We start from the raw sequence: 116,105 nt of genomic DNA on the forward strand, positions 1-116,105 counted from the left end.
CGTTTGCGTGACATGGAAACCAACTTTTGTTCATACGCCGGAGCTATTGAGTACATTAAGGATAGTTGGTTGATACCTTATAAGGAGAGGTTTGTGGCTGCATGGACAGATGCTTGTATGCACCTTGGTAACACCACTTCGAACAGGTAGTCTATTTTTGTTATCATTGACTTGTTATATGCTTAGACACACATACTAACTTCTTGTTACGAACAGGGCTGAAAGTGCACATTCAAGGTTAAAGAAGGAACTTGGCACTAGTCAGCTTAGTTTTGAGTTATCATGGCAGCATATTCATACATTGCTAGAGTTGCAGCATACACACATTAAGGCATCATTTGAGAAAAGCCGTTGTTTTATCCAGCATAGTGTCAGGAAACATGAGGAGATGAAGGAATTGTTAGGCTATGTATCAGATACAGCATTGAATATAATTGGTTGTGAGATAAGGAGGTACCTTCACTAACTAACCTTCATTCTACGCATTAAACACTTATTTAGTTTGTACCAATAATTTATTCACTTCTTTTATATTGTACAGGGCTGAATGGATTGGAGGTGCCTTACCATGTGATTGCACCATTCGTCGGACACACGAGTTGCCATGTGCACATGAGATTTTGTCGTATAGACGACGTAACCGGCCTATTCCACTTGACTCCCTTCATCCTTATTGGAGAAAGTTGGATTACAATAGGGAACCGGAGGTCACAAAACTCTCAGATCCTCCAGTTAATGCCACAGTGGATAGACTAATAAAATGGATGGAAGAGCAAGATGCAGACACCCAGAAGCACATAAGTTTGAAGTTAGAAGAGCTTATGAATCCAAGTTCCACTACTCTGAGGGAACCACAAGTGAAGACCAAGACTAGGGGCCGCCCAAGTAAAGCTGAAACCTCTACTAGGCGTTTGCCATCCGCATTTGAGTACGTACTTTCCGGTTGTGACAGTCATTCACCCTCACCGTCCATTGGCAATGTTGGCTGTACCTCGCCAAAAAAGAAACTAAAAAAACGGGCCAACAAAGTGAAGACGAGTTCGCCCATTCCATTTGCTCAGCCACATCGGTATATAGACCAGTTTCAACCCATCATGAGACCGTACATTTCTGGTGTAACCGACGTCTTACCAGATGGTAATTGTGGATATAGAGTTGTAGCTGCAGCTATGGGATTTGGAGTGGATGCTTGGCGGAAGGTACGCACAGACTTATCTAGGACACTGCTACATACACCGGCTTTGTTTGAGTCAGTTTTCCATGTGCGCGAGCGAGTTATGGAGTTTCAGAGGGTACTTGACTATTTTGATGACACCCCTGCACCCAGAGATCATTGGATGACTATGCCCGAGATGGGATATATTATCGCCACATGTTATGGTGTAACCGTGATCCATTTATGTAGATCGTTATGCCTTACGTGTCTCCCACTATATGCACACTCAGAAGCACATCAGGACGTTGAGCTCCGTGAGATTTGCATTGGTTTTGTCAACGGTGATCATTTTGTACAGGTACGGCTATAAATTGTGTAATTGTAAATTTATAGTAGAAAAATTGTCATTGCTAAGTTATTCACTTAATTAATATGTGTAGGTACACTTGTCCCCGGGCCATCCTATGCCACCTATTTCAGATGATTGGCATAAACATGCCGACGCGTATGCCGCACGTGGTTGGTACATTGGATATCAAAATCGCCTTGAGGAGTTCAAGCGAATTAATGGTGACGTGCCTACGCCGGAAATTGTGTCTCTTGATAATGATTGAATTTTAACTTAATTAAATCTAGTGAATTTTTTTTAACCTTTATGGCGTACGTACCATGTATGTGGGATGATATTAACCTTTATTAGATCTTGACTCATGCATAATATTATCATAATATGTGGTGCTCCAATATTTGTTCGGATTGTTTTTATGCAATTTCAAAGTCACTAAATTAAGATGCTCCAATTTTAGCCAAAATAAAAAACAGAAGGTCCTAATTACAAATAACCCGAGTGCGGCGCCAAATTGCCTTAAGAACATGAAATTTAATCAAAAAAAGCGGGTGATCACTGCCGAGTGCGGCGCTGGTAGGTCATGGTGCTGCTCAAGTGTGTGCCCTCCAAGATATGTTGTAGACTGTCAATCGCCCTGTAAAGGTGAGAGGGACGCCTTGTGGCCTCATCCTCGCCCAATGCCACAATAGGGCGAGTGATATGCAACATACGGTCAACACAGTCCTGTAAGTAACAAAATCATATATAAGCAACAATTTATATACCATGTCAAAATATAAGCCAATTTGAGCCTAAATAAACAATTTTCACCACCAATTTCAAAATTTAAGCCTTTGGATCCATACCCTGCCAAATCCTGGTGCCACGGTCCTGTGGGGGTCAAATGCAGTCCTCAGTGCTGGATTTTGGATGTACGGATGAGATACATAATGGAACCACTGGAGGTAGCCGTCAACGGTGTCAGATGGAGCCTTCACTGGTACACTGCGACTATCTTCAGACAATAAGTGGTCCGGCCACCTCTCCCACGTACTATCAAAGTACTCGTAAAAGGGATTGTACGATTGTGCATAAGCACCTCGTCCACCACGCTGAGGAGCACGTGGTGCAGGGGGGATAGTTTGTACCCGTCCAAATTGCCTTAAGACTCTCTCCGGATAATATGGCTCCACAATGTCGAAACACTTGATCAATCCTGTGTAAAATGCAACATCTAGTAATGGATGTTGTTGTCTACTGGATTTGTAGGGTTCCCATATAACCTGAAGAAAGAAAAAAAACCAAAATAAGTTACTATCAAATAATTCATCCAAGAGCAACAAATGCAAAATTAAGTCTAATTTTTCATTATCACTATAAATATATACCTCATCCGCCTTCAAATCGTCAAGTCGTTGTCTCAGTTTCTGCACATCTTCACAAGTTGTCCCGGTATCCCTCCTCGGAGTCCATCGGAGCGCACGGGGGCTACTCTCTAAGTAGTTAATGTCATAGCCCGGACTAACAATATGGTGCATATGCTCATACACCCATGCCTCCAACAAGGTCATATATCCACACATTTGCTTAACCTTAGACCTAGAAGCAACACCTAACTGCCGATATAGGAAAGATAAGGCCCCTGCACCCCATGCATAATGGCTAGTGGTGTCGAGATTAGTAAGTAATCGTAGATACTGGACTTGTACCCTTGTGCCAGTCTTATCGGCAAAAAGGGTACATCCCAATAAGAACAATAAATAGGCTCTAGCAGCACACCTCACTAGCTCATCATCATCTGTATCACACACATGGCCAAACCTCGACCGTAACCACTCGAGACGCACATACCCACCAGAATAGTCATCCAACTCCGATGTGGCATCTGCCTCACTCACCCCTAAGTATGTTCTCAATAACAAATTTGATGCAATATGATCATGAGGGGGTGTAGAAAGTGATAAACCCACAACCGGAATTCCCAAAATGTTTGACACATCATCTAGTGTGATGGTCATCTCACCGAATGGCATATGGAAAGTATTAGTCTCAGGCTGCCACCTCTCAACAAAGGCTGAGACCACTACCTTATCAACAGTACGGTACGAGCATGACACCAGTGGTCCGAGCCCGGATCTCATCACATACCCCTTCACATTGTTATTATCATTTCTACTCCACAAGTCTCATGTGCGCAGCTTTGTTGTTTTGGATATGCATCTTAGGGGCTTACGTTCCTATTTTCAAAAACAAGCCACAAGTCAATTACAATATTGCAAACTATATAGTTATAAAATTTTAAATTATATAAGTCATTATGTATAATCTCTAATACCTCATTTTTCCAAATGGAGGCAGCAATGTGACTGTTGAAGCTCCTAAGCAATGACATATCAGTGGGACCTCCAGGGAAAGGCCCATCTGAATCATTGTTGTCATCTTCCATTACATTCTCTTCCGGCTGGACATCATCCCCCCTCTCTTCGTAAATAGTGTTGCCCGTCCTCCTACGCCTCTCTGAAGCTGTAGGACGTGTTCGATCTTCATTTGCATCACCGCCTCTAGAAGATCTACCTCTAGAAGTTTCGCCTCGAGCATATTTACCTCTAGATGCTCCTCTCCTATCCATACCTATATTCAAAAATTGAAATCATGTTTAGAATACAGAGAATATAAGTTATCATGAAATATAGAATAAGAGAAAAGTGTATGTAAAAATATTTTATATTCATGTCATTCGGCAGATGTCTACCGAAAATTTCAGATCTATTCGGTAAATGTCCACCGAAATATTAAGATCCATTCGGCAGACACCCACCGAACATATATCAATGTTTCGACAGATGCCCGTCGAATGGAACCAGCACAGTTAAATCAATATATTCATTCGACAGAGACCCACCGAATGACATTTGATATTTCGGAGGATATCTACCGAATAAATATAAATCATTCGGAACTGAACTACCGAATGAATTTGTAACACATTTCCAGCAAATTCTGTTCGGAAGTATACTGTCGAGTATTTTGAAATAATTCGACAGTATACTGCCGAACAAGTGAAGAAATTTCGGTACACCAGTACCGAATGAAATTCGAAATCAGACTGAATTTTGCAGACACCCACTTTCAAAATCTCATTCTAATTTCTCTAAAATATCACATATCTGTGTAATTGGAAGGTCAAATATATATATCAATGCATTATACAACCCTAATGTAGGAATGTAGGAGGGAGAGAGTGACAGAGAGTGAGTAAGGGAGAGATAGCAACACCTGAAATTGCAGAGGAGGCCTCGGCGGTGGAGGGGAGGACCGGCGACGGCGGGGAGGAACGGCGACGGCGGGGAGGACCGGCGACAGTGGGGAGGACCGGCGACAGCGGGGAGGACCGGCGACTGGTGGCGTGTAGGCGGGGGTGGGGTCTGCGGGTAGGCCAGGGGGTGGGGTCTGCGGGTGGTTAACTGGTGGGGTGTTTGGCATGGGTGGGGTAGGTGGGTTTAGATAGTAAAAAGGGGTATTTTGTGTCATTTTGTGAAATAAGGGGTATTTCTGTCATTTTAGGGTGGTTAACTCAGTAGAAATTAAAAAAATTATACAAGGGGGTGGTGAACTCAGCAAGGGTGGTCAACTCAGCACAAAATGGTGGTGTGCATAGCCCCCCCTATTAATACTATACCCTACAAATATAAACATGTCATCCAACAATACTTTTACATGTTACATTAGTTACACCCACCACATGACGGTATATATATCGGTTATATCCAATAATTTTTTCGTCTCCCATGCACAAGTAGGGGATAAGCCGACCCACTTTTTAATGAGTTGAGCGATTGGGAAGGGGGCCAAGCCCTCGATTTTTTTTTTCTTTTGGAAAAACATGATTGAAACTATTGAATTAGCCCTAGAAACTATTTGACAGTTTTATATTTCAATCCTAAAATCACACGAAAATGATATTCCTATATATATATGTGTGTGTGTGTGTGTGTGTGTGAAAATGAATATAAACCAACACAAAACACAAAAAACAAAAATACAGTAATTTGGAGCACATTAACTCTAGTTTTCTTAGTTACTGTTTGACTATTATAAGCATTGAAACTATTCAATAGGACATCTAAATAATAATAATAATAAGACACGCCAAGCGCTCGCTCCTTGTAAAACAGGGTTACTAATTTTACCAAACACATTTTAAATAAATTAATAGACATCTAAAACACTAATGACATGTTTACTAATCCGTAATCAGGTTAGGAGGAATTGAATTGATGATGAATTGGATTGAGGAGGAATTGGATTCCCATTGAAGTTGTTTACTAAACTATATAGAATCAGAATATGAATGATATAATATGGGCATTTGATTACTAAAATGCCCTTGTTTAAAAGAGAGCTGCTATTTGCACACTCTTTTTTTTCTTTTTGCACTTACTTTTCTCCTACATACCTCCTATCATTTTTTAAAATGTAAAATTTATCTTTAACACACCCCTCTCATTATCAAAATACCTTCAATCTCATTAATCTTACCAAATTTCTCTTACACACCCCCACCCAATCTATTCAAACAATACACACCCACTCAACCCTTTCAGACAATACACACCCCCACCCCCAACCTCACGCCTACTCAATCCTAGCCAAGAACACACCCATGCATACCAACATCATCATCGGAGCCGTCACCATCGCCGTCAACTCACTACTGTCAATCCGCCATTGGTGGTCTCACCACCTTACTACAACACCATAGCCATTGTTGTCAACTCATAGTTATGCCTTAAGCTAAATTATTTTAATTCATATGCAAATCTAGATTTTTTTTATCAAATTTAAATTGGTTAATCTATCTGAAAACCTATTTTTTTCTGTTTGAGATAATTTGGAGTGCGGGTTTTCTGGGTTTCAAGATTGAAATTTCGAGTTTGAGTTATAGGGTTTCGCAGGTCGTTCGGCACTGGTCTACCGAATATTTCGGTTTCGTTCGGTAGTAAACTACCGAACATTTCGATTTCGTTCGGTACTAAGCTGTCGAACTTTTCAGTTTCATTCGGCAGCTTACTACCGAACAAAACTGAAAGGTTCAGCAGCTTACTACCGAATGAAACCGAAATGTTCAGCAAACCAGTGCCGAACGATCTGCGAATCCGAAAATGAATAACTAGAAAATTCACTCTTGCACTCTAAAAAACCTCACTCCAAATCATCGCAAACAGACGAAAAAGGTATTATGATTGATTAACCAATTGAAATTTGATAAGAAAGCATTAGATTTACATTCAAATCCAAAAATTTTAGGTTAAGGCATGCCTCCAACTTCCAATGACTATGGTGGAGAGCGGATGCATGGGCGACGATGAAGGCGGGAGGTGGGTGTCAACAATTTTGGGATGGAGGTGGGGTCACAGGTGGGGTGTGTTTTGGTTGTGGTTGGAGGTAAAGGTTGAGGGTGGGGTGTGTAGTTGTGGTTTAGGAGTGTTGGGTTTGGAGTATGTGAGGAGAGTTTTTTTTTTTTTTTTTCAAATGATGTGGGTTGTCCTTTAATGTAATTTCTCATTGTGTCAATTAAGTAATTTCACAAAATAAGTTGGTGCGGGTGTGCAAAAAGAAAAAAAAAAAAGTGCAAATAGCAGCACTCGTTTAAAATAAATTATTTTATATGCTAGTTAATAATGTGAGAGTATAATGGAAAAATAAATAAGGAATTGAACTCCTCCAAAATAAGAAATCAGATACCACCCTCCACCCGATAATCCAATTCCTCCAAAATAAGGAATTGAATTCCTGATATCATGTGATCCCCACTTGTGTTTTTATCCCATATGGTTAGTAACACATGAGTAGTCCATAATCAGAATCCAACTCCTTATTTTAGAGGAATTGGATTTCAATTAAGAATTAGTAAACATGTCATAAACACATTGACCCTGCCAACCAAGTAAAAATAAAAAAGAGAGAAGAGAACGAAAGGAGATGAGAACTTCATATTTTGGTAATTCTCTAGGAGTCATGTTTAAAAAGTGGATTATTTTATCAAGACAAACTTCAAAGTGGATATTTTCATCATTTAATGTATGAAATGCATATTTTAAAACGTGCTGACAAATGTGCTATTCGTTGCTGTTGTTTTCCCCGGTATTCTTTGAGTAGAAAGTTTTCATCTACATTTTCGTAAATACAAATCAATTGCATTTTCATTGATATCAACATTTTCAACCTTGAGGTGACTTAACACGGTTGGTTGTCTTAAATTTCATTTGTAGTGCTGAAGAGTTGGAACCGTTGTTAAGGTGGTATTATCTTAGTCTATCGAGGCTAACAATTGAGCTTTCGGTGTGGAAGAGAATGGGAACACATCCTTGAGTACATTTAGCAGTGATGCATATTAAAATTAAATTAAGGAAGATGATCATATTATCAAGATTATCGAATTTGGAATACACCATTTTAGAATGTACAATTCGCCATGGAAGGCAAAATCAAATAATGAGACACAAGGCTGCCTGCGTTGGAAATCAAGAGTTGCACTTGGATACTATTCTCCCTTATAATTGAGAGAAGACTTTAACTTTTGAAGAGGAAGAGAATGAAATGAGATGTTATCACTTATAAACAGCAAGAATAATTATTCTATCCAAATCAAAGAAGAATGAAAGATTAAAATATAAAATTATACTGGGGTAATTTTTATTCGATTTTTGGCTAAATAACATACTTATGCTATTACATTCTTCACCTTAAATCCGGATATATGTTGAAGAGGAAGAACACAATACAAGAATAGACCTTTAAAGGATGGCAATGAAAATAAGATTTTTAGCCCCATTAAAGCCACATGCCTGGATCTTAAATACCAGCTTTGGCAGAAAGAAAAAGAAAATGCTCCAAAAAAAACAAACCTATTTCTAAACCAATTTCGAGAAGCAATGGTCCTCTCCGTCTCAGACAAGTATAACAAAGAAAATTCACCATGAACTCCATCAAAGGCTTACTGTATATTTCAAGAAATTACTAAAAATGATACTACAGTAAGAGAAACGACCACATTTGCATTCACAAAAGACAACTGTAATATATATATATATATATATATTATATAACCAACAATCAGTAACAAAAGCAGGTCGCAGAGCCCCCAATTTGTAAACAAGTCGATATGTAATTATATACAGTGAATAATAGCCCAATGTTTCTACCAGCACATAAGAATACACAACAGGCTAACTTTTTTTTCTTTTCTCCCCAAAAGGTTCCTGTATGCTCCCCCCCCCCCGTTAACACCTTATCATTCACCTTATCGTGTTCACACCAAGAATCCCCCTTCATTGTACTCTTTTGTTCTCACAACTTGCCTGGAGAGGGTTTGTTTTGTCCAACATGGTCCAAGCAGCGTAGGAAGCTAGAATATTCACCGACGCTGGTGGCACATCTGGCATGTGGTGGCAGTCTTGGCGTTGGCATACGTACAGTGATCACAGGACCAATAACCCGCGCTATCTACATTTCTGCTGGACCCACCAGCTCGACTAGTTCCCTTTCCCTTTCCACCTTTTGCTTTGCTGCTTCCTCCATTTTTTGAGCTTGTTGTCCCACTAGAAGCTGCTTGAGAGTCCACATCTGATAGGCCATTCTCTAATGCCCTTACCAGGTTCTCGAAGTAATTTTTAGTCACCCTACCACAGTTGGGTAAATAGATGAGAAGATTGAATCAGGCAAGGCATTAAAATCACTAGTATTGCATATCCTTAAGAAAAGGCCAGATGAAGGTGTGCCTGATAAAATTTCTAATTATAACTTGATCACCCATTGCTAGAATGCCAACCATGTAACTCAATTACAGACTCGTTCTAATTAGAAAAGATCCAACCAAAATTTCACATATAAATTACTTGGTAAAAAATTTCATTAATGAAGAGAAAAAAGAGGTTTGACTGTTTGTGCTTCCAGGCTTACAGCCAAAAAGAATGTGCATACTTATTTAGACTTTAAGGGCAAATTAGTAAAATTACTTCTTGCGCACATTCTTCCTTCATCTTCTTATCTTCTCATCCAAAAAATTTGCCCACTAGTTTATATCATTAAAACCCACTGATCTATTTTATTTCCCTAATCATTTGCATCCAAACATAGCCTAACTGGAAAAGTTCAAAGGACAAGTATACACAATAAGAATGCAATGGCAAAACCTAACTTGGAAGGGATCAAGGAAACTTCAAATATATTATATATAAATACACTCCATTTGATTTGACAAGAAAACTTCCATAGGAAACATCCCTCCTTAAAAATTAAATTTCAATTGTTATGTGCTTCTATCTCAGCACAGCATTTACCTGGTTAGTCCAGCTAGCTTTGTATGGAAGTCATTGAATTCTTTTGATGGACCATCAGCACTGAGGAACTGCAGTAGCTCCTTCTCTGCACATTGATGAAGCCTTTCCAAACCAGACTCTGCCTCACCTGAAGAGAAAGTAGGAATCATATATTCCAGGAGACAAAAAAGGCAATTCTTAACTAATTCCTGCTAACATATACAAAAATGTTATACCTTGCAAGTACTCAAAAAACTGCCTCTTAGCATGCTCATGCTCAGGTAGGTAGTACCCATAAGCATAAGTCCATTTCAGCACTCTCCTACATTCAACAATCTGCAAACATGGACGAGGCAGCATAAAATTTATGTCAGCATTTCATGCCAAAACAAATTTAATTTTATGCTATAACTACACTGTAGACTAATATAATTCCCACTGATATCTTTCAAAAAATTCCTTCCATACAAAAAAAAGAAGAAGAAGAAGAAGAAGAAGAAGAAAGTATTATTCTTGATATGTCTAACAAAAATTAAAGGAAATCACCTGCTGCCAGGCCTCGGTTATGAACTTGAGCTGAGACTCAGGTCTGGACTGTATGTCACTAAGCTTTTCCATCTGGCAAAAACCAAGAAATCTATCAAGTAAATATAGAACCCAGAGTCATCTTATAGAATGCCAAGACAGCTAGGGAAAAATAATCACATGTTTAATGAAAACAGACAATCCTGCCCAACACATTCTTCAACCACTCATAAATTATATGAACAAAGTAGATCCATTTCCTTAGCCTAATTGTCAAACAACCTATCATTTCTTTCCAAATTAACAATCCACATTGGAGCCAATACCGCTCACCGGGAAAGAATAATCTTTTTTTATTGGCTCCAAAATCCAAGTAATTTTCCACCAACAGAAAATAGCAATTCTGCAGACAAAGACCCACAACCCAAAACCCATACCCACGTTATGAAATGGCAATACAATAGAAAAATATGATGAGATGCAAGGAAACAGTTATAAGAGCTCTCTGTCATTCAGGTTCCTTCAAAAAATATAAATCCCATGAAGTGACTCAAGAGGGTGAAAAAGAAACTATTTTACGGTTCACACAATTCAATCTGGGCAGAAACAAAAATTGAAAAAACAACTCACCATGCCATTTTTTTCTTTTTAAAAGAAACTTACCAAGACAAATCTTTTCCCAAATTCTAACTTTATTCCCATTTCTAACAACAAATTTCAATGACAGAAGGATGACCTTGAACTATGTATTTCCAAGGACATCAAAGGAATGTCTCTCTATGATCTGATAATTCAACCTATTAGATCAGACTCCGTAGTTGCTCCTAATGGTTGAATATCACAAAGAGTCTTACTCCAGTGACACTAATTTTCCAAGAAATGTCTTTCTTTTTAATCGTTAAACCCTCATTTCTCTTTTATTTTCTGCACTAATCCTCCTTTGTTTTCTGAGATCTTACCTACTCTCTCCCTCTCCCTCTCCCTTCCTCTCTCTCTATCAGAACAAGGATTGAAGGAAGAACATAAGCAAAAGACACCAGAAAGAGTAAAGAAAAAGGCAGCATGAAGATCAAAAGCAAACATCCATCAACCAATGTAAGAGATCCAAGATCTATTACCACAAAACATAATCAAGAAGAATCAGATTGGTGAACTGGATCTGACTAATCATAGTAACCAAGGTTTTAGAGGAAAAAAAAAAAAAAAAAAGAAGATAAGTTTAAGTGTGTTGAGAAGAATCAGACGGGTAGTGCTACCTTTGGAACCCATTCGAAGAGAAATAGCTAAAGAGAGAAAGGAAGAGGAGGGAGAGAGAGAAAGTTGGATGGTAGGAATGGGAAGAAAAAAAATGGATTTAGGAGATGGGTCTGATGGGCTTTTAAGTTAATAAGAATACATGCCATTGGATTAGTCCAATGGATAGGTACTGGGACGCCTATAGTTCCTCATTTTCGGTCCCTCAGGTGAGCTGGAGTGCTTCATTAAGATTAATCATAATATTTCAAATGTGCAAAAATTTTAAGTATAACTATACTTCTACAATACGATAGAAAGATGAGTACTAGGATCATATTGTTGCACACATTTGTTAGCAGCTACCCGTGAAGATTGCAAAAAGTAACAATCAAGCACATGTATGAACCCATGTATCTGTGTATGTAATAATACGTACGAGTGCACGTATGATTGTAAGGACATATACATACGTTCACAGTTCGCATTTGATGTAAATCTGCAAGAGCTTTCTGCCTTGACTGCAAAATAAGAAAAAAAATATTTCAGAGAACATTCAAATGAGAAAGGCACTTATAAAGCTCCATCAAAAGTGGCATTATACACGTGTTCATATCATGGCTTAGACAACATAATCCATTAAAAAAGTCAAAAAAAAAAAAAAATGCACAGGCAAATCTTGATCATAATTCAGGAAGCTTCCAGCCTTTCTACCTATGCAAACTGAAGTCATGAGGAGTTTACCTACCTAGCAGCACCAGTTGCCACAACATATTCTGTGAAAATTGTAATCCTACAAGGACTCAGGACTCACATAAAACTCCACAGTCGACAAAAATGTCAAGAACTAAGCTTTCGGAAAAGTAGGATCTTTGTGAACATACCCAAATATAACGACATGAGAAAAAGGGTGCACTGAAAAATTATTTAGCTGGGGGTACTAACATCATGGAATTGATTAAAAAGGCGACATGAAGATGAAAAGAACTATATGGATTCATGGCATAACAGAACAAGCAGCAAGGAAAATCTTAAAAAAGAAAATATTGCATACCAACTGATTGCTTGCCCAACGTTCATAATAATGAGTGTATCTCTCCAAAGAATTCTTTGCCATTTCTCTCCTTCTCTCAGCCTCATCATACTAAGTTTAAAAAAACATAAGAAAAAACTCTTAAATTCCAAAAGTAAGAAAATAAATTCCTGAAGGACCAAAAAGAAACTATAAGATCCTTACAATTCCTTCTTGCTTAGCTGCCTCATAGCGGTTACAAGCATAAAAACCACCTGTTCTCTCCCCATGATCTGACCATGCACCAAGGCATAGCCTGGATTTACATAAAATTCATTTAGCAACAGATACATGAAACTTACATTACAAAAACAGAAGTGGCTGAACAATCCCCTCAAGAATATATTAAACAATATTGCTATCCTATATTTCGATGATATTTTCTATTCTTCATTAAAACGATATATTTTCTAACAACCACAAATTTCCATAATAGAAAAATAATATGGGAGAGGCAAAAGCAGAAAAAGCATACCAGCAAAATTCAAATTTACAAGGGGGTGTGCATGTCATGTGCATACACCCTTGGTTTTTTTCAATTGGTCGCTTGCACTTTGGACATGGCTTGGAGTTGGCTAGTATCCTGAGTGTCATCATGGAAGTTAGGACAAAACAACAGAAGGTGATATATTAGATACCAAGAATTCCACTCAATTGTCATCAATCTATTAAGAGAAGGTTATGTCCAAAAGTATATCAGAAATTAATGATCACTGAACATGTTTGCACCACTCAATTCCACATCATTAATGAGCATATTTGTGTTCCTTTGTATATATCCGCATGTAACTCAAAAATAAAATCCAAGAAGATAATAATACTAATACTACTACTATTAATTTTTTTTATAAAAAAAAAAAAATTTATTAGAAAAAGAAGGAACTACAAACAACACGGATGAGACGTTCGTCAAACAATTCAAACAGCATCAAGAAAAAAAAAAAAATCAAAGCCCACTATGCAGTCAGAACAAAACTCCACCCAAGCAATCTAATCCTATCCCAAATTAGTTCCACTCCCTTTTATGTCTTCAAAGATCCTCTTGTTCCATTCCAGCCACACAAACCACAAAAGGGCTAAAACAACACACCTCTAACTGCTCCCTCTCAATGGAGGACACATTGTGGGTATCAGTTATGGGAACCAACCTTGGAATCATCCGTCATGGGTGAGAATCCTAGATTACTAGAGCCAGACATTCCTTAGTTATATTCACTACAGAGTCAAGGTTATCCGAATTTCCATGAGTAGACAACGGAACTTTCCCTACCCACCCCTCACTTAAATTTTCAGAATACTCACCCCTGGACCTGCCTTAATTGAACCACTTTCAGCTGAAACTTCAGGTCAAGACCCATGGGGAACAAGCATCGGAGAGTGGGTAGAAGGAAGATCTACTTGTTTCATGCCCAAAACAGAAGAACCTTTCTGCTCAGAAAAGAGCTCATCCATATTCATGACTGATTATGCTGCCGTTGAACCATTAGTAACGGACTCCAATGAATCACACTCAATTTTGGTCCCTGAATTTACTTTGAATTCTACCCATTCACCTTCTTTTAAAATTGCATCAGACAACTCATCCTCCATCACCCAATCTACTCAACCCAATGGAGACATCAACTTCTTACCTCTTTTTTTGTGTCGATACACCCAACCAGAGTATATGTTGCCTAAAGGCTTTGAAATTTGTTGATGCCTGCAATAATGAAGACCCATGTGGCCAAAGAACACAGACCAGGTCTCTTTTCATAAATGTCAGCACCTCTGTCTTTAAGAAATACCAATGCATCTGATTTATTCCTAAGGGTATGCCAAATTTGAACCAGGCCCACTGTTTAGGTTTAAACAGCCCAATTCTTGAATCAGAACAGGCCTTATGTACTGACGGGTTAGGCTTGGAGCTGTAAGTTATTTCTAAGTCACTTAATGCTCCCAAGTGACAGTCAGCCCAAATTCGCTTTGAAACAGCCCCTCCCACTAAGTTGGGTTTATTACTAAAAACCCCATTAACTCCTTTAGCCCAAAGACTCTCCCTGCTATTATTATCCTTTATAACCTTGTTGGGCCTTAGATTTTTACCCACTAAAAAATATGAGGGTCATCCACAATTACATTTTTATCGCATTCCCAAAAGTTAGTGAGGGCATGGTAACATCCTTAAATTTACCCCATGAATAATGAAAGAGTTCACTTAAGATATATAGACTATTCACATCTAATTCGACCGCAGACCAAAAGCAGTGGCAGTGATCAACAAAGCATACCAAAATGAGAGAAAAAAAAAAAAGGCAGTCAATGGAATTGAAGGTTAGAGAGACTTCATGGAGAAATAGAACAATATACTTAATTAAAACATGCACACAATGAAGCAGTGAACATTTAGAGCTCAGTGTATACAAGTCAATGGCCAACTAAAATTTGCTTAATATAATACAGCACAAAGCCTCCATGAATCATGAAAAGAATCAGAAAGGCAATAGATAATACATATATCAAAAGAATCCAATCAAGTATAACCACAAGATACAATTGCGGATGATAAAAGAAACATACATACCAATTCATGTTTTCAGACTCAGCACTGTTCTTCAAAATCCATTTTTCCACAGTGCCACAGTCCACAGGACGATGAGCTTCCTCTGTACACTGCACAACCCAAAATAAAAGGTGATTCATCTGATTTACAGATTTTTTGCTAAGGTATCAAATACTAAATTTATAGAAAGAAACTTACATTCCAACAAAAGCCATATGAGCAGAGGCAAGAAACATCATAATTTTCTTTATCACCAACAAAATTAACAGCATATTCACAACCCGGAGCAGGACACCACTTGGTCTAGCAGTAAGGAAGCAGAATTAATGAGAAGGTGAGAATAATGGTAAACACAAAGCAAAACAAAAAATGATATTCGTAGTCTTTCAGCCTACCACAAAAGAGTAATAGACTGAACATATCATCATACCATCAAAGTGAGAAAAAAAAATTAAAAAAAAAAACACAAACCAAATCATTATTTAAGTATGCTTCAATTTGGAGAAACAAGAAATGAATGACAGCGTGTGTGAGCACATGCACACGCATACATGCATGCACGTAGAGTAATTCAAAGGAACAAAAAGCATTGATTTCTTTTTTCAATTTAGTAGAGTAACTGAAAACATCAACCTTGATACACATTGAGGACTCCACACATATACAGTTCATTTTTTAACACAACTTCTTTATCATAATAACAAAGTTTTTGCAAGCCAAAATAAATGACATAAAAATCCAAGTAATGAATAAAGTGACTCTGGACAATTGGGAAGGTTAGTCTCTTAAGATGTTTTCTTTGATATTATTATTACAAAGCTAAACTTGCAAGGGTGTTCATAAATGTTTTATGAATATTGTTAATCATCAAAATTATTTCTCAAAACTATTGCAAAGCAATAAAAGTTTCAACTTTATTATACAAATTTTGGTTTTCCTTTATGTTCTCCATATTTACTAAACAAAATCACTTTACAACCATTAATTAACCTGGAACTTTCATCAACAGAACAAAAGTGAAACAACACAGGCAAGATAAACAGCAAGTCATACCAGCTCGGCAGCTCCACAGCATACATCATATTTCAAAAGTAAATTAATATCAAAGGCACTAAGGTGTAGGCATCAAAATTAAACTGCATCGTCGCATTGGCTTAAAATCTTTTGTGTTGATAACAGCTCAGATTCTCAAAATAATTGCACCAATGAAAAAGAAATATCTCAGAATAGATAATGAGCACACTTAACTGGAGAAACACAAAAGTAAAACAATCATGACCTAAGGTATGATGTTTAGTATGTAAACAAGTTACCATCCAAAAATCAGAAATGCTAGGCTTATGGAATTTCAAAGAAAATAAAAATGTACTCCAACGTTTGATCTTCCATTATAGTAATGTGAAGCTCAAAAATAATTAATTAATGTTCCATATGTATATAATCAAATTCCACATATACCTTCTTGTTGTCTTCTATATAAGACCTAAGAAGGTACCGAGAGTACTTCCGTTTATCTTCATCAGAAGCCAACATATTGATCATGTCTTGACCAACAACAGCACCACAAGATGGATCAGGACATCTCAGTGTCAAACATCCAGGACCATCATTAATGGATGTTCTAATGTAGCCTACAACAATATATAGTATATGGCAGAACAACATAAGCATATTCCTAAGATAAAAAATCATTGCAATGGAGAGAGAGAGAGAGAGAGTAAGAAAGTCGAGCAACTGACCATAGCAAGACATACGCAATTGTACAAAAAGCACAGATTTGCACTGATTAAAACACTATGCATGGGAAGAAACCAACACTGGAAAGAATGACGAAAAGCTAATCGTAAAAATAGTTATAGAGCTTAAAAGGTTAGTGGAAAGAGCAAAGAAAGCGCAATTGCTGGATGGCTTAGTTGTTGGTAGAAAAGAGGTGGAGATCTCACACTTACAGTTTGCAGATGACAATTTTCTTCTTGTCAGGCAACGATAATAATTTGAGAAATTTGTTAATGTTACTGGATATTTTTGGGGCTGCTTTGGGTTTGAAGATTAATAGATCCAAGTGTTCGATTGCTGGAATAAACACATGTAAAGGTAGGGTGGAGAAATTGCCCTTGATCTTGGGATGCTCAGTTGGCCTCTGAAGTATTTACATCTACCTCTAGGGGGTTAACCGAGAGCAGCTAGCTTTTGGGATCCAGTGGTGGAAAGGGTGGAATAGAGGCTAGATGGGTGGAAGAAAGCTAATTTGTCAAGAGGGGGCCGATTGACTCTAATTCCATCAGTTTTGTGCAGTTTACCAATATATTATTTTGCGCTCTTCAAAATTCCCATCAAGGTGGCCACCAAGTTATAGAGATTGATGAGGAATTTTCTTTGGGAAGGGGTGGCAGAGGGAAGGCAAAATCATTTGGTTAAATGGGACCTAGTGGCCCAGGCAAAGGAAAAAGGAGGTTTCCGAATGGCTAATGGTAAGGAAAAAGGTGGCTTTACTTGGAAAATGGTTGTGTAGGTTTCCATTAAAGAGGAAATCCCTTTGCATACAAATGGGATACTCCAACTTGGTAACTAGAGGCTCAAGTCGCTATCCGTGGAAAGATATTTCACAAGGTATCACTTATTTCTCTTTTTTTGTCAGTGGGCAACGGGGGGGAAAAAGGTGAGGTTTTCAGAAGAGTTTCAGGTTGGGGAATTAGCTTTTTGCTCTCTTTTAGGCTGTCTCAATTCCACAATTTTTCAATTGCTAAGTCTTCTATCCTTATGGTGGAATTTTGGGTTTTGAAGAAATTTGAATGATCAGGAGTTGGGGGAGTTAGTTCAGTTTTTGTCTTGCCTTGAGAAAGTCCTGTTGGTCAATGCTAGGGGGGATAATTTGGAGATTGGAGGCTTCGGGGGCTTTTTCTTGCAAATCTTTCTTAAGGCAACTAGCAGAAAATCCTGCTCTTTCTCCCTTTAGTCCCCCTCTTGTAATCTGGAACGCCAAAGAGCCGCCTAAGGTAGGGTGTTAGCCAGGTTAGTTGCTCATGGGAGACAATATTGGTGTTTTATGTGCAGAAGTGAGGCTGAAAGTGTTGACCACTTGTTTTGTCATTGTCCAGTTGCATCATTCTTGTGGTGACAATTGTTAAGGAGGCCAATCTAAATTTAGAAATTCCAATCTCTTGGGCAGCTTTGTTGTCTGAAAGGTATAATTTTTTTGTAGGGAAAAAGAGGTGTGCTGTGATGGCTATACTTTGGGTAGTTTGGTTGGAGATAAACAGAAGGATTCTTGAGGATGCTAAGGGGGCAGAGATGGAATTTTTATGGGAGAGTCTGATTCTGGGCTCCTGTTTCATCAGAGTTTAAAAACTATTCCTTAGCGGTCATTATGATGGATTGGAAGGTTGTAGTGTTTTAGTTTGTTCATGGTTTTTGTTCTGTTATTGATCTGTTTAGTTGTCTTTTCTGTAGGTTTTTTTGTTTAAAGATTAGTGGATATCTTATCCACTATGTTGTACTCTCTATTTTTATTAATAAAAGATACTTAATTTATACAAAATAATTAATGTTACTTTTAGACAGGGAAAAGCTAAAGCGAAATATATAGAACGAAAATTCTACAACTGAACAACTAAAGACAGCTGTAAATATTCAAAAGCCTAGCAATTCCTAGGTTACATTCTTCATATTCATTGCAAGAGCAGAAGATGCAAGTTTATAGTATCTCAATCAGAAACTAGACCCAAAAAAAAAAAAAAAATAGCATATGAAACATACCTTCCCAGCATGTACAACAAAAGGGATGACCACAAGCAGCTGATTTGATCCTACCATGGGGAAAGGCTTCAAAACAGACCCCACAGGTAAGCTGCCCAACAGAATCAGTTATTATTATAATGTACCACACATGAACAGCAAGAAGAAACCTCTTACTACCCAAACATTAGATTTTCTAATGACTATATAGCTTACTTCTCTGAAAGCAGGAAACTGAACAGCTGGCTCCTGTAACAAGCCAACAGTTTTTCGGACTTTATCTTCATCAGCAAACCATGCCTCATGCACTTGACCGACACTCCTGTGATACCAACCTTTTTATAATCACTAACTTAGAAAAGAAAAGAAAAGAAAGGAAAAACAACTGAAATCAATAGCCCTTTAATATTCAAAACTTTCTTTTTTCTTTTAAACCAAAGAGCACTGAAGCGCTACCGAATGGGAGGTAGCTTTACCTCCCAAATTCTACCCCTCCCCCTTTAAAGAGAAGGTACCAATTGGCAGCAAGGGCTAGTGGTAATAGTTCACATGTTACCGTATTCACTCAGATTTCCCAGAACATAAAGCTAGTACACCACAGTTCCACATATCATGAGAAACTGGACAAACTATAAAAATATATGGATATGAAAAGAGATAATGTAATCAATCCAACTATAGAAAAACTCAAAAATAAATTAATACCAATTATAGCAACGAAGTAAAATGCTTGAAGCAACTCTTGATATGGAAAGCACAGTAGACACACTTGTAATATCATCTTCCTGACGTTGCTTTATATCTGACTCCTTCAAGATGATATAATTATTCTGGAGAAAAAACAAAATGGACAATTTTTTCTTTAGATGGAATCAATAAGAGCACTATAACCAAGAAACAGAACACAAAGCTACACATCTTGATTTCAAGTTTACATGGCATTATATGCAGATCAAAGCTCCTCAAATTGAATAGAAAAATATATTCCCACTACAATACTTGTCTGAAAAGCATAGCTCCTCAGAGACAATAAAGTAACTAATTATTTTACATCAAGGATGCTTTTGGGGTAGAGGCAATTAGGCAAAAGGCTTCAGTATGAGGTGTGGATTCAAGAATGCTTCAAATATGTATATTTCTCAGTAATGAGAGGTCTCAGGGGAAATTTGGTGTACCAGAGCTCTTATACAAGGAAAACAACCTTTATCACCCTTTTTATTCACTTTAGTGGTGTTTAAGTAACCAGGTTGGTACGGAAGGCTAAAGCGTATCAATTGGTGGAAGGTCTGTTGGTGGGCAGAGAAGGAAGGTTTCTCACTGGCAGTTAACGTATGTTACAATATTTTTTCTTGCTCGGAATGATAAGATGCTTAATTTACTATAAGTGGTGGAAATGTTATGTATTTTGTCAGCGTTGAAGGTTTATTGGCTAAGAGTTCAATTGTGGGAATTTGTCCTCAAGAGAGTAAATTGGAATGGCTGGAAATAAAATTGGGTGTGGACTTTGGCCTTTATTATTTGGGCCTACCTTTGGGTGGAATCACTGAGCAGTGTATTTCTGGGACCTTGAAATCCAAAAAGTGGAGAAGAGATTGAACGGGTAGAAGAGGGATTTTTTATCAAGAGGTGGCAAGTTTACATTAGTGCAGTCAATTTTGGAAGGTTTACAAATTATTATTTGTCTCTTGTTAAAATTCCATGTTAAGGTCAAGCTGGCTAAAACAATTGAGAAGCTAATTAGGGAGTTTTTCGTGAGAAGGTCAAGGAAAAGGGAAAAAGGAGCATTTTGTGAAGTGGGAATCAGTTTGAAGACCTACAGTGCGATTGGATGAAGAAGTTTAGAAGTACCAAGGAATTTTAAAATGACAGATTTTAAAAAGGTGGGGTTCAAAGTCTTGGAAGCAGTGATGATGGTGGTGGTGGTGGTGGTGGGGTAGTGGTGGTGGTGGTGGTTGAGCATTGGCGACAGTGCTGATGGCAGCGAGATGGTGGTGTTGGCAGTGAAGGTGGGGTGGGGTGGCAGTGACAGCAGTGCCAGATAGATACCAGACATATTTCAACACTAAAATCATGTGCAGTCTCTCAAGCTACAGTACACAAATCAGTAAAAGTGACAGAACATCCATATGCAATCCTGGATTTTTTATTTTTTTTTTCACCTTTATACGACAAGCAGAAGTTATCAAATATTAAGTCCAAAAGTTACAAACACAAAGTCAGGGCTGGGACATGAGGTCCACCAACTAGACAAAACTACAACAATTTCATCTCTAATACAAGCAATGGAGGACCACACCGCCAACTCTACAAAAAGAAAGACTCAAAATTCATCTAACTGCAGCTCCCCAATCAGAATGAAAGACCAGAAATGTTTCTGAATTCATCAGCTACTAAAGACCAAACAATGAAAATAAACATTCAGAGGAATACTATCCTAAATCCACAAAAAGCAATTGGAACCTCACTAAATTTCAATAAATTCACAAACTTTGCAAAACAGAAAGACAGAAACTGAGAGTCGGACATCACCTCAGGCCGACAAGCCTTGATCCTCTCGATTTCGACATCGTCATCGATGACGTAATCGGCATCGGCATCGGCATCGTCGTCGCTGCCGTAGTAGTCCATGCCCATCTCGTCGCTGTAGAAGCCCTCGTCGTCGTCGACGGACTCGATGTCGTTCGCGTCGTGCATATCGTCCTCGGAATCCATGGTCCAACCACACCACACCAAACCAAACCAAACCCTAGGGGGGGCCAAAGGGGGTGTTTGGACGGTGAGAAAATGAAGAAGGTTAATGCACAACCGAGAAAGAAAATGGAGAATCGCAGAGAAAGTTGTCGGGTTTTAGGTGTAAATTAAATAATTATATAAATAAATAAGATATTATCTCTCTCCTCTCTCTCTCTCTCTCTCTCTCTCTCTCTCTCTCTCTATCTCTATCTGGTGTTGAGGACTTTATATAAGAAAGTAGATATTGGCAGTGCAGCAGGGAGAGGGTTGAGTGCGTGACGTGATAGAATAGAGTTTTTGAGAAAGAAGCAAATTGCAAAAGGGAAACAGAGAAAGATCAAAGGAAAGCGAGTTTTTTTTTTGGTAAATAGAGCGAGTTCTTTTCGTTACCAGGTAAGACCGTAAAAATGGGTCGGCATTAATTTTTAGGGTTATTGGCCGGCCCAGCCTCATGTATGGGGGCTAGTCCAGGCCTAGCACTTTTTCGGCTTTATGCCAACAGGTAGAGAAATTATTTTATATAATTGATACACTATCACGTAGTATAATCAGTTTATGTGTTATAATATGGGTGAATGTTATTAATATTGTACTCTACTAATATAAACACATCGTCTAATAATACTCTTACACGTTGAATTAGTTATACCACGTGACGGTATATCAGTTATACGCTATAATTTTTCCAACTCGTGACACATTCCTAATTAATTATATAATTTGACTTGCACCGTTGCAAGCTAGTTTACCATATTTTGACCCGAGAAAGGCCACCCAGGCCCCACCTTGGGGCTGTCATACCTGTAGAAGTGGCTTCATCGATTGAGCCATGTGGCAGCCCTTGTTCATTTGGGTTTGAGGTTAGGGCAAGAGTTTTCTAAAACTTGGGGTTTGTGCTTTTCTTCTTTTTATTCTGGATGCATAATGTACTTGTTTTAGAAATATTTGAAATTTTAATACATTCGATACAGGCGTTGAAGTCTTAGGTATTTTCAAGATAAGTTTTTTTTATGCATACTTTATTTTGGGGTGCAACAAGTAAAGAGTACCAGATAAGAGCTTGTTCAAGTTAGTTACTAATACATTCAATAACCGCACTAATGTAAGGGTTCTAATTGAAGTGCAAAACACCCAATAACAAATTAAGTTTGTTTGGTTCTTAGTTAATGTGAATAAGACTACTATTCATGTAAATTTCTAAAATTCTTATTGAGATATATGTTATTTGCATCTCAAAGCATAATCATCAATATTTGATTCATTGATTACACTAACGATTTTTGAATGTTTGGACCACTAACATGAGACTAAGGGTCACGTTTTGTTGACCTTGAATTCGATTCCCTAAACCATTGTGGGTTACCTAGAGAATACACTTTTTCTAGTATGTTGGGGTTTTGATTACATGTTGTTGGCCTCTGAAAATCAAATCAATAGGACGTCTCGCTACCCATTTTCTATCATATCCATATCAATTTTATGCTTCAAAACAATTTAGAACAACTCAAAATTGATGAATAACACCCAACACCAAATACAGGCAAAAAGCAAGAACTCAAACCCGCAAGCCCCCTTGATGGCCGAACACCCCACATGCACCCATATATGCAATTTCAAGCTATTTCATGCTAGAAAACAATAAAGTATACATTTTTAAAATTCATACACAACCTTTGGCTCTTAATACTACTTGAAGGGAATGGTGGGTAAGCCTAGAAACAATTTCTAAGTGTGGGAGCAAGGGGGATTTTCAATTCCCTTAGCCTTAGGATCCTTAGGTGTGATAAGACATGAAAGAACTATAAATAACTAAGAGAATAAGAAATTACCCTTGAAGATCATCTTGGGTAGAATCCAAGATTTGCACACATCCATGAGGATGCCTTCTTTTCATGTCCATCTTCAAGTTTGGCTCCACCAAGAGAATGAACTCACTTACCTATCATGAAACTCTCATCTAAGTTAGAGGCTTAAGATCCCAAGTGCGATCTCTCTAAAGCTAGTCCACACCAAGTGTGGGAGAAGAAAAGATAAAGAGAAAAGATTGATCTTAGCTACTAGATCATCATCTTTTCAAGGTATGACATCAAATAAGTAGTGATGAAGATAGGTTCAACAAGACCCATCACTTTTTCTCAAGGTTTCATGAAGGAAGAGAAAGGATGGAGAAGAAGAAGAAGAGATGAAACCCTAGGTTTCATCCTTGTGTCTAGGGTGTGGCACATAGAGGCTTGGACCTCTTTTTATTTTATCTCATCTAGTCACTCAATGAATGATCCTCATTCACCCATTTAATTGCATCAATCGCCATCTTCTTATTATTTGCACTATTTCTCTAAGCTCTTTAATATTATGTAACTTACCCAATGTGATATATTAAAGTCAAATGTCCTTTGACTAATAGGTCACCCAAACACTTAATCATGTGATTAACACTTTAATCAATGAGTTATGACTAATGATTAACTAATTAATCATTTATCTTAATTAATAAGATAACATTAATTATTCTCCTAATAATTAATGATTTAGCCTAATTGGGCCAATAAGTTCAAGTTTTGACTTTCCAATCTTACTCTTTAAATGAAATAATTAGCTAATTAATCCTACTTAAGACAAGATTATGTCAAGTGATCACCTCAAATTAATCACTTAACTTATAAGCTTATTAATTGACCTAATTAATTAGTAATTAAGTCATTAGATATTCATGGTCCCTATTAGTATCTCACAGTTAAGTAAGCTCATACTAGAGCAATACTAGGATGAGTGACCCACTAGGAAGTGTTAACTCCAAGTTTTAGGCAATATCAATTATCATGATAGTTGCAATCAATAATCGAACATATTGATCCTCAGTATCATCATTTCTTTTTGGTCTTCCACATACTTGTATGTGTGTAACCTTTTAGGTTCTTATTCGATTTAGCAGTAGGATCACAATTAATCTAAAACTCTTTCTAATTAATTGCCCTTTAGACTTTGCATACCACATTGACACATAGCCACAATTTATGTCCCTTCAAACCAAATAGAATTTAACCTCGAACCTATTCAGTTATGACTACAATACAGTACAGTCCACTTTCTCAACTATGCTCTGATTATAACTTGGGTATGGAACTTGTGTCAAAACTAGGGTTGCCCATCGATTGGAACGAATCGGTAAATGGTCTTACCGATTCGATTTCTGAAATTTTTGTTAAGTCAATTTGGATGCCGATTACCGAATCGACTTTTTCGGAATTTGGCATGCTTCAGATACTTCGGAATTCGGCATTTTTCGGAATTTTCAGAATATGGGTAACAATTGTCCATCAAAGGCTTTTGAACCCAAAACATATTTGATACAACTTTGAGAAATGGAGCAATATCTAATACACAAATTAAGAGAGAAACCCCATTAATCAAAACCCAAACACCTCAAAACAGAAAAACCCAATTAATCACAACCCTCACTCAATTGAAACAATTACACAAAAAATCCATAATTTCAGAGATGAGAGCATGAGAGTGAGAGATGAGAGAGTGAAATCAAGAGATGAAAGAGTACGTGATAGATGACAGACGAGAGATGAGAGAGAGAAGGGAAAGGATGCTTTCACTGCATAATCAAGTAATCCACCATAAATTAATTACAGAGAGTCAGAGATTGATTATAATCTACCATTCGGATGCTAGCAAATCACTGACCTTGCCTTCGATCTACTCTAGGCTCTAGTTGCTCCATATTTTGAGTTTGAAGAAGAGATATGAAGCAAAATCGTTTTTAAGCCCTAATTTTGAGATTGAAATCCAAAACAAAATCAATCCAAATTCTAAAACAACAAGCATATAAGTCGAGAAGCATCACTAAAACAAAACTCATTCATTAATTCAACCCAAAATAAGCGAGAAGAGAGAGGGAGAGATGAGAAAGAGAGGCGGCAGAAATATGAGGTGATCATGAAGAGAAGGGCAGCTTAAACAACTTAAATCTAATGTATTTATTATCTAATATATATATATATAAATACATTTACCGGTAAAATAAGTTCAAATAGACTTGGCAATCTAGTGGTTAAGGCGTTGCTTGAGTGCCTTTTGAGCTGAGTTCGTAGACCAGAATAGCATATTTCCTTTTGTTTTTTTTTTTTTGGGTATTACAAATTTAATTAAACAAACTTTTTTTTTTTGGTCAATAATTAAACAAACTAAAACATAAATAAATTAGTTTAATTAGGGTTATTAAATATTAAGTTTTTAGTTATATAAACCTATATTGATTATTAATTAGTTTAAGGAAATGTTTCATATATAAAGTATAAACCTATATTGGTTTAAAAAGGAAATATTGATTTAATAAGGAAATGTTTCATATATATAAACCTATATAGCTATATATAAGTGTTTCCTATATAAACCTATATGTTTTACAATTTATATAATAGATTTCATATAAAAATTCATTACAATCGCGTCACCACCACCTAGAACGTCACTGTTTTAGGGTTTGGAGTTTGGAGTTTTTATTACATACATTTTATAAGCATATGATGCGATCGTGTTTCCAACGATCCGAACCATTCAATTTTTAGTTCCCCACTCAAATATCATTCCTGTAAAAAATTACCTCAATTAGAGATGTAAAGTTAGGTAACGGTGGTCGAAATTATGCACGATCGTTGATTTTTAAATGATAATCGAACGAGTAGATGAATTCTGATTTGACCGATTTTTTGCAGGGATAATCTTTGAGTAGGAACATAGAAAATGAATGGCTCAGATTGTTGTAATCACATTGTGGTCTTTCCACTTATTGAAACGACAATGTTTCAATGAAAAAACTAATATAATTATAGTCTTCAAGTGTATTTATATGTAAAAGGTTACATCTTGATCGTGTTTTCAACGATCTGAACCGTTCATTTTTTAGCTCCTCACTCAAAGATCATCCGTGCATAAATTTAGCTCAATAAGAGATGTAGAAGTTAGGTAACAGTGGTCGAACTTATAAACGATCGTAGTTTTTCTAATGATAATCGAACGGGTAGATAAATTATAATTTAGACGATTTTTTGCAGGGATAATCTTTGAGTATGAACATAGAAAATGAACAACTCTTTGAAATTAGGTAACAGTGATCAAATAAGTTGAAATAATAAACGGCTAAGTGTTGGTGTAATAAAAATATTATTAGCTTCAATTAAAATAAGGTATAATAATTTATAAAAATATATCATTCAAATAAATATATGGTTCAAGTGAAATAATTATGAAATAGCTAGTCTATATACCATATCAGAATCTCAATTGATATAATATATGCTACAATTGATATGTAAAATATATTTAATTATCTAAAATATAGCTAGGTTAGTATTAATTTATTATCTAAAATGTGTATGAATATATACATCTGAAAAATAAGTTCACAAGGGTTTGTTAGTCTGGTGGGTAAGGCATAGCAAGCTTTTTCATGAGGTCTTGAGTTCAAACCATAAGGGTGTCTAAAAATAAAAATAAATTATATATTAAATAGGGTATTAAGTTATTTAATGGAGTTTAGAGTATATAGTTTATGGTTTATACCATATACTATACCCTATAATTATAATACGTACTTTTAGTATATACAATATAATTTTATATAAAGTTTAGTGTATAGACTATAGAGTATATAGAGTATACTAATTTCATTATATATGGTATAATTAAAATTATATACTAAAACATTATTATATAGGATATAGGCCCATAAGATTATATACTCTATAACTATAATAATTTTAGTATACATAGACCATAAGCTAGTAAGTATATTAATGTAATTGTATGATATATATATATAACTAAATTTGGATAATTATTCGGAATTTTCGGTAACAATTGATTCGGGGTGTTTCGGTAATAAATTTCGATAATCGATCGGTATACCAACTTTTTTCAATTTTTACCAAAACTAAACCAACTTTTTCGATTTCGGATTTTTGATTTTAGGCGAAGAAAAATTAATTTAATTACCAAACCAAAAATTTTTTATTGGTAATCGATCGGTTCAGTATTTACCGAACCAATGGGCAGTCCTAGTCAAAACTCATTACAAGTTATAATGATATATGTGACTCTGATGCTCTGGCCAAAGACTTTCCAAGTCTTTTTTATCCTAGGACATCTTCTTCTTTACGGAAGGTGAGAGATTCCATGTTACACACTCACATGTCTTCATATGTGTGTCAATGCACCCAACGTACAGATATAACCCATGCTTAATTGCATTGGTCCATTTTGTGCGGTCAAAGTACAATAAACATACACACAAGACATTAGTAGTGTCTCAGATTTGAAGACTAATCAATATCTATTATAACCATGTACATAGTTCCTATTTGACATACCGTAAAGCTCTACTTAGAATTCTCTGTTCGGTCAGTTCAGTGAACGTGTCTCCAAGCACGCACCCACATACCTGCTCCAGTGTCTGTCTAGACCCAATTTCATTATCTGGATTCTTTTTGCAATTTGGGCCTTTTACGAAGTAACCCAAGAAAGAATAAGAGAAAGCCCAATTTGGCCTAAAAGGAAAAGAGATATCCTCATATGGTAGCCAACCAAAGAGAAACATACTTAAAATAACTTCAAATAATAGACCACCGAATTAGGGTTTCAAAGAAGTGTTAGTTGTTTTGTAAGTAGGTTGAAGGATGACATTAAGGTAGATGTCATGGCAGGGAGGCCAAATTCCTTGACATCATCAATTGGTCTTGCTCGCTTATATGAGACACGCAATTTGTCCCATTCTCAAGAGAAGAATTTAGAAGTTGAAAACTCAGCCTCTATTAGGCCACCTATTCCAATGAAGCAACTAACTTATTTAGAAAATGCAAGAGCGCCAAAATAAGGGACTTTGCATTAATTGTGAAGAGCAATTTAAGTCGGGACATCGTTGTAAGAAACTTTTCATGATCTCACCATGTTTGGAGGAAGATGATGAAGAGGTTTATATGGAACCAGATGAGGCGGGATAAAGCTCCAAGCAACAGCCTTGAGGACAAGGTGTCATTTTGAAGGGGGAAGGAACTGTTATGTGCTTATAATAATTTCATTGACTTAGTCATGAGTCTGTTATTCATTAGGCTATTAGGTAATAAACTTATCTCATCAATTAGTGTAGTGGCTAACATAGTGGGTTAGCTAGTGGGTTATCTATGGTATTTGGTTATTGCTATTTTGTTAGGTGGTTCCTATTTTTCCTGCTGTAACACTTTGTAGGCTCACATCTATTTAAGATGGAGTCATGGAGTCAATAAGAAAACCAGAAGAAAAAAATATTTGTTTGTTCTCTTTAACAGAGTTCTAACTAGAGGTCAAAGGCTCCTCAATTAGCCTTCCCATCCCACAAACACCATTTTTTCCTAAGTCAAAATAGGGAAAAAAAACCTCGTACGTATCATTTTTTGAGGTCTTTTGTTTGTTTGGTTGATGAGAAAGTCTGGAAAAGCAAATAAAGAAACTCTACTAGGTGGTAAGTAGTTTGTCTATTATTGAGCATTAGGTAGTCTAGAAATACACACAAATTAAATTGCAAGTGCAGCTTTCTATTGTCCTGTTTGTAGGTATGACATTTCAGGCGTTTAATACTCGAGATTCTCGATGTTGATTTGCACGATGAACTTGATTTCACTGAACATATTGTGGCGGGTAACTCCAAAAATTATCAGTTATGGTGAGCTACAAGTCTTTATATATATATATATTTATTTTCATGGAAACTTCTTCATATTGATTATGCTTACATATTTGGCTCATGAATATTGGTAGATGATTGTTTAACTCCAATTTGTCTATCTCTGTGTGTGCATGGTGTTTAGGTTCTGTTGAATTAGTATGTCTGCTTATGTTTCAATTATACATGCATATAGAAATATTGATCTTTAATAAAGTCTGTTGGGAATATCCATGAAAATTCTAGCATAAGAGGCTCTTTACATTGATGTAGGACTGTTTAAGGTATAACTTGTAAGGAAATTGAACTTCCTACCATTTTTTTAAATGGGCTTATTAGCTAGTAATTATATTGAATCTTCAAGGAATATGGACAATGATTATTGTCATACCTGAGTAGTTACTGATATCAATATCATTTTTTTGTTCTTTGGTTTTCTTGAGTAGTAATTATTTAGTTTTGTAGTGTTTGTTATGTTATTTGAAATCATAAAGTTCATCTATCATCAAATATTTTTCCAAAACACCTTTTGAGTTTTACTAGCTTTTCACTCTTACCATCATACCACTCCATTAATTTCGGGTTTCTGAGAAATTAGGAACCAATGTTACAAGCGAGGAGCTTGAGTTCACAAAGAAGATACTCTCCCTTGATGCTAAAAATTATCATGCTTGGTCACATAGGCAGGTTTGTTTTCTTGCTTTTACTCCATGCATGCTAAATGCATGACATGAACTTTGTTTTAAACAATTCTTTTGGTTAATTGGACGAGCATTTTGAGCACCATTGCTCTTAGATGTTAATAAGGATGACAATTGGTGTTCACGTACGAATCATGTTCGTATTAGGTTGAGACACACATATTAAACTAATTGGGTTGATGCGAACATGAATTGATTATGAATTGTCCCGAATTTTCTCAACACGAACACCACAAGATTATTGCACATGTAGAGCAAGATGACATGCATAAATTGTTTATTAATCAGGTAAAACTGAGTTATGTTTGGGTTGCCACAATTAACTGTTTACCATCATGTTGATAATCTAGCACAATTGAAATTTACCTAGTTTTTTTCATTTAAATTGAACTTAAAAGATCTTATATAGCATTAAAAATTAAAGTTTTAATATTTAAATTAAATTTATAAATAGGTTATAGCCCTATTAAATAGATAATAGGTTATAATCATGACACAAATTTTTAAGTGTGCTAATTGGTTTCATTATTAAGTTAGGCAGTTGACTAAAATACGAAATTTTTATTAGCCGTGTAAACGGGTTGATACAATTGCCATGCAAACACGATTACACTCAAGCAAAACTTGTTTATTTCTGTTGTTTGGAGTCATGCTATCATCTCTTATAAAAAATTCCCCCCTCCCCCCCTAACATCCAGCCAACTGCTATATACTTGGTGTTTAGGGTTTACAAACAGAATTTTATTCATAGAATTTTGTTTTTAATGCAGTGGATGCAATCACTTGGAGGGTGGGAAGATGAACTTGACTCTTGTCAGGAGCTACTTGAAGAAGACATTTTTAATAATTCTGCTTAGAATCAGCTGGTATAGATAGATTATAGATATTCTTTACTTGCCATTTCGTCCTAAGCACTTAATCGAAAATATAAAGTGTAGTCATGACATAATGTGGAGGGTAGGGGAATTGTACATATTTACATTACACATGTTAGGAAATATTGAGATTTGTGATGATTGATCTATTGCATTGTTATATTAGTTCATTAGAAGATACTGCAGACATTGAAGTATGTATTCTATAACCTTCTAAAAAAGAAGAAAAAAAGTTAATAATCATGTCAATAGTCAATAATCTAATGAGAAACAGTATTGCTTCGTATATCCTTTTAGAATTTGCTGCCTATGGTTTGCTTCATTATGACATTATTCAAAAGAGTTAAATGCACCCTTAGTCCACTTACTTTAACGTTTTTCTCAAGTTGGTCTACAATCTTTTTTTTGTACCAAGTTGGTCTACTTTCTTTTCGACGTTTTCCTACTTGGCCTATTCTGTCAATTCTGTTAAAAAGAAGGACAAAATAGTCTTTTCATATTAAATAAATTTTTAATTCTATTTCTAATTTAAAAAATATATTAAAACTAAAAAAGAAAAAATAAATTTAAAATTAACAAAAATTACCCTTTCCCCCAACTCAGCCCCATGTCCCACCTCCTCCACCCACCCACCCACCCACCCACCCACCCAACCCAGCCTCTCTCCGACCAACCTTCCCCTAACCCAGCCCAGCCTCTTTCTGACCACCCCCTCCCAAAAAACAACATATACATGTTCAACATCTTGATTAGAAATTGTGTTCCTCTCCATCATCGTCTGTCTTCACTCAGCAGGTAATATATATACATATAGAGTCATAAGTGCTTAAGGTGATCATTATTTTAAAACTTATTAAACACCCAATATTGATTTTTGAAGGAATATTAAGAGAAATTTGGAAAAAAGACCACTTTTTGAATCCATTAAAGACTTCTAACCCTCTTTCTTTTTTTCCATAGAAAACTAACCCAAATGTGTTGAGAAAATACCCAAATACCCTTAACATTAATAATCTGCTAAAACCCTTTACCCACTACGTCTCTTCCTCTCTTCTCAGTTATGTGATTCTGTCTTTCTCCCCTCCCTCTCTTCTCAGTCCTGTCTATCTCTTCCCTCCCTCACCTCAATCTCTTTTCCACACTCATGACCCAGACCCGCCACACTACCAATTTGCCGACCTAGGCCACTCGCCCTACCATCCGCGACCGAGGCCACTCGCCCTACCATCCGCGACCGAGGCCACCCACTCCACCATCCGCAACCCACGCATCATCGTCTGCACTCATGTAAGTTTTTCAAACAATTCTGATTTTTACATTTTGTTTTATGGAATTCAAATAATTTTGTTATAATTTTAGTTTGGGTATTTGAATTATGGAATATATGGCTTCTTGCCTCTTCTTGCTTCCACACTCAACGTTGCGAAGTTGAGTTGGTCACTTGCTTCTTCTTCTTCCTTTCTTAATTGTTGTTAGTCTAATACTAGAAAGAATAAAGTAATTAATTAGGAATAGGATTATGATGCTTTTAGAATTGGATTTATTAGTATTTTGGATGAGTATATAATCCTGGTTGAAGATAAGGGTGCTGATTACAGAGCATGTCCCTTTATAGTGGGAATAGTGTTGTTCATTGTTGATCCAAATCATTATTATGACATTGCACCAATTAGATTTACTAGTAATTATTTTTAGATCATAATTCTGCAAACTTGTTTCACTTTCTACTTTGTGTATGACTTTTAAGCCATATAAAAGTGATATGTTGAGACAACACTTTCTCTAATAAATGATTGTAAGTCTCGCCAAAAAGTTGAGAAAAATCATGATTATTTATATATGTTAGTAATCAGAATGGATGTATAGATATCCATATGTATGCTTGGGATCTCAAATAAGCTTACAAAGACTGATGATTGAATATGTAGCTCATTATTAATTTTGTTGTGTGCTATTCTTAATTCGGTTTCTCTAGCTAGACGGGCATTTAATGTACATGAAATTGTATTGCTCTTTCTTTTTCTTTTTCTTTCTACTTTCTAAGCATTATTAAAAAAAAAAAAAAAAGAGCAAACCTATGAGATTTTCTTGGAAATTATCTGATGCATGTGTGATGGAGAAACTACAAATGCCCCATGGATTGCTAGGTGCTTTAGGAGGCCTACATACTTCATGCATGAAATCAAACGGGGAGGAAGTGTGTTGTATACTGACTATTAATTTTTAAACGAGTGTTAAGAAAGGAAGAACTTTTTAATAAATAAAGGAATAGTTTTAATGGGCACATAGTTTACTCTTCTTTTGCCTAGTAGGGGATATGGCTCTTATTTTTTGTTCTTGTTTTGTTTTTTATTTTTAATGGGCATTAGAAAACCAAGTTTCCTATTAGCTTTTTTGACAGCGCGCTTCTTCTAGTAGCGCCCACCAAGGGTTTGAGTTGTCAGTTGGTGTAAGTCTGGGCCTCCCAGAGCTATCAAACACAGAAACCTTCTACTTGAACTGCCCACGCTATGAAGATAATTAGAGATAATTAGAGAAACAGACATAGATTTAAACTATTCATATTTCATTATAATGCCTGTATGCCTGAAAATGGGCACATCGTTTACCTCTTATTAATGACATGCCATCTATTGGCAAAGTAAAAATATTTGCAGTCTTTTTTATTGTTTCTATATTTATCTATACTTATATTCTCTTTTTTTTGGCTTTAGGGACATGGAATCACTAACATATACTCTGAAGATAAGTAAAAACAATTACTTTAAAGTTAAGGTATCGTGCGTATCGCAATTGTCAAAAGTCATTACCGTATTAAATGAGAAGTTGAGTGATAGTCAAAAGGAGAAGTTCAAGGGAACGTGTTTCAGACACTTCCTTAGCTTGTGTGAAATTCAGTTTTCTGGACAAATTTGCCAGCATCTTCTTTTGTGTGAGGTTGAGTACAATCATGCGAAAAAGAATGAGAGGTGGTTTTTGGTTGGGATAAACCACTAAGATTTTCTAAGGCTAAATTTGCTCTAGTCACATGCTTACAGTTCACCAAGCACCCTTCAAACATCAATTGTGGATTACATAAAGTGGGAAGTTTGAGGTTTAGAGAAAAATACTTAAAAAACAATCCACATGCAACAAAGGATGAGTTAGAGCGTTCTTTTCTTAAAAATGTATCAACAATATCTGACGACGACGCAGTGAAGATGACTCTTCTATCCTTTTTGGAGGTTGTGTTGCTAAGTAAAGAAGGAATGACTAGAATCCATGAAAGCTATGTGAAGTGGGTTGATGATTTAGAGTTCTTTAACAAGTATCCATGAGGAAATGAGTGCTTTGAGATGACACTTGTTGCCTCTCTTCAAAATGTGAATATAAAAGACAAAGCAAATGCTGCGAAAAAAAAACAGCAAGAGCGTGATGAACTAGTGACATGGGCGCATGCAAGTTGATCGAGATCAAACTCTCTACAGGTGCATGTCTTTTCATTCAAGTCCACAATGCAATCTTGGTCTCCATCATGAATTTGTAATGCATTGAGATTAATGGAAGACACCTGAATAGATGAAGTTATATATATATAAATCATATAATAATAAAACATAGATATATGTATCACATAAACATGCATACATGCATATGCAAGCCTTTCCTATTATTTGAGCGCACTTTTTTTTCTGCCCATTTTGTGAAGTTAGAATTCAAGGAACTTGCTGCATTTCGGAGTTCATCAAACCACTCTTCGAGCACCCCTCTTAGGTGTTCCGCTAAAGCAATGATAGAAAATTGTCGAGCATCCTTAAGTTTCGCATTCATAGATTCGGCAACATTGGATGATCATGTTATATCGGTTTCCATTGAAATGTGCTCTAGACCATCTATGGTACTCAATCTCTTCAAGATATCTACCCATCTCTCCATCTTTATATGCCCATATGTTAGCCATCATGCTATTAAACTCTGAGACAAGGTACTTCTTCGCCGCTGTGTAATATAACTTCATGATCTTATTATCCTAAAATTTTAACTTTAAGTTGTTACCTATATGAAATATACAAGCTCCATGGTAAGCTTTTGGAAACACGTTTTGCACAGCTTTACCGATACTTCCGTGTCGATCATATACAAATACTAAGTTTGCTACCTCTCCCATTGCCCCTTGCAATTTTGTCAAAAACCATGACCAAGATGCATCATTTTCCGAATCTCCTACACCAAATGCCAAAGGATAAATTTGATTTTCTCCATCATAGCATGCAGCCACAAATAAGGTGCCAAGATATTTACCCTTTAAAAATGTTTCATCCACACCTATCACTGGTCTGATAGAGGATCCTAATGCCATGAAAAAGTATAAAAAGTGGTTATCTTCATCAGTCTTTATATGTGTTACTGTACCTGGATTTTTTCTCTCTAACATGGAACAATATGTTGGAAGCATGGCGAAAGATTCCTCTGGTGACCCCTTGACCATATCTAGTGCACATTCTCTTACCCTTCAAGCTTTCTCGTAACTCATATTAACTCTAAGGTGTGTGCGCATACCCTCTATGATATCTCTTGGTCTATATACTCGTGCAACCCCCTCATACTTTGATTTTATAAATTGACCAATGAGGGAACTACTAGCTTGTCGATGATCGCGATGGATAATATCCAATGAACATGAATGATCATTACAATATTTCCTTACTTCAAAATATTCTGATGATGGCACCTGTATTGCTCAAAGTCTACACTTGCAATTATCATCCACACATCTAACCTCTAGACGGTTTTTAGTGGATTTTTTCACTTTGAACTCAAAATTCTTCCTCATTGCAATGATACCTAATTTTCCTTGCAACTCCTTTTTGCTTGGGTACATCTGACCAACCACAAAATCTTTATTTGTGTTCAATGAACCAATACTATCATAGTCTTTTAAGCTCTTACCCTTACTACGACTGGAAGATGGTGGGTTATAATTGGTGTGATCGGGCTGAACATTAACATATTGTCCATTGTCGTGAGGCACTTGAGAGGGTTGTACATTATCTGCATCTAGATGAGGGACGTCAAATCTTGTACATATACCATCATCATCAATTATGTTATTGTCTTGGCACATAACAGTAGGATTATCAAAATCATTGTCAATCCTATGGTCAAACCATGCCGGAGTATGAGACGAAGTTGAAAGTTTAATTTAGGTGATCTATTCACTCAATTAACTTGATTAATTTCAATTTCAGTGATCGGACCCCAATTTTTGGTTTATGTGATCACTCACGAACTAGTCAACCAAACACAACTCAGACGGTCCAGTAACAAAAATATGAAACTTCATATTGACTTCTAAAAACCAAAAATCACTTCAGTAAACAACACAAATCAAACACACCAAGGATCAAGTGACATCCTATACACTCAGAGGATCCATCACAGTAGGCATCCCAGTGTTATCCACAACTACAGTGGTGTGTGATTAGCTAGACAATTAAATAAGGTATATATCAATTTCCAGCATAAAGCTACAGTACCGATTTGTGTTTAAATGTTGAGTGAATCAGTAATCATAACAACACAAACAAGGAAGACAAATGCACACAAGATGTTCACCCAGAAAAACCACAAAGGGTAAAAACTGGGGGTCTATCCAGCTGACCAGGCAATCCACTAAATCAGAAGTTCAATACAAAAGGGAGCACTCAGCACACAAGCTCAATCACTAAGTCCTAGACTAAGTGGCAGCTTTCTTACCCCTTTGTGCAACTTCCATAAGCAAGGCAATTGGTCATTCATGAAGAAGGCAGCTCCACTCCAAGCTCATCAACCCATGGCACCAATCCGCACCAAGCTCAGTGGTTTCATCAATGCATGAACATGATATGCAAATGTAGGATTCACAAACAAAGATCAACCTTCTCAAGCTATAGGCATGAAAAGATTGATATTGAATCCTTCAACTTAAATCTAAAATGAATGTGTTTGAATAATGTATGAAAACATTTAAGCACTCAAACCCATATAGAATTTTAGATTAAACAAATACAATTTCAGAAAATCTCTTTATGATTTTTCAAGAATTAAAAGACCATTTTCTGAAAAAGTTGAAGATGAGCACTTCACATAGAAAATACCCAGCCGTGAAACCCCAAGAATACACGCTCAAAAATTGCTCATCCACCGCTAAAAAGATCTGAACCAAAAATGCCCATATACCCGTACACACCCACGCAACACTCATGTTCGCCCAAGCCACGTGGAAGCCAATCAATGGCTGTCCACAAGAGACGCATAAGGGGCATATTCTCTTTGTCCTAGAGGGGTATCCTAGTATGACTAAGGATAGGAATGAGGAGCTGTAAAAAAGAATTTTGCTTTATTTTGCAAAAATCAGAAATGGGGAAGATGATGAATAGTGCTGATGTGTGAAGGTGTGTGGCGTGAATGGCAAAGATGCAATCAGATCTGATTGCTACAGTAGGGGAACCAAGCCATGTGCAATGCACATGCATGTCTAGTACTAAACAGAACATGGGCTTTCAAGAAATGGGCTTAAAAAGCAAAGACCCGAAATGGACCCACTGTAGCGATTGTAACTTAAATATCAACCACTGTACGTGAAAAACATTGTTCTTTATGATCAGTGAATGACTAGTCAAATAGACAAAAATCTGTTAATTTCATGAAATGAATGAAGTGCAGTATACCTTGTGTCTTTGTTCATTCTTGACTTCTTCAATGCAGCAGAACTTGTCCTAAATCTAGCCTAGAGCTTGTGAGTGATTAAATACAAATTAATACAATTGTTTTGACAAGAAACATAGCCAATATAACAAATCCTAGAAACTAACAGAAGTGAATGCAGATGAGTGATGATTTTCAAGATTAATGATGGGAACTTTTGACACAAAGTCATCGATCAAATTGAGATGGCAATGTAAGTCCAGTTCTTGTGACCTCATTATTTCCACTTGCATAACTTGACACCTTATGTTCAATAGTGATATACAATCGAATCTTGTTGGGTTGTATAGAAAAACTATCAAAAACCCAAGTAGCAACATCATTGTCATCAGATATTTCCATCATATTGTACAATCATAAATTGCTCTTATATTGATAGTGTATTTTGATTCCATAGTCACTTAAATCCAGACCAAGACGGTGGAGTACCTCATGCATCAACTCTTGATAAGTAACTTCATCCGACAATAACATACCTTTCATTTGACCACTCGTGTATTGATTATCAACCCACCTACCACCATAGTTGAGTATGATCGCAAACCTAACCATTTCTTGAAGAAAAATAACCAAAGTAAACCTAACATGAGTAAAAAAAAAAAAAATTAAATTATTTTACTCACTCATCAATAAAAAGCAAAATAGTGATTTTACTCGATGTATAGTCGAGTATATCTCAAGTACCCTTCGAGGAAACTAACTATAATAAGAAAATAAAAAGTTTGTGAAATACTCTCTGGGTACTCGAGTGGGCAACCTGCATTTCATCTCAAAGACCCATGAAAGTCGTTTTTTCAAACAAAATTTTTTTTTCTCCTTCTTCCAACAACAATAGGAACTATAAATTAGCTATATTACAAAAAAAAAAAAAAAATCTAACAATTAAAAGTATAAATAAAGTTAAAAGACAAATCTTGTACCTTATATGATTTCTCATAATCCAACTTTTGATGATGGAAATTGAAGGAGATTGAAGTTATCTTGGATTATCATATATGAGAATGTTTGATGGACGTTGCGGAATGGGTCTATAACAGAGGAAGAAACTGAGACGAGGGTGGGTGAACTGCAGTGGAAGAAGAGTGAAATCATGAGGGAAAGGAGAGACGTGAGGGGAGAGACGTCAGGAAGGCAGAAAGAAGACATTGAGAGAAGTTGCAGAGACTGTAGGTTTCTTGGTTTAGTAGAAACTTACTTGAGGGGAAAGGAAGAGATATACATGTGTAGGTTTCTTGGTTTTGGGAAGTTTTTTAATGTTAAGGGTATTTGGGTTTTTTCTCAACCCATTTGGGTTAGTTTTCTATGAAGAAAAAAAAAAGGGTTAAAAGTCTTTAGTGGGTCTAAAAAGTGGTCATTTTTCCAAATTTCTCGAATATTAAAGTGCCCGCCAACTCAATGAGTGATATGGACTTAACACCCAAGTCAGACCAGAAGGTGGAGCATATTCCATTTGGTCTCCTTTAGAATTTCCAATACTTGCTCAGGCCAAGGTTGGCGTCGGCAAGCTTGTCCTGCAGCCTCGTGGCTTTGCTCTTCCTCACTTTACGAATTCATACAAACTCGGATATGTTCTCCAAGGTTAGTCCTTAATTGCAACCCACCTCAGGCGTCGACTGTGGCAGCAACAAAGCTGTGGGAAGAGACCCAACATTGAGATGGTGGCATGGACAAGCTCCTGGCAGCGACGACGCCTTCTTACTTCCAGTTGAGTCCTCCACCAGCACCTCCATCGATTTCCCAGATCAAACCCAGAGAGAGAGAGAGAGAGAGAGAGAGAGAGAGAGAGAGAGAGGAATAAAGGAGAGATGGGCGAGCTGGGGCAGCGCCGACGAGTAGGATGCTGCTGGAGGTAGGTTGGGGATGGGTGGGGAGGGAAGAGAGAGAAGAAAAGGAAGAGAGAAAGAGAAGAGAGAGAGGAGGGGCTGGTACGAGGGCTGGGTTGGGGGAGGGTGTAATTTGTTAATTTTTTAAGTTTAAATTTATTTTTTCTTTTTTAGTTTTAATATTTTTAAATTAGAAATAGAATTAAAAATTTATTTAAAATAAAAAGACCATTTTGTCCTTTTTTTAACAGAATTTATAACAGAATTGACGGAATCGACCGAGTAAGTAAACGTCGAAAAGAAAGTGTACCAACTTGGTACAAAAAAAAGATCATGGACCAACTTGGGAAAAAAGTGAAAGTAAGTGAACTAACAGTGTATTTAACTCTTATTCAAAATATTATGTTGGGCATGTATAAAAACCTAGTCACTTATTGTTTGATCATATGCATTAATTTTAGGTTTTTTTATCACCAATAGTCTCTCTACTTTCACTCAAACATAAAATTGGTCCCTTAAGTATATTTTCAATCAATTTCATCATTCATCTTTGTCATCGAACATCAATTTGGTCCCTAGACATACTTTGAAAATCCTCCAAAAATAGCTCGGGATACGAAAAAATCTCCGAAAATTCCTAAGGACTCGTCTCGACTACTATTATTTTTATCTGAGGTCAATTTATCAAATTGATTTTCTAGAAAATTTGAAATTTCCAAACTAATCTCCTGAATTTTCTAGAAAATACTAAATGTCAATTTGATAATTTAACCCTAAATAAAAATAATAGTAGTTAAGACAAGTCTATAAGAATTTTCGGAGAATTTTTTCATATCCTGAACTATTTTTGGCGAATTTTTAAAGTGTGTCTAAGGATCAAATTGATATTGGGGGACAAAGATGAGAGATGACATTGAGTAAAAATGCATTTTAAAGACCAAATTTATATTTTGGTGAAAGTAAAAGGACTATTTGTGATAAAAAAAAAAAAACCTTAATTTTAATTCTTGTAGCCACATAAATGCCTTCCAAGTCCATATAATAACTACATTATGGTCTTTTTACCAAAATAATAATAATAATAATAAAATAACTACATTATGGTCTTCTACATGTATTAATCTTTGGTTCCAGTGATATTTGTGATAATGTCACTATCCATGGTCCACTGCTCTGAGGTTTGGACTTTGAACAGTAATTGTTCACATGGTTTGCCTTTTCTGTGTATCTGTTTGTGTTTCTTCTATGACCTGCAAAAGTTTGTCTGTAACAGAGACATTCTCTGAAGTGTGTTATACTATTAATGCCATTGTAGCCCGCCCTGAGAATGAAAGTTCATGGAGATACCTTCGAGGGCTTTACAAACAGTGGCGGATCTAGGAATCATTGTTTATGGGGTCAAGATTCAAGTCGAGTGCGTGAGAGTCAACGGCGGCGACACCTTTTGTGACGGCGAGCTTCACCATATACGTGAGAGTTGAATTGAGTTTGGGTGAGACTAGAGTCAAATTGGGTTTGGGTTTAGGGCCCTATTCTTTCTCAATGTGAAAGACAAAAAAGGATTGTCGACATATGTGTTGTTTGAATGTTAAGTCTTTCAATTTTTGTTTTTTAAATAAAATTGTCAAAACGATGTCGTTTTGACAAGTCTCTGAGTTTAAAAAAAAAATAAAATCACACCTCCTAGACACGTGATCCACTTTCTTCTTCTTCTTCTTGCCTCTTTCAAACATTTTCATAAAAACCTTCCACCATTTCTTGCCCCTGCAACTTCAAGGAGATGCCATGAACCATGGGGTCAAAAATTTTCATCTAGAGGGAGATTTATGGGTTCATGGGGTCAATTGACCCCATTGACCCCACCTTGGATCCGCCGGTGTTTACAAAGATGACAATCAGTCTTGGGTGAACGATCCTCAGATATCTTCAGTATGCTTGAAGATTTTAAGTGCCAAAAACAATTATATATTTGCTTTGAGCGCACTTTTGGATCATATCTGCCATGGTTTCCAAGAAGGCCAAGAGTTCAGAGATGCTGTGGATGCTCTAAGGACTTCTTCAGGCTCGGAACAACCTGATTCTGACTTGGCAAAAACCATTTGTTCTGTCTTGGAAGATGTCGACCCAATAAGAGCTAACTATTGGAAGTGGCGTAAGAGTAAGCTTTCCCAAAATGCTTAACATTAGGATGGTGACTGAATAGTGACGCAGCGTAACATGCAATTAAAAGAAATCAGAGAAAACTAGCGTTAATCCTAAGAAAGAATTTGGAATTCATCAGAGAAATGAGAGAAATTCAAGGTTTTCTGATTGAAAATAATAAAAAAATGAATGTTACAAACAGCCAAAAAGGTTATTTAAATACGTTCAGAAACCTAGACGTTCGAAATTCAAAACAGAAATAAAAATGGAAATAAAGTGCAATTTAGGAAACTTATTCAAAAATACTAAATTGCTTATTTAAAGCCCTAAACGAAGGAATTTGACCAATTTCTGACACTGGGCCTGGTTGAAACTTGTTTCTTTTCTTGGCCTTCTAGGTCGAGTTGTTGCATGAACCGCCATTTGTTCTACATCAGATAGTCTGATTTTTGTGGCCCATCAATTGATCCAGTCTTCTAGTTGAAGTTGAGTACAATGTCATGCTTATTTTTCATTAAGATTAACGTTGTAAGAGCCTTGTGTTTCAATCTGATTTGACAGTTTTACACAAAACCAAAGAAATCCAATTTGAACTTCAGGAATTGTTGTGATAATTACAAATCCTGCGTTTCTGAGATTGATTTTTGGTGCAATTTATACTTCCCACAGAAAAGGAAAATGTCTCTCAAGTCTTTAGGCTCACAAAGCTTTTACATTGGTAGAAATGCTTTGTATGCTCCAGACTGCACTCCACCTATTTGAGGTTTCAATGGGTATTCCAACTTGCTAAGCTTCTTTATATTTTTGCTGTTAGCTTTACCCTTGGCTCTTTGGCCGCCAAATCTGGCAATGGCTGGTTCATTCTTTTTATTATTATCATTTTATCAAATGGTGGCGGGTTCTTAAAAATAAAACTTGAAGTTCAATTAAATATAATGGAAAATTAACGAGGGACAAAATTTCATTGAAAATTCAAAGGATAACAGTCTAAGCATATAAAAGAGTCTAAATAGAACCACCAATGTAGTGTAAGTCTTAGGACTTCTCTTCTGAAAAACGATCGCTGGCCATGCCCGAAGTCGTTACCTTAACCGCAAGGGGGGGATGCCAAAGGTAACAAGGTAGCCGTACTGGAAGGTGATTCACGTGTGCAGATTCAATCAACCCTGCATTTTTTTCGCACCAGTTCTGGCATTCAGCGAGCTCCTAAGTAACAGCAGCTATCCTCCCCTTGAATTCGTTGTTTTTTTTTTTTTTTTTTGCAAAGTGGTAAATAGAACACCAATTTTACTAAACAAAAGGCTTTACTAGTTTCTTGGAGTTCAGAAATTCTGAAAAACCAGGACTCCATTTGGGCCTTCCATTGGAAGTTTGCAAAGAAGACTTCATGGTTGACTGCTGTGATTGTCACATTTCAATAACCCTTACTTGTAAGGCTATTATTCCCACTACATATTTCATCTCAATGAACAATAACGTGTAACCATCAACTAAATGAACTTGTAAAATAAATTTTGCATAAGCCTCCATACATATAGCATTGCCTGGAAAGAAAACGCAGTAGTCTGAACAATGCTTGTTAAAGCTTTAAAGTTTTGCCACAATCATATTTCAGCATCGGCCCTAAATGGAAAACAGTCATCTTACTTCTACTGCCATCATTTTTTTTTTTTTTTTTTTTTTTGAAAAGGAAACAAACATTCTACTAAAATTCATCAAAATAAAAACAACAGCAGTGGACAAGGAGTCCACTTCTCAACACAAACGAATTCAATCTTCTGCTGCCATAAATCACTCATCAAATTTGAACTTCTCACAATAGATAAAATGCTAATGATATTGATTTCCATCATTGAATTTGTTATACAATGTTGGTTCTAAACCAATTGTCACCCTCCCCAATTTACATTCCTCTTTCACTAAAGTACAGAGGAATTAATCTTTCTCTCACATCAGCTAAAAGAAAAATCTTTCTCCCACATTGCATGAACAACTTACCTATCATATGAGGTGGGAAAAGGCAAAATTTTACCATCAAAGAATCCATGAGATTCTTTAGGATTGGGATATGTACAAAAGGCAGATAGAAGCAAATATAAAGCTGATTCCCCCTCCGAGAATCAATTTGTCAAAGCTTCTTGCTCGAACCAGACTTCTTTGACTTGGATGATGGACTTGAGGTCTCTTTGAATGCAGATGGGCAAAACTCACTCACACTGCACACTCCACAATGAGGTCTGAGGGGAGTGCAAATTGTCTGTCCAAATCCCACCTGTTTATATCAAAATAAGGAAGAAAATGGATTATAAAATAAGACGACTACCTGTCTGTGGTAAAGATTTGTGGCAATACTGCACTAGCATAAAAGAAAAAGGAAGCACAAGCATACAAGGAAAAAAATTTAAACTCAACATTCAGCTCATTTGTTGCAGAGATCAAATTTCCATAACATTTTCTTAGACCAGAATTTCAATCGGAAAAGTGAAATTGTTACACTGAAATTTTATTTATTCAATGGTGAAAAATATCATACCATATCAATTTTGTTCAGCATTTCAGTACTAGTAAAAAATGGTGAAGCAATAATGTCATACCAAAGACTCAGGATTGATCCCTTCTTAACCCATTTCTAGCAGAAGATATGCTGGTGGGTATGGAGGGATACCCCTGTTATGTAACTAAATCCTTGGATGAAGTCATGAAGAATATTAAAGAAGACAGCTGAATTTTCCACCAGTTCACCAAATGCAAACACTTGTTGGCACATGCACACACACGCAGAATACATTTATGCATTATGAGTACCAAGCATCTGTCTGTGTGTGGCTAAACATGTCTAATGTGAAAGTAATTTTAAATATTTAGTTAAAACATATCATTGGTATTAGAGTAGTGAGTTATGCATACCAAAAGAGGGTTTATGGGAACCCATTCTTCCTTCGGAAGCCACAATTGCAATGCCTCTCTCGTTTCCTCAGGAGTTGATGTTTTCTAGCAAAGAGAATAAAGATTGGCCATTGATGGGATGCTATCAGTGTTGATGTTTCAGTTGCTCAAAACTATATGCAAGATTGTGGAAGATCTTATTTATGAGCAATATTCGATTGATATCAGAGGAAAATATGTAGATTTTCATGATGAGGAAGTGTCATTAAGAGAATGCATAAGGTTGAGAACCAACTTTAGTACATCATACGTGGTGCTATCACAAAAGATGGGAAGTACCTGTTTTTTGCCTGCCCGTGACACCCATCTAAGCCGATTGCAAATGCGGTGCACATGAGTATCTACACAAATCCCTTGAACATTGTTCCAACCAACATTCATAACCTAAGCACCACACACCAGAAAACTTAGTGAACCTAAGATGGCATGCTAAATTAAATAATTATGAAACTAGCCCTACCAAATGAGCCATCTTAGGACCTATTCCTGGAAGTGAGAGTAGTTCCTCCAAGGAGCTAGGTATATCTCCATCATACTTCATGAGACAAATTTTTGCAATTTTCTTCATGTTACTAGCCTTTCTAGTATAAAATCCTACCTACACATGAGAAATTTTCTTTAAAGAAAAAGACATGGAAATTTCATAAAATGGTCAAGGAAATTGAAATAACTGCAAAATAGAAATTCTTTGGGTTTACCCCTGGTTTTGGACAAATTAAGGTCAAATAAAAAAGGTTATACACCACCATTTAAGTGGGAACTGAAAAAACCATACCGGGTAGATCAAGCTTTTAATGGTTTCTTCATCACCTTTGTCAATGGCATCAGCAGAGAGCAGACCATTTTGAAGGAGACGCTGAATTGCTCCTGCACTCCAAAAAGACCATGAGTGGCAGGAATAAAACCCTAAGACACATAGAAACAATTGAGAAAACCTTACAGAGCGATAAATGAGTAACATGCACACATTGGGGACCAATAGCTTATAAATTCCAAGGTTATGTTTAGTGGATTCACTAGCCATAAGCCAACTTATCATGTGAGAAAGATAAATGAAAAACATTTCCAGATGGTTTAAGAAGACAAGTATCAGTATGAAAACAAACCATTTATATAATATCATATAACTTACATTTGCTTTTTCGATTCCCAACTATTCATGTACATAACATACACATCCGTACTCAATTTGTTTTTTCATTTTAAATTTTAAATTTTTATTTTTAAGAATGCAGCACCTTTTCACTGCTTTACCAAAATTTCCATCCAATATTTCACCATGTCATTTTGAAGTTTTTCATGACTAGTTCTTTTTGAGGCTTCTGAAGAGATCTCTGTTTCATTTCCAGGCTCTCTAGAAAGCTTATCCTTCAGTGTGGGTGGGTGGTTAGTGGGTGTTTGTGTGTACACATACAGCCTGCTGGGCATGGTGTATGTGTACTAATTGAAAGAACTTTCAGGCTTGACAACTTGAATTTCTGGTTAGCACCAAATAAACTGGTTCATTGAATTTTTTTTGTCAATGGTCAAACTTTTTTTTTTTTAGAAAAAAAGAAACAAACTTTCATTAATTAAAGATGAAAGTTACAAGCAAAGGACAAGGCGTCCACTGATCACAAGTCTAAACCTGGGAGAAGAAAATAGACAAACTACACAAGAACTGAAACTAAGCAACACCAATAAGAAATTAACTAATAGCTGCTTTCCAATCTAGCAAGATGGACGAAAGAGATAGGTCATTGAACTCTGATGAGACTGAGGCCCAAAGAGAGGACAAAAACCTCACCCTTTCCCAGAGTTCCTCCACTCCTACCCCTATTTGATTATCAAAAATTCTTCTATTCCTTTCTGTCAAAACTACCCAAAGAACAGCCAATCTGCAGCATCCCCACAAAACTTTGGCTCTCTTTGCTCTACCAAAACCAGTATGTTTTACACTAAGAAAAGCAAAACAACCATCCGAAATCACCCAACTCCCTCCAGCTTCTTGAAACAGAGTGTGCCACAATTTTATAGTTACTGGGCAATGAATAAAACTTGCATATCAAAAAAATAAAAATAAAAATTACACCAACTTACCATGAGTAACATGATCCTTTGTTTGGCTTGATAACAGAGAAGACACCAAGACAGCAAATCTTCTTTCCTGATTTTTTTTTTTTTTTAAATGACCAATTAATCATCATGCTATGCTTTCATGCATGAAATACATATTTCATAGAACATCAAAGATTGGTAATATGGAATCTATCAGAAAGCATATTATCACGTAGTGAAGTTTTGAAATAATCACGATTAGGAGTTGACAAAGGTTAAGCTACGGTTCTGTGCTTTTACTAGATGTAAGGTTCATGGCTAATAACAGATTATTATATCAATATCTTCTTTATTAAATTATTTGAAGCCAATATATAATCATGATTCACAAAGAGATTTTTTTTTTTAAAAGAAAGAGACAATCCAATCCAGTACAATTCCAACTTAAAATCTTCCCCAACCCTACCCAACCATTTTTCATTCCACTTTTCCCAGTGAGGAGAATTATACCTTAGGAGGAAGAGCACTTCCAGCTTTTTCACAACCCATACTATCTACCGGTGCATCTTCAGAAGACCTCATTTTGCGGATCCCTTCAAGGACTTTCTCCCAGTTAGCAGGTGGCTTACCCGTGTCAACTGAAATACACAATTGAAGCTTCTTTACACTGATGATCCAACATGCGTACAGACATGTAAAAGATACTTAAATCAGAAAAGCAGTTTACAGTTCCCCTTCCTCCTACTACAGGTAGACCATTTCACTTGCCTACTACAGTCAGGGTTAGATTTATGTGCATTTGTTGAAATTCAGAAATCCTCTTTGTTAACATGCTTGGCCAACATTCATGATATTTTATATGTCAAACGAAAGGAGGCTATAAGAAAAATTAAATAATAATTGTCCCATACAACTGATTAAAGCCATCAATTATAACTCTAACTATTAGCCGCTATTTTTTTGGTGCCTGAGATAAGTTTGATTACATGCTTCATCAAGACCAGTTAGCATTCGGTCTAAAAGTCTTGGCCCCAAACAAAAGATGTTACACATCTGTATACTACATGCCAAACTGCCGACAAAAGGGCAACAGATTCTTACTACTACACAAGGGAATTAATTAAAAAAAAACAATTATGTTTTTTTAAGGGTGGAGGAAGAAAATGCATTTTTATAAAAAGGCCCAAATTTTTACCTTTATAGTTTCTTTCAGTTATCAAAAGAAAAAGGTCTTCGTTTACCTTGGCTATTATTTGCAAAATAGGGAGCATAATAGTCCCCTTTCAACCAATCCCACAGCATGTTTCACGGTTAGTTCTTTTCTTTCTTTCAAAACAAAACAAACTAAAAGTAAAAAGATAACAAACTATGTAGAAGAAGCTCTATGGAGAAATTGACAGATATATTTGATTCTTAAAATCAAAACAGAAGTCCTCATAATTAATCAGGTTTGTCCAGAATCCCAGTAGAACAAGTCTAAGAAGACCTACCCATAAGGGCTTGTGCAGACATTAATGGCCCATAATTGAGAAAAGTTCACTGGTATCCATTCATAAAATCATGCATGTATTCCCAAGAGGTGCCACAGATTCTTAAATTAATGGTCTCAAACCCCTTTGAGAAAAGTTCAAAAATTTGTGGGGGCCAATAACTTTAATGGTAGAGAGCATTTAGCCCACACCCAAGGCCAGAGTTCAAACCTCTCACTCCCCGTTTCACCTCCTTTGTGCCAAAAGCTTCAAAGATTCCCACTAATAAGAAGTTTTGACAGAAAGGGAAAGACTCTCCTTAACAAGAAAAAAGCGTACTTAGTACTTCAATAAAGAAGACAAGAAGAGATGAAATGTTGAAGAAAGAGGAAATGAATTGTTGAAGAAAGAAGAAAGAACCTTGCAATAGGCAACACATTCAATATACCACTTTGAAACAACGAATACATGAAGAACAGGAGTGCTAAAAAAGAGAGAGTAGTTTTTAGCTAGGGAAAAATTCAATTCACAAACAATTTCTATATAAATCCAATCCACTGGTATGAACAGAATGTACTTCATAACTTTCTTCATTTTAAATTTACAAGCAAGAGTTCCTTTCAAAGCCTAAAACATCTAATCATGTGTTTTCAAAAGAGGTACTTACTTGAGTAAGCAATAGATGCATTCCCTTTTTGGTATGCAAATTCTTCAATGTCAGGTGGGGCATCCAGCTGCACGGAAGAAACTGATCAGGAAATTTACAATTGCTCTTTGTAACAAATTATGCAAGATTTTACTTATAAGAAGGGTTGAGCTTCATGTTTGGGGTATACATGACTGACCCAATAAATGCTATTCAACCGAAGCAGTTGGTTGTGGCTTTAGTTGAGTTGCAATCAGTCTTAAATTGCCTAAAAGTAAGTTTATGCAGTCCAACTAGATACAAGATTTAACCATTAGCCAGTAACATGTGCATTTACTTCACATACTATTTTATACAATAATTTAGTTAATTGCAAATGTTATTGCTGAATGTGAAAAAAATGTAATAATTACACAGTACCCTAGCATTTATAGTTTAATCTTTACTGTTGTAAAGGCAGGGCCTTTTTGGGGCCACAAGTTTCACCAAAGTCTATGTTGCAATGAATTATAATTTAATTAACTCATATGATTTAATAAAAAATTATCATCATTGTAAATAAATTGATAGTAAACCCGTCAAAAGAAGAGAGGCGAGAAAATGTTGAAAAGAAGTTGCAGAGTGAGAGAAATGATAATGTATGCATTGCACATAGGTGTGCATGAACTGCTAGTTCTATGCAATATCAGATTGCAGCTTGAGGGATTTGGTTTTAGGGTCACAACCTCAAGTAACGAAAATGATACAAAATTAATACTTTCTAAAATTGAACTTGTAATTCATAGTACATAAAACTAGGTAGCTGTGATATAACAATATAGTGAAACAAATAAATTCAAGCATTTATAATGAAAAGAAGTTCCAAAAGGAATAACTATTGAAAGGGGACTTAGAAGTTAGAATTCAAATAGAAATTGCCCAGCACAAGAAATGCACTAAAAAATAGCTAATTCAAAATTTGCCTACTTTTCTGGTTTTGAACATATGCATCAACATTAACAAGCTGAAACAAAACAACTCCAAATAACATTATATTAAATTTACTGATTATAGGACTATTAAAGAAAACCCATTATTTGAATTTTAAAAAAATAAAAAAACTCTCACTTTCTGTTCCTGAGGTTTTGCTTCAAGTTGTATTTTTTCAACTTCTTCAGTCTTTTTCACTCTCTTTCTCCTCGCAAAAACACGCAGCTCTGGTACTGAAACGTCGCTGGTGCCTTCAGAGCCTGAAATTTCACATATTAGAAATTAAAAATTAGGACAAAAACCCAAAAGAAAAAAAAATGAAACCAGAAATAAATAATTATAGTAATTGAGGGCAGAGAGGTGTGACCTGGGTTTGAATCTGAAGTGGGAATCTCTCTTTTGGATTGAATGAGTTTGACAGAGAATGTTGTTTTGGACATTCTGTTGAAGTGGATTCGACCAATAGCAAAGGCAGGCGTGGAGGGACTTCTCATACGAATTTGGATCATTTTAAACTTGGAGCCTTGGAGCCTTGGAGCCTTGAAGCCTTGAACTGAGTTTAATAATGTTTTTAGATTTTTTCTTTCTATCAGAATATTTTAGTTTTTAGTTAAAATATTTACTCCTAATATCGTATATTTATTAAAGTAAAAGTCCATTTTAGAGGATTTGTAAAAGAAAAAAAAAACTTAAATAAAAAGTTAAAATGATAAATAAGTTTACTTTGTATAAATAAAGTCTACCTTATATTTTTTTTCTTAGATATTTTTTTTAAATTAAGTAAATTTTTGACAGTAACAATGATTAGCAGCAGCAATTAATAGAATATTTTTACAATTTAAATAGTTATTATTCTACAATAATAATAATTATCACTGCCAAACAAAAATTAATATATAATTAAACTTTTCAACTACATTAAGTCTATCTCTATAGTGGCGGCTTCAAACTCAACTTTAAAGCTAAAACTAGTTCGCAACAACATTTTGCTTAACTTAAATATCTACCAAGATAGTTGGGTCTCTCTATCTCTCGTACACACTTGCACATTCTTGAACTGGGTACAAGTATGTATTAGCAGAGTACCATTGCATAATTACCCACTTTTTGCTGAAATCAGAGATTGAATTTGAGCAAACTATACCCAACACCACTGGTGGGTTTCGTGGGGCAGTGGACGATAACGCAAAGGAATCCCTTTTCCCCATATCCGACTACGCAAATCTGGACCTCAGCTTCACCAGCTGCACCTCCATCTCCACCACCATCAACGACCGCACCTTCGCCTCCTCCTTCAGCGCCTGCTCCAGCTTGCCTAATTTTTGTGATTGAAATTTCATTCATTGAAGCAAACTGGACCGGCTTGGTACCGATTTTTTGCAACTGGGCTAGGTTGTGCAATGGGTTTTAGATCTGAAACCCTATTTATTATTTTTCACTACCCTATATCAAATTGCATAAAGCTTTTTATTACAAATAGTCCCTCAACTTTCACTTAAACATCAATTTGGTCTTTAAAGTGCATTTCACTCAATGTCATCCCTCATCTTTGCCACCAAACATCAATTGATCCTTTCGTCCAATTTTATTTAATTTTTCATTTAAAATACTAGGGTTGAGATTTTATGCCGAAAAATCGAAAATTACCGACAACCGACCGAGAATTGTTCCGAACATTACCGCAAATTTCGGTTACCGATACTGGTGTGTCGGTCTTCATTCCGAACCGGTGATTTCGGTAACGGTACCGGCTTACGAAATCTATTACCGATGGTATACCGATACCGAACCTCAATTTGAAAAAAATTTAAATAATTCATTTTTATACATTTATTTGATTATTTCTATACTATACCCTTCTATACTATACCCTAAATAAAAAAATACCTTTCTATATAATTTATAAAATACATTTCTATACTATACCCTAAACAAATAGAGTAAAAAATACTAAAATACCCTGAATCCTAATATTATACTAAATTATAAACCCTATATAGTATATAGTATATACTAATATACTATAATCTATAATTCTATATAGTATATAATGTATATTAGTATATCACTATATCCTATTAAATTTATACTATTAATCATTTAATACTATATCACTTTATCCTATTAATAATTTCCCCCCTTATAATGTATATTAGTATATCACTATATCCTTCTAATAATTTAATACTATAAATTTATAATTCATAGTTGCTACTTGGTACTTAGTAACTTGGTAGACTTGGTAGTAACTTGATAACTTGGTATATAATATTATAGTAATAATGTAATATACTAATATAGTATATACTAAATAGTAAATAGTAAATAATATATAGTTATATAACTTATATTATATACTATATACTAAATAGTATATAGTATTTACTAAGAGGAAATTACAGATTTGGTCCACTTATTTTATACCTAGTTCAATTTTGGTCCACGATCTTTTTTAAGTTCTGTTTTGGTCCACTAATTGTTTCATTTGTTCAATAAAGGTCCAGATTTGTGACTTTAAATCTTTTGGGTTGTGTTTTCTTCAATTATAATTGAAGTATAAGTTATATTTCATCATTTTTTAGTCATAAAAACAAATTTGGAGTATTATAATCTAAGAGAATTGAGATTTGGTGAAATTTGAAAAATTGGCAGTTTTGGGTACCCTACTTTAGGGTCAATTATCTTGAGTTTTAGAACTCCAATTTGAATGATCTTTATATGGTTGTAAAGAAGAAATGCATAGCTTTAAAACAAGTATATATTTGCTAAATTTGGGTGAGATTTGATAGGGTAAAAAGCAGGCCAAATTTGAGAAAACAAATCTGGACCTTTATTGAACAAGTGAAACAATTAGTGGACCAAAACAGAACTTAAAAAAGATTGTGGACCAAAATTGAACTAGGTATAAAATAACTGGACTAAATTTGTAATTTCCTCTATTTACTAATATACTATAAAAGTATAAAGTAGTAAAGTAATATAGACTATATAGTATTAACTATTAAGTATATACTATATACATTAATACATTATAGAAGTATAGAGTATAAGCTATACGCTAAGGTTTAGGATATAATTAATGATATAAATTAAAAAACATATAAACTATTAAGTATTAACTATATACTATAAAAATTTAAAAAACATATAAATTATAGGGTTTAGTATTTATAAGTTATAAGTTATAAATTTATAGTATATACTATATAGTAAGTTAGTAACTAGTTAACTACGAACTATAAGTATAAACTATAAAGTATAAAGTATAAACTATATACTATAAATTTAAAAACATGTAATAAAAATAAAAAACTTCAAACCCCAACCAAACCCCAATTGAAATTTGACCCCAAAAAACCCTAAACCCCAAAGTCCAAACCCCAAATGAAGCCCCAAAATACCCTAATCCTATTATTCATAAATTCCTAATTTCATAATGTCTAAAATCTAAATAATCAATGAATTTAAAAAAAAAAAACCACTTAAACAAAAGTCAAAAGTCAAAACAGATTTTTTTTTTTGTTTCACTCTCAAAGTCTCTCACTCTTGAAGTCTCTCACTCTTGAAGTCTCTCTCTCTCTCTCTCTCTCTCTCTCTCTCTCTCTCTCTCTCTCGAAGTCTCTTTGTGCGATCCCAAATTCCCAACCACTGCACAATCTCCACTCCAGTGACCACCACTACAGCATCTCCGACCACCACCACCACCATCTTAGACCCCAAACACGACCCACCACCACCTTAAACCACCAGTTCAGCCACCGTCGCCTCCCTCTCTCCCTTTCTCTCTTTGTCTCACGACTCTCACCAATCACCACCTATCTCTGTGTCTAACCAGTAACCATTGTCGCCTCTCTTTTTGTCTAACCACCGTCATTACTCGTCGCCTCTCTCTCTCTGTCTCACCGCCCAATCACCCACGCCAAGGCAATTAGAAGGTAATTTCTCAATTAGGGTTTCAAATTGGGGTTTTTTGGGTTTCAATTTATTGGGGTTTAGATTTAGGGTTTCAAAGTTTCAATTTATATTTTGTTTGTTAGGAATTCATTAGGGTTTCAATTTAGGGTTTCGAATTAGGATAATTTCTCAATTAGGGTTTTAAAATTATGGATTAATTAAGGGTTTTGGGTTAGGGTTTGTAATATGCATATATAAATGGCTTGAAATATAATTGATCTTCATGGTTTCCTTTCAAGGTTGAAGCTTCGTGTTGCTTAGTGCTTAGTTGCTTACTGCTAAGAGATTGAGAGTGAAGCTGGCTGGTGGCAACGATCATGTATATGGATTTCAATATTTCATGGCTTAGTAACTTAGTTTATATGCTTAGTTTGTCTTAGTTGACATAAATTGGGTTTGATTTTGAATAAATTGAAGTGATGGGATTGTGTAATGTGAATATGTGATTTTGATTTTGGGGGTTAAGGGTTTGTGCTGCTTGCTTGTGCTTCTGTAGTTTTGTGTAAGGGGTTAGGGTTTCAGGTTATTATGTGTAAGGTTTCTGATTCTGTTAAAATGACGTTTGTTAACAATGTGTCAATGTATGCTTGCTGAAATGTGATTGTTAATAATGTGCAAATGTGGATTGTTAACAATGCTCGCTGAAATGTGATTGTTAACACTTAACAATGTGCAAATGTGGATTGTTATATGCTTAGTTTGTCTCTGTTTTAGGATATGATGGATTCCTCTAGCCAATCAAATACACTAGGTGCCTCATTAGGGTTTGTACCACAATCCCAATCCCAAACACAAACACAACCTTCATCCCAAACACAATCTCAACCCCAAACAGTCGCTGAAGTGGGAGGAAAGAGGAAAAAGGGTGGTTCTATTGTGTGGGAACACTACAAGAAAATCCAAAAAACATATGATAAGGGGGTAAAGCATACCATGGGGGTTTGCAACTATTGCCAAAAGGAGGTACCTGCTGATTCTAGAAAGAATGGGACCACTGGGTTGAGAAGTCACCTAGATAGATGCAAGCTTAGTTCTTTATATGAAAAGGGAGATCTTACTCAACCTTTATTGACAAATGAGACAATGGGTGTTCCTTTGGTTCCTTGGTCCTTTAACCAACAAAGACATGAACAAATGCTTGTGCAATACATCATTATTGATGAGCAGCCCTTTAGGATAGTTGAGGGAAAAGGGCGGAGAGCCTTCATCAAAGATCTTCAACCTAGGTTCAAGATGCCCGATAGGAAGAAGATGGCTGCCCTAGTGTGGGATTTGTTCTTAGTGGAAAGGGCTAAGATATTGAGTGTGATAGGTGACCAAAGGGTAAGTATCACAACCGATACTTAGACCTCGATCCAAAACATCAATTATATGGTAGTCACTGCCCATTTCTTGGACAGTGACTGGAATTTGCATAAAAGGATCATTAATTTCACCAAGATCACAAGTCACAAGGGGGAATATATAGGGAGGTGTCTAGAAGGGTGTTTGAGTAGTTGGGGAATAAATAAGGTGTTTAGCATTACAGTGGATAATGCTAAGACAAATGATGGGGCTGTTGAGTACATGGCCAAACGGTTCAAGGCATTAAAAACTTTAATGCTTGATGGCAAGTACTTGCATATGAGGTGTGCTTGTCACATCTTGAATTTAATTGTGAAGGATGGGTTGAAGGAGCTTTATAGCTCAATTGAGGGAATAAGGAATTGTGTGAAGTATATTCACTCATCCCCAGCTAGGTTAGACAAGTTTAGGGTATTTGCCATCTTAGAGTGCATGGACAAGATGGCAAATGTGCCTATGGATGTTTCTACAAGGTGGAATGCCACTTATAAGATGCTTGAGAGTGCATTCAAATATAGGATGGTGTTCAAAAGGATGGGGGAGGAATCGGCTCCTTTTGTGAGTTATTTTAATGAGTATGAAAAGGATGCATCAAGAAACCTAGTTAAGAGAGTGGGGCCCCCGAGAGATGAGGATTGGGACAAGGCAAAAGCCTATGTGCATTTTCTTAAAAGATTTTATCAAATAACATTGAAACTTAGTGCCACCAAGACTTGTACTTCACCCATAATTTGGGAACAAATGGTTGGGTTACAAAGTGAGATAATGAAAAAAGAGAGTGATGTAAGAGATCCTACATTGCAAAGGGTGGCTTCTTCGATGAAGGCCAAATTTGACAAGTATTGGGGGAGTTTTGAGATAATAAACAAGCTTGTATTTGTAGCCGAAGCACTAGACCCTAGACTTAAATTTGAAATGATTAAAATATCATTCTCCAATATTGGAGCCGATCCATCTAGGGTTGAAGAAGTTGTGGGTGAGGTTAAACAATGCTTGTTTTCTTTGTATGATGAGTATAAAGTGAGTGGAACCAATGAGAGTCAAGCTGCCCGAGATGTAGTGGGTCGGGTAAGGGTTGAGATGGCTGATGATGATGTAGAAGAAGATCTAGGAGCCGACATGTGGAGAGTCCTTATACAACAAAGGGTTGAGCAACGTACGACTTGTGGAAGTATCCAATGAAGTGGATAAATACTTGTTGGATCCTTTTGAAAGTGCGACATCGGCTGATTTCAACATCTTGAATTGGTAGAAAGTGAATGCAACAAGATATCCAATCCTTGCAAAGATTGCCAAGGATATCTTTGCAATTCCAAGTTCTACCGTTGCTAGTGAGAATGCTTTTAGCCTAGGAGGAAGGATTGTTGATCCTTTTAGAGCGTCATTGACTCCAAAAATGGTAGAGGCATTAGTGTGTACTAATGATTGGCTTAGAGCCGAAGAATTTAGCTTCTACAAGGAACCAATGGACGAAGAGGTTGAATTTTATAAGGATCTTGAAGAAATAGAAGCAAGTAAGATTTTGGTGTTTCAAATTTTAATACAAATTTCAATACAATTTAAATTATATTGATTGTTCTGTTCTGTGTTCTAAGTTTGTAATTTATTTTACATGCAGCCTCCACTTTGATTCAAGGAAGTGCAAGTGCAAGTCCCAGTGGACCCAGTGCAAGTGCCATGCCTATGCCTCCTCCTTCTACTACTACATGATTAAATCTGAGGTACTTGCTGGCTGCCTGGTTTGGTTATTATTTGTTTTAAAATTTCCATGTTCAATTTTACTGGCTGCCTGGTTTGGTTTTTATTTGTTTTAACATTTCTATGTTCAATTTGCTGGCTGCCTGGTTTGGTATTTTGATGATTTATGTTTGCAGGTTGTTACTAAGTTACTTGGTTTGGTTTTGAACTTCAATGTGCAGGCCAAGATGGGCTTGATTTCTGCTGCCTTCCATCTACCATTTCTCAGCTGCAGAGCTTGATTTCTGCCTGCTTACTTGATTTCTGTTTCATTTGTATAATTTAAGTTTTAAACTTAAGTTTGTAATTTGTAATTTGCAAGGTTGTAACTTAAGTTTCCTTTTCCCTTTCCCTTTCCCTTTCCCTTTCTTGGTCCAATAATTTAGTAATTTGTAAAACTTAAATTACTTAGTTCTTAGTTCCTCCTTCTAATTTGCTAATTGTTCATAGGTTAAGTGTATCAGTGTATGTGTGTGAGAAACTTGGATTTGTTAAGGTATTGTATATTTGTATGAAATTATGGATGACATATTGATATGTGAAGTAAAAATATAGAGTTGCCCAGAAAATCAAATTTTGAATCCATATTTTTACTTTTTGTTGAAAAGCATTTTAGGCTTCAAAATTTAGCCCAATTAAAATGTGTTCGGTATTACCAATATCGTCTGAAACCGTATGATACCGTACCGTACCAATAAGTACGTGCGGTTACCGCATTCTAGCGGTACGATATCGAAGCCGAAAAAAAGGATTCCGACCTCCTTCGATCGGCATGCGGTATTAAAGGTTTGGTACGGTTACCGTACCGAACCCACCCTTATAAAATACCATGTTTGCAAGGGCAAATATATCTTTATATCCCTAGACACTTGAAAATTCACCAAAAAATAGTTTGGGACTCGGAAAAATTCTTCGAAACTTCCTACAAACTTGTCTTAATTAGTACTATTTTTATATTAGGTCAAATTAAAACAAAAAGTTATTTTAATTTTATAGAAATTAGTTTAGGAATTTCAAATTTTTTAGAAAATACTAAACGTCAATTTGATAATTTGACTCCATATAAAAATAGTAGTAGTTAAAACGAGTCCATAAAAATTAATGAAACAGAATAGTCCATAAAAATCATTGATTTGATAATTCATTGATTTTATCAAAATTGGACAGAGGGACTATTTGCCATAAAAATTAAACAAAATTAGACGAAGGGACTATTTATGATAACAAGTCATTCCATAAAAATCAATGAAACATTTTTATTTTATACAATAGTCATTGCGAACATTTTTTTTATGGTCAGTGTTGTTTAGCAATTTTATTCCATAATGGTTAATGATGCTCGAAATTTCCAAGACTGTATAAGTAAGCAATTCCGCTTGAAATAGTGTCTACAAAATGACTAAATGAGTCCGGCCTATAGCCCATTGGGAGTTTCCTCCTCAAAGGGTCTCTGATGCTTAAGTTAGCCATTTGAGATTTATGATCGAGAAGTATGATGTATTATTATTAGGTTTCTTTCACATACCTCTATTATTTCTTCAGCCAAGTATTTATAATCTCCTCTTTAAGCGACTCACTAAATTATAATAACCATCCAACTCATTAACTGCTTAATCATTTATTTTGGATAATTGCAAACTAAATTGTAATTATCTGAACCGTCTTCTTCTAGTTTTAATCCATCATGAGCTCTAGCTCCATATATAATACAAGTACAATGTAAGGCCCAATCAATTCTGGGCCAAGCCTGTCTTAGTCAAATGGTCCAATTGGCTCATCAGTCACCCCATTCTTTCTATAATGTTCTAGTCTCAAAGAAGGAAGCTAAAACTCTACTTTTTTACTTACCAAGATTCACCTTTTCTAGAGAAAACAAAATCCTCAAAGCATAACCAAATAAATCCTCATCCCCAACATAGATTACTTTGAAGCAATCCTGACCGCAGTTCCCTTAAATTCTCCCTCACAACAAAACATCGAGGTGTTGGCCGTTTTTGAATGGGTTCTTCCTCACAGGTACCCATCGTGCATCGCCGATCACATTGCCAGTTATGCCAATGAAAAGGATGTCCAAGAGCTCGAACGCTATCACTGAAATTACGATATTACCTTCATTGCCCCTAGTCTTAAACATAAGTGTCTCCATTACTTTGAAGACGCCATATGTTTCCACTTACAACCTTTTGAGTTTGGTCTTAGGTTATCTTTGCATCGAACCATTAGGGAATTATTCAATTACTTTGATATCCATCCACCTCAACTAGTCCCAAATAGTTGGAGAACCTTCCTCCAAGTTATTCTTGTTAGAACCAACATAGGATTAGGGATAAGGCTGATAACAATGAACCAAACATTTCAGTAAGAGACGTCATGTATTGTTATACATTGGTGGAAACAGATGCAACTAGTGGAAGCTTTGCATAAGTAGTGAACTAATAAGTTTGTAAATGAATTCATGAGATGAAAAACTGACCCTTGCTTTGAAATACACAAAGTGAAGCCATTCAAATACAAGGGAATTCATTAAAACTTCTTAAGTTAAAACCGAGTTATAAGATTATACAATGAAACACATAATGAGTCATTCTATTCCTTCGTAGTTTATTCAAAGGATAAAAGAAATGAAAGGTAAAATAAGAAATGGATTATAAAACACTCATCCATAATGGGATCTTTTTCTTCACTTGAATAATGAGATATCGGAGGTGTTGGGATTTGTATACTTGGTAACCTATTTCTCCAGCTGTTTTTCCTCCCTTCTTTAGAATTCGAAAGTTCCACCATGCTAACCATGTTGGTTTCCTAGGGTTTCCTGCACTTATGAAATTATGTAGGGGTGAACATCACCAAAACAACTGATCCTATGCTTAACTAGTTCAAAACATTTGCATGCATTTCAAAGTAGTTTTCTCATAACTAGTCCAAAACATTGCATGCATTTCATGGTGGTCTCGTCGCCGTTGATTGCCAGACGACGGAAAGGTGACTGAAGATTCCTCAAAGTAGAGGAGAGAGAACAAAGAGAAACGAGAGAGAGGAGAGGGTGTAGATGTTGTGTTAGGGTTTGAGAGAAATGAATGAAATGTCTGAAGTTATGGCTTTATACCTAATAAAACCTAGGTTGCGAAATTACGATGTTACCACTCAAATTAAAAAACACAGTAACTAGCTTGTTAACCGTAACTCTGATTCGGGTACCGTTCGTGGCTACGCGCTTGTAGTCTCGTGCTCTACCCAAATAAATAAAAATTTCTTTAAAAACTAAAACTTTTATTTTGGTCAAAATAAGTCAACTTTAAAGTAATTTATTTAAAACATAAATGTTTCAAATAATAAATATTTTTGCAAACCTCCACTTCAATTTTATAAAGGAAACAAATAAGAATAATTTTTTTTTTCTCAAATAAAATTTAAATAGTTATTTTTGAAAATTTCGGGGTCGCACAACTTATATTGCCATTATATGTTTGTAAAATAGGTCATGCCACTTGAGGTTGCATTAACTGAATTGTATCAAGTGCCACTGTTTGAACCTAATTTTGAGGAATGGTACATGAGGTTAAAGAGAGTCCTTAACCTCAAGGAAATTGCTTACATCCTAGACTGATGCATCCTTATCCGCATGAATGGTACTTATCCTCAAGGAATGGTACATGAGGTTAAAGAGAGTCCTTAACCTCAAGAAGAAGATAGAGTTTATTATCATGGACAATACCTTGATAATAGAAAAGTCAAGGAAATCATGCTATCCTCCCTGGTCTTTGAGATCTCGGAAGGAGTAAGGCAGATCCTTGAATGCAGAGAAATTATCATTTGCCTGCATAAGCCTTGGGGTCCTCTCGAACCTGAGAGGCGAAGTGAGCTCTCTAAACTCCTCTACACATACGTACAATACAGATGCATGAAGGAGATTAAGTATATGAGCATGCACTGTCCTTCAGAGACACTACCATTGCACTCTCAATTGATCGAATTTGTGCGATTCAACGTTGAAAAGAATGAAGTGCTGCTCACTGAGCTATTTCTTTCTTTCTTGCCTTCTTATGAATCCTTCATTAAGGAGTCACTAGTGTTGATGAAAGCCTGTTGCTGGAATACATGGTCATTTATGTCATGAATAACATTTGTGTGGCATTGGGTGATGATTTTGACTTCAGATCTAAAAGAGTGGAGCCTGATGCAGGCTTGAGCATGATCCATTAAGGTGTGCCAGGAGGGTCAAGATGAAATCTTTAGGTACTTATCATTCACTAAAACTGTGAGACCCGGAAATTTTCAAATTTATTTTGTGATTTTTCCGTATTTTCAAAAAAGGTTTTATAGAATTTATTTGTTAGAAAATCTAATTTTTTTTCACCTTGAGCTTTAAATTGTTTGACCAATTTTGACTAGGGTTTTGACCCAAGTTAGAACTTTAAAAGGTAGTACTTTTACTCACGAACCCAACGGTGCAAGTCTCGTATTATTCTGAGTCCGAGAGATTATTTTATGAATTTCCTAAATTTTCTTAGTTTGTGGAGCTTGAAATTTTCGAAATTTTTATAAAGGGCAAATTGGTAATTTGACCTCATAGTTAATTAGTACTAGTCGATACGAGTCCGTAGTATTTTTCGGGGTATTTTTCTGAGTCCCGAGCTATTTTTAAATAATTTTTGAAGTTGGGGAATATAGGAAAAAGAAAATAAAATAGGAAATCACCAGATCGCGCCACGTGGCACGATCTGGGGCGTCCATCGCTGCATGGCAGCAAGATCTGATGGCTGCATGTGCAGCCAAGTGTCAAAGCCTTCGCCACGTGTCAATTTCTCATTGGTCAAAGTTATGACGGTTGACTTGAGTCAACCCAGTCAACTCGGATGAGTCAACCGAGTTGACTCACTCACTCTCCCTATAAATAGCAACGCACCCCCAGCTGATTTCCTCACAATTCAGCCGCACGCTTCCCAAGAGAGAGCTTCTCTCTCCTCTCTCCTCCTTTCTCTCTCTCTTCTTCAATCTTGTTTTGAGTTTATCTTGAGTTCTGAAGCTCCGATCGACGATCCGATTTCGCCTACGCGATCGTGGCGACGAGCTCTTCAATTCTAGTAGTGTGAAGGCTATGTTTTGGTGAAGTTTTAAAAAAAATCATTTCTGAGCTCCGTAGGTAATTTCTTGATCCCTGTCGAACTTCTGCTAAAATTTTGTTAAATTAATCTCTTGTTAATTAGGTTCTTTTAATCTTGTTACTTAGCAAGTCTAGTAGTACCGAGACTCTGCCCGTGGGAAGTCTTCAACAGGTATACCCTCAACCCAGCTTATTTAACCTGCTGTTATTTAAGTTGTGGTTATAGACGAAACGCTGTTTAACTGTTGTTATCAAATGAACTTAATAAATATTGAGGCCATATCAGTGGTAACCAAATAACGTGATGACTAAGGTCAGTCCATGAGCATACAGGCGTTGGGTACTGAGCCAGAGCTCCCTCAGTTTCCCCATGCACTGACCTGGTCACGTTGTAGGTTCATATCTGATCAACCTCCTCGACAATAAATTAAAATAGATATAGAAACCACACGGTCTGACATGACTGTTTGCCTCGGGGTGCAAGGTCATGTCGGATTAAGAATTCAGAGAAGCCTAGCAGTTACGCTAGTGCCAAACCTCTGAATTATACCTGGTCTTAACAGACAAGGTCATCGATTTACGTGAAGACCGTTTTTAACACCAGTTGTTGTCAAACTAGGAACTCCAGTTACCTAAAAGAGATCGTTGCGACGTGGCAAATTGTGATTTGTACTCGAAAACAGGCAAAAGCTTTGGACGCTAGGTAGGGGGACAACACACTCTGACTAGTGGATTTCCTGCATGTACTATATAATAAATACTGTGTGATAAAGATGCATGTTTTTGATTGGCATATCTGCTTGGTTTTATGATGATGAGAATGATGACTGTTATGCATATTCTCGTGAGATTGTTATTGTGTTTGACTTGAGAGTGAAAGGTCCCTTACGGTAGACCCTGGGTTTCGATCCCCAAAACCTCATGAGGGGTTGTACGGACGGACTGGTCGATTGTCCTTCTTGGGAGGCCAGTCTAGGCGGTACAACCATGAAATGGCCACTTTCGCTACCCTGTCCCGGTCAAATGACTGCAGGACTTTGTTATGTTTTTGTGAGAGGGTAGTTAGCCCTAACGGCTGGTCAACAGGTATGATTCTGAACTTGGGCCCGGAAAACTGTATTTTGAAAATTGTGTGAGCATGCTACTCGTCTTACAAAGCTTGACAACTGGTTTGTGTTGTGCATTCGATTTTAAATTATCTCAAACTATTTTTCAAACCTAGCAGGGAGTTCCCTGAGGGGGAGCAATGAACGTATGTGATGCTCACCCCTACATTGTTGTTTTTCTCCCTCTCAGGTGCTGCGCGTGTGGACTTTGACGGCCTCGATTAAGGGGGTGGTGGTGCGGTCTCGAGCTTGTCAAACTCCTGTGTTCCTGTTTAGTCAGTATATTTCCTTGGGCAGGTCCTTGGTGTCCTTTTACTATCTTTATATACCCTTGGTCATATCTTGTATATACACTGAGTCCTTGGGTTGTCTACTTTTGAATTATCGAGTCTATATAAACAGTTTCTTTGAAGTTACTCTAAACAATAGTAGCTCCGAGGGTTGGTTTAATTATAAATTAATTATTTCTGAATAAACTTTCCGCTGCAAACTCAAGCACTCTGATCCAACCCATTTTTACTAAACCAAAAGGCTTAACCTATTTTGTGGATATTTGGGATTATAACACCGGGGGATTGGTTGTTGTAGTCTCAGGTATTCTCAAGATAGGTGCCTCTGTTACGTACCTGGGTTTCGGGGCGTGACAAAAACCAAATCATTTGGATTTAGAAACAATTTGAATTCTTGTTTCAAAATTGTGTTGACCTATTGATTGTAAAATTATTTACAGGTCATGGGGAGGCGAGGATGATGGAGTAGTGAAGATAATGAAGACGAAAACACCTACGACGAACTGAGTATGTAGCCCAAGTTTTATGTTTGACGCTATGGAGTCCGGCATCAGTGAGCTAGTTTAGGGCCAACATTTTATACATTTCTCATATATGTATAATTAGAACTACTTAAGTGTTGGAAATATGCCCTTAAACCAATGATAATTGGTTAACCAAAAGAGTTTGGTTGAAGTGACTAGAGGGGTATTTTAATTAATGTGAATTTTACATTAATAGGGCATAAACATTATTCACTACACTGGAACTCTAAGATTATTGTGTAAGTGAATAAAGCCCTATGGAAATCTAAGAGTCAAACATGATGAGCTTGGAGACCATTGAGACTTATGCTATCGGATACTTAGATTACTAAACGTTCTTAGTTGATGAAAGGAATATTAACTGGACATTAACATTCCAATAAGTCAAGATTAACACATACGCTTGCTTACTCTAGGTTAGAGAGTATTATGCCACAGTGTAGTGACACTGGAGTCGGTATGTTGGTGCATACTTGGAGACACGTCCATTGAATTGACTGAACAAAGAATCCTACATAGAGCTTTACGCTATGTCGAATAGGAATTCTGTTGTTATGATAAATACTGATTAGTCCTTAGACCTGAGATACCACCAATGTCTTGTGTGTGTGTTCAGTGTACTTTGATTTCACAAAATGAACCAAGACAATCAAGCATGAGTTACATGTGTACGTTGGGTGCATTGACACACATATGGAGGCATGTGAGTGTGCAACATGGAATCTCTCACCTTCCATAAACAAGGAGATGTCCCAGGATTGGAAGACTTGCAAAGTTTTTGGTCAGAGCATCTGATTCACATTTCTTATTATATCCTGTAATGAGTTTTGACATGTGATAGCACAAAAATTTAAAATAATCCTAAAAATTCACCAAACCTTGGAGAAAGCACAAAAATTTATTCCACCCAAACCTAACTTTGTGGAATTCACAGGGACATGCACTATATCATATGGCCCTAGCTAAATATATCCAATTGAGAAACTCTATCACTCAATATAAGAAAATGTATCTTTTTGTGCAAGTATATATATTTTAGATATTGCAATTAAAGTGACTTATTATGTTCAAGGAGTTAAATTTCAAAATTTTCGGCGAAATTTCGCTGAAAATTTTGATTTTTTGGGGTACCAAAATTTTATCACACTTCCATAAATATTTCGTGAGAATTTCGCTGAAATGTTCGAAATTTCGAACACTCTTCAAGGCCATTTTTTTAAAAATTTGAGAGAAATTTCGTCAAAATTTAGCAAAATTTTCCTACAATCCACAACTTATTACTTACTCAGTACCCAGAAAGGTAGAAATTCGATTTGTACGCAGAACTCATCGATTCTCTTTCTTTCTCCTTTGTCTTCTTCTTGCTGGACTTCTTTCTTCTTTCTCTCTCTCTTCTCTCTTCTCAGTTATCACCGATTCTCTATTCTCTCTCTTTTCTCACCGATGATCTCATTGGTGATTCTCTCTTTCTTCTCAGTTCTCACCAATTCCGGCACATCTCGGTGGCCCAGCCCACCGGCGTAACCCCCAGTCGCCTGCTGTCCTACCCCAGCCACCTCAAAGCTTGCCTACTCCCCTGCGCATAGATCAGCTTTGGAACACTGGTACAGTTGCTAACTTAGTAACTTCACTAACCTGCTAATTGTAAATTTGTAATTGCTATAGCCTATAAGGCTATAAGTCTATAACTATAAATCTATAATCTAAATATCTAATCCTCTTTTCCCGTGAGCTCAACTTTAATTCAATAACTATTGGGAGGTTGGCTGACTTGGCTCTCTGTATATGAGACTTATGACTTTATGAGTATATCAAATTTATGGGTCTTCTAGAGTTCTAGCTATAAATAATTAATTATTGACATTGTATAATTATATAATTTATTATTTATATGATTTTGATTTTAGTTGTATGATTTTTTTTTTCGGTGCTCTTAGGTTGATTTTGATTTTGTATAATTTGTATTTTGATTTTGGTTGATTTTGATTTTGGTTGATTTTGAATTTTGAATTTTGATTTTGGTTGATATTGGGAATTGGAATTGGTATAATTTGTTAATAATTAATATGGAATTTTAGAATTTGTATGATTTGTTAATAATATATTAATATGTATGAAATTAGTAATTTAGAATTGATGAAATTAATATGAAATTTGTATGATTTGTTAATAATTTGTATGAATTGGTGATATACATATACTTATATGATATGAAATTAGTAATATGAAATTGCCAATTGGTAATATTAATATCAATATGATATGAAATTAGTAATATACTAATATGATATTAATTCTTTGGTGATATACTGATATGATATTAATATGAAATTTGTTAATTGTTATTGTGTATCTATCAGTGTATGTCTTTTTGTTATTAGGAATTTATGATTCAATGGCCAGCGGAGGGAGATCACGTGATCCAGCTTGGGATCATGCCGATCCACTACCAGGTAGTAAACAATGTTCAATATGCAAATATTGTGGCCTTGTTATGAAGGGTGCTGGAGTGACACGACTGAAATACGACCTTAGTGGTTTGGTCCTGGAAACAATGTGCAACGATGTAATAGTGTCCCACCAGAAGTGAAACAATTTATCATTGCAGGGATGCAACACAAACAATACCAAAAGAGAAAAAAAATTACAACGAATCGAAGAGCTCAAGGAAGAGCTTCGAGAACAATGTCAGATTGAGCTGAGTGACGATGATGATGATGAGAATGAGGATGAGGATGAGAATGATGAAGATCATAATGATGATATGAGGCCTTAAGAGCGAAGAGAATTTCGAGCTGCACTTCGAGCCTCTAGAGCAGCAGAATGGGAGAAGGAACACTTACATAAAGTCCCAAATAGGGGACAAGGTTCTGGGTCTAGTAGTGGTGCACAGATGCGAAGATGATCAAGTATGAGCGAACCACAACCAACACCTCAAGTACCACCAAGCTTGTACAAGGCAGCTCAAGCACACCAAAAGAGTTTAAAAAATCTCTTTTCTGGAGGGTCAATCAAAGATGAGATGCAATGCTTGATCAACAAGTTCTTCATATTTGAAAATGTTCCTCTTTCAACAACAACATCTCATTATTTCAAAAATTTGGTAATAGGAGTAGAAGTGAAACCTCCAACATCCTATCAAATACGCACCAGATTTTTTGACCATGAGTTTAAAGAAATGCAAGAGCATGTTAACAAATTGAAGACCGATTGGGCAACTTATGGTTGCACAATCATGTGCGATGGTTGGACAAGTCCAACTAAATTCTCTATCATAAACTTCATAGCCTACTCAAAAGGGAAGTCGGTATTCCTTAAGTCCGTTGACTCTTCAGATCGTGTAAAGGATCATAAATATATATGGGCTACTGAAAGATGTAATCACGGAGGTTGGAGAGGAGAATGTTGTTCAAGTTGTGACTGACAATGGTTTCGCATTTGTCAAAGTAGGTAAGAAGTTAATGAACAAATACAATGTGTACTAGACGTCGTCTGCAGCACATTGCATTGATCTAATGTTTGAAGAGATGGAGAAGAAAGAGTAGATTGCTAATGTGATTAAAAAGGCCAGAATGATCAAGAATTATATTTACAACCATAACTGGTTGTTGGCAAAGATGTGAGAGATCACGAAGGAAGATATTGTACGTCCTGGTGCTACCTGATTTGCTACAAACTATATTGCATTGGATAGTTTGTATGGTAAGATGATGGGACTGAAGCAATTGTTCACTAGTGATGATTGGGGTCGTAGCAATATCCGGCGTTCAGATGCAAGCATGATGGTTGAAATTATAGTTCTTGATCACTCTTTTTTGGCAACTGATGTATAAGGTTTACGGTCTGTTTGAACCTCTCTATGTAGTTTTACGTATTGTCGACACATAAGTGTATCCTACAATGGAATCAATTTATGAGTTGATGCGTGTCGTGAAGGAAGAGCTAGAAAAAAAATAGAGTGCACGGTGGGTGATAAAAATCATCAATGAACGATGGTTTAAAACGTTACAACACGATTTGCATGCAATAGATAACCCAATAATTTATTTGTTATTTTGGTTCCGCATTTTTTTAATTGATTTAGCCTTTAATTAATGTACTAAATTACTAATTATGTATTTCTATATTTACTTGATGCATGATTGCAGCCTATTATTTAAATCCTCGCTATTAATATAGATCTGGCGTTGGAGATAATGGTGAATTTATTCGAGCTGTGCACAACGTATTCTCCAAATTGGATCCCTATTCACCAGAAGTTGGCCAATTTGGAAATGAGGTGAAAATAATTTGTCATAAGGCCCATAAGAATCCTTACGAGAAATATTAATACTTTATAGAATTTAATCGTCTTAAATTATATATTTGATTGATATTGTCTAATTTGTATTGTATTTAGTTTACATATTTTAAAGATGCGCATAAAATGTTCGGAGAGCGAGCTGCAAAAGCCACTAGATCACGAATGTCTCCTAGTGAGTATACATCGTACTTGTATAAGTTGGATTAACTTAATTATTTATTTCTATAGTTACACTTACACAAACAAATTTTTCATTTCAAGTGAATGGTGGGTCATGTATGGAGTGATGAGCCTACTGTGAGAAAGTTAGCTATCAAAATTTTATCACAAACAACATCATCATCAGCTTGTGAAAGAAACTAGAGCACTTTCGCACTTATACACACCAAGCAACGAAACAGGCTCTCATATAGTATGTTAGAAAAGATGGTATATTGCTACTATAACATGAGACTTGTACTTCGAGACAAGAAAGCAGAGGAGGATCGAGTCGATGAATATGATCCGCTGTATATATATGATGTTGCTATAGGGGATGATGATGTGGAGGGAAACCAACTTTATCAGTGGATCAGGCCCGTCCATTTAGATGATGATGTAGGAAATCCAGATGCTGATATTGCAGCTCAAGCACGTCAGGAAGGTATCAATGTGGACAAAGTTCTAAATGAGGAGGTGAGCTTTACTGAGAGTTTTGATGAACAAATGCAACCAATGTCAACACATCGTAACGAGTCAGTTCCCATTAATCCTTCTCGATTTGGCAACTTCGACACAAGATCGGGCACACCTCCCAACAATGGAGGTAGAGGTAGTGGTAGTGGTAGATGTAGTGGTGGTGGTGGAAATGAAGATTGCACTAGTCATTTTTAAGAGGATATGAGCTCATTTTCTATCGAAGCAAACTACACACATGCAACACAAGATGAGGATCATGGGAGTAGGCGTGCCGGACCAGGAATTGGTGTCATAAGAAAAGGCTATAGTTGCAAACAAAGAGGTCATGAGAGTCTAGCACGAGAAAAAGAGGATTCATTATCCACCACTTTTGGCTCTATAGGAGTAGGAAGTGACAATTACAATTATGGGCAAAACCCTCCAATATTCTACCCATCACATTTGCCTTACTCGGTTGGGTCTAATAGTAACTCATGCTCACAACAAGAGACAAACCCTTCAAATGAGTATGCTTATGGGCAAATTCAACCGCAATAGGTTCCTGATCCATATGGTTGTCATGTTGGCAATTACATGCAAAATTATGCTCGAGAAGTATATTGGGGTGATTATTCTTCGCATTACACCTACTCTGGACATGATGATACTGAAGACAGTAAAAATTTTCAACCTCCTAAAAACTCTATGTGGTATTAATTGCTTATGTAATTCATGTGGCAATATTGTACTATAAATAAAATTGAGGTGTTATTGATGTAATTATTAATTAGTGAACCATTTTTTTAACAGTATTTGTCTCCAGCCCGTATTATATTCATCACATATCACATGAAACCTATTATATAATTTGGTTTCTTCAATGTTTTTTTATCAATGTAGTAGATAAGATGTTAAATAAATATATGGTAAAATTTCATTCAAAAATTCTGTATTTTGATAGCAAATTCCGTCGTTTCTGTCTAATTTTTGTCAAAATTTAAAAATCTTCGAAATCCAAAATTTTATTCCTTGATTATGCTTCATCATTTAAGTTTGAAAGATAGAGATGTAGTTAATTAAATTGTTCTTCAAAATTACTACATGGTTTACTTTTTCGTTCTTAATTTCTACTATAAAAAAGTAATATTTACATATGTAATTTGGAAAAAAAAAAAAAAAGAACAAAAAAATTCACATGACAATTATATCATCTTTCATTTGAAATCAAACTGATGAAGATATGTGATTATGATTTTTTTTTCTAAAATTTCATTTTAGCCTAACTTATTATTTTTGTTTGAATTTTAGATCAAACTAATTTTTTTTCCAAATAGAAAGTGAAAATTTTTAATGAGTCGTTAGTTATGTATATGCAAATTAGAAATAGTCTTATACACACACGAAATGTGTGACAAAATATTATTGTTTGTGATAGCACGTAAAATGATGTTCGATTCAAATTTTGATATAGCTAATTTATACACCAAAGTGCCATAAAAGAGCATGTGCAATGCAAGGTTAATAGGAGAGGTCAGTTTAATATATTGACATTGTGGAAGAAAAAATGCTTGCGATGGAAGATCAATAATTGACTATTGAACTGACTTATCAATAACCAAGTCAAAAAATTGACATAGTTATTGCCAATTGACATCCTTGGAACCGAGACAAGCTGGGACCTGGAGCAGAGCGCTTTGAAATTTAATTGGTCAATAGTCTGAATTTTGATCGTTGGTGCTAACCTTTTTTTTTTTTCACTTTAACATATTTACAAATCCTATATATATCTCTCATGTTATTTTCACAATATTACATCCCTTACATTTGTGTATTGCCCCTCTTGAGCTTATTGTAGTGTTCATTTCTCTCTCTACAAATTTTGTACAGTAGTGCTAGATATACCACATTTTTATACCATAATTTCATACCACCTTATGTGGCAACTTACATGGCATTCATACATTGGATACTAAAAAATAAAAAGAAAAACCCAAAAAGAAAAAGAAAAACTTTGTCCAATAAAGTAATGACACGTGAGATGGTATAAGAATGTGGTATAAGAAATGTGGTAAGAATAACATTATTCAATTTTGTATTTTTATTTTGCATCAAAGATGAGTAAAAAAAGGCCACATTTTCCATTGATAAAGAAGTAGCCATATGCCGTGCTTTTGTTCATATCTCCGAAGATCCGATCATTGGTGTGGATCAAACTCGAAAAGTATTTTAGGTCTGAGTATGTCACGCCCCAATCCTGAATAAAATCTAATATCTAGGAGTGAAGCGTGACTTACGTTCTAATCGCAGATTAATAAAATTTTTTCTACAATTAAGACGTGAGAAGAAAATATAATAATATAAAATAATTGAAGAGACTAAGTAAAGTGAAAATGAAAAATAGACTTTATTTAGCAAACTACTATTCCAAGAGTACCATACTAGATGTTTATCTTCTTATATATATTACAATGTATTGATAAACAAACAAAACATAGTACTCCAGCAAATTCTCTAAATTTCCCTTGGGTATTCCACATCATTGGTCATATTTCTGTCACCTGCATGATTTATTAGGGTGTGAGCTTTTAAGGCTCAGTAGGGTATAGTGATCCCTCATGGCCAGTTATCACATTTAATCAATGTCTCAGTAAAAGAAAATAAATACAGATAATGATTTCAATTATATGCAATGAGAATGTGTGTACTCACTCCTTAACCATTCCCGTTGACACATACCGAAGACAAACAGGCCTACACGTCCCATACCGTGCATCCTTCCACTATGGCCCCGAATGTCCCAAGTATGAGCCAACACCCGTCCGTCCTTTAAGCCCAAATATTTTGAATATAATTAATTCCACTTTTTCTTCAATAATTCTTCCACAAATCATGAGATCACCAGGTACATCTCCCTTTCTCCATGGTATCTCTAATAAATCACGAGACCACCAAGTTCATCTCCCTTTCTTCTTGGTGTCTCAATTAATCATTTTCATAACCTTGTTCACAATCACACTTTCCTTATGCACTTATGATTATGCATGTAAAGATAAACATTAATGCATGTATAGAGAAATTAAATAGTACATGCATAATAATTTAACCTTACGCAATTTGAGTGTATCACAGACTTAGGAATTTCACAGTGCACACCCAAGATTAATAATAAAAGCTTATTCACAAATATAATGCACTTAATACATTTAATGAAGAAATAACATCACAAGTAATAAAGATAAATTATCACAAGAAAATAAATCACACAACATGACACAAGGATTAATTGTAATATAGTCCAATCATTGGGGAAATAGAGACCCTACCTTAATTTCTTGAGCACGAGTTCCTTCTTGGTCCGTTCCTATGTGTTCGGGTCTAAAAAGTTTAAAAAATATAGTTTAGATATAACTTAATTAAATTTAAATTTATTTCACTCTCTTTTTAAGGAGAGTGTAACTCACACTCTAACTTAGAGGTGTCGGATTGACGCAAAACTTGTACCACTAGACTCGTATCGAAAAATAGAGTTAGTAGGGTGAAAAATTGGGCGAAAACGGTCGCCAGAAACAGCCGCACCCGCGACCACGCGCCGGCGGTGCGAGTGGGGTGGCTGGCCGGCCACTGTTCATCGTCTCTTTAAACAACCCCTGTTCTTTCCAGATTTTCCAGTTTTTTTATCTCATTTTTTACTCGACTTTTGACCTATCAAACCTTCACCAAATTGAGCAAACTTATACTTGTTTTAAAGCTCTGCATCATCTCTTTACAACCATATAAAGAACATGAAAAACGGACGGTTAAAACTCAAGTTATAAGGCTCGAAAGGAGGCCATACGAACATGCGAATTTTTTGGAAAAATTTTCAGATTTTTCATATTTCTTTGTTTTCAATTTTCCTTCAATTCCAAACCACAAAACATGTTTCTAAGGCTATAATAAGGCTATCTACAACCAAATTTTTAGTTTTACAACATAAAAGAAAGGTGTGTAAATAAAATTATAAAACAACAAGTTTTAGGAAAAATTTGTTAAGGACACCCATGTTTCCATGGGTTCCTTAAACTCACCTTTCTTTATACCCCCCTTGAGTTCTATAGAGGCTAAAAGCTGTGACTTCCTACAGTAAAGAAAAACCATAGATGACAAAAAGGGGTTAGTTTATGGAAAGTTTAAAGAAAAACTTCTAAGATAAAATTTCAATTTCTAACCTTACTAGAGTTTCCAACCTCTCCTTCTCTAACTCTTTCTAGTTCACTCACTCTCTCTCTCTCTCTCTCTCTCTCTCTCTCTTTCTCTCTCTCTCTCTCTTTCTCCCTCCCTCTGTTCTTTTCTCTGTTCAGTTTTTCTTCGTTGCTTCCTTAAGTGTGAGCTCTTCACACCAAAGCCCTTTATTTATAATCCAACTTGTTGGCTCAAATTTGGTTAAGTTCATTGGCTCTCATCATTGCCTAGAGGTGACTCATCCCTCTAAGAAGAATCAAAACCATTGATCAAGGCTTATGTGTAAAAACTTATGTATATGTAATTAAGGGAATGGACGTTGGTATTATCTTCAAATCCATTTAGAAATTTTTTTTTTTGTTGGGCTTTTCATCTCTTGTAAAACAATTGGGCTAAAGCCCAAACTTAGAAATTTAACCCAATTTTAAAGCCCATAAATATTATTATTATTATTATTATTATTTTTTAGGACATTACAGAGTACATGAAAAGTATGTTGAGTTTACTGGTGAAGCGTTAGGCGAGCGTACAATTGAGAGTGTCAAGTGCAAATGGCATCAAATCAAGAAGATAGTCATTTTTTATCATTCTTGTCTTAAACAAGTAGACAACCGTAGGCAAAATGGGCTCTTCGAGGTTGACCGGGTAAGCTTATTAATGTTTTATTATTAATAATTACAAAATATGTGTTTTATCATTTTAATGTTAATGTTTTAATCTTATCAATTATATTTGAAGGTCTGAGAAGCAAGAATTTTGTTCAAAGAAAAAGAGCTAGCAGTATTTACAAAGGACCATTGTTATGAGGTTTTACATTAAACATTTCCTCTTTGTTGGTGTCACCAATTCGCAACCTATCAGACTCACCGATCTTGAGCTACAATTACAACCAATGGAGAACGTTGTGTAAGTTCTGCAATACATCTATTAGCATACACATCATAAAGATACAAGTATAACTTAATTCCACTGTGACAATATTGATGTTCATATATCAGAACTATAGGAAACACTAACCTGATTAAGACATCATGCAGAACAATAGAAGATGCTTAAGTCCTATGGCATAAGTCTTCCAATCAGCACAGCAACTTCAGTAGCCTCTCACGCAGATAGGGTTGAGTTCTTGGCTTGTTCTTGGCTTCGGATAGCTGTGTGATCAGGGACTTATGCTTATATAGAGAATCACTAGAATCTTAGTTCCTCCTATCAAGGTGAACTGGATTCTCAATCCTACTGTGACTCTATATAAGACTTTGTTGGATCATTGCCTTGTTTATAGAATAAGGCCTTTAGGTAACTAAGTCTGCCTAGTCCAACTCAGATAAGTAATCTATTTAAGATGGACTTCCTGATTTATGTCTTATTAGTAAACCTATTACTTGTATCTTAAGTATTAGTGTAATATTGACTCCGAGTAGAACAAGGCATTAGTCCATTTAATTCTTACATTCTCCCACTTGGACAAACATTGTTCTTATTTGTCACATTTACACAATACTGCAAGTAATCTGAATTTGCGCTGGTTTTATTAGTTAACAAGACTTAGCTCAACTTTGTCAAGATATTATATTGAACACCAGATTATGAGAAGCAATTAAGTCATTAAACTGCTTAATCCACTCATAGTCATTGATGCCAATACCATATCCCACATAAGTCATTTACAAGGCATGAAAATGAAAATTGGTTTACAAAGTAGCTGTGTCTTACATAGTATTAAACTTGTAAACTCGGTCATTCTTAATGATTTTGCCTTCTTCAAATGCAAGATCACTAAATCTTATTAGCAAGATCTTTATACACATGCACAGACATTATGCCTTAATTACTGTCAACATCATCTTAATGACAATGTCACAATCTATATAGGTACACATGTGAATACCACAATGTATGTATATATATACTTTAAAATTGAAACTGAAAACCATATATATTAGAATTGAGCTGAAAAACTGAAATCATAAGTCTAGTTCAATTTTAATAAAACTGTAAAAATTCAAATAACCGAAATTGAATTTATGGCACTTATTGTCTGCCTTAACAACTGAAATGCAAAAAAAATCAATAATACTGATAGAATTGAAACTCCCACTATATCTAAAGCTCCCATTGAATTGAAGCATTTAAAAGTGAAGCATCCATATATAAGTGAGCATTAACCCTTAAGTTTACAAATATTTTAGCTCCCACTAATCAAAAAGGTCTCATAAAAGCCACTTATAAAGTAGAAATTTAATGAACACAATTTCTATGTTCAAAGAGACTACATGCATGATTTTGTTTCATTTTTGGGCAAAAAACATAATATGCTACTGAATGTCCATTATTGCATACTCAAAATAGTAAATAAAGTATTTTGAATTCACCTAAAATATGCAAAACTAAGAAACTGATTATGAATGTTTCTCCATGCAGCAAGAATTACTTAAGTGAGTTACCGGGAAATATCTTTAAATTTCTTATGTGAAACAAAATTTTAGAACACCATAACATAATCAAAAATTGTCCATTAACCGAAAATCATACATTAAACATTCTTAAAGTGATACTATCCATGGAAAACTTTTTAGGCTAAAAGGGTGTAAAATTGACTTTAATTAACATATACAGGTAGACTGATACACTGAAAAAAAATACAGTGAAACTATATACTGAAATTGTCATAGCTGCACTCAAAACTATTAGATCTTCCCGTTAGTGACTTAGAAATCACATACCATAATAGTCATGCAAAAGGAGATATGGAGTGCCAAAAAAAATAATAAAAAATTCTACAACATGATCATTTGATTTCTAAGACACTAATTTGGACATTGTGGAAAAATTCATGACATAAAAAGATTCACCACAATTGACCATATATATAACTAGCAATTTATAATAGGGATTAATACCATTTTGCTCCCCCGACTATTACACTTGTATCAGTTTGCTCCCCAGACTTCTAATTTGGAAAATTAAGGACTCTGACTTTTTCAATTTTGCCAATTGAGGTTCTTTTGTCAATTTACACATTTTTTATCCAAATCTTTGAGGGCAAAATGGTCCCTTCCAATTAGATCTTATCATTTTTTCCTCATGCATCATTTTTCCTCTTTTATTTCTTGCTAAATTTTGCTTGATCATCTCGACATTTTAGATGAAAAATGTATAAATTGACGGAATAACCTTAATTGGCAAAATTGAAAAAGTCAGGGTCCTTAATTTTCCAAATTAGAAGTCTAGGGAGCAAACTGATACATGTGTAATAGTCTGGGGAGCAAAATGACATTAATCCCTTTATAATAACATTAAGCATGCTTAAAGGAGACACAAATTAAGAACTAAACCAATAACCATGAAAATCATATAGGGTAAGAGCTGGCAGTATTCACATATGCATAACTACTGGACACAAAGAGTGATATGTGACAGCTGAAAAATAAATATATAACAAATCTCATACATATTATACACTACAATGATTTATTAAATTATATATATAGACAAACTAATCTGCTAGATGACATCGGATAAATAAAAAATTATATAAATAAATCTATCGAAACCAAAATAGCTATAAACTCTTGTTTGCCAATTCACTAATATAGATTTTATTTGCACTAAAGAATTTGATCCATTAAATTAATCTAATTCAATATGTGGTCAGAATACTTAGAACCAAAACAATAACATAGGCAGGTCATAAATGAAACTTAAACCAAAACTTAACTGGAAACAAAATCGAAAATTCATTACCTGTATCAAATCTGTTAAAACTTCATGTGTTATTCATATGAATCATGTAATCTACTTATAAACAGATTTATATAAATTTAACAACTAATGATGTAAACAAAAACTCATTAGTCATATAAGTTTAATTAACATAAATAGACAAGAACAAATTTGATTGAATATTGTTTTTGAAACTGTAACTTCATGCGTTGTTATATCACACCTTTGGGCAAGAAATATAATAAGCTCAAACAAACTTTGCACAAAAGTGCACATGAATTATATTTCAAGCTAAAAGAATACAGATAAGTGAGAATAGGTTCAATGAACAAAGCTGTCTGAATTTTAATTGCAGATATCAATGCAACACTGAAAATTAAAAAGTATGAGTAAACTTGTTTCCATACGGCTACCAGTATAATAAAAAATTGAAAACAAGATCCATCTCCTTAGCCAAATCGCCCAATCATCTCAATTAGGCCTAACACAATTTCAACGTCTTGCTTTTACTTCTTGAAATTGTGATCATTAAGAGGTTCAATACTAGAGAAACTTATGGATACTGCATTTAAAAGTGATATGTATTAAATCAAAATTGTACTAAAACTTGTAATAGGTATATATATATATATATATGTAATATACCCGAAAACTATAGTTGCTTTTCACTACATGGATCGAATTTGTGATGTTCATGTAGTGAAAACTATAGCATATATATCATGTTCCATCCTATTATAAGATCCCTTGATCTAGATGTGCTTAATTTCTGCAATTTGTTGAGCAGAAATTACAACTATAAAGACTGATCTTATTAGAAGGCTATAACATGTGAGTGAATTATGTATCTTAAGTGTTCAGATAACTTTATCTCTTTAAAGAGAGCCAACAAATACCTAAAATTTCAGACTTTCAATCTATATTATGTCAAGTACTGTTAGCTAGCTTGACCACAACACTCATTATGCAGAAGGATTTGTTATTTCTGACATAATGAGAACTATGAACGAAAACCAAGTAACTGATCACATATTTAACATCAATATTTTGTAGCGGATTATATAGCCTTATTAATCCTTGCATGTTTTGAATTACCAGTTTGTACCATATAGGATTAATATATAAGTAAACAACCTAATAAGATTATGTATCATATATATATTATATGCAGCGGAGTGAAAAATTTATTAACACATAACCTCATGAAAAATTTGCAGGTATGCATATATACATAATTTAAGTAGCATGGAAGAGAACGAATGGTCTGATTTGGGAGAAAAACCCTTATTCAGTAAAAACCAAAAACTGAAGATTCTCTTTTGCTACATGAATCGAATTTGTTGTGTTCATGTAGAAGAAATGTATGCAATGAATCATGTCCCCAATCTACTATAAGTGCCCTTGTTCTGAATATGCTTTCTGCGATTTGTTCAGTAGAAATTATATCCAAAAGAAGAAACTGGCCTCATAGTTAGGTTGTGACATGTTAATTCTGCACTTTAAATGCTCAGATGACTTTTCCTCTCTTAAGAGAACCAACAACCACCTAAAGAATGCAGAATTACCATCTTATGATATGAGAACATGCTTTATTGATCATAACTCCCAAGATGCAGAAGGATTTGTGTTATCAGACAGCTTGAAAACTATGATCATATCTACCAGATCATGTTCTCAATTTGAATTGTTAAACTTATTACAATTCTGCAGCGGATAGAATACATAACCTAGTTAATCCTTGCATATACTGAATTATCAGTGCTTACTTAACTGATGAATATAAAATACCTTGACTGTATATATGCATAGAATTCAGCAATAAGATAATAAACAATATGGTTATGTATAAGGTCATATAAAAATCTTATGTACAGATTTATTAACTAGTAAAGAAACAACCAATATAGTTATATATCTAAAAACATATAACTTAATTACTCCACAGGATCATAAATCTGGGCTCTGCATGCGTATGACAGATTCTCGGCTCTGCGCATGTATGACAGATTATACGGGTAACTGACTGGTGTGTGTTTTCAATTGTTAAGTATATTAAGTGATGATCTTATGACAGCAAAGGTTTAAGTAAGACGGTTTCAGTTGAACAGTTTATTGATTTTTAATATGTTGAGAATGTTTGAAAAGAAAGTTTTCAGCTCAAGTTATTTATTTATAAATTGACAATATCGATTTCAGTTTGAGAACTTGGATTTTCGAAGTTTGATTTTCAAATCTAGATTCTATTATTTTACTGAGAAATGGTTTTAAAAAAACTGAGGGATTTCAAAGGACATTCTAAGGTTTTAGAGTTACACGTGTGTAAAAGGGTTTTTCTGAAAAGATATTTAATCTTTGATTTTCGTCTCCATTTTACTGTCCACTCACTGAACCTATCTCACCGTTTTCTTGTTTGTCTTAAATTGTCCCCCAGGTAGTAGATTTGGTGGAGGTCGAGCCAAACACGTCGAGGCAGTTGCAATCATTTCCTTAGTCGGACCCTGTAGGCGCCATTTAATTTTTGTAAAAATTCCTTGTAATAGAATAGCAGCTCTGATAACCACTCTAAAATTTTAAGTTGGATTTCTGTGAGATTGTTGGGTCTGAGACCCTATTTGGTTGCGGTAGAGGTGGTTGCTGTATAGAAGTGCTTTTTAAACAGGTTTTAGAATTTCTGGGTTAGTCCATTTTCAGGGGAGGTTCTGCCGAATTTTCGGTAGGATTTTCCTTGATTTTGGATTTCCGCAGGACCTCTCCGGGTTTCAGGGTGGAATCCGGGGGCCGTCCTGTCAACTTGGTATCAGAGCATTAGGTTTTAAATTCCTGTAGACTCGGCACCTCGTGTGCATCCTTCGGTGAACGCAAAGGTTTTCCTCAGCTTGTATGGATATGCCTCCTCGACGTGGCCGACCTCAAGAAGTTGTGGTAAGTTTTGGGGGTATAGTTTATTCGATTAACGTGAGTGTTAGGACTACGGGACGCCTATATTTCAGCCTTGACTCCTTAGTTCACGATCATAATTTATTTCTCATTTTCATGGATACGTAAGGAATGGTGTGGAAGACGTAGTAATTAACGATACTTGAAGTTGCGATCATATCCTATGTTGGATACATTTAGAGATCGAAGGGTTAATCAGAGTGGTGCAGCGGAAGCGTAGTGGTGCCCAGTCCAGCTATGTCAGTAGAGGTGGAGAACAGCATAGGGGTCAGCCAGGACGCCCCAGAGCCCAGGGCAGAGTCTTCGCCATGACGCAGCAGGACGCGTTGATTTTACCGGACGTCATCATGGGTACGTTGTCCATCTTTGAGCATGATACGATATTGTCGATAAGAGATAAACTTTCTCGATTGGTGGGTTAGAGTGGTTTTCAAATGATTTAAAGGTTTTAAAATGGATTTATTTCGTAATGGTTTTATCCCTGAAAACTTTATTTAGGGTTTGGCGTTTGTATCACATTTTCAAGTTTTTATTTTGAGGCTTAATTTATTTAGGTTCGTTATGGAGCGATTTCCTGAGTTTAAATCTCCTTGGTTTTCTTGAAACGGAAGGAAATGCCAAAGTCACGCATATTTTTTTACTTATGGTTGCTAAAAGGAGGTTTGATTTGATGGGTGATGAGAAGTTGCAACTACAATTCACTTAAATTTAAGTTTTCTACTAAATTTCGAGGACGAAATTTTTTAAGGGGGGAAGGTTGTAACGACCCGACCCAAATTTTCACTAGAAATTTAAATTTTTATTTAACTATGTTTTTAAGAGATTTTTTTTAAAGGGATGTGGAATTGTATTTTAAAGATTTTGAGATTTATTTGGAAAATAAAAAGAGTTTTGATTTATTTATTTTTGTTTTAATTTAAGCTTGACCAAAAGTTGACTTTTAAAATAAATGGGTTTTCGACTTTGACCTTGGGTCCGTTAGATAGGTTTCGATCCCCCGAGTTCATAGACACGTAGCACGCTTCGATCCGAGTTATAGATTGGAAGATATGGGCGTTTGAAGCGAGGGGCAATTTCGTAAAATGACAAATTGGGGTTTAAAAATCAGATTTTCTAGACTTCTCTCTCTCTCTAGAACCTTCACTCTCTCTCTCTCTAGAACCTTCTCTCTCTCCTTTATATCTCTCTCTCTCTCTCCTGTTTTCCTCCACTCCCGCACCCCTCCCCTGCGCCCACAACCCAGCAGCCACCACCCTTCACCATCGCCAGCCACCCTTGCCGGTCTCGACCTCCGGCGAACACCCCAGGCGCCGACCACCACCACCCCCCGAGCCTACTCTCTTTCTCTCCCCGTGTTCTCTCTCTCTCTCCACTTTCTCTGTGCGCCACCAAGCCCTGCACATCAGCCAACGTCCATCACTCAGCCGCCGCCCATCTCTTCGCCCAGCCATCTTCAGCCACCTGAGGTCACCGGCGTGTCTCCCCAACGCCTGCTAGCTCGCCAGCTCCGCCTCCAGCTAGCCCAGCCCGTGCGCACAAAAAAAAAAAAAACCCAGCAATTGGCTCCCCTCTGTTTCGCCAAATTTTGGGTTGAACTCCGGCGCCAATCACCTCCCTTGTAAGTGGGTCTTCTTCTTTTTCCTCTGGGCTTTCAATTTTTTTCTGGTTTTGTTGTTCAAAACTTTAAATTTGGGAACTTAAATTTTTGGATTATAGGGCCATTTCGAATTTCCTTGAGTTCTGAATTGGGGGTTGTTAATTGGTGTTGGTTTTGGATAAATTTCATCCCTAGGAACCTCAATTATTGTTTAGAATTGAAGGTTGGAGTAGATTTGATGAATTTGGTATTTTAGTTAAAATTTGGATTTGGGGCAGCCACTTTGGGTGGCACCCGCTGTGATTTCGAAAACCCGTTGTCATTTCGTGGTTGTAAATTTATTGTTAAGGCGATTGTTGAGTGGGTTTAATCATGGCTGCGTCGAGTGTGGTTGGAGAAGTCGAAATTTGTTTGGGGCGCAAAAAGTGAGACTTTGTTGTTGTCGAAATTTCTCTAAGATGAGCTTTCGACCAATATAAATCTTATGCTAGTTCTTTTAATTTTCGGTTTGATTCTAGAAGTGTATGTGACGTTGGGTTGAGCCGCGAAGCTTTTGGGATATGAGGAGGCGTTTACGGATTTTAATTTGGGCATGATAAAATTCGTGGTCATTGAACGAGAGTCGAGTGAGACATTAGGTTTAGCACCCACTTTGATGTCTTTGTGGCGGGACTAATAGTATTTTTATTTGTTTATTTTATAGGCGAGACAACCGTGGTTCGTGACGATCCGGCGGAGGATCGACCTTAGATTTTCTCACTGTGAGTGGACTAACTTTTAATTTTTCTGAAATGTTTTATATGTTGATGATTAAATTCTATTATTTGGTTATATTGAGTTTGAATTTAAGCTAAGGGATTTTGAATTTGGTTTTTAAATTCTTCTTTCCTAAATTGGAAATTGATATTTATGGTTTTTGCATTTCAAAGTTTCATGGATTTATGAATTTAGATATTTTGAGTTGAACAAATGTATATTCGAGGAATTTGGTTTTGTTAAGAAGAGTTTTGGAAGAAAAATGAAAGGATTGAGATTTGAATTATGTGTTTGTGAGTTATCGGTTTTCAAACCACCTTTGCAGTACCCTCCAGGTTATCAGATTTAATAGGTCTTTGGGACCCATCACGGCACACACATAGGCTTTGGGCCATGTGCCGGGATGCTTCGCCCTTTGGGGGCCGCTCTGCGTGCACGTAAGACAGAATTTGTGGCTCTGCATGCGTAGACAGATTCTCGGCTCTGCGCATGTATGACAGATTATTTGTGGCTCTGCATGCGTATGACAGATTCTCGGCTCTGCGCATGTATGACAGATTATTTGTGGCTCTGCATGCGTATGACAGATTCTCGGCTCTGCGCATGTATGACAGATTATTTATGGCTCTGCATGCGTATGACAGATTCTCGGCTCTGCGCATGTATGACAGATTATACGGGTAACTGACTGGTGTGTGTTTTCAATTGTTAAGTATATTAAGTGATGATCTTATGACAGCAAAGGTTTAAGTAAGACGGTTTCAGTTGAACAGTTTATTGATTTTTAATATGTTGAGAATGTTTGAAAAGAAAGTTTTCAGCTCAAGTTATTTATTTATAAATTGACAATATCGATTTCAGTTTGAGAACTTGGATTTTCGAAGTTTGATTTTCAAATCTAGATTCTATTATTTTACTGAGAAATGGTTTTAAAAAAACTGAGGGATTTCAAAGGACATTTTAAGGTTTTAGAGTTACACGTGTGTAAAAGGGTTTTTCTGAAAAGATATTTAATCTTTGATTTTCGTCTCCATTTTACTGTCCACTCACTGAACCTATCTCACCGTTTTCTTGTTTGTCTTAAATTGTCCCCCAGGTAGTAGATTTGGTGGAGGTCGAGCCAAACACGTCGAGGCAGTTGCAATCATTTCCTTAGTCGGACCCTGTAGGCGCCATTTAATTTTTGTAAAAATTCCTTGTAATAGAATAGCAGCTCTGATAACCACTCTAAAATTTTAAGTTGGATTTCTGTGAGATTGTTGGGTCTGAGACCCTATTTGGTTGCGGTAGAGGTGGTTGCTGTATAGAAGTGTTTTTTAAACAGGTTTTAGAATTTCTGGGTTAGTCCATTTTCAGGGGAGGTTCTGCCGAATTTTCGGTAGGATTTTCCTTGATTTTGGATTTCCGCAGGACCTCTCCGGGTTTCAGGGTGGAATCCGGGGGCGGTCCTGTCATTCTTGGCTTCGAATAGCTGTGTGATCAGGGACTTATGCTTATATAGAGAATCACTAGAATCCTAGTTCCTCCTACAAGGTGTACTAGATTCTCAATCTTACTATTACTCTATATAAGACTTTACTGGATCATTGCCTTATTTATAGCATAAGGCCTTTAGGTAACTAAGTCTTCCTAGTCCAACTCAAATAAGTAATCTATTTAAGATGGACTTGATGAGTTATGTCTTATTAATAAACCTATTACTTGCATCTTAAGTATTAGTGTAATATTGACTCCGAGTAGAACAAGGCATTAGTTCATTTAATCGCATCCAGGACGTAGTGAGTTCGTATGATGATTTCTTCATCCAAAGGCCCGATGGCGTTGGGCATAACGGGTTATCCAGGGAGCAAAAGACGAGTGCAACTATGAATCAACTAACTTATGACATAGCCGCCGATTCTTTGGATGATAAACTCAAAATGGGCGCATCCACGACATCAATGTGCTTGAGGAAATTCTATGAAGCTATCATAGCCGTGTTTAGAGGATGCTACCTTCGTGCACTAACTACTACTGATCTTGAAAGGCTACTACGAAAAGGGAAAAAACGTGGCTTTTCGGGCATGATTGAGAGTATTGATTGCATGCATTGGGTTTGGAAGAACTATCCAACTGGTATGCAATCACACTTTAAGAGCCATTACCTAAAATCCACCATCATTTTGGAGGCTGCAACGTCGTATGACCTATGGATATGACATGCTTTCTTCGGTATGCCTCGGGCTAACAACGATCTAAACGTGCCTGATGCTTTTCCTATCTTTGAGGACTTGTACGCGGAGCGGACCCTGAGTGTTAACTTCCTCATCAATGAGAAACAATATGAGATGGTGTACTATTTGTCAGATAAAATCTATCCAAAGTGGGCAACCTTCGTTCAATCTTTTAAGAAACCAGCTAACCACAAGCAGACATATTTTTCAACAATGCAAGCAGGTAATCGAAAAGATGTTGAACGCGCATTTGGGGTTTTGCAAGCCCGTTTTGCTTTTGTTGCACAACCGGTTTGATGTTGGAACCCACACGTAGTGGCAAATATCATGAAGGCATGCATCATCATGCACAATATGATCGTTGAAGACGAGTATGAGTCTAATTCGGATGACGATACAGAAGAAGAGGCATTTGTAGTTGTTCGTTGTGCTGTCCAACAATATGATTGAATGCCAACGTCAGGAGAATAGGGACCTAGTACCCCGTCTCTACCAGAAGGCAATTACGGTGGAACAATAAGTAGTGCATACATGAGACGTTATAAGACCGTGAGAGATGTTGGAAGACATTTCATGCTTCAAAATGATCTTGTTGAGCATCTTTGGGATCGCAAAAGGGATGGTAGTTCGTAGATTTGTACACCGTGTTCGGCCCAATGTGTTTGTATTGTTTTTCATTGTATGTTGCAATGCTATTTTTTTAATTCTATATTGTATCATGTATGGTTTTAAAGTTTAAGTTGTAATAAGTTGTTTTTATTATATGAATTATGAGTTTTTGTTATTAAATTTGGGTATTAATTTAAATTATTAACTATTGGGCTCATTTTAAAAATCTCATTGGGATACTTTCAATGGTATAATTTTTTAAAATAAATAAACTTAAAATTTTTAATTTGTAAGAGAATATACGAAGATATTAAAAAACATATAGCTGTTGACTTATACTATTAACTTGAACAATTGCAAACAAAACAGTTTAAGTCAAGTCAATAATTGACAAAATTACAAAATAGGGGTCAATAAGCTTATATTGACATGTCAATTGACATTTTGCATTGTACATGTTCTAAGTTAGCAAATAACCATTTTTTCTCCCTAGAACAATAAATAAAAAAAAGAGGAAATTACAAATTTTGTCCACTTATTTTATAACTAAATTTTGGTCCACGATTTTTTTTAAGTTATGATTTTAAATTCTTTTGGTTGTGTTTTCTTTAATTATAATTGAAGTATAAGTTATATTTTATCATTTCTTAATAATAGAAACCAATTTGAAGTATTAGAATTAAAGAGAATTGAAGTTTGGTGAAGTTTGAAAAATCTGAAATTTTTTTTAAAAAAATTGGTAGTTTAGGGTACCCTACTTTGAGGTCAATTATCTTGAATTTTAGAATTCCAATTTGAATAATCTTTATATGGTTGTAAATAGGAGATGCATAACTTTAAAATAAGTATATGTTTGCTGAATTTGACTGAGATTTTGATAGGGTAAAAGATGAGACAAATTTAAGAAAACAAATCTAGATCTTTATTGAACACGTGGAATAATTAGTGGACCAAAACAGAACTTAAAAATGATGGTTGATTAAAATTAAATTAGGTATAAAATAAATGAATCAAAAATATACTTATATACTTTTGCTCAAACAATTTGGTATATTCTTTTGAAGATGCTCCTAAAAAGTAGGGGTGGGCATAATAACCGGCGCACCGAAACACCGAACCAAACCAACCGTAAAAAAACCGAAAAAACACCGAGTTGACCAAAAAGTCAACACCGTAAGAGAAAACCGAACCAAACCGTATACGGATGGTTCCGGCTCCGGTTTCATGCTCATTTTACCCGAACCAAACCAAACCAAACCGTGTCATTTTTAAAAAATATAATTATATATTTTTATGCATATTTTTATGCACATTTTATACATTTTTGTATACATTTTATACATTTTTAAACACATTTTATACATTTTTATTTTTGACCCTAAAATATATTTTATATAACCCTATGAGTTTAATATTATATATATAATAATGTTTTAGTATATAATTTTAGTTATATCTTATATAATAAAATTAGTATATTCTATTTCTATATACTCTATAGTCTATAGTCTATATATAATAATGTTTTATACATATAGAGTTATATATAAACTTAGTATAGTTAGTTATATATAACTATATAGTTAGTAACTTAGTATATAGTTGTATACATACTACAATAGTTATATATAACTATATAAATAATATATAATTATAGTAGTATACTAGTATATACTATAGTAGTATATGGTTATATATATATACTATACTCATTACTCTATAATAGCTATATATAATCTTATATATAGTTATAACTTATAACCCAAATTTGTCCAAACCCCAAACGAAATCTCAATCTCTCCAAAAATGCCAATATGAAGAATAACTCATTAAACCCAGAACCATAGTGGAGAACCAAACCGAACCGAACCGAACCGCACTTTGAATGGTTTGGTTTGGTTTTTCTCCTTCCTTTTCGGTTTTTAGCACCGAACCGCACCGTATAGGAACGTCCGGTGCGGCGCACGGTTTCGGGGGTGAACCAGGCCGAACCGCACCGTGCCCACCCCTACTAAAAAGTGGATGGTTGATTTGGTATTGGCCCAAATTATAAGTATTACTTTTTTGGATTGAGGCCCAAATTATCATTTTATCAATTAAATAATAAAGGAAGCTTTTCACTTTTGGCATAGCCATGCAAAAAAAGGAAAAGAAGTAAAAGCCCAGCCTCGTCCATAAGAGAAGAGAAAACTCAGTCAGTCTCACAGACAGTGCGTGACTGCTTTTTCGTTGGACTTGCTTTGACTGTGTGTCTCCTCCTCCTCTTCCGTTACCCTTCTCTGGTTCGGTCGCTCTGCCTCTGCAAATTCCGACACCAAGCTTCCTTGCTTCTTTACTTGGTAACGCACTACTAAATTTCCCTTTTATTTTTTTTCCTTTTATTTTTTTTTTTCTACAAAAGTTTGATCTTGCTTTTTTCTTCTACTCATCTGCATTTTGCCTTTTATTTACCTTACATTGTGAGCTTTATTACTCGCCTAGGGTTTATACACAAACATGTATGTATGTATGTATGGGTATATGTATATATATATATATATACATGTTTCTGAGCAATTTTCTCATTTCTTAATGTTTTTGTTTTTTGTTTTCCCTGTAATTTGTACAAAAACGAAATTTTTGTATCTTACATTGTGAGCTTTATTACTGGCCTTGGGTTTCTACACACATGTATGTATGTATGTGTATGTGTGTGTGTGTCAGTGTGTGTGTACATTTCTGAGTAATTTGAATTTAATTTCTCATTTTTCTCTTAATATTTTTATTTTATTCTTCCCTGTAATTTGTATAAAAACGAGTTTTTTCTTTTGTTATTTTAGTTTTGGGTATTTACTTAATTTTTTTTCTTAGGAATTATATCAATTTGTTCCATAGTGTTTGCTATTGTTGTTGTGTTTGCCATTGTTATGTTCTATTTCAGCATAAATTTGCTTTGAGGAAGCAATGTAATATGATTATAAAGGTGGATTGTGGATTGAGACGGGACTCTACTTAAAACATGTAAAAAAGGAAAAAAAAAAAAAAAAGCTACTTGAGGTTTAAGATGGAGTTTTGCTCAGAAATTCTGTTGTAAGCAAACAAGTAGATTAAAAGTACTATCTTGGTGATGTTGAAGTCAGTGCATCCAACGGTACCCACGCCAGTCGCGGATATGCCACTGGGTGCAGGTGAAAATTCCGATGTAAACCTAATGTGTTCCTTTGTGGTCATTGAATTAGATTAAGTTTGAAAGTTTCTTTTGGCCCCAAGGGTGAAACATATAAATTTGATTTCCTTCTGTTAAGCATCTTCACAGGAAACTGAGTTTATGATATATTTCCAGATGGTGAGCTCAATAGTGGCGTACATTATCTTCGAAATAGATGCCATTGATTAAAACTGTTTGAAATTTGCTTGTTTACGGCATTTTGGCGTAATTTTTACACTGGTTTATTGAATATCTATACAAATAAATGTGTACGAGTGTATATGTGTATATGTATATGAACTTTTGTTTTGAGATTTTTTTTCATAGAACTCGTCTGAAACCCAATTTCATTTTTACTGTTGCTAGAATACATTTTGGAATTTGCTTGTATGTATATGTGTTTATGTATATGAATTATTGTTTTGATTTTTTTTATAGAACTTGTCTGAAACCCAATTTCATATTTTGCTGTTGCTAGAATACATATAAGAAACTAAGAGCAAGTGGTCATCAAAAAGACTTCTTGAGGACATGGATGCTTCGGATGTATGTCCAACTGAGGATGCCATTCATACTTTTTTTGAGTACTTGGTTGACCCAATACTTCCAGCAAAATCTTCTCTGCGGGATATCCCATCATTACCTCAACAAGAATCAGTTGCAAAACAGGTCTTGTTCTTACTTCATTTGTTCACGCGTTTGTGTTCAATTAATCAAACAATTTACCCTGTGTTTTGCATTAAATTTTCTTAGAGAAAAATATTGATATAGAATTTTTTTTCATAATTTCATTCTGTAAACCGTATGAAATAAAGTTAATATCTTGTAGCTTTGTTTAGATGGTTGGCCTCTTGCCCACGGCTAGGCAATATTTTTTTTTGTAAATCTACGACTTTTCTTTAATAAAGTCTTCTTTTTGGAAACTTTTAAAAGATAAAATACATACAATTTTGATTGCAAAATAATATGGCTCTAATTGCTTGATTTAATGCAAGACTAAATGTATATGTTTATATTAGAATTGTGACTGAAATACCCCTAAAGGTCAAACAATAATAAACTCTAATAAATGACAATAACCAAGAAGAATAAAACATGCTAAACTTGGTTTCCAACAATTTTGTATCCAATGCAATTGTAACTATCCACTCTATTAACTGTTTGTTTTTCTTGCAAAATTGGTTTCCCTTAGGTGCATGCTGTTGTGTTACTATACAACTATTACCACAGAAAGCAGTGTCCAAAGCTAGAAGTTTTGGATTTTGATTCTTTTTGCAAGTTAGTTGTGGGTCTGAAACCAGCCTTGCTGGCCCATATGAAGTTCATGCAAAAGTCGTCCAGTGGTATTGAATCGGATGACCTTGAGAAACAACTTTCAGTAACAGAAAAAACAATCATGGATGCATGTAAGATATCTTTAAGTTTAGATGCATCAAAGGATGTTCCGAACACAGAGGGATGGCCAATTTCCAAAGTTGCGGTTCTCTTAATTGACGCCAAGAAGGAAAACTGCTTCTTGCTATTCAGTTCCATTACCCAGGGGGTTTGGTCAGTGATTGAAAAAGATTTGGACGTCACAGACCACAGTTCAGAAGATACAACGGAGGCAAAACATGTAAACAAAAAGAAAAGAGTCACTAGAGAACCTTCAAGAGGTGAATCAAGCATTGATGAAGCTAGTTTTCAGAAAATTGCGTACTCAGCAGTTAGTGAAGCTACAGGTATGCAAGTTTCCTTATATACCACCTTTTGTAAATTGGAGGAATAATTTGGCCTTGTAGGAGTTTACGTAGTTCATTTTATTTGAAATCAATGGAACAAAGTTGGAAACCTTTTCAAGGCTTACATTACAAATTTAAGCACTGTATCTGGCTGTTTCTAGATACTCAAATCTGTGTTTTCCAATACCTTCTTTTGCTTCCAATTGTTTAATGGGATTAGATGACAGTCTGACACATAAATGTTATTCTTGTAAATGGACTAGGTATTAATCAAACTGATCTTCTGGTTTTGGAAAGCCATGTTGTATTTTCTGTGAGTAAAGAAAAGGCGGCGGCTTGCTTTTTTATAATTCAATGCACCCAATCAGTCAATGAGGATATTATTCAAGTTCCTATTAAAGATGTTATTGACAGGTATGCTTCTAGAAACAGCTTTCTTTGGTTGTTTTGTTTTATTTATATTATCCATTGATTTTTTTGGGGGCTGTGAGGGTGGTTAAGGTGGAAAGCATGTCATTACTGGTTTTTGGAGAATGGATATTAGCTCATTTTAAAATTTTAATGCCAATCCAAATGCGTTCTATTGGATATTGCATGTCCTTAAATGTACTTCTTAATCACAAGTTTCAACAGTTTATCAGCCTTCCAAATTCACATTATGTGTTAGATGTTGGCCTTCTACATCTCTTATTTGCTTGTGGTGGATACTATCAGAATTTTCTGATTTATTTTTAAAAATTTGGCTGCTTGGCTTCTAAACTAAATTTTTTTTCTAATTTCCACCTTTTGTTATCTTCTACTTGTCTCCTTGAACATGCAGATATTTAGTTAATTAACCTAAGGTGCATGTCCTCTTTTGATAGAATTTTTATTTTTGTGAAGTATTTGTCAAGATTTACAAACCCATACTCATGATGAACATTAAATTGTTTAAAGAATTAATGTAAGGTTTTTACAGTTACATAAACCAGACCATCCGAAGTATGCCCCACATTGACATCTCCTTATAGTGACTCCCCTACCAACCATCTTCCTAAAATCTCAGCCTCCCCATTTCCTACTACCAACCTGCAATGAGGAAGAAAAGAATCATATAGCCTTAACTGATATCCTTCCAAGGGCTATGGCTCGGTCCCTTCACCCAAGGTTTTGCGTATCACCCATTGTCATGTAGCCGGTGACCCATACATACTTCTAATGACCTTATAACAAAACCTCACTTTCGAAAGGATAATGCCACAGCCACTTGCCAATGGCTTATTTTTCCTTTTTTTTTTTTTGGTAAAAAAGGAAAAGTTTTCCTTTTTCTCTGTGTCTTCCTCAGCATCCTTATGTTGGACATCTTATAGTAAGGTTGGTTAGGTTTTCTAGAGAGTGCTAATTCATTGTAATTGCTTGAATTGATTGAATGCTCAAGTTTTGGGCATAAACTTGATTCTTGTAATTTTATTCACATAGTGGGTATGAATGGTGATCAATGCTCTGAACTGTGCACGATTGGTGCTCTGAGTTAGCCCTTATCCTTTTTGGTATCAAAATAAAATATAAGTCAAGAGCACCTTTCGAACCTACTTCCAGCAGCTAAGTTGCACTATTTATGCTCTGAACAGTGCACGACCGATGCTTTTGAGTTAGCCTTTAGCCTTTAAGTTTTTGGGACCTAAATGAGATATAAGTCAAGAGCATCTTTTGAACAAGCTTCCAGCAGCTAAGCTGACATGAACGGTGCGCGATCAATGCTCTGAGTTAGCCTAAGCCTTGGGTTACCCCTTTTAAACAGATTCTGGTCAGTCTGCTAATGTAGCCTCTCTATCAAAGCCATTTTTGTTGTTTAAGTTCTTTATATTTATTTTTATTTTTTGATAAGCAAAATTTTATTGAAACAAAACCCAAGTTGTGTAAATTGTAACTATTTTACATTTGCATTGTTGGTTGTGACTCTGGTTGATAGCACAAGTTGTCATGAAAGATGTCTTTCTCTTTCTTTCGGATTCTATGCAATTTATGCTGAGGGGTGTGGCTCGTATTATATATGTTAGTTTAAGTTTGAATTAAGTCATAGATTTGCTTAACTGTAAGAGTATAAAGATAATAATTGGCCGATGATGCAGGAGCATCTCCTAGGGTTCCAAGACTTATTATTTTTTTAGTATTTTTTTAATTTTTATTTCCTACCTGGATTTAGAGTCTAGTTTCCTTATTTCATTAGGTCTTTATGGTAATTTTACTTTATGTTTTCCTAGTTAGCTAAGGTTTATTGTTCTCCTAGTCAATTGAGGAAATTGTTTTCCTATATAAGCTTAAGGCTTAGGTTGTAATAGACAGTTTTTTTTGTCATAATATTATTCAGAGATTTCTGATGTGAGAGTTTCTCTTGGGTTCCTAACCCTAGAACTCATTTATCTACGTTCCAACTTTGATTCTATAGCTTTTTCTCTCTCTTTTCTACTGTTATTGCTGGATTTTCCTTTCTACTGTGGTTTTTGCCCTATTACTGGAGCAAGACAGCAGCCTTTGCTCCTGTCTTGCATCAGCCGACATCTTAAGAGCTTTAACTTATGAGAATAGAGGTAAATGTACAAAGGAGAAGACCTTATTGCTCATGGGAAAGTTAATACTTGTGATATGGTTAAAAGGAGAAGAGCATTGACTCTTTGCTTAAGGTTGTTTAGGGAAGTAAATTTGTGCTGGGTGATTATTCTGCGAGAAGCATAGGTTTTTTGAAGGTAGAAAGAAGGGTCTGGTGCTGGGAAGATGTGTAGTAATGGCTGTATTTTGGGTCGTTTGGCTAGAAAGGAATAGATGTATATTTGAGGATGCAAAGTGCTGAGGTGAATTATTTGCGGGAGAGGGTTCAGTTCTGGGCATCTCTTTGGGAAAATGTCATCAGAGTTTAGGAAAAGCTCATTTTCTGTTATTTTCTCATATTGGAGTGCTTATTGTTTAGTTCATTCTGCAGATGTATTGGATATATTTGTAGCTGATTAGCTTTTGTTTAGAGGACAACTTTTCCTCAGTTTTGTACATTTTCTATTTGATTAATACAGTATTTTTCCCTACAAAAAAAAACAAAAAAAAGAGAGGTAAACCAACAAATCTTATGTCATTCTTATGATGATATGATATCAGAGCAAGATTTTGAGATCCCGAGGTCAAATCCCTGCAATTGCAATGTCCCAATTTACGATGAATTCCATATGTACTCTCTAGTGGAGGGGAGAGGCCCATACATGAAGGCAAGTGCTAGAATGTAAAGTAATAGTTTGTCCACATCTTAACGACTGAAGTTTTTGGGAGTAGTAATCCAAAAAATTTTATAATTTACAAGAAGGATTGATTTGATAAAAAAATAATAATTAAACATTTTCTATAAAATATTTTACTTTGTTAACTAGAAAATTGAGATGCCGTTATACAGTCACTTAATGGAGGAAGCACCCACCATGTATGATAAATTTTAGTACAAAGAAAGAATAGATCCTTCTATAAAAGTATTCATGAAGTGGGCGTGTAAATATTAGGATTTGTATTTTTTTGCTTAACAGTGATGATTTATAACATTACTTCTATTGACTGTGCCCTTCTTGATGCTAACATTATGTCTGTGCTAATTGTGTAGTCTGCAGGGTCCTCTGGTTCAAAAGAGTTCCAGCAGCTGGACACCTACAGCAGTGGTTGAGTACTTCCATGTGCTTCCTTATGCTGGGATTTTGTTAGAGTGGTTTTACAGGTGTGCTATTTTCATTTATCTTCATAATTTAAACTTTGTCACCGGATTTTGTTGGCCATAGTAGTTTTTCTCTGTTCGTTGCAGATTTTCTAGCATTTGCATTCTGGACATGTAATATGAAGATTCAGTACTGTAGTAATTATAATCCTTTGGATATTCCATTTAAACATGATGCTATTATTGTCTCGTATGCTTGACTGAAACATGCTCCAAGTTCACAAATATTTGGCTGAGCTTTATTTTGTCTGAAACAAATATCAATGTGTATTAAAAATATGATTTCGTGTAACATGCACAGAATCATAAATAATTTTTTCTTGTAATTTTTGTCATTTACTCTTTTTTAAGATTAACACTTGCCCTTGCTCACAGGCAAGGTGTGTTATTGTGAAAGTGGGTTTTGAACCCATTTGTCAGGTCTTAGCTACCCTGCCTTTGTTTGACATGGTACCGCATAACTTCGGTAGCACCATTGGTTTGTAGAAAATGGAATATTAGGAACAAATTCAATTCATTGGCACACAAAATTCCTGTTGGCATGCGATGCATTGGCTCATCAATATGAACTTCCCGTCAAATGATCACCTCTTGGATTGTCTAATTCTAAGTTTGTGGATTTTAAGCATCCTATGTCATTTTGTTTTGTATAGACCACAGAAAGAAGAAAACCTGATTGTTTATTTCTTTGGTACCATTGATTTTAAATTGCCAAAACACATGAGGGTTATTAGTGATGAAACTGATGGTTTAATGAACTTTTGTAGCTGCACTGTGTGAATAAATGGTGTATATTAGCCATGAAAACTTTTTGGTTCCTCTCTATTCATTATTGGGATTGTTCGAATGTGTAAAGTTTTTCCTTGTGCTCTCTATTTGATTTAGAGATGACATAAGATTAATGTCTTGAAATGTCCTTTTATTTACCTGACTTGTGTTTTCCCTCAACAGGAGAGAATTCTCAAATGGTTTGCAAAATTCAAGGTTACAAGAGGGCAATGTAAATGTACGCAGCCCTAAGAGGATTGAAAGACCTTGCAAGCCAGAAATTCACAAAAGCCAAGAGACGTCTCCTGTAAATGGTGTCACGATAGAGGATCTTAAAAACAACACATGCAGTTCTAAACCTCAATCATGGAAGCAAAAAGATACCACCGGGTGTTGCAAGACAGGTTTGGCTGACGCTTTCGATGGACCTCAGAAAATTGAGGTAAATGACTCTTCCAGGATCCTCTCCCAAAAGCCAGAAATTCAGAAAAGGCAAGACAAGTCTCATGTAAATGGTGTCATGAATCGCATGATAGAGGATCTTAGAAACAACACAAGCAGTTCTAAACCTCAATCATGGAAGCAAAAAGATACCACTGGGTGTTGCAAGACAGGTTTGGCTGACGCTTTCAATGGACCTCAGAAAATTGAGGTAAATGACTCTTCCAGGATCCTCTCCCAAAAGCCAGAAATTCAGAAAAGGCAAGATAAGTCTCATGTAAATGGTGTCGTGAATCTCATGATAGAGGATCTTAGAAACAACACAAGCAGTTCTAAACCTCAATCATGGAAGCAAAAAGATACCACTGGATGTTGCAAGACAGGCTTGGCTGATGCTTTTAATGGACCTCAGAAAATTGTGGTAAATGACTCTTCCATGGTCCCCCCCTTGCAAAAACCAGAAATTCACAAAAGCCAAGACAAGTCTAATGTAAATGGTGTCATGATAGAGGATCTTAGAAACAACACCAGCAGTTCTAAACCTCAATCATGGAAGGAGAAAGATACCATTGGATCTTGCAAGACAGGTTTGGCCGATGCTTTCGATGGACCTCAGGAAATTGTGGTAAATGACTCTTCCATGGTCCCCTTACAAAAGCCAGAAATTCACAAAAGCCAAGACAAGTCTAATGTAAATGGTGTCATGATAGAGGATCTTGGAAACAACACAAGCAGTTTTAAACCTCAATCATGGAAGGAGAAAGATACCAATGGATCTTGCAAGGCAGGTTCAGCTGATGCTTTCAATGGACCTCAGATAGATGACTCTTCCATGGTCCCCTCAAAGAATGGAGAAAGTTGTAAGAAATATTCAAGCACCATTCAAGTTTTCAACCACCAAGAAAAGATATCCTGCATCGGAAGTGAATTAAATGGCTCAGCAAGTAATGTTAAGGTTCGGAGTTCTTTAACCACATCAACTGCAGCCTTGTTAAACATTTTTTCTTCTACATCTTATATGTGAGTCTGCAGTTCCCGGTGATTTCTTGGTTATAGAGCTGTTCTTAAAAGAGATTTAATGTTTTTATTAATGTCCCGTGAGATATGGGACTAACCAAATGTAGCTTGAGGTTCAAGAGCTTAGCTAAACATCTATCCTTAGCCCTTGAGTCTGGATTTCTTTGTTGTTAAAAAACACAATTTTCATTAAAAAAATGAAAATTACAACACAGGGGACAAGGTGTCCCCTTAACATCCTCTCTTTTAGTCTACAGCTAATGAAACAAAACAACAAAGCAAAACCACAACAGAACTACATGGCTACAGCATTACAATCAGAAAAAATAGCAATGAAAAACCAAGTCCTAAACTTGGAAGAAACCAATGTCCACGGGGATGTACAGAACTGAACTATATCCCACAAATGGTCCATCTCCTCCCCCCTTATGCCTTAAAAAAATTCTTCTATTCCTCTCCATCCAAACCACCCAAAAAATTGCTAATAAAGCACCTACCTAGTACCAAACCCTTCTTCCTCAAAAAAATTTCCAACTTTTCACTTAATAACTTGTTACAAGATTCTGGAATTGCCCACCTCAAATTAGTCTCTTTGGAGTTTGTACATTTATTGGCATTCTTATATGAAAAAGAAATGAAAAATAAGTATGATAATTGTTGTCTTTCAAATTAAAATCATCATAAGGAACATTCCAAACATATGCCACACCTACTATTGTTATTTGTACCTGAAGTCTAAAGTCTAAACTATTCCAAATATTATGGAAGTCTAACTATTCCAAATATCATAAGGAACTTTTGAGAAATTTATAAATTGTTTCATTTTGTTAGAAGGATGTTATAAACTACTGAATTGATGTCTCTATATATGATGGCATTTCATATACTTGTTTTCTTGTGTTTTATATTGTAGAAATAGAAGTGACATTGTTGTAGTAACATATCTAAATATATTAAAATCTTCAATCAGAAGTTATTACTGAAAATAAGTTGATTCTTCGGGTGAAAATCACCAGTTGTTGGTTTATTTGTCTTTTCATTATGTCTCAAGTACTTGACCACAAAATATTCTTACATATTAGCCTCTTTCTTAAGATTTAAAAGATTGAACAGATAAAAATAAATATATACTGTATATTAAGGTATTTAGAGGCACCTCTATGCTTAAATTTGCAGTTTCAATGTAGTTCTTTTGTTTCTTTAGGTCTAGAATTTTTAGAGTTTGTACTTATGTAGAACTTCTCTTAGCCAGCTCTGTAATGATAAAATTCTTGTTATCAAAAGAAAAACAAAAGAACCATTATCCAAGTCATACCATGAAAATATCCCATAAGCACAACTTCAAAGTTCTTTTGCAATTTTACAAGAATATATTAAGATTATAAGAGCTGATTTCTTGCTTGATATTTAAGAATTTTTTATTTTTTATTTTGTTGCTTTACCCTCTCTTCAAATTGGAAGTTGGAACTTGACATTGAAGAATCTCAATTTGCAGAGTTTTCATTGAAAATAAAATATTGAGATTCTATGAGAACTGGTTTCTTGCTTGATATTTAAGACTTTTCTTTTTTTCCTTTACCTATCTTCTACTTGGAAGTTGGAACTTGACATTGAAGAATCTCAATTTGCGGAGTTTTCATTGAAGCTTGTGCAGTTTTAGTTTCTCAAATAAAAATATAAATTTTGAAGTTTTGTTCGCCATCATTATGAGAAAAGTAGAATTTTTGTAATTGAATCTTTTAATTAGAAATGCTGCATCATCTTGATGAAAATTCTTGGTTATACAGGTAACCATTTGCTAATCTGAAAATTTATTGTTACTGTAGTAAATATCTGTGCATCTCCGATAAATTTAGCTCACAGGATCATCAATTATGGTCTTTGTGCATTGCACTACCTGTAATAAGAAATTGAAACTACGGACTCAAATAAGGACTCCAAATATGCCAATTGATTCTTACTAGGCTTCTATGAATTCACTAAATGCATAACGTCTCCAATTAAGTGGTTGCATGCATGATTAATATGAAAGCGGCTGTATAAATAATTAAATATGTAGAATAAATATACTGTTATGGATTCTGATTGACACAACATTTGGATGTTGTAGATTGATGGGCAAATATGTTAATTGCATGTCATACTGTTATGAGCTGCATAAACTACATGTCCAAGATGGCTAGTTTCTTTGAACTTTTTTGTGCTATAATAAGCCTCTATCTAGTATGTTTAGATTTGTTTTTATTAAAAAAACTAAAAAAACAGATAATTTCTATTCATCTGATAGCCTGTTGTTGGGTGGGCAGTTTGATATCGTGAACTTGACGACAAGGCCGTTCATTACTGAGTGCAGACCTGAAAATGTCATTGCTGGAAACAAGATCTGTTCTATTAACTCATCAGATCAAGATAGTATAGGTGGTCATGCCCTTGTGACCTCTCAATCCAATTCCAAAGATCTTCACAAGTTACAGAGTGCTATAGCTTCTAAAGAAAACATCTTGTCACAAACTGCTTTGAATGTTCTTATGAAAAGAAGGGACGAACTGGTACCTTTTTCTTCTCCTGATAATCACTTTATCCTCCTGATCTAATAATTATTATGCTAGTTCCTTCTGAATAATCACGCATAGTATGACTGTAAATTCAGAGATTGTTGGATGAAATTATTCTAAAGTCTAGTTGACTTAATCCCTTCTGTACATAAGACAATTGGCAGTATCCGAACACATCTGCATTAAGTGGTTTGGTACCAATAAAGTTATTATAGTCTGGTCGCATTCACCAAATCTGACTGTTGTCATTTCGTTTGCAACTTATATCAGATGTCCTCAACAATTAGATTGGTTAACTATAAATTTCTTCAATGGATGTATGAAACAGTGTCTTGCCTTAATTTAATTTAGCCTCTGCCATAATCATATTTGCTTTTACTAGTTATCTTGAACTAAAAATAATGCTTCTTTCTATTTAGACTTGTTTTCTCATCCATGCAGTCTCTTCAGCAGCGCAATATACAAGATGAGATGGCTCGGTGCGATAAAAAAATCCAGACAATTTTAAATGGTATTATTTGTTCAAATTTTTCTTGTAATTCGGCTATTTATTACCCCCCCCCCCCCCCCTTCTTCTCATTTTCATTATTCTTGCATATTTATACTCAAATGTACAATGTATAAGAGAGAATCCAATCATAACAAGATCTTAAACTGGATTCAGGTTCTAGTCTGGTAAACCGACATGGTCAAGTGCATTCATAATGGTGGCTGGTGGTTGATTGCAGCATAAATAAAAAAATAAAATCTAACCATATTACACTATATAAAAAAACAAAAACAGTGGTGGTGGTAAATCAAGCCCAACACGCTTCTAACTTTTCTTATGATTTCAAATAACAAAGCAATGTATAGTTGAGATTACTAAAACATTGTCTTTACGATGTATGATGTTGTTTGTTAAACTTAAAAATTTCAAATACATGTGTCCTTGTGTTTGAACTTAAAACTTAGACACGTGCCACATGGTGAACGATGTTGCCTTAACACTATTTTCCATATATATTTTATTCGTTTGTAAAGATTTGGAATTGCAATGATTTCACAATGTTGTGCATCTGTTTCTCTGACTACTGTAGGTGGTGAAGATGATTTGGCACTGAAGCTTGAGTCCATTATTGAAGGTTGTGATGCATTCCTAAGAAGTGAGAGGACTCATCGACTGCTTGAAGACCAATGCTCTCCTCAAAATATCAAGAGGAAGAGGTTATCAGAGGCCGTCCTCAACATGCAAAATCCATGCCAGGCAAGTTCGGCTAATGGACTTCTCATTGCATATGTCAATCGAGGGTCAAAAATTTATCATGAATCATAATAGGCATTCTATTTAAATCCTGTTTGACACATCTTGAAGGTTCAGGTCTTTTGCATCCTAAAAAAAAATTTAAGTTGGCTTCAAAAAAAGTAAAAGCAGTTTTGTGGGTATTGGGTGGTTCCCCATCCATGTGCTTATTGATTGAGACTTTTTTCCCTTTTGGTGAAGGGAAAAAGGAAATAGTTATGAGGGATTGTGGAGTTTTGGCAGATTTTTGGGCGGTCTTAGAGAGAAATAGCATAATTTTTTAGGGTAGAAGTTGGTAATCAATGGACTTCTTATGGGATAGAGTTACATTTTGAGCATAACTTACTAAGACTTCAAAGACTTTCCTTTCTTATTTTGAAATTTGGATTTGGATTTGGATTTGGATTTGAAAGTTTCTCGGGTCTTTGCTCTTTTGTTTGGCCTCGGTATGCAGTTGTTCCTGGGAGGTGGCTGGGGGATCATTCAAGGGCTATGTGTTGTTATTTCATTGTTTTGGAATGTTCGAGTACTTTTGGGTGGCCTATTGTTTCATCGAAATTGTACTTTTTACTTTATAAATGTTTATCTAGTTCCGTATCTGTTGAGTTATAAGTAAAGGGTTATCTATGTAATTTTGTTACACAGACTCTCGCGTGCACGCGCGCACACACACAATTCTTTTGTCAGCCCACATAGGTTGAATGTTTCTTTCCACTCTCTTTTCTCTCATACCAATAGCCTAAGCCCATTTCTTCTGGTTTTCATTCTATTTTTTCACGTAATTACCAAACCAGACCCTTGGTTGAAGTTGCACCAGAAAGGAAAGTTGAAGGGGAACCATACTCGTCGCTTGTGCCAGTCCATACTATTGTACCGTATGGCCATTCAGTCCATAAGGATGGGCCTTTTTTATCACCCCGTAATGTGGGTCTTTCCAATGATTCATGTACCTATGGCTCTATAAAAGGGCTAGTTTGTAATCTTTGAAATTAAGTTAATGGTGAAAGAAATTTGGTTGTGTGTGAAGCACAAGTTGAAATGTATTTTGTAACCTTTGAAATGTATACTATGATAAAGAATGTCTCTTGGGTTTATGACTCTAGCCTTTTTCACTGAAACAAGACATGAAATCCTTGTTAGAATTATTTTAGTGCATTTAATGGCTTGGTTGATGAGTTGACTTAGTAATATCACCAGGTGTTGAAGAAACTACAAGATAAGTTTTATGTTTTGAAGTTTCTTTCAGGTCTTGATCCATCTCTTCAGTCTTTGAAAGATCAAATCTTGGCAGGCCAATATGATGTTCCTTTAGAGGTTGCAAATCTTCATTCATGGCAGTACATGCACAGCTACTACGTTCATCCTCAACTGTGGGTTCTTAGGGTCGTTGTGATAATTCTGTTTGATTGGTTATAGTCGTGATATTTCTGCTTTGCATAGTTTTACAAGTCGACCTAGGAATCAGAGGTCTTTTAGAGGTTTCAATCCCAATGGGGTGCCTTTCAAGGTAACACTCATGATGGTTTTAGTGGAGGTGTTCAAAGACCACCTCTTCCTTAAAGAGTAGTAGAGATCATGGTGGGCCGTGGTGCAGGTCCTGGTTGTGGCCTCATCTTGCCAAAGCCCTTAACTGATAAGTAACATTCTTCCCACCTGGTTGTGTTTTTCTGGACCTCAAAATCATAGCAGATGATTGATTGGGGGCATGAGAAGGATGGCCCTTTAGATTCCATGGCTTCTCATTCTATTGCATTACAAGTGGATGCTTCTCCTCCAGTTGCATTATCATCTTGGTCATCCTTCATTGAAGTCTATCCAGCATTTGTGTCCATTTTTTGAGTCCCTCTGGAGTGTGAAGCATGTCAGTTAGGAAACTGTCACTGTGTTTCTTTTTTCTTAGGTAGGATAATTGTAAGACCTCTCCTTTTGAGTTGATTCATACTGATTTTTGGGGTTCATCTAGAAATAAAAGCATGTTGGGTTTTTCTTATTTTGCTTCTTTTGATGATTATTGTTCCAGAATGACTTGTCATAGTGTATATCTGCATGGAGGTGAAGCTATTATCTTTCCCTTTATGTATTCATTTGAGCATTGAAAGTGCCTTGCAAAATATCTTATAATTAACCAAGGATCTCTGTTGTGATCTCTGTTAACAAAACACAGATCTCTGATATGCCTAAAAAAACCATTGGTTTGAATCAGTATTGAGCTATCTACTTGGAGATGTTGTTCCATTATAGGGGTCTACAGCTCTTCGAAGAATCCTCACTCATCTTTATTCCACTTGGCAGGAACTGGATGGTGTATGCTATGAAAACAACTGGATATTACCAACTTATCATGTATCCTCATCAGATGGTATGGTTGTTTAAATTTAAACCGTCAAATTAAATATGATGAGTTTCCTATAAAAAGAAAAGGGTGATCTATATGATTGGTTAATGCGCCGCTGATTTTTTAGCTGTTAATGAATTTTACTAGGATCTTCTAGCTTTGAATGAAATCAAGTAGCAGTTTATTTTCTCATATTTGACTCCCCTGGAGATTAATCATTTCCTTGTTACTCTACAGAATTTATAATCTACAAAGTTTTATTTCCGCGATCCATCAAATGTTTTACAAAATGATCCTTACAAGCTTTAAACTACTGTATCCTTCTTTTAACCTCATTTAAATATATTACTGCATGGTATTGAAAATTGAAAACCCCAAGCTTGAAAAGTGATTCCATAAGTGGTGGTGGATTTTGTTCTGAGGATATTCCTTTCTTTTCTCAGTGTGCTCTCCATGTAAAGTTGTTGATTTGATTAGAACTTGCAGAAAAAGCATTATAGATTGGTTATTCTGTAGTAGGGTTTTGATTCTGCCTTTTTGGGAAATTATCCTGGTAATGTACCTTATATGTCTAAAAGATCATCACTAGAATCATGAAAGTATCAAGAATATCTTATATGAACAAGAAAAAAAAAAATTATCAGGAATTGCCAAGCATTAGTAAATTAATGACTTCTATGCAGAGTAAAAATTGATGTTTGTTTTTGTCTTTGGAAGGTGGATTCCAAGCTAATGTGATGGTGAAAGGGATGGATTTTGAGTGTTCAAGGGGGGGTGACCTGTGTTCCAGTCCTCGTCAAGCAAGGGAATCGGCCGCAGCACAAACATTGGTAAAATTGCGAAGCATTGCAGGCCATGCCCAGACGTAATTATAGGAGGTCCATGGTGGAAAAGATAGGAATATCATTTTGCTTATGATAAGAATAGCACTTTGGGATTCTTTGTTTGGCTTCAGACTTCAGTATAGTCAAAGGAAATAGAGCTCTTATACCATCACCTACAGGTGAAAAAAAGAAAGGCTAATGCATTCTCAATTTCTCATATATCCCCAGACAAATATATGTATTCACTCTTATTTGAACCATTTTGAAAATAGGCCATTGAATCAAGGAGCTGTGGATTAATTTGAGATATTATTCAAATGGGAGCTGTGAATTGTAATCGACATAAATTTAAAAAGTTTAATGTCATCTTATATTCTTATAGAGTAAATTATCCCCTCTATCCTAAGTGTTACTTGGACCTGAACGGTCATCAACGTTGCAAACATAAACTAGTAGTAAATTACAAAGTTCTTGCTGGAAGAAAGGAATAAAACATTCCAAATTTGATCAGTTTCGTATAATTTGTGTAAGGGGACATGAATAATTACACAAACTCATCGGACTGTCATGGTAATTTACCATTCAATGGTGTTTTTTTTATTTAAACCTAATTAAGCTACTTTTGAAAGTAAGAAGTAAAAAAAATAAACCTAAGCTACTTTGAACCTTTTTTATTTCCAACAAGATACATAGAATGTCACATTATTTGGTGAATAAATTTCGTAATCCTAGCAGTACTCAACAATAACACAATCTTCATAACAATTTGGTACATAAACACTTTATGATATGCTTTCAAAACGAAACATAAGTATCAAGAATTTGTTATTTGAATAATGCACAAACATTTTAGTCAATTATGAAATGACCAGCATAGACCACACAGATGCACATGTGAGAAGTTCATTCCGTTGTTAGCCATGCGCATTTCAAGTTTGAAACAAGCTTCAGAAGAAAAACTTGTCTTGGGTTGGCGTGTTACACCAGTGGGATTCAGGGGCATGTGCCCTGTAATATTATGGCTAATATTATACAGCTTTGATGGATCTACAAATGTGTTGCAGTATGAATAAACTGTTCTATATTCATACAATACTTTCTATGACAATGAGATTGTTTATATCTAACTCCCGATTCGGATATTGATGCATACAATATGTGTTGGAATTAATTGCTTGTCCGACAAGTAAGTACCCTATTAATCGTGGCCCATATAACAACCACGATCTAATAAGGAATATAATTAATATAGTCATAATAATAAAAGGATTTGAGTTAGTTTCCTAACCTATATCTACTATGATGAACGGTAGAGATTAAAGAGATTATAATAGGAAATTTGGTCATCTCTCTTCCTATAAATATGTAGGCTATTCCATCTATAAACCTACAGACACACAAAATACACTTTAAGAAATTGGTTTATAGGAAAAGGGAGAGAAACACGAATTTAAGTTATCAAGGTATGTATTTATGGTTAATTGAATTTATGTCTTAAGTAATTGTGAGAGTCATGAAGTTCTAGGTCTTGGATTTATGGATTGAGTCTAATGATTTACTCAATATAAAACTTACATGTGCTATCAGAGCCAGGTTTAAAGAATTTCATGATTTTCCATTAGCGTATTTAAAAGTTGGTTTACTTGATTGATATATTGTCTAGTGTCAACGTATTGTTTGGTCTTCTGAATTAGTCAATTTTGATTCAATAATTGAATTGATCTGTACGTTCTTGTATGAATTTTTGCGTCATACTAATGATATCAATCTGTACATATCGACAAGGAATTTTGGTATTGTTGATGCAAATTCTCGTAAGGCAGATGCAACAACGTAGAGATGATGACTTGGCTGATCCGAAGTCCTGCTGGATGTTGAGGTGGATGTTGATTGGGATCTTCCTGTAGACAAAACAATATCAAAGGGAATGGATCGGTGTGGTGCCAGCCAAACACACTCCGATGATGAAATCAGTGATGGTGTTTGATGGTGGATGAGGAAGAACAGAAGATGAACTTGGGAGAATAGGAAGAACAAGGCAAATGTTCTGGGTTATTCTCAGCAAGTTGGGTAAGCTCTTTGGTGAGTGGAAATTTTGTGTAAGTGTTTTGTGTGTAGATGCGTAGTGTTTGTTTTGCACATATGGGTTGATATATATAAGCAAAGGAAAACCTGATGAGTAAGTTACCTACATTGTGAATGAATGGTCGCCAGAGACCCACGCACCTGGCCAGACCTAGTTGCATGTTCAGATGCTTGCTTCCTCAGCATTCAATGCTGCACTGAATGCTCCATTAAATGCAAGGTTGGAAGGTTCAGGCAAACTGCCCCAATAGTCATGAATGCAGGCCTGACATTCCCTCTGTCAGAAGATTTGTGTCAGGTGCATTTAAGTGTGGCGGTTCGTCCCAGCGTGATCTTCCCGGGAATGGCGGCGGAGATCCGAGCCGAGCCGATACAAGCACATGTTCTTATGCGTAGACATAAAGTCCATGTGTGATCGGATCGGGCATGGGATTCAAGACCGAGCCGATCCAGTAGAATGGGGTCCTTCCGAGCCCTAACTGGTCGACGCCAGAACTCGAAAAGAGACCGTGCCCTGTGCCGAGCCGAGCCGAACCGGGATGACCGTGGTGAGATGGACACTCGATCCATTGAAAGATCATCGGTTCGGCTCGGACCGAACATGGTGGGCCCGACGTGGAAATTCGGTCTGAGCTGGCAGAGGAAATGCTAACCAGTGATGATGTGGAGGTCAAAGTTTGACCACAGAGAGTCAACTCCGAGGTGGGTGTTGACCAGCCACGTGTCGAGCTGTGACTGGCTATTCGGATCGATGTGGATTTTCCCACAAACAGGAGTCCCCCAACTTCCGATCCGAGCAGACAGTGGTGGATTGGAAGTTGAAATGTAAGGATCTTCCCAAAAATAGCACTTTGTTTGATCCGAGCCGAACCCTACAAATCCATGTTCTCGAAGATCCGAACACATGACGACTTGTGATTGGCCAAAATATCTAAGGGGCAGGTGAAGGGACGTTTGATTTCTGCATGGGGGAACGTAAGGGTCACCTCGTTATGGGCATTTTTGAATGCTTGACAGGTGTCAAGATCTGGCATGTGAAGCGCCAGAAACGAAGGGCTGAGATCTGATTTGCATGGGGTATAAAAGGCAGTCTCTCTCTCTTCCCTCTCATATTTTTCAGAAGCCCTCTCTCTCTCCTGCAAAACTCTCTCTCTCACCGTGAAATCTTCTCTCTCACCGTCGTTCGAGTGGTAGTCCGATCCCAACATCGACCGGGTACGGCGATAGGCGAGGTGATTCCGAGGGTGTTTGGGGCGGAGGGATTTGGCCGGACAAAACCAGTAAGTGATTCTGTCCACTTTTGAGTTTTTTGTGTTTTTCGGGTTTTCTGGGTGTGTTCTTGAGAAAAAGAGCTTTTTGATCCATAAAGTGAGAGAGAGAAAGTAGAAAAACTGTTAGTGATGTCAGAGACTGACTCGAGTGGCCGGCTCGGCTCGGGAGAAGCCTTTGAAGGGGACAGTGAGGCCGAGATGAGCCGAAGCCCGTCGGCGGGTGAGGCCGAGCCGAGCCGAAGCCCACCTGCAGGTGAGGCGAGTTGGGACGGTTTGTCCGAAGAATTGGACGAGGCCGGATCGGCATTGAATCGCAACCCAGGTGGTGAGCGCCGAGCCCGAGGGGATCGGGAAAACCCCGAGATATTGAGTTCCGACTGGGAACAAGGCACGGCCGAAGGAGGTGACGAAGAACCTCTTGACGTCGAGCCGATCGCTATCATCCCGAGCAGACTCACTTCAGGCTCGGATGAGAGGGACAGGGGTCACGAGGCGTCGACCTCGGCCCAGGGGGTGACGGGGAGTCCGATCGACCCGGACTTCTACGAGGAATTGGCGTGGAAGGCCGATCAGATCCCCAATGAGATGACCGAGTACCATCTCCGGGACTTGAGGGACAGGTACTCAGTTCCCGACTCCGTGTTGATGAGGTTGCCGGCCGAGGGGGAGAACCCGAGCCGACCCCCGATAGGATGGGTGACCATGTACCCGGAGATGTTTGAGAATGGGGTTCGGCTTCCCCTGCACGCCTTCCTGCAGGATTGGCTCGCGACGATCGGCGCGGCGCCACACCAGCTGAACCCGAATGTATACAGGATCATCCTGTCTATGCATATCTTGTGGCACAAAGTGCACAAGTGTGTGCCACACAAGGATATCCTGTTCTGTAATTATGCGCTGAGGTCGAAGCAGAGCGAGCTCGGATTCTACAACCTCCAGGCATACTCGGGGCCACTCTTCGGTGGGAATCCCTCTTCCCAGAAGACATGGAAGAAAAGATACTTCTTTGTCTCTGGGGATTGGGAGTTCGCCGATCCGAACAGAATGACCTCGGCTCGGGTTCCCAGAGCCTTTAGGATTCCAGGTGGGCATTGGGAGTTTGGGGACGATCCGAGGACAATTTGCTTACGTCTTGTAATAATTGCATTTTTTCTCGGTCTAACTCTTTTTGGTTTCGCCTTTGCAGTCAACTGGGGCAAGTACAAGCTCCGAGGCGAGCTCAAGGACCAGATCGCCGCGATCAGGGATTCACCAGCAGAGTACTTGTCAACCAAGTTTCTGCTCGGGGAAACCCAGATCAGACAGAGCGGGATCTCCTAGTTTGTACCCAGGTGGAATCCTAGGGCCGAAAGGGGAATGGCGCCCACCGAACTGGAGGCTCGCCTGAGGAGGAAGGCTGCTCGGAGCGTCCAGAGGAGGGCCGCGGGGCGGGCCCCGGCCGAGCCGGTCCAGGCTCCTGCCCCAGCGGCAGCCCAGCCTAGATCTCCTGCGCCGAGACCGACTCGGCAGGCAGAGAAGAGGAAAGCTCCCCAGGCCGAGGCCCCGGTGGAGAAGAGAGCTCGGGCCGAGCCCAGTGGTTCTGGTGCCGAGGCGTCCGGATCGGCGCCCCTGAAGGCGGTGGAGGTAGACCCTTGCCTCGAGCCGTTCGTCACGGGCTTTAAGCGTGTGATGACGCCGAAGGCGCTGGAGGGGCTGTGGACCGGTCATGGCGAGCCGGGCTTCAGCCACCAGGCTCTGATCACATCCCGCCAGGCTATGATGGTAAGTCTTTTTTACTTCGGATTTTGACTATCCGCTCGGTTCGGATTAGTAACAGATATGTTTCTCTTGCAGCTCGCCATGAGGCAGTTCGAAGCTGCTAAGGCCGCCGTCGATGCCGAGGCGAAACTGGAGAGGTTTCGGGCACGAATCCTGGAGCTAAAAGAGAAGCTGGCCGAGGCCGAGCGGACGGTCAATGCCGAGCGCGAACGGTCGGAGGGTCTGCAGTCCAGGCTGGCCAGGAAGGAGGAGGAGGTCGCTCGGCTCGGCAAAGAGCTTGCATCCTCGGAGCAAAATGTGGCTGACTTGAGGCACTATGTCGGCGATCTCCAGCGAGACGTCGAGGCTGCCGAACGGAGGGTCGAAAATGCCGAACTCCGACGTCGAGCTGAAGTGCCGAGCGCCCAGGCACTGGCTGATGCCCATTTCGAGGGGTATAAGGAGCTTCTGGACGAGATCAAGTCGAAGAGGCCGGACTGGGATGTCTCATTCCTTGGCGAGTCCGATGACGAGGGGGAGGATACCCAGGGGAGTCACCAGGACGAGCTTCCTCCTCCCGATCGCCAAGTCCCCGCTGAAGCCGAGCCGACTCCGGAGGATCCTCCACTGCCCGCGTACGAGCCGACCCCGATCCCCCCGGCCCCCGAATCCGATCCCAACGCTGAGATGCAGATCGGCGGGGTTGAGGTGGTGCAGCTCGGTGAGGAGACGCCCGAGGAGTCCATCGAGCCGATCCTGGAGGGTCCTGCCGAACGATCTGCATGAGCTGCATATTGTTTTTTATGTTATCTTGTTTTTGTTTTTTGTTCCCGAGCCGAAGTGTGGCTCGGGTTTAATTGTTTTTGGAACAATTTGTATTTGGTTTTATGTTATTTATTTTATCAGTATTTTCTTTATGAGTCAAGTTATTATCAGTTCAGCTCGGAAATTAAGCTAAAGACATAACCCATAACACATGAAAGTGATAAAAGTGACAATAATAAAAACCAAGACATTCTGGGATCGGCTCGTCATGCCGATCGCAATGAAAATGAATGGTAATGATAAATTAGAACTTGTCTTAGGGTCAGCTTGATAAGCATAACCAAGATAAGTAAAAATTTAAAAAAAAGTCACCTCGGACGGGCTCGACATACCCATTGAGATATTTAGGAATGCAGTTTTTTGAGAAAAATATTCAAACCTACTTTCAGATCGGCTCGGCATGCACGATGAAAGTTTCGATTGGAGTGTATATTTTTCTTTTAGAAATATCCTGTTGAACGTTAGGACTGTAGGAAGTCACTTCGGCTCAGACAGGGATTTTTATAGACCTGATAAGTCTGTACCATGCCGAGCATTGGGCCGAAAGTGGCGCGCTAGCTCGGCACGGGAGTTTATAGACCTGATGAGTCTGTAATATGCCGAGCATCGGGCCGGAAATGGCGCGCCCGCTCGACACATGAGTTTATAGACCTGATGAGTCTGTAATATGCCGAGCATCGGGCCGAAAGTGGCGCGCCAGCTCGACACATGAGTTTATAGACCTGATGAGTCTGTAATATGCCGAGCATCGGGCCGAAAGTGGCGCGCCAGCTCGACACATGAGTTTATAGACCTGATGAGTCTGTAATATGCCGAGCATCGGGCCGAAAGTGGCGCGCCAGCTCGACACATGAGTTTATAGACCTGATGAGTCTGTAATGTACCGAGCGTCGGGCCGAAAATGGCACTTCGGCTCGGCACATGGGTTTGTTATTTTTTCGGAGGGAACACTTAGATCTTTCCTCTTTGTTGAAAGTGTATAGGAGTGGAGTCCCCAGTGTTTGTTTCGAAAAAATAAGAAGAAATGAGTCAAAACGTGTTCATCTCTTCATTGATTGGAATGAGTGTTAGGTCGGACAGTCCCCGATCCTAACTACATTTTACTGGTAATAAGTCTTCAAGTGCTCAGCGTTCCAGCTATGCTTGAGAGGCTTCCCAGCCAGAGTGGCCAAGTTGTAAGTGCCAGGCTTGATTATGCCTGTGATTCTGTATGGTCCGGTCCAGTTCGGATCGAATGAGCTCTCCTTGATGGCAAGGGGATTCTTTTTCATGACGAGATTGCCCAATCCGAAGTTTCTGGGTCTGATCCTTTGATTGTAGTATTTGGCTACCCTCTGTTGGTAAGCGGCTCGGCAGAGGTTGGCATCAGTTCGCCTCTCCTCGATCATGTCTAGGCCGAGCCGAAGTCCGGTGTCATTGGTCTCGGGATTGTACGTGCCGGTCCGGAATGAAGGAGTCCCCATTTCGACCGGGACGACAGCGTCAGTTCCGAACGCCAATGCATAGGGTGTTTCCTTCGTGGAGTTGCGGTAGGAAGTTCGGTAGGACCAAAGCACCTCTGGCAGGAGTTCAGGCCAATTTCCCTTAGCATTATCTAGTTTAATCTTGAGGGTCTTTTTGATGATCTTGTTGATGGCCTCGACCTGTCCGTTCGACTGCGGATGGTAAGGCGCGGTGAAGCGCAAGTTGATGTTCAGACGTGAACAAAAATTCCTGAATTTCTTGCAGTCGAACTGCTTGCCATTGTCCGCAATGATGGTGTGCGGCATGCCGAACCGGCAAATGATGTTCTTCCAGACGAAGGTCTCCATCCGCTCGGCTGTGGTTGTGGCTAGGGGCTCGGCCTCGGCCCATTTGGTGAAGTAGTCGACTGCTACCACCGCCATGGTGACTTGTCCTTTCGCCTTCGGCATAGGGCCGATCAGATCGAGTCCCCACTGCGCGAACGGCCAGGGGCTGGATATGGAGGTCAGCAGCTGGGGAGGTTGATGGGGAACCGTGGCAAATTGCTGGCACTTGATACAAGCGCGAGACAGATGATCTGCGTCCTTGTTCAGTGTTGGCCAGAAATAACCCTGTCTGATCGTCTTGTAGGCGAGGGCTCTTCCTCCAGAGTGGTTTCCGCATATCCCCTCGTGGATTTCTCTCAGCACATCCTGACCTTCTTGGGGAGTGACACACCGCAAGTAAGGCAGGGAGAAACTCCTCCTGTAGAGCTGACCGTTGATCATGCTGAACCGAGCCGACCTCGTCTTGACGAGACGTGCCTTGTCCTTCTCTGGGGGAAGGATCCCGGAGACCAAGTAGTTGATGATCGGCGCCATCCAGTTCGGCTCGGCCTCGGTCTGCATGACGGTGACTTCGTTTTCGGCGGTGCTAGGTCTGTCCAGGATTTCAACTGGAACGTGCCTAGCGGATCCGGTGTCTGTGGCCGAAGCCAAGCGTGCCAAGGCGTCGGCTCTGCAGTTTTCTGCCCTCGGGATTTGGGATATTTTGTATTTGCGGAAGTTCCCGAGCAGCAAACGGGTCTTCTCGAGATAGGCAGTCATGCTGGGCTCCCGAGTCTCATACTCTCCCAATATCTGATTGACGATTAGTTGGGAGTCGCTGAAGATGTTCAGTTTGGTTGCGCCGAGCTCCTTTGCCAGTCTGAGTCCGGCGATGAGAGCTTCATACTCTGCTTCATTGTTGGATGCTTGAAATCTGAAGCGAAGAGCATACTCCATCACAACTTGTTCTGGGGAGATCAGAACAAGCCCGGCTCCGCTTCCCATGGCGTTGGAAGATCCGTCCACATAGAGGGTCCAGGTGAGGAGGTCAACCTGGCCGCGTTCGCCGATTGTGTTCGGATCGGCTGCTGCTGGCATAGCGTCGGCACGCGGTGGATCTTCCGTCGAGGTGGTCGACTCACAGATGAAGTCCGACATGGCCTGACCTTTGATGGCCGTCCTGGGACGGTAGATGATGTCAAACTCGCCGAGCTCGATTGACCACTTGATGAGCCGACCCGAAGTCTCTGGTTTCGCCAGGATTTGTCTGAGCGGCTGGTCCGTCAAGACAACGATGGAATGAGCCTGGAAGTAGGGCCTAAATTTCCGAGCCGAGCTAACCAGGGCGAGAGCCATCTTCTCGAATTTTGGATACCTGGTCTCGGCATCGGCGAGGGCTCGGCTCGTATAGAAGACGGGGTGTTGTACACCGCCGATCTCTCTCACTAGAACTGAGCTAAGAGCCGAGTCAGAGACAGAAAGGTAGAGGAAAAGTTCTTCACCTTCCTCTGGTTTGGATAAGATGGGAGGTTCCCCCATGTGCCTTTTCAGATCTTGAAAGGCCTGCTCGCATTGGGGGGTCCATTCTATGCTCTTCCCTGCTCCCCTTAAGGCTTTGAAGAAAGGGAGGCACCGGTCGGTGGATTTTGAGATGAACCGGTTCAGGGCGGCGACTCTTCCAGTCAGACTCTGGATTTCCTTGCGTGTCCTTGGGGACTTCATGTTGATCAAGGCTTGGATTTTCTCTGGGTTGGCCTCAATCCCCCGTTAGCTGACCAGGTAGCCAAGGAACTTGCCCGACCGAACCCCAAAGACGCATTTGGCTGGGTTCAGCCGCATCTGATACTCTTTTAGGACTCCGAACATGTCTGAGAGGTCCCTGACGTGATCATCCGCCTTGATGCTTTTGACCAGCTTGTCATCCACGTAAACCTCTACGGATTTGCCGATGGAAGATCTGAACATGTGGTTGACCAGCCTTTGGTAGGTGGCTCCGGCGTTTTTGAGGCCGAAGGGCATGACCTTGTAACAGTACATGCCGCGATCCGTTATGAAAGATGTGCCTTCCTGGTCGGACTTGTGCATCAGGATCTGGTTGTATCCAGAGTAGGCGTCCATGAAGCTGAGGAGCTGATGTCCTGCTGTTGCATCGACGAGCTGATCTATTCTGGGCAAGGGAAAGCTATCCTTGGGACAAGCCCTGTTCAGATCGGTGAAGTCCACACACATCCTCCACTTCCCATTGTTCTTCTTTACCATGACCACGTTGGCAAGCCAGTCGGGGTAGTTGACCTCCCGGATGAACCCGTTGTTTTGCAACTTGGTTACCTCTTCAGCCATGGTGGCGTATCGGACCGGATCGTATGACCTCCTCTTCTGACGGACCGGTTTGCATCCTGGGTCAGTGTTCAGCCTGTGGGTGATCACGTCAGACGATATGCCTGGCATGTCATCGTAAGACCAGGCGAACACTTCCGCGTTGGCACGGAGGAAGTCAATTATGGCGGAGCGCTGCTCGAGGCTGATCTGAGTCCCCACTCGGACGAGCCGATCCGGTGTCTCGGCCGAGATCGGCACTTCCTCCCAAGCCTCGGCGGGAAGGGGCCGAGAATCTGAGCTCGGCTCGGAAGTGAAGTCGAATGTCTCCGCCCTCGGCCATCTGCCCGAATCGGCGATGGAGTCAAGTTCCTGCGAGTTCGGCAGCTGACCCTTCTGCTTGATCGAAGCGGCGTTGCATGACCGAGCCGAGCACTGGTCTCCTTGAATGACGATGCAGTCGTCGCCCACCGGACATTTGATGAGGAGGTTGGCGTAATGGACGATGCAGTCAAGGTCGACCAGAGCCGGTCTGCCCAGAATGATGTTGTAGGCTGACGGCCGCTTGACGACAATGAAGTACGTCATGCAGGTCTTCTTGATCGGCCCCTTCCCGAGCGAGAGGGGAAGGTAGATGTGTCCGAGGGGCTGAACCACTTCTCCCCCGAACCCGACCAAGGCAGGTGTATCGGTCTCCAGCTTGTCCTCGCCGATGCCCATCTGCGCGAACGCAGAGTGGTAGAGGATGTTGACTGAGCTTCCTCCATCGACGAAGGAGCGCGCGATGGTTGTCCCGGCCACCTCAGCCACTATGACGACCGGATCATAGTGGGGAAAGATGATCTCGTTTGCCTCGTTCGGCTCAAAGGTGACCGGTGTCCAGTCCTTCCGTTGTCTTTTGGAAGTGCTGGGCTGACCTGCCTGGATCGACAGGGACTCGTGAGCTTGAGCCGCCTGTCGGACATACTCCTTCTGGGATCGGTTCGAGCTCCCCACGAAGGTTGGCCCCCCCTCGATCGATCCGATGGCAGCATCTCGGACGTCGATGGTATTGGTGGGCTTCTTCGGCGCGGCCTTGGGTATCCTAGGCCCACCGGCCAGGAATTGATTGATCTTACCCGCCCGGGCAAGAGTCTCAATCCCGTCGCGGAGGGCGTAGCAATCACCCGTAACGTGGCCGTGATTGGAGTGGTATTTGCAGAAGACGCCCTCCTTGATTTTGTCTGGGGGTGGTCCCTTGATCTCCCTTGCAACTGGGAGTTGATCCTTGACCTTGGAGTAGATTGTCTCCAGACCGGCATTGAGGGGAGTGTATTCTGTGTACTGGACAAACTTGGGTCCCTTACCCAGAAGTTGGCGTGGCTCCTCGGTCCTGGTCTTCTTGGATTGGACCTGGGGTTTGGGACTTGCAACCTCTCCCTCCTTCCTCTTGGCCGAGGTCGGCCTGGGATTCAGGGCCTCCACCTGAGCATCCCACTCCTCAGCCCGCGCCCACTTAGTGGCTTCGGCAGAAAGCTCATCGTAAGTGGAGGGAGGATTCCTCATTAGGTGGGAGCGGAGTCCCCCAGCATGCAGACCTTGCATGAGGGCATTCTTTGCTGACCTATCGTCGCAATCGTCGCACTTCGTATACTCGATGTTGAAGCGGATCAGATAGGCCTTGAGGCTCTCCCCTTCCTGCTGCTTAACGAGCGACATATCGTTCAAGTTGTAGAGTCGTTCGGATACAACCCGATATCTCGCCAGGAAGGCCCTTCGGAGGTCGGAGAATGAGTCGATGGAGTTCGGTTGGAGAGTTCGGAACCATCCCCGAGCCGAGCCCTTCAAGGTCGAAGGGAAGATTCTGCACTTCGTGGCTTCAGATGCCTGGCGGGCCTCCATGGCGTATCTGAAGCTGTCAAGATGGTCGTAGGGATCCTTGGTCCCATCGTACTGATCCATCTTGGGGGGTTTGGTGTCGCGGGAGACCTCAGCATCCAGGATTCTGCTGGTGTACGGGAGGGGGAGTTCCTCTCCGTGGTCGGCCCTACCGGTGTACCCCCTGGAGATCTCGACGTGGCCGAGCCGATCGTGGACGCTCCGGATTTGGTCCTGGACCAGTGTCCGGACAAGATTTTCCACGTCGGGCGGGGTCGGCTCGACCGCATTTTCCCCTAAGCATTCGGCCTGGTTACCGAGTCTCTCACTCACCGGCTGGCGAGTGATCCTCTCGCTCACCGGTCGTCGATCCGACATGATCATAGTCGATCCCAGTCGGTCGCTCACCGATCGTCTCCCTGAGTGAGCTCCTGATGGGGAAGGATCCTGGCTGATGATGGGGCCGAGCCTATCCCCAATCGGGACCCTGGTTTCAGCCGAACCGACTGGACTGTTGGCCCCCAACCTTGATTGGGCCGGGGGTCGTCGGTTTGTATTCGGGTCGGCACGGTCTCCGCCCGAATTCCTGGGGACACGTTTCCCGAAAGCCACCTGTTTTCGCTGAAGAAGACGGTGGGCGTTCAGGCACTCGGCCTGTTCGGCCGGGGGCATGTCCTCGAAGCCCGGGAAGACGTGATCCGAGTCCTGCCGATCGGTCTGGTCGTTCGGCTCGGCAGGAGTGCTTTGCCGAGAAGGAGATGGTGAAAGGACCTCCTGCTCGGTTCGGGTTCGGCGCGATTGGAAACCCGATCCCCCACTATTCTCGAGCCGAGCACGATGGCGTGCAAGTTCGCCGGCCAGCTCGGCCTGCTTCGCAAGCAGCTCATTATTCTGCTTGAGAAGTGCATTCTCAGCGGCCTGGTGCCGCTGGCTCTCCCTAAGGAGTTTGTGAGCAGCTCGGATTTTGGAGGGACCTTTGGACTTGGATGTCCTGGGGAGTTGTGCTCCCCTTGTCTTTTCAGGTGTCTCAGGCTGATGTTGTTCATCATTCTGAGATGCTCCTGAGGAAGAGCTGGTGTCCCGAAAGATAGTAGCCATGATGACTTATGTGAAGGAAGGGCTTAGCACTTGTAGTGATGAACACAACGGCTGAAGTCGAATTCCCACAGACGGCGCCAATCTGTTGATGCAAATTCTCGTAAGGCAGATGCAACAACGTAGAGATGATGACTTGGCTGATCCGAAGTCCTGCTGGATGTTGAGATGGATGTTGATTGGGATCTTCCTGTAGACAAAACAATATCAAAGGGAATGGACCGGTGTGGTGCCAGCCAAACACACTCCGATGATGAAATCAGTGATGGTGTTTGATGGTGGATGAGGAAGAACAGAAGATGAACTTGGGAGAATAGGAAGAACAAGGCAAATGTTCTGGGTTATTCTCAGCAAGTTGGGTAAGCTCTTTGGTGAGTGGAAATTTTGTGTAAGTGTTTTGTGTGTAGATGCGTAGTGTTTGTTTTGCACATATGGGTTGATATATATAAGCAAAGGAAAACCTAATGAGTAAGTTACCTACATTGTGAATGAATGGTCGCCAGAGACCCACGCACCTGGCCAGACCTAGTTGCATGT

At 37.4% G+C, this 116,105-nt stretch overlaps 4 protein-coding genes, 1 long non-coding RNA gene and 2 pseudogenes across 8 annotated transcripts in view; 4 read left to right on the top strand and 3 right to left on the bottom strand.

The window, feature by feature from the left end:
- Positions 1–1,770, top strand: part of LOC147293091 (uncharacterized) — a 3,957-nt gene extending 2,187 nt beyond the window's left edge. The window contains exons 3-6 of the mRNA XM_086231001.1: positions 1–146; positions 217–453; positions 542–1,514; positions 1,597–1,770. The exon at positions 1–146 is cut by the window's left edge and continues 1,089 nt beyond it. Coding sequence (XP_086087127.1) covers positions 1–146; positions 217–453; positions 542–1,514; positions 1,597–1,770 — 1,530 coding nt within the window. The remainder of the gene's footprint in view (positions 147–216; positions 454–541; positions 1,515–1,596) is intronic.
- Positions 1,771–8,567: 6,797 nt separating this feature from the next.
- Positions 8,568–21,852, bottom strand: LOC147293092 (putative E3 ubiquitin-protein ligase ARI7). The gene is made up of 15 exons (XM_086230845.1): positions 21,439–21,852; positions 19,615–19,739; positions 19,126–19,231; positions 18,931–19,021; positions 16,633–16,805; positions 15,373–15,477; positions 15,196–15,284; positions 13,111–13,218; positions 12,801–12,891; positions 12,618–12,707; positions 12,037–12,084; positions 10,352–10,423; positions 10,042–10,141; positions 9,827–9,953; positions 8,568–9,166 (listed from the first exon to the last, which is right to left on the bottom strand). Exons 1-15 carry the CDS (start codon positions 21,619–21,621, stop codon positions 8,902–8,904), a joined length of 1,773 nt encoding a protein of 590 aa, XP_086086971.1. The 5' UTR covers positions 21,622–21,852; the 3' UTR covers positions 8,568–8,901.
- Positions 21,853–29,246: 7,394 nt separating this feature from the next.
- On the top strand, positions 29,247–41,671 carry LOC147293093 (protein farnesyltransferase/geranylgeranyltransferase type-1 subunit alpha-like; annotated as a pseudogene).
- Positions 34,279–35,739, bottom strand: LOC147293094 (uncharacterized; annotated as a pseudogene).
- A 1,730-nt stretch (positions 41,672–43,401) lies between the features above and the next one.
- Positions 43,402–51,065, bottom strand: LOC147293095 (endonuclease III homolog 1, chloroplastic-like). Of its 4 annotated transcripts, XM_086232261.1 has the most exons (11): positions 50,786–51,065; positions 50,049–50,234; positions 49,820–49,941; positions 48,734–48,800; positions 47,108–47,235; positions 46,640–46,706; positions 45,336–45,466; positions 45,021–45,158; positions 44,840–44,944; positions 44,522–44,605; positions 43,402–43,886 (listed from the first exon to the last, which is right to left on the bottom strand). In XM_086232261.1, exons 2-11 carry the CDS (start codon positions 50,188–50,190, stop codon positions 43,743–43,745), a joined length of 1,128 nt encoding a protein of 375 aa, XP_086088387.1. In that variant the 5' UTR covers positions 50,191–50,234; positions 50,786–51,065; the 3' UTR covers positions 43,402–43,742. The 4 variants fall into 4 exon arrangements, with proteins under 4 accessions (XP_086088387.1, XP_086088388.1, XP_086088389.1 ...); XM_086232262.1 differs by having other exon boundaries at positions 49,829–49,941; positions 50,049–51,065; XM_086232263.1 differs by having other exon boundaries at positions 45,336–45,427; positions 50,049–51,065.
- A 10,590-nt stretch (positions 51,066–61,655) lies between these two features.
- On the top strand, positions 61,656–63,561 carry LOC147293096 (uncharacterized). The gene is made up of 3 exons (XR_015120782.1): positions 61,656–61,859; positions 61,947–61,992; positions 62,440–63,561. It is a non-coding gene; the product is annotated as an uncharacterized LOC147293096 (long non-coding RNA).
- A 23,403-nt stretch (positions 63,562–86,964) lies between these two features.
- On the top strand, positions 86,965–102,966 carry LOC147293097 (uncharacterized). The gene is made up of 11 exons (XM_086233775.1): positions 86,965–87,095; positions 88,422–88,612; positions 89,136–89,664; positions 89,928–90,078; positions 93,284–93,394; positions 94,343–95,555; positions 97,924–98,166; positions 98,614–98,683; positions 99,252–99,418; positions 101,747–101,813; positions 102,507–102,966. The coding sequence occupies exons 2-11, from the start codon at positions 88,475–88,477 to the stop codon at positions 102,656–102,658; spliced, it is 2,841 nt and encodes a 946-aa protein (XP_086089901.1). The 5' UTR covers positions 86,965–87,095; positions 88,422–88,474; the 3' UTR covers positions 102,659–102,966.
- The last annotated feature ends 13,139 nt before the right edge of the window (positions 102,967–116,105 follow it).

The sequence above is a fragment of the Dryas octopetala genome, chromosome 2 (assembly GCF_963921425.1).
Source record: "Dryas octopetala chromosome 2, drDryOcto1.1, whole genome shotgun sequence".
In the NCBI taxonomy this organism is placed as follows: domain Eukaryota; kingdom Viridiplantae; phylum Streptophyta; class Magnoliopsida; order Rosales; family Rosaceae; genus Dryas; species Dryas octopetala.

Bases quoted from the DNA above. Each gene is read 5' to 3' on its own strand.
- LOC147293092 (XM_086230845.1), bottom strand. From the start codon at position 21,621: ATGGATTCCGAGGACGATATGCACGACGCGAACGACATCGAGTCCGTC. The intron at 16,806-18,930 runs GTATGTTTCATA...ATATTGTTGTAG, and splicing joins TTGTTGTACATGCTGGGAAG to GCTACATTAGAACATCCATT. The intron at 12,085-12,617 runs GTATGCAATATT...CTTATTTTGCAG, and splicing joins GTTGGGCAAGCAATCAGTTG to TCAAGGCAGAAAGCTCTTGC.
- LOC147293095 (XM_086232261.1), bottom strand. From the start codon at position 50,190: ATGATCCAAATTCGTATGAGAAGTCCCTCCACGCCTGCCTTTGCTATT. The intron at 46,707-47,107 runs GTATAATTCTCC...AAAAAAAATCAG, and splicing joins GAAGTGCTCTTCCTCCTAAG to GAAAGAAGATTTGCTGTCTT. The intron at 45,467-46,639 runs GTAAGTTGGTGT...TATGTGTCTTAG, and splicing joins AAAGGATCATGTTACTCATG to GGTTTTATTCCTGCCACTCA.
- LOC147293097 (XM_086233775.1), top strand. From the start codon at position 88,475: ATGGATGCTTCGGATGTATGTCCAACTGAGGATGCCATTCATACTTTT. The intron at 98,167-98,613 runs GTACCTTTTTCT...TCATCCATGCAG, and splicing joins TGAAAAGAAGGGACGAACTG to TCTCTTCAGCAGCGCAATAT. The intron at 101,814-102,506 runs GTATGGTTGTTT...TGTCTTTGGAAG, and splicing joins TCATGTATCCTCATCAGATG to GTGGATTCCAAGCTAATGTG.